General features: G+C 42.1%; 1 protein-coding gene and 1 long non-coding RNA gene across 9 annotated transcripts; both read left to right on the top strand.

Moving 5' to 3' along the window:
• The first annotated feature begins 36,967 nt into the window (after positions 1-36,967).
• Positions 36,968-48,338, top strand: LOC131403856 (uncharacterized). Of its 8 annotated transcripts, none has more exons than XR_009219603.1 (8): positions 36,968-37,222; positions 37,777-37,987; positions 38,131-38,226; positions 39,179-39,318; positions 40,584-40,687; positions 43,729-43,820; positions 47,866-47,987; positions 48,313-48,338. It is a non-coding gene; the product is annotated as an uncharacterized LOC131403856 (long non-coding RNA). The 8 variants fall into 8 exon arrangements; XR_009219602.1 differs by lacking the exons at positions 47,866-47,987; positions 48,313-48,338 and adding exons at positions 46,303-46,338; positions 46,795-46,819; XR_009219600.1 differs by lacking the exons at positions 47,866-47,987; positions 48,313-48,338 and adding exons at positions 46,303-46,338; positions 46,712-46,775.
• Positions 48,339-59,691: 11,353 nt separating this feature from the next.
• LOC131403876 (centrosomal protein kizuna-like) lies at positions 59,692-127,849 on the top strand. The gene is given in 11 exon segments (XM_058538112.1): positions 59,692-59,718; positions 60,408-61,011; positions 61,456-61,771; positions 92,385-92,498; positions 100,244-100,359; positions 100,362-100,390; positions 108,541-108,597; positions 109,224-109,389; positions 110,513-110,578; positions 125,211-125,315; positions 127,726-127,849. Coding segments are annotated over 11 exon segments (1,692 nt in total). The 3' UTR covers positions 127,818-127,849.
• Positions 127,850-144,179: the final 16,330 nt, after the last annotated feature.

Raw genomic sequence — 144,179 nt, 5'->3', positions numbered from 1 at the left:
TGCTGCCTTGGGGGAATGTGCATCTGAAAGAGGAGTCAGACCCCAGGATGGTCAGAATGGGTGGAAGATGCCCCTAGAGATGGTCATGCAGGAGGTGAGTTCTGGTGCTTGGAGGAAGTGAGACTGGGCGACGAGCAAATGCCACTTCCCTGCACCACAGTATGCGTTCCTGGGTCATCCTGTGCTGGGTGCCCTCAGGGGACACAGGCAACACCCAGGGACTCCCACAAGCCTCAGGTCGCATTCTCCGATTCCTGAGCTCCAGCTCTCACCACTGACCTGGCCTGGGACTGGGGGCTGCGGATGCTGAGCTGGGCTGTGGCAGGGCTGGGTGACAATCCCTGTCCTCCCCAGGAGCTCTTCAAGACAGTGAGGCCCCACGACTTCCTGGACTCCATCTGGTCCCAGTGTGACAACAGGGGCAATGAGCACCTGGCACCGACCATCCATGCCACCATGACCCACTTTAACAGAGTGGTCGAATGTATCATCACCACCTGCATTGGGGACCCGAGCATGACGGCCCAGGTCAGGGCCAGGGTGGTGGAGCTCTGGATCCAGGTGGCCAAGGTAAGATGTGGGAGGCCCTGGGTGCCCCTCTCTGGAGTCGGGGGAACTGCCCCTTCTCCTTTATCAGCTCTCATGTTTGAAGTCCGTCTGAGCCTTTGCACAATCCTTAGGCCCCTCCTGCCAGGCCTCGATGACCTGACTCCTGGTCCCAGTGGTGGGAAGCTCACCCCTTCCTGGGCTCCTTTCTTGGCTTGAGCTGAAATCCTCCTACATGGAAGTATTCCTCATCAGGTTCCAGCTGTGCCTTTCCCGGGTTCCCTGAGCTGCTGTCTCATCCAGGACAGGAGACGTCAATGAGGCGACAGAAGCCGGAGGAAGCAGGGCTCCAGCTCCCCCTCACAGCTCATTCTCTTCCCTTCCCCAGGAATGCGAAGGCCTGAGGAACCTTTCCTCTCTCCATGCGATCCTCTGGGCTCTGGAGGGCCCCTCCATTCAACGTTTAAAAGAGACGAGGAGACAGGTGTCCAGGTGGGTAGGCCTCTCTCCATGCGAGCACCACCTGGGTGGACCAGACACCCCCCACAGGGCTGGCATTGCCCTTCAGTCAGTTGGGACCTCCTGGGAGACAGCAAAGCCTGGGGTTAGGGTCGGACCTGGTTGGCAGGCTTGAAGTCTTTCTGACAACTTAGGCCAGTGGTTCTGCTTCAGGGATCAGTTTCCCTAAGTGACAGATCATGGCTTGAACCAAATTGAAGATTTTCAAGTGTTTGCAGCAACAGAACTCTCTGTCCACGTGAAATTAAGACTGTTTAAAACACATCTGCTGAGAAAATAAGAGAATGGAGGCCCCAGGTGACAACAGGAGAGCCCCCTCCCCAGTCCCAGACACCTCAGGGCTCAGACGACACAGTGAAAATGCTCATCCAGGCTGTCTGGATCTTCTGGGTTTTCAAACAAAAGGGATTTACCCTCAAACCACTCCACAGTGTTTCTTTCCTTTTTTCCCTCCTCAGGAAGAACTGGCAAATACTGAAAAACATCATCGAAACATGCCACCAGGAGAGCAGGAAGCTTCTCAAGGAGGTGAGTGGAGGCTGGAGAACTGGAAGGACGGGAGGTGAGGTGGGGAGGGACCAGGCAGGATGTGCTTTGGTAACTTTTTCACTTAAGGTTCCCCGAGAAATAACGGTCTGTCTTGTCCAGCTGGACAGGAAGCGGGGGGTGTGAGCTGCAGGGGCAGGTGGGGACTGTTTGGGGCAGGAAGCCTTGGTCACGGGATACAGTGGTGTCGCCTGGACTGTTCCAAGAGGTGAGGAGCTGGCAGAATGAGCAGGTGTCTGGCTTCCATGTGGACCCATCAGCTGGCCCTCATCATCCTCCAGGCTGGCGGGTGGATGGAGTGGGTGGGGGTTCCTTTCTTCCTAAAGCAGCCCAGTCTGTCCTCAGGAAGCCAGGCCCCTGCTGCTCCTTCTGTCTTCACTGCACCTCACAGGGGAGGACATTCTGCCTGTCCCAGGGATGGGCACTGTGAGGTCACACAGGCCTTGTGGACACAGGGGCTGCACAGCCTTGGGCCAAATGGTGGATCTGGGACAGAACTGTGTGCTCTCTGGGACTGTGCACTCTAGCCCGATAGTGGTCACTGCTGACAAACCAGTGAGTCTCCCCCGGTGCCTTGTCGACAAGGATACGCCCCAGATGGCAATGAGAATTATCGAGGAACCTACAGATTCTTAATGGACCTTCCTGACAGATACTTAATGGCCTCCATCGAGGCCCTGGCAGGAGGGGCCTAAGGATTGTGCAAAGGCTCAGACCACAGACTTCAAACATGAGACCTGAGAAAAGAGAAGGGACATTAGAAGTTTCCAAGTGAAAAAGGATGCAAATGTCACCATTACACAGTGCCGTGGTCAACTCCTACACTGTCACTCAGATGTGGCACACGGGGGTACCCTTCCTGAGTGAGTGAAGGAGGAGTTCTGTACAGGGACAATCCTGAGGGGATCCTAGGGAGCTGAGGACTTTGGCATGGCCTCAGGTCCAGCCTGGTATCAGAGAATCCCAGGGGGCTAGAAAACACAGCAGCCACTTGCCTGGGACCCCAAGACACCTTGTGCCTCTCCATCCATGGCTCAGGTTGACCGAGGGCCTCAACACACCCCGAGAGTCCAGAGGACAGGACATTGGTCCGAGGTGTGTCTGGAAGAGGAGTGAAGGCCGGGGGCCAGGGCCTCTGGCTGGGAGGGGGAGCGGTCTCCTCTGTGGGCTCCTGAGCAAGTCACTGCCCCTCTGTGGGCCTCGGTCTCCTCATTTGGGAAATGGAGGGAGATGATCTGTGGTGCAGGCCTCACAGGGGTGATGAGGTACAAGGGGGAGAGGAATGTGCAGGAGCTTTGTGCTCCTCCTCCTTGAGGGGGGAGGGGACAGCACTGGTGACAGTCAGATGATACTGAGTCCTCAGGGGACCCTGGGATGCATGGGGAGTCCTCCTCACACTTTCCTGATGAGGAGAGAGGCTTAGGGGCCTGCGCAGGCCTGAGGGCACAGAGAAGGGAGTGTTGGAGCTGGGAGCGATCTAGCATCAGGGCACCCTGGAATGGGAGCAGCCATAGACACCAGATGTCCAGGGTCCAAGATCAGGGGCCTGGGAGACATGGGGAAGGGAACATGGCCTCCCTGAGCCTGTCCTTGACCCTGCAGGAGGTGTCATCTGTGAGGGCCACCCTGCAGATGGACCCCCAGGGAGCCCAGGAGAGACAGCAGCAGGTGAGGTGGCCTGAGGGGGAGGGTCTAGGTGTCAGAGGAGGGGTCACTCACCTCACGGCTGGAGGCCTCCCTAAGAGAGGGGTCCCTCCTCCTCCAGCCCAGCTCCAGGAGCCCAAGAGCCTGAAAGGCCTGCCCTGGAAGTGACCAGGAGGAGGCCTGGAAGGGCTGGGCCCAGGATGGGTTAGGGAGGGGAGGGGCAGGGACCACATACCCTGGGATTTGCCAAAAGCCGCCCCTGGGAGGTGACTGGGGAAGTTGGGTGGTCCTGGAGGGGGCAACTGGGGGGAGGCCGCTGAGGGTCCTAGGCTGTTCTCTGTGGGAGTCTGTGGTGGGCAGGAGGCTGGGGTGAAGGGATTTGGGGGAGGGTCCATGGGGGCACCTGAGAGGTGAGACTCATCTCACCACTCCCACCCTGATTTCACAGGGTGTCGTCCCCTTCCTGGGCATGTTCCTCTATCACCTGAAGCTGCTGGACATTGGGATGGAGGATGATCTGGAAGTGAGTGAGCCCGGACGTGGGGCCAGAGAGCAGGATCCTGAGGTTTGGGAGGCGAGAGCCCTGCACTGGGACCTGAGCTCTCAGTACCTGGCAAACCTCCTCTCATGAGAGCCCCATGGCCACCCCTGGGAGTTGGGGAGTCAGGCCCATCTTAGCAATGCGTGAATAGATGCTCCGCATAAGCCCCCCACCAGTCTACCTGGGCTGGTGAAGCTCATAGCTGCCTGCCTGCAGAGCTGCAGGAGGCTGTGTCTGAGATGGATTCAGCCTCCCCCTCGGGCCCTGCCCCTGGGGGAGTGCCATCAGCCCCTGCAAGTGAGGAAGCACTTCTGTGTTCCAGCTGTCCCTTCCTCCCTGAGGCCTCAGTCTCCCCGTCTGTCATCAGAGAGGGTGTGCTACAGAAGGTCTCTGGCCTCAGCTCCCCTGTCCCTCCTGCCCTGGAGCCCAGAGCCTGGCCCAGTGTCAAGTTCTCTTTGTGGAAGGTCTGCCCTCTGCTGGGCCCTGACATTCCTGCAGCCTGAGAAGGGGTGGGATGGGGGTTGGTTCTGGGCTTAGGGGGCTGTTTCTGATGGACATTGGCTGTCTCCCTTCCAGGGAAATCGGGTCAACTTCCAGAAATGGTGTGACGTGAGCAGCTATGGGGAGGGTGGGCATGTGGAAATCAGAGACCTCGCCTGGCAAGACTTTCTCTGTCCTCATCCCTTGGGTCTTACATTTATTGGGAGAGTCAGATCCACAAAGCTGGGCATCCCATCACGTTGGCGGGTGCGGGAGGGGCTGGCATCAAGGACACCTTCCTGGATGAGGAACTAATTCAAGCCAACTGTGAGGACAGGCAAGTCCTGAATGGAGTGGGAAGGAAGAAGGGGTCCCGAGTGAGCACAGACCCCAGACCAGATCCTCACTCCGCACAAGTCCCTGGCAGCGATCCCCACCCAAGCCCTGTCTGCATCCTGTCCTTCCTCCCAGAAATTCAAACTCATCAGGAGGATCCAGCTGCTCCAGCAGGCTGCAAATGCCTATCACCTGGAGCCTGATGAGCGATTTGGGGCCTGGTTCCAGGCCATGGAGCCCATCAGTGTCCATGAGAGGTGAGGGGGACAGGAGTTGGGTGAGGGCAGGCCAGACTCTCTCTCTGATGGCCAGCTCTGGAGCCTGTGGCCTGGCTCGCTGATCAGCCTCAGAACTCGTAGCGTGGTGACCCATGGGGCACGGGGACTCAGCTGCTGGCAGGCTCTGGGAGGGGCACCTGAGGTGTGGCCCCTGGTAGCTCACAGGTCCACTCTGTCCTGTAGCTACTGGGTCTCCTGCCAGCTGGAGCCCGCACACCAGAAGGCGAGCAAAATGCGGCTCTTCAGGAGAAAGAGGAACCAGACATTCTCCAGTTCAGGGCCGAGTGAGTGTTGGGACCAGGAGTGACTGAATCCAGGGGCTCAGTACAGCTTCGGGCTAAGCATGGGACTGGATCACAGCTCCACTGCTAAGCAGGCCTGGGACAGGCCGCTCCCCTCTCCTCTCTGGGATTCAGTTGCATCCTCTGAAGTGGGTGATGCTAAATGATGCCTCCTGCATCAGGGAAAAACGGGGTGTTGTTGATGGACTGAGCACTCAGTACAGGGTTTGGATCAGAGTGCAGGGGAGCAGGGAGGTGTGCCATGAATCTCAGGGAGGTTCCCCAAAATAGTCTGTTTCTTCTCTTCAGCCACCATGCCCTTGGCGATGAGCCGTCACACTCTGGAGACCACAAGGGCAGCTCCTCCTGACCAGCAGGGACACTGGCGCTCTCGGGGTGCACTGGGCCAGGTCTTCCCACCCTGAGTGAACGAGGACATCCTAAGACTTTCCCTGGTGTCCCCTAAAGCCCCAGAGGGAGGGCACCACCCCCTCCAACTCCCTGACATCTCCACGCCAGCCACTGTTAACCCACTGGGGAGGAGTGATATTATTTCTTTAATAGTAAATGGTAGATTTGACTCTTACGTTATATCCTGTTTCTGTCACAGCCTGGGTGTTGTGGTGTGGTTCTTTCACTTCTTATGCTCATGTAAACGAGACACAGAATCTCACGTTCCTCCTAAATTAAGAACTTGTGTATGGTCACAGCTTATTGTATGTGGGAGAAGGGAGGAGGGCCAGCCTCCTCCCTGGCTACTGAATGAAACCCTCAAGTCCCCGTTCCTCAGAGGACGGGTGGATTTCAGTGTGGTTCACCTGGGCCAGGAGCAGAGACAGCCCCTCAGATCTCCCTGGATGTAGAGGTTGGAGGGACTTTCCCAGGCAGAGCAATAACCACTGAAATGTGGGTGTCTTTCAAATAGCACTTACCAGGACCATGTCCTTCCCCAGGACGGTGCTGTCTTTCTAGAGCTTTCCAGGAAGAAGGAATGTTTTTTGCTTCTCTTGTTGAGGTTTCTTTGATCAGACATTGGAACTTGCCGTTTTCTAATCAGTGTCTGGATTCGCATCAACACTAAATGAGGAAAAAATGTAAAAAGATAAAAGTTTGCATGTGGAACGGACAAGGACAGAGGAAGACCATGTGCAGATGGACTAAGGGCCGACAGGACATCCCCATCAGGCCGCCTCTAGGGCTCCCTGTTCACCCTTCGCCTAGACTGGAATCCTCCTGGGATCCTGGCCCATGCCCGTGGAAGTCCTTTTCCCGCTTGGTTCATGTCTAGAGGGAAAGATTCATGATGCAGTTTTTAAACCTACAACAGGACTTTGTTCTATGAACCTCACTGCTCCCTGTGAACTAGGATTTCCAGCATCCCTGCACTTCACTGTAGGATTCTTTTAGGGTAGAAATTCCCTAGAAGGCCCCCAGCCTCTCTGTCAGGCACATCTTGGCCATTCCTCCCCGGCTGGGCCTGAGGGATCAGGGGTAAGCTCTGGTTTGCCAGGACAATAGACCTTAATCCTGTCCACGGAATGACCCACACCAGCCCTTGCTGCCCTGGGTGACATCTGGGCCCATCAGGTTCTCAGGTCCATGGTCTCAGACAATCACTAGTTTACACACTCAGTCGTGTTGTTACTGACTTGTCCCAAAGGGGCAGCTTGGCCTGAGGGCATAGAGCACGTAGCCCCTGGGACGGCTGTGTTCTTTTCCCCAGTCTGTGCTGTGGTTATATGGATTTGTGTTACAGGGATGTGAAACTTTCCTGTTGGGAGTTTTGAAAGATGAGGCAGGAGAGGGGCAGGTATAGAAGTGGGTCCAGCAGGGGAATGCCACCAATCTTAGACACCACAGACACCACAGACACAACCTTACCAATTAAAATACTGAAATGCTCCCCACGTGGGTGGTGAACAGACACTGCTCAGAGCTCATGCCGAGAACCCACCCGACGACCTGCACCTAAAGGGTTAGCACCCGGCATTTTCAACATCACAACATCATGCCCTGGAAACACCCTGTAAGACAAGGGCCATTGTCTTGAATTCCTTGATACTTCTTCCCCCTCCTTTCTGAAGGCTGCAAGTGTCACCCAGGGAGGCCTTTTCAGTTCAGCCAGATGCAGAGTAGAAATCCTGGTTCCCACAGCCCAGGTCCTTCCTTTCAGGGCACTCCCATCCAGGAATGAAAGAATTCACACTTCGGTGTAGACACACAAACACACACACTCATATCCCACCCAAATCCCAAGATGCATGAACCAACAAGAGATTAAAAGTGACTTCAGAAACAGATCAACCAATTGCAAAAGAAGGGTTTCATTAAGATCCTGACTCAAATAAAATGTAAAACCAGGAAATAACCTTGACAAAACCGGGAGACTTTGGATACTGACTAGACAGTTGATTATCCGAATGACATTTTTATTTTTGTGTGTGATCATGTTATTTTGTTTGTGTTCCAAAATTCCCTCATCTGTACCAGAAATGGAAATATTTACAGCTGAAATGATGCGCTCTCAGCCATCTCAGCTGGTTAATTCTTGGGGTCTTGGTGTGAGGATAAACAAAGCCAGATGGTATACGAGTTGACAATCTTTGAAGCAAGTAACAGAGTCACAGAGATTGATTTTTCTCTACTCTGAGATTTAGAGATTTTTGAAAACCTTCAGAACACAATTTTGATAAAAATAGTATACTTGCTGTTCACATTACAATGTTACAAATTAAAACCTCACAAATATAAAGGAATGCTTCTCCTTCCTGACCTAAGGAAGCTCTCTCTCAGTCTGGCTTCTGTGAATGACCTGATGATGCCACCAATTATTCACTTACCACATGTTTGTGGAGTAATTCCTATGTGCTCTGTGCTGTGTGCAAGGCGAACCCATTTCCACGACTCTGGATCTCGTGTGGGAAGGAAGGCAATGAGTCTGCTGCCAAGGTTCTCTACGGGGAAAATAATGCCCCCAGGGGGTGTGCTCATTCTGGAGATTCCAAAATCAAAGCTACACAAGTTTGCCAGGTAACAGATAAGAGATACTTAATACATGATATAGAAATCACCTATGTCTGAATTACCATGTGACAGTGAAGAGAAAGATTGATGTATTTTATGTTGTAATTAGATGCAAATTCATAGTGCTGGCCCCTGGCCGAGTGGTTAGTTTGGCATGTTCTGCTTTGGTGGCCCAGGTTCAGTTACCTGGCACGGACCTACAGTACTCATTAGCAGCCATGCCGTGACGGTGACCCACACACAAAGTAGAGGAAGATTGGCAACAAATGTTAGCTCACGGTGAATCTTTCTCAGCAAAAAACAAAAAAAAACCAAAAAACCTAATTAGATGCAAAATCATAATAAACATTTATGGCATCGGGTTTAATATACATTAAAAGACAAATCTCATTCAAGTAGGTATCATCTCTTCATTGAGTGTCAGTTCTAGAAAAAACAAATCTAAGTTCAAAACACTAATTCCTCAGCTACAATGATCCTATCAATTTTAATATAAAAAGGAGAAAACTCATGGTAAATAAAAATTGAGGTTTAACATGAAACGTCAAATCACGATGGATGTTACAAAGAGATGCTGTGAGAGTCAAGCCTGTCTCATGGGGAATTTCTCAACGGCACCACTCTCCTTTTCTTCAGCACCGATGTTGCCTTCCTCACTGTGTTTTCAGGATGCCTTTCTTGGCTCCTTGCTCTCTCTGGCTCCCCGGCAATCTCGTCTGTCCTTGAGGCCACAGTCAGTCTCTCCCATGCTTTTCTTCACTTTCTGTGTCTGTCTCCTGATATCTCTAGAAGATGCCCGTTGCCTGCAGAGGGGCTGTGAGTGGCCCAGACCCATTCCTGGACTCATCTCTGCCCAATATGGACAGTGGCCCTGGTGGGCTCAGGGCTGGTGTGCAGATCCCTCGGCCCCAGCATGGTCCAGAGATTCACATGGAGCAGCCTGTGCGACTGTTTCAAAGGTATTTGCGACTCCAAAGAACTTAAGAGTTCTCCTTCACTGCTGCAGGCCTGGAGTCCCTGCAGTCTACTGTATCCACAGACTTGCTGGGGCTTCTCCAAGGTCTCCTCCCACTGACTGCATCTGACCTCACTGCCAGGATGGGAAGTTAGTCCAGTAACTGGCCTCTGGAATATGCAGCTACTTAGGATTCAGGGTGCGTAGAACTTTAGTTTTCTGATTGGGTTTAGTTTCTTGGTCTTACTGTTTCCACTATGAAGTCTGGGCATATTTTTTGAGCTTTCTCTTTCAGAACAAAATAAAATGTGAACTTTGAACAAAATGGAGGATGAAGACTACCATCCACGGAGAACGTTCTCAGCTCATGTGGATATTCCACCCTCCTTCTCTCCCTGAACACATGTGTCTCAAATCGCACTGTGCATCACAATCATTGGAGGGTTTTTAAAACTCAGAGTGCTGGACCTCAACCCAAGTAGGACTGGGGAAGAAACGGAGAATCGTCATTTCTAAGAGGTGATGTTGATGCTGCTGGTACAGGGACCACACGTGGAGAACAGGATTCAGTGACACCATCAAGCTGATGTGAGACAAGGACAGAAAGCTCAAGGTCATTATCCAGTGTCAAATCCAGACCAACTTCCCTCCGCCATCTTGCTTCAGGATGTTCCTCTCCTCCTCTCTCTGTCATGGTCAAATACACACATGCCAGTGCCCCACAGCCCACTGTTATTGGGACACAGAGTTCCAAGGACTCCACAGCTCCTTTACGGCCTCATCTGTAATGAAATTATTCACTATTCCATCCTTAGTCATTCACTTCCACACCCTGATCCTATCTTCACCCAAAATTCTCCTGCTCCCAAATCAGTAACTCAGAAACACCATATTCCCACCACAAATTTCCACATTTCCACTTTTGACACAAAGAACTCCCCTCTAAGTAACCATTCTTCGAGAAAGTATATTACTCCAGTAAGCATATCTTCACGACCCCCTTGCTTCTCTTCTCCTACTCCTCTCTATTAATCCTGCATTCCACAGTCCATCATTTCAATCATCCACTGACCATACTCGCAGACTCCTTATTGCCATTATATCTGCATTGCAAGCCGCCCACTTCAGATGATTCCAAATACCTGCCATGCCATGTTGACACTTGCACTGAAGAGAGAATGCACCAGGAGCCTGTGGATCCCAACAGAGAATCACAGCCACCAATGGACCTATATGCATTTCTCTAATGCTTCCTGAATGCTCTGTCAATTTCTTTCCATTTCTCAAGTTCCATAAATCTCTATTTTCTCCTGACCTACTCTATATTTCACACATAACTTGTTAACCATCAAACAAGAACTATTTCACTCTCTAGTCATCAGATCTACAAATATTCCTCATAAGGAATTGATTTATCACACGTTTTCTGTTGCTATATCCAAAGAAATTTCTTTCTTGCGGAAACCACTCTGATTTTTATCTCATTCTTCAATTTCAGTGACATTATGCCCTCCACATTTGTTGCACTTTCCATCACTTCCCTACTGCAATCATCCCTCAGGTTTCAAATATGCACAAATCTCTACCATCTACAAACCAATCCCTCATCCAGCATTCCTAACAGTCCTCACCCCCCATGCCCCTCCTCTTGTCCTCCTGCCAGGGATCCGCTGTGAAAAGTTCACATATATCCAAATGCCTCTGTTTGCACAGTGCACACTCAAGCCCATCCCCATTCTGTGGATTTTTCTCTTGCTAACCTCACAAGCCATGTCTCTTACCAATCCACTGGGGACTTTTCATGATTTGTCTGACATGCTCTGCAGTAGCATGTGACCTTGTGGACTTCAACGTCATTTTAAAAGCCTATTTGTCCTTGGGATCCACCACCCTACACTGTCCTGCTCTTGCCTGTCTGAACTTCCTGAGGCACTTTTTGGCTTCTCTTTATGACCACCCCACAATGACTGATCCTTCCCGGAAGTCAGCCCTGCTCAGACACCTGTTGCCCATCTGCACCCTCCTGGGGCAACACCATACATTTCCCTTGCTTCAAATACCACTAATGAGCCAAATATGTCCAAAGAATCAGCAGAAACCTAACTCTGACCCCCAGACCCATTTATCTACCTGCACACTCACGGCATCAGTGATGACTCAACTCACAATGACCAGGTCCCAAGTTGAGCAAATCACTTCCCCAAAATAATTTGCTTCTCTCTCAGTGTTCCCAAACTCACTTGTTTGTGCTAATAATGCGTCTAGCCCTGGGTGTCACTCTGGACACCCTGGCACCCCACACTCACATATCAATGAACTACCCATCCACCCTCCTGAATCTACCTACAGGTTATCCACTTTTGAATTATTTCTAATCATCTTTCAGATTTCATACAAAATATCATTTCCACACAGTGAACTCTCCTACTCTAGTAAGCCAATTTATAAAACTCCATTTTTCCTCTTTGTTGATTTTTTTTTCTATTTTAGTTATATGTGCATTATTATCTATTTCTTTCAAGATTTAGTTCTTTCTCACTAAACTGGATACTCCATGAAGACAAGACCAATATGGATTTTCCAAATTTTCCCACAATAGTGTTCACATATGGCTTTGCACACATAAAGGGCTCACATATATTATGTGTACAATATATATTTTATATTTATATACATATAAAATTGAAACATTAAAAATTCACTTCCTGAAATATTTTAAATCCATCCGCTTAACTACTCTTATGCAAAGACACCACCTTTAGAGTGGTACACTGCAGTAAATTAGCAAGAATAGTTTAAGATTCCAAATCCTTTCTCCTCGTAATAAAATCATGAGATTCTAGTCACAGTGATCTGTTTAAAATGCAAAAGTGATCAGTTCATCTTAACTTTTAAATCCCCCATTTCTGTCTTCAGCACATATTTCTCCTGTTGTCTTATCATAATTATTAATACTACCCTTTTCATTCCCTGATATGTTTCAGTTTGGAGGGAAAACTATTTGGTCATTCTATTTTTAGAGCACTTACTACATGCAAAGCTTTGATATGAAACCTGTGATCTACAAAATAACTAAACAGACCGACTGCCCCTGTTTGATTTAGTCTTAGTGGGAGGAAAGAGATAATAAATGGCAAAGGATGTATAACATGCCATGTAGAAATCACTGCTGTGATGAACAATAAGGCAGAGAGTGAAAGTTTGAGCTTGAGCACATTTTCAAATTACTTGTGTTTGTGTGTGTGTGTGTGTGAGCGCTCATGTGTGTTGCCGGGATGGGAAGAGTTGCTTCCTCCCGCGGGGTTGGAGGAGCCTCCTATGCCTTGGGAAATTTCCTCCATGTGCACTTAATATGCACTTTGTTATCCATGTGTATTAGTCAGGATTCTCTAGAGAAATAGAACCATAGAATATATATAAACATATAGAAGTGGAGATTTATTGTAGGAATTGGCTCACAAGGTTATGGAGTTGAGAAGTCCCACAATCTGCCATCTGCAAGCTGGAGAACAAGAAAAACCAGTGATATAATTCAGTCAAAGTCTGAAGGCCTGACAACCAGGACCTCTGATGTCCAAGTGCAGGAAAAGATGGATATCCCAGGTCAGGAAGAGACAGTGGACTCAGCCTTTCTTTGCTTTTTGTTCTATTGAGCCCTCAACAGATTAGATGATGCCCACCCACACTAGTGAGGGTGGGTTTGTTTATGTAGACCATGGAATCAAATGCTAATCTCTTCCAGAAACCTCCTCACAGACACACCCAGAAATAATGCTTCACAGTCCAGCTGGGCACCCCTGCAGCCAGTCAAGCTGACACCTAAAATTAACCATCACATCATGGCTTTATCCAACCAAGACCAACAGAGATATCACAATGTGACCTATGTCATTTCAATTTTCCAGAACACATGTTAAAGAAAGTAAATACAAACAGATGAAACTGGATTTTACAACATTTTTATTTAACCCAAGAAATCTAAATATTATCATTTCAAAAGGTAGTCCACATCAGTACAAAGAACAAGATACTCAGGTTTTATGCTCCCTCTGTCTTACTGTTGAATTTCAATGAATACTGGCTACTCATATAACTTAATATGATCCAATTTATAATTTTCTCCTACCTATTTTAGCTTTATTGTATCAAAAGGAAATCATTTTCTCCTTATTGTCAAACTGCTCTGCTATCTCTTTTTTAAAAAATTAAAGCTGTATATTGTGTTTATGTTAGAAATGAAATTAAAAAATTAAGTAATTAAGAAGGATTTGATTCCAGCAAAAGGCTGGTTTACTAAAACGGAAGACTGTTCAAGAGCAAATCTTCCAAGAAAACCACAGGGTCAATGACATTGGAAAATTCAGGGTAGAATTAGAATACACATGGGATGTGATTAAAAGGGGAGTAGTGAGAATGTGGAGAGGAATTGATATCAGAAGTGAAAATACACAAGCATGTTCCAAGTTGATGAAAGACATCAATCTACAGATTCAATTAATTCAACATTCCCTAAGCAGAGTGACTACACAGGAAATATTAATGAACTGAACTATGGTCTAAAAACCAAAGTTAACGTAAAGGATTTTAGGGACTATAGATGCCAAATAAGCAAGAAAAAGGCCAACTGGTGATTTCTAACCATAAATAAAATAAGATAGACATCAACAGAGCAGTATTTTTTAAATGCTAAAAGAAATCTCATGTCAAACCAGAATTCTACACCCAGCAGCAACAGTGCCCCAAATAAAGATGTCCTAGAAAAACTTAAAGTGAAACTTTTGATTGTCAGCAGCCTTGAATTAGACAAAATACTGGAGTGAGTTATCACACCCAAAGGAATATAATCTCAGGTAGAAAACCAGGAACGGAGGAAGGACTGAAGAGGAAAGGAAAGGATAATTTATAGATAAATATAAATGAATTTTATTTTGTGAAGTAATTCTAGAAATCTCTCATGAAGATTAAAATATATGTAGAATAAAATGCATGAAAACAGTAATACAAATGTCAGGAAGGTTAAAAATAGAATTGAAAGTGTTTAAGTTATTAGCATTTGAGGGAGGTGGTAAAAGTAATTATTCTCATTAGACTGTATTAAAGATTCAGGATTTAGCCATTAGTGCAATTACACAAAGATTTCTATATGATTTCAACTAATAAGTTTATAGACAAAATAACGGAATAATAAAAGAGTTAAGTCAACATCAGTGAAGTAAAGAGAGTAAAGGAACGTTAATTATTCAGGTCAAAGGGAAGGGAAAGAGTAAGACGGTTGAAATAATTACAAGTTTACTGGTAATTACCTTAGATGTAAATGCACAAAGTACTAATTTATTTTTAATGGCTGTGTGATCTATTCTAGAGACTTATTAATAAATATTTTGGACATTCTTTTATTGATAAATGTTTACACATTCTCTATTTTTTCCTATTAAAACATATGTTGTATGGACATTTTTGTACATATAAACTTCCATTCCTATTTTTACAGAAAATATCTATAGTGGAAGACAAAGGAAATATTAAAATGTTGATAGAAACTGCAAATACCACCTCCCCACACAACTGTATTAAATTTTTTCATCTACCAACAGTATCTGACAGTGTCAATAACCCCACATTTCTCTGTTTATGTATAAAGCTTTAGGAATCGCTCAAATCCCATCGATAAGAGACAGGAAGTCTCCTCTGGATTATCCACTGATTGGATTATCCACTCCCTCCATAAAAGGGGAATCAGAGGCAGAACTCACTGCATTTTCCAGCAATCCACGGGCTGTCTGCACATCAGGAGTGGGGTCAGCAGGACAACTCTGCAGCCATGGAGGAACCTGCATCGGCCTATTTTCCAAGCCAGCCTGTTCTGGTGAGTGTGGAATCCATAGGGACAGCAAGAGTGTCCATTTATACACTTGGTCCTTCTGTGAAACCTCTTTAAGTGAGCAGGCAGTAGCTGTTACTACAAGAAGATACCTTATTGAAAGTTGTTTCCCAGGTGTCAATGTTTGTTAAGTAATGTTCAAGGTATTGTACTTATTTGTATAGAGAGCTTTCTTGGGATAATAGGCCAGACCTTTGTTTTGTTTTGTTTTTACCCAACAACATCACTGGGAAGTGGAAGTAGTATTCGGCTCTGCACTGTTTACATTGTTCCCTTCTCTGGAAAAATTTTTACCCACAATGTGATTGGTCTTTTTTAAAAAATATTCAGTTCTGTGCTCAAATATCACCTCATCAGTTAGTCCTTCCCTAACCTCTTCATCATCAATAATTGTAGGTGGGCCGGGCCCGTGGTGTAGGGGTTAAGTTCACGCACTCTGCTGCTGGTGGCCTGGGTTTGGATCCCGGGCGCGCACCAAGGCCCCACTTGCCAGGCCATGCTGTGGCGGTGTCCCATATAAAGTTGAGGAAGATGGGCACAGATGATGGCACAGGGCTAGTCTTCCTCAGCAAAAAAAAAAAAAAAGAGAGAGAAGGATTGGCATGGATCTTAGCTCAGGGCTGATCTTCCTCACAAAAAAATAAATTAATAAAATAATTGTAGATAATTTCCTTCCCCTTTATCCCTCCTTACCGTTCTTCCTCCATCTCTCCCTCTGTCTCTCTATCTCTGTGTAGCCCTTACTGTTTATCACAGGATCTAATTATACCTAACACTATATTAGACATTCATTAGTCTCTTTATTAACTCATTCCTCTCACCAAGATTAAAATAAACAGAGGCAGTCATGTTTTTAAGTTAAATTCTGGATCATAGGTTTTAGTACATAACTTGGCTTATAATAGGTGCTCTATAAATGGGAGGATCAAATAATTTTCCCTCCAAACTGGGACATGTTGGAGAATGAAAGGGATCATATTAATAATTATGGCAGGACAATAGGAATGAAGTGAGATTTATGACTTCACTTTTAAAAAGGATCTGAAGACAGAAATGAGTGATTGTAAAGGAAAGGTGCACTGATTAGGTTTACATTTCAAATAGATTATTGTGACTAGAGTTTTATAATGGATTACAGAGAGAAAGGATTTGCAATCGTAGTGATAATTTATTGCAGTATATCACAAAAGAGATTATATGCTTGTATAATTGTAGTTGAGGGAATTTGTTTGAAAACTTTAGAAAGTATCTTTTGGAGTTTGAATAATTTCTTTCGATAAATATATTGAGCGTCTTCTAAGGGCAAAGCAATGTGTGAATACGGCAGTGTAACACATTACAGTCCACATTAGTCTTCAGTTCACGGAGTATCCAATTTAGTGAGAAAAACACTATGAGAGAAATAGATGATAATACACATACAATTAAAAAATTTAAAAATTAACACAGAGAAAATGTGACATTAATTTTGATGGCTGGATCAGGAAAGGTCACTCTGTGGAAATGTATTTTGTAGGAATCTGAAAGGTGCTCAGGAATTATTCAAAAGGGGAGAATATTTAGCTGGATTTAGGAGGGTGGATGGATGGTTCATTGATGTACGAGTGTTGGGTGGCAGGGTGTCCAGAATGACGCTCAGGTGTAGACAGGATACTAGCACCAACAAGTGAGATTAGGGGACCCTGAGATATGGGTGATTATTTGGAGAACTGGTTGGATCAACTTGGTACCTGCTCATTGCAAGCTGGTCATCAAGTTATCACTGATGTGGTGAGTGGGCAGATGGGTATTTGGGTCTCAGGGTTCAAGCCAGATCTGTCTGATTCTATGGGCATTTCGAGTTCATTAATGGTATGTGAAGCCAGGGAAATTGATGGGCTGGCCTAGAAGAGGGTGTGGATGTGTAACAAATGTGAGAGCAGGATTGACTTCTAAGAAGCATCAATTGTGTTAAGTCCGATGGTGGAGACCAGATTAACAGGGAGGAGTAGGAGGAGAGAGGAAGAGTCAGGGGAGGAAAAATGGTTACTTACAGTGGATAGAACTATGTGATGGGAATATGGCATGTGTGAGCTATTTACGTATGTACAGGAGAATATTTGATTGAAGATGGAACATGGGTGTGCAAGTGAAGTGAGCATCAAATTGTTGAGAGGAACGTGATTTCATTAGAGATGAGGCACTGAATTACTATGCTCTGGGCACACAAGCATCTAAAAATAGTCCTTTCTGTCCGTGACTCATATCAGTTTGGCGTCCCAGAATCTAGTTCTCAGTGTGAGGTGCCTGTGCCAGCAGCATCAGCATCATGCGGGAACACTTAGAAGTGCAAATTCTTGGCCATCCGCAGGCCTACTTGGGTTGAGGTCCAGCAATCTGTGTTTTAACAACCCTCCAGATGATTGTGATGCACAGGGCAGTTTGAGAGATATTTTTCCAGGATACAGGAGGGTGGAAGATCCAAATGAGGTGAGAAAATTCTCCATGACTGGAAGTCTGCATCCCACATTTTATTCAAATTTCACATTTCATTTTGTTTTCAAAGGGAAAGCACAAAAGAAATATGATTCCCCAGACTGCAGAGAAGAAAAGACAGGTCCATTTAGCCAAGACCAAGCGGAGACATCGGGAAAGGTCTGCACTTCCTATAAGACTCACCAGCTGCATTTTCAAGAGGCCAGTTACAAGGATAACTTCCCACCCTGGCAATGAGGTCAGGTACAGTCAACGGGAGGAGACCTTGCAGAAGCCCCAGCAAATCTGTGCATACAGGAGACTGCAGGGTCTCCAGGCCCGCAGCAGTGAAGGAGAACTTTTAAGTACTTTTGATATCACAAATACCTTAAATATAATTGCACCAGGTGGTCCAGGTCAATCCCTGGGCTGTGTTGGTGCTGGGTCTCTAGCCCCAGCCTCAAGCCCACTGCCACACAGTCTTCAGACTGGGCGGAGATGATCCCAGGAGTGGGTCTCGGTCTCCCCCACCCACTCTACAGACAGCCCGTAACTTATGGAGACATCCGCAGACAGAGTCAGAAAGTGAAAAAAGCAAGGGAGAGACTGGCTGAGGCCCTGAGGGCAGACAGGTTTGCCAGGGAGGCAGAGAGAGCAAGGAGCCAAGAAGGATGTTCTGAGACCTGATGGAAAATAGGAGAAGGTCATGTGGAAGAAGCCAAGAAGTGTGGCTCTGGGGAAGTGGTTCCCCATGAACAGCCCCCAGTTTCACTAGCCTCATTTAATGTCAACCCCACTTCTTGCTCTGGACTGTGATGCTTTGTCATTTTATAATTGTACTTCATTAAACTCTTTTGAGAGACATAAATGTGAAGAGTAGACTGTTGTGTGGGTGAGAGATCGTGTTTCATGTGACAGGAAAGAAGATCTTTACTTGTCCTGGTTTACTGCAATTTCTGCTTACCATGATTTTTATTCACTTCTATATTAAAGGTAATTTGGCCTAAGGGATCATTTAGTGTTTTTAGTTATATTTTTTTAGAATACTTGCACTCAGGAAAAGAGGATACCTATTGTAAAGAGCTTATTTTTTAACGTTAAATTAATTTGATTCCATAAAAGTCTTACTTTACTAAGCTTGATTTTATATCTCATTCTAACATAAGTTGTATCCTTTTTCTTTTCCAAATGCTAACCCAAATATAAGACATTTTTATATAATTTAAGTAGTCCTTAGACTACCTGTTACAGCTTTATCTGTTACCTAAAATTACCTCAGTGATTTTTTAAAATAGAGTTCACCTTAGATTCCTAACAAGGACAATGCTGTCTGGGAGCATTTAGCGCTGAGAGAATCTTGGCAGCAGGCTTGCTGCCTTCGCCTTGACACTAGGTCCTGAGTCAACGAAACTTGTCCACCTGCCCACAGAGTCGGGCACATCGTAATTATTCAACAAATATGTGATGAACAATATTTGGTGGAAAAAAGGGTCAAGTTACAGAAGTGAGATGGTAGGACTCTTACTGGGTCAGGAGGGGAAAGGACTGATGTGGTTTTGGAAGGATCTGGAATTTTCTGGACTTTCTTGAAGACCTTTGATAGAGCAGTCTTAGCAGTCATGGGCAAGGAAGCCTATTTCAGAGGGTCAAAGAGTGACTGAGAAACAGAAGGGCAGAGAGGGAGTGGAGGTGGACAGCTGTGCCTTGTGCCTCCTGACAATGGCCTCTGGATTTAACACAGTGATGGCTCCCTCCCAGAGCCCACAGCTTGGTGTGGGGCTGACTCCTCCCTAGGACTAGGGAGTTCTAATTCCTCAGTGTGAGCTACTCTGCATATTCCAAAACCCCCGATGTCCTAGGACAGGGGGTGTCAAATGGCCCTCTCTGACCCTACAGGATCCAGGCACAGGACCCTTTATGGGACAGGAAGAGGATCCGGGTATACACGGGATTCTTACCTGCCAGACCTGGAGTTATGGGGAGTGGAGCTGAGTGAGGTCACAGCGTAGGAGCCGCTGACAGGGTCTGAGTCCACCTGGGAGGAGAACAGAGTAAGAGTGGCTGAGGGGGATGGTCAGGACAAGACCTGCCCCCTCATTTGTATGCTGCATCTCTGTGCTTGGTCACAATCTACTCCTCAAGTCTCATTAACATGAGCTGATTTCTTCCCTCATTGCATCATTTCTTCCCTCGTACATTCTGTTAAATTGTTTTAGGTTAACGTCAGTTGGGTTTTTGCTCCAATACCTTTAAATTATTCCTGACGAATTCGTAGATGTAGACCATGATTTCAGTGAGTTACATTGAAAAATGAAGGTGTTCACATGTGATAATTGCAGACCTGAAATTTAAATGATGGCATCGGGCGTGGTCCATGATCTTCAGGACATCCATATGAGCCATGTGACAATCAGAATTTTTAAGACAAGGGACCATTAGGTTTTGATGGTTTGAGTGAGAACAAAGGGGAGCCCTACAATTGCTTCACAGTTTATCAGCAGCAGAGAACCCTCCCTCACCTCTCCCAGCTCCTGGGGGTTCCTGCTTCCCTGTCTGGTGGCAGCAGATCTCCAATCTCTGCCTACGTCTTTCACGTGATCTTCTTCCCTCCATGTCTCTGTGTCCTCTCTTCTTCTTATAAAGACACCAGTCGTTGAATTGAGGGCCCCCCCTAAATCCAGGATGAGTTCATCTGCAGATCTTTAATCACATCTGCAAAGACGCTGTTTCCAAATAAGGTCACTTTCTAAGGTTCTGGGTGAACTTGAATCTTTGGGAGACGTTATTCAACCGACTACATCACCTACCCTCAAGTTGAGGTTGGGAGCTGGCTCAGGCAGATCTGAACATTAACAATATTAAAGGAGTTGTTTTCACCAACAATATTGGAGTTGTTTTCCTCAAAAGTACTTGATTCAATGTAATAAACTTAAAAATCATAATTATTTGAAATCGTGATGGTGATTCTTAAATCATATGCAAGAGAAAGTTTACAAAATGAAAGAAGAATTTTTGAGAACCAACCAGCAAACAAAATAAACAAGATTGAGAAAAAGGACAAAGTGACATATCAAAACATTTCCCCAGTTCCGTTAAGAAAATCGGCAAATTAACGTACACACAGAACCAGTCTCTCCACTGAAGCAACCATTCAGTTGAACAAAACTTGACAGAATCAAGTGTTTCAGAAATCGGAAATATAATAAAAAACTTACAGCATCCAGAGGAGTGATTAATGAAGGAAAATGGGGCTGAATTTGGGTAAGAAAGCACTGTGGTGTTTTTGGTTAATGCCTACCCGCTGCCATTCTCTGGTACAGCGGAGGATGTGAAGATGGGAGCCAGAATCCTTGCACGGCTCCCTCATGCCAGGAGACAAATACTAACCTGCTTCTTAAAATAGGGTGATTCTGTGACTGGGTGGTAGTGATCTGTCTTTTGGGTCCCTGAGGGACCAGCACAGAAGTTGACAGGTATTTCTCCCCCTCAGGGTGGAGGGACTTTCCAAGTGTTGTCATTGTCTGATGAAAGACTTAAAGATCTATGCTACCGGTAGATGCCTGCGCCAATGGCTGGGGGAGGAGACAGACATAAAAATCTGGAAAGGAGGCATCTGAGGAGGAAGTTTTTTGGGGAACGAAAGCTTAGAAGGGCCACTGCATCTACCAGGGAAGCTGGAGTGCAATGTGCACGCCCAGGATTGGATGGGTGCTCAGACAAGACCTGAGAAGACCTGGGCTTGCACCTCTGGCAGATTTGTGGGCTCCACGCAGGTAGGGGGTGAAGTCTAAGGTAGAGCTACAGGGGACCAGCTGCAAACACTGGAGAAATTTTAATTTTTTCTTTTTTTAAAATGTGTTCTTTTGGATACTTGCATTTAAAGACATCTCTGTCAGTTCACTTGCTGATTGTTAAGATAACTGAAAAGAGATTTCAGTGACCACACACATCAAAAAACATAGTCTTTGTAAAAATAGTTTGAAGAGTCACTAAACAAAAGGATGACTGCAGCTCATAAAAAGCCACAACAGCAAAACCTGGAGAGCGAGGAGAATCTGCTTCTCACAACAACAACACTGTAATACGGAAAATGTCCAGTTACCACTACAAAATTACAAACGATATGAAGCTACAGGAAAGTATAGCTGGTTCATATGGAATAGAAGGAATTTGACAGAAGTTTTTCCTGAGGAAGCCCAGGCATCGGGCTCATGAGACAAGGACTTTAAAACAACTCTCTTATATATGCTCAAAGGGCTAAAGTAGGGATAAAGGACCAAGGAAAATGAAAAGAATGATGTCTCAATTCAGACAGAATACCAATAAAGAGATAGAAATTGTAAAAAGAGCCAAATAGAAATAATTGAGTATTACCCCTGCACTTCTCCCACCTCCAACCTTAAACAACCACGAATTTACTTGCCTGTATTTGACATTCCATGTAAATGGAATCATATAATAAGTAGTCTTCTTTGACTAGATGCTTTCACTTCGCAGAAGGTCTTCAAGGTGCATCCATGGTCTAGCACGTGTCCTTCATATCTTTATGGCTGAAGAACATGCAATGTACAGAAACACGGATCACATTGTGTTTATACATTCATCAGATGATGGATATTTGGGTTGCTCTGGTCCAGCTTTTGCTGGTCCCACTCTCACCTTCAGTGGCCCAACATCAATGTCTTGGCATTTGTGTTGGAAGTGGGGAGACGGTCAGGAGGGGCCCACAGTTCGCATTCCAGCCTCCGTCTAGGATGGGGGCCTCTTCCCAGACCCCCGGTCATCCGGCGTGGTCACTGCCCCCCAGCGGCTTCCCCAGGGGCTGGGTCCGCGGGCTCAGCGCGGGTCAGAGGCTGCACCCCCGGGGTCAGTCCCCGCGCGGACACCGGCGCCAGACTCCACGCGGCCATCACGTCCGGAGGACGCAGCCGCGGGGACACGCGCGTCCTCGTCGTGGGCGGAGGACACGCCGCTGTCCGGCCAGAGCGCCCCGCGCCGTGGGCAGCGGCGGGGCCGGAGGAGCGGGGAGGAGGGCAGCGGGGACCGGGTCCACGACCCTCCGTGGGGGCGCTCGGGGCGGCTCGTGCGCGTGGAAGGCTCCGGACTTTACATCCAGGGCCCCATGCAGCGCGGTCCCCTTCATCGTCGCCGGCCTCGCCTCCGCTTCCTTCTGAGGCGCCAACCGCCTGTTCTCGCTTCACCGCCCACGACCTGACAGCTCTTCCCAGCGGCCCCGGGGCTCGGCTCTCTCCGCCGCCTCTCGCCGCTTTTCGGCTGGGCTAGGCTCCTCTAACCAGGCGTCGGGCCCTTCCGCCTGGCCTCCGCTGTGTCTTCACATCTTCGGCTCTTTCCGTTTATCTTCGTCTCTCTCCGCCTGGTTTCGGCTCCCTCCGCCTGTCCCCGCCGCTCCTCGGCTCAGTGGTTCGGGTTCGTCTCTCTCCGTCTGGTTTCGGCTTTCTCCGATTTCACTGCCACAGTTCGGCTCTTTCCGTCTCTCCCCGCCAAGTCCCGGGCTTCGCTGGTTGTTCAAGTTCACCCCGTCTTCACTGTGCTGTCGGAGTGTCACTTTCTCTACATCCTAATAGATCAACATATTAAACAAACAGTAAGTGTTCCTAATCTGATAAATAAAAACAAGAATTTTGGTGTTTTACTTATCTTTCCTTTGGTGGGCGAAGTTGAGAATCATCTCTTATACTGAGAGCATTCTCTATTTTCTGTGAACTGTTCTTCGCCATTTGTCCATTTCTCCAACGGATTCTTGGTCTTTTTTGGTTGGTAAGAGTTCCTTAATATTAAAAAATTAGCTTTTTGTGATGAGTTGCCAACATCCTCCTCTTTTCCTTTTTTTGTTTTTGCCTCTAGTTGTTGCTGCCATGCAGATTTTTTGAAAGGAAATCAAACGTGTTAATTTCGGTTCTTGTTTTGTTATAGTTTTAAAAGACCATCTCTTCTCTGAGATTATATATAAAATACTTATCCTTTGGTTTTTTATAGGACTTTCACAGCTTTAATCTGTACCTTTAAATCTATGATAATCCCTATTCCACAGAACAACTGGGGGTTCCAACATGATTTTTTTGTTAACAATTCATTTTTTCTTTCCTGCCTTAGCACACCACCTGCACCCACTTTATTAGGAAAAATGTTCAGGCAGGGAGATAATTTGAAAGAGTTTTGCAGTGAACAGTCACGTTATGGACAGAATTCTGTCCCCTCAACAGTCATGTGTTGAAGCCCAAATCCCTAGTACCTCTTATTGTAACTTTATTTGGAGCTTGTGACTTAAAGAAAGTAACTGAGATAAAATAGGGCCATTAGGGTGGACCCTAATCCAATTTGACCAGTGTCCTTATAAAATGAGATTAGGACACACAGACCAAGAGACACCACGGGCACGCATGCACAAAGGGATGACAACGTGAAGAGGCAGCTAGACGATGGTCATCTGGAAGCCAAAGAGAGAGGACTTAGGGGAAACCAATCCTGCAGGCACCTTGATCTTGGACTTCCAGCCTCCAGAATTATGAGAAAGTAAATTTCTGCTGTTTAAGCCACCCTGTCTGTGGTACTTTACTACAGCAGCCCTAATGAAGACAGTCCACCACCTAGATTCCATCAGTTACAATTTACTATGTTTACTTTGCCACCTCCATCCATTTATCACCCAAGAATCCATCTCTGTTTAATGCATTTTGAAGTACGTTGCAAACAACAGTAGACTTCACTCCTAAACATGTTAGCATACATAGTCATTAAAGTTCAAAATTTGGCTGAGGCTGGAAGATCTTCCCAGGTGGCTCACTGAATGGTGAGCACTTGGTGCTGGCAAGTTGGTTCCTCTCCACGTGGACCTCTCCACAGGGCTACTGGAGCATCCTCATGGCATGGTGGATGGCTTCCCCTAGAGAGGGAGCAATCTAAGAGACCAAGGAGGCAGCTTCAGTGTGGTTTATGATGTAGCCTCAGATGTCAGACACTGTCATTTCTGCAGCACTGTATTGACCACTTGTGTTCATGACAATTCACGGCTAATCGAATGTAGGAGGGGGCTGCACAGGGCATAAACACAGGTGGAAGTTACCATTGGTGGCTATCTTGGCTGCTAGCCTACACACCCCCCTTTCCTCCAGGCCCCCTCTCCTCATAAGCCCAGAATTCCTTTTCTTCTGCTCCTGCTCACCCCTGAGAACCTGGTTTGATTGGAGCTGTTTGGGGCCTCTGGAATTCATGGCTGTGTTTGGGACAACATGGAAGGTCTCATCTTTCCCTTTACTCTTACTCCTCTCCCCTCTCTATCCTTCTCAGCCTCTCCCCCAGCTCCAGCCTTTCTTGGCTCCTAGTGACTCTTTTAGCAGTAGAAGTTATTCTGAAGGTCAGCAGGATGTGCAACAGATAAGAGGGGTTTGGTGGAGCAGGAAATGTTGGGGGAAAGTTTGTTTCCTGGGCTCCTGTCACCTTCTGTAGAAGGGGAGCTTGGGGGTTGTTGGTGGCTTGTCAGGAGAACTACTGTGTTTCTTATTCTGAGACTGGGTCCTCAACATTCCCCAGGGCAGGGGATTTTAGGTTGAATGGGGTTCTATCTATCCACTACAGTTGGGGACAGAGACATCTACACAGCAAGAGGAAGCTGACGAGTTGCCAGCTGGGGCTCAGAATGTTCCTTGTGTTTGGGATTAGGGAGGATTCCCCACAGGGGCAGTCATCTCCTGTTGGGAGGGACTTGAGGGACTTGCATTGTGGTCTCCTCTCATTTGTGTTGAGTACTGCTTGCTGATGCTTCTATAGACTCTTATCTTTTGATAATGGGAAGAGAGGGAGTTTTCTGAGGATCTGTTTGACACTTACACTGGAGAACCTGGTGTGTTGCCTAGTGAGACTCTGGTCATTGCTTTTCTGGGGGGAGACTGGGTTACTCCTTGCTGGGTATACTCATATCTAGTCTTAGTAGTCAAGAGGCGAGCTGGGCTTTGTGTTGGGTGAAAATGGTGTGGTATTGGTTGGGGCTCCTTTCTTCTTGGTGTAGAGGGGGTTGTAAGTTGGTTTTTGGGGTTTCCAACATCTCTAATCTTGCAGGAATATGAGGGAGCACTTGCTGAAGCTTCCATGATTTGATGGAGCCCTCGTTATTTTGGGGATAACTGGGAGGCATGAGACTGAGGTTCCTGTTGTATCTGGTGCTTGGAGACTGGAGGACCACTGCTTGTACGAGGATCCCACCTTTCAAGTGTTGGGGTGACAGGGAGGGGTCACTTCATGGAGGGCCATTGTCTCTAATTCAGGGAGAGGATTGGGTTAATTGCATGAGATTCCATGTATCTTTAGTCAGGGGGCTCTGGAGAGGTCTTTATAGAACTTTTTTCTAGTGTTGGGGGAGATCGGAAGTCTACTTTCCGGGTCTGCCCTTGTCTGTACTGTTGGCATAGACTGGGTGGGTCACTGGGCTGGGCCTTCCCATTGTCTAGTGTTGAGGAGCAGCTAAGGGTGTTACTTATGGGACTGCTGTCATTTCTAGAATTGGAAGTGACTAGGGGGTGCTTGCTGGAGTCCCATAATTTCTAGTTTTGGGGGAATGGAGGTCTTGATGCTCAGACCCCAGCATTTGTGTTTGTGGATGACAGTTGTTATCTGAGGTCTGGTTGCCTCTAATTTTGGAAGGAACTGGTGATGTCTCTCTAGGGCTTCTGTCACATCTGCTGTTGGATGCAGATTGTGAGCACCATTTGCTGGGGCTTCATAATCTGTAGTCTTGCGAGGTGGAGTGAAGATTTTCTTGGAGGTGCTTCCATCATCGCTATTTTTCGGGTATCAGTTCAACATGTTTTTAAAAGTATTATATTTTGAAAATGTTTAAACTTACATAAAAGTTGTAAAAGTATACAGGGTTATTTTATTCAGTCAATATTCATTATATTTACATACATTTCCTTCCTGCTGATGATCATTCCTAACATTATGTGTCTTTGTGTGGAATTCTTTTCCTTCAGCCTGAAAATTCTCTTTAGAGCTTCTTGAATTTCAGTTCTGCTGCTGTTTAATTGTTCTAGCTTGTTTTTTTTAAACCCCATTTGAAAAATATCTTTAATTTGTCTGCATTTTTGAAGAATATTTTACTTAAGTCAGAGAATTTTAAATTGGCAGCTTTTTTCCCCCCTCCCATTCAACCCTTTAGCTGTCAGATGTCATTCATGTCTTCTGCTTCCAAAGTTTCTTTTGAAAAGTTTCCAGACTTACTATTGCTCTTTTGAAAGAAACATGTCCTTTTTCTTTGGTTGCTGTAAAGATTTCTAGTTTGTCTTTCATTTTCTACAATTGTTCATGTTTCTTTCCTTTTATTCATAGTTATTTTGAAGTCCTTGTCTGCTAACTCAGGTATCTGGATTGTCTCTGGGTCTGCTTCTACTGATTTATATATTCATAATTGAGAGCATTTTCCTGCTGCTCTGCATGTCTATTAAGCTTTTATTGTGTGCTGGATCTTGTGAACAATACCTCGTAGAAGGTCTTAATCATGTTGCCTTCCTCTAATGATTAGGTTTCTAGTACGAATGGATCACCCTGAGCCTCTGAAGCCTAGGTTTTAGACCCTAAAAGGACATATATATTTCAGTTTTGCACTGACTCCCAAGATGTAGTCCTTACTCTTAGTGTGTGGCACTGACTCTCAGGCTGTGACATTTCTAGGGTCATAATTGAAAGCTAGGGCTTTTTTTTCTTTTATCAAGGTCATTCCACTCCAGATGAATCCAAAAGCCAACCTCCCACTCCTGACATGTGTGATCTCCGAAATTTCTGCACAATATTCCGTTTTCAGTGGCTTTTCTCTTCTAAGTCTCCTAGATTCGTTCCCTGCACGTGCGCAAGTTAGGTGTTATTCAAGGACCTGAAGGGGGATTTTTAGTCAGATTTTGGGGGTTTCCTTTTGTGAATCTTTATTTTACACTAGAATATCCTTCAGAGATATTTCAGGGTCAGGTTGTGTTTCCTCTACCATAGCCCTGGAATCCAGTAGTCCTCAAGAGAGCCCTGGTTCCTTCCTTTTTCTTTAGAATAGTATCTTAGTAACCAATTTCTGGGTGGTTGATAGGTATTCTCATTATTACTGGTGTATCGTTCTTCTAGGCCTTCTGAGCTGTCAGGCCTTGGAAAAATATGAATCTATACTGTCCTCTACATACACACATTAACTATCTATCTCTCTATCTATCTATGTATCTATGTATCTATCTATTATCTATCTATGTATCTATCTATCTATCTATCTACCCATCCATCCGTGAAAAGCATGAACTGATAATGGTAGCTCTTATTCCAATCCAACACCTCAGTTGGATTGGAATAAGAGCCAGCCTTCTCTCTTTCCTTGTTTATAACATCTTTCTTTGACTGTGATACACTGGCTCTCATCATCTACAATATATTTACTTAGTTGTTCATGTCTAGTGTATGCATAAATTAGTTTCAGAATTGCTAACTGATATCCTTCTGAGAAACATTTTTTATGAACTAGACTGCAGGATTTCTGGTCAGTTCTTTTGATCCAGGCTTACAGCATCTGGTAAAACATAAGTTTCCAAAGTAATTTTGGTTTCCTTTTCATAGCCTTCATTGTGGCTATGTTATTCATTTGCAATACATTTAGATTCATTTGTTATAGCTTGTTTTCCATTTTATGTTCCCTTCACTAGCTGGTGCATTAATTTTTTTAACCTACAGTAATATCCATTCTGGGATGTACTGTTCTATGGGTCTTGGCAAATGCATAGAGTTGTGTATCCGTCAACACAGTCATGATCTAACATGATACACACATGAACAGTCTTGATAGGACAGTTCCATCACTCCCAAATTCCTTTGTGCTGTCCCTTTGTAGTCATCCCCCTCTCTTACTCTTTGCCCCACAAACCATTGATTTCTTGTCCTTCCCTACAGTTTTGCCTTTCCCCAAATGGCGTACAATGGAATTTACAATAAATGGCTTTTCATCTCTGGCTTCTTTCACTTAGGAAAATGAATCTGATTTTAATGGAGGCATATGTTACACATAGCACAAAGCATAGATCTTAGGTGTAGAACTGAATGCATTTTGACAAATGCATACACCTATATAACCTATACTCCTTTCAAGATATAGAACATTCTCCTCAACCCATAAAGTTCCTCCATGTCCTTTCTCAGTCAATCCTTGCTCCTGCCTCACCCCTTCTCCACAATCGGAGGTTAGATGCAACCACTGTTCTGATTATTTTTCCTACCACAGATTATTTTTTGACTGTTCTTGGAATTCATACAAATAGAATCATACAATATTTACTCTTTTTTGTGTGTGGCTCATTTTGCTCAGTATAATCCTGCAATGGATTTTAATTAATTCACAATAAAAGATGAAATATATAATGTTTCCTATATACTGGGAGTCTCATAAATGTTTTACATATATTAGCTGATTGAATCCTTAATACAAGTCTGTGAAGTAGTCAATCTCATTGTTCTCATTATACAGATGAAGAAACTTTGGCATAAAAAGTTTGTTACTTGCTTGAGGTAACCATCTCTAAAGAAGAGAACTGAGATTAGGCAGAAGAAATTGAACTGTGATAAGTTAAAAATGGAGACCACAGTTGATCCCAATGGGAGCACTGGAGCTGAGGTGGCCCTTCTGGAGTCTCTCAAATTGAGGCAAAGGAATTGGGCCTTTGTATCCACCCCTCTCCCCCCATGAACCAGTGATTGGAAGCGGGCTGCTATTCGGAGTGGTCACAATCTTAGGTGTGGCACTTTCCTTTGGCCCAAGGAAATTCCCAGAGAGGTTGGCAGTATGAGCCCTTAGAATAATTTCTGCAGCTACAAGAGCGAGTGACTTAGTCCTGAAATAAGAATCTAGAAAATATACCACTGCCTCCATTATGGTCCACCACTTATGCCACTCAGATGCACTTGCTTCTTACAGTCAGTGCACTAGGATTCTGGTTGGTCTTCTTGACTGGGGAAACTTAGAACAGGAAGATCAGTGGGACAAATTACAGACAGCTCTTGACTGCACCTTTTATTCATGCTACAATTGATACTTACAATCCCACTTCTCCTACTGTCCCATTTAGATTCCCCTCACCCTTGACATGCACCTCTGGTGGTCTGGGTGGCTTACCTGGAGAGAGGATCCAGATCCTCATCCCTGAGTCATCTGAACACCTGATAACCACATCCTTCACAGGATAGAGCTCCTACACTTAATTATTGGGGAAAGAATATCAAAAGACATCCCAATGGATTACTTGAAGGCCAAATGTCTTCTTTGCCCTCACTGTATAACAGAAGCCCCTTGTCCTCTGGATGAATTACTTGTGCCAGAGGCCATAGTGACTTCTTTCATTCTGTTGGCGTCATAAGCAGTAGTAAAGTTCAATGGGACTCTGACTTTGTCTCCTGGTAGAAGTGTCCACCTCTGGGAACCAGGACCTGTTGGTTAATTATGGTTTGCAATTCTTCCCAAGAACCTCATAACCCGTCTTACATGAAGAACACCTGCAATGGCAACTATTTTAGACTACACATGGGAATATCAATGCTTGGATTGCACCTAGGACAGGACAGTAGCTGATGGGATTCCTGGGCAGGGGTATGCACTTCCCACCCAGGTGATTGACAAGAGTACATTCTCAGGCAAAAAAGGGCTGCACAGTTCAGAATATCTTCCATTTGCCCCAGTAGATCCACCTTCTCTATCTTGCTGTACCCAGGAAGGTTAGTGAAGATGAACTACGTCAGCGGGCTTTCTTGCTTTATGGCTTTTGGCTGGGTTTGGTCAATGGGGAGCCTAGATATGAAATCAGAAGGATGAAAGAGAGTGACATCTGTTCCTGGCTATTTCTTGCAGGAGAACCTGGGGCTGGATGCTACCCCTGACCTCCTTTCAGCTTCTGGAATGCATTACCTCATCTCTTGTTTCTAGAATTGATAATTTTTCACTATCCTTACGCCTTCAGGCTTAGGGGTGTTAGTAGAGCCCTACACTTACCATCTCACTGGGTACCAACCACCTTTTGTGGTCTTCTTACATCCTGTCTGCAACTCCGAGAAGCCCCTTTATGAAAACTCTACTTGAATCATCCTAGTCTCAGTGTGTCCTTTGTTTCCTGCTGAGATTCCAACTGATATGTCAACTCATTGATAGCAGAAGGAAAAGACCTAATAGTGAACCATAAAACCCAACAACATCAGGACCGACCAAGTCTCTGACCACATCACCTTCTACCACTCCCTCACTGTCCCCAACTTGATCTACTCCAGTCACACTGGCCTCTGTCTTCCAGACCTTTGCATGAATATATTGCTTTAGTCACACAAATTCGTATGACTCACTGTCCCAACTTGTTATGCTATCTGTTCAAGTGCTCCTTAACTAAGAGTTTATCCCTTCCTATTCTATGCAAATAAGCAAGATCTCAATCCCTCTTAACTATCTTAAAATGCTTTCTACATTTTCTACATGACACTTATAATAACATGTTTTCTTGATTTCTCTATAGTCTGTCTTTCCCCAATTAGAACCTAAGCGCTCCAATAGCAAAAGTGGAATTTCATTCATTGCTACAGACACCAGTGTCTCCAAAAGTGCTAGACATATAGAATGTACTCAAGGAATATGCTGGTGGTTAAGAGTGTCTACTGTCTGGGCTCAAATTCAGGCTCTACCATTTTCTAGCCAAAGAGCTCAGGCAAGTAACATGCCAGTTTTCTCACATCTGAAGTGGGAATGATAGTACTGGACACTTCTTAAGTTTATATTTAGTACTCTGTAAGTTAATATTCATAAGGCATTTAGAAGAGTGGTCTATCAGAAAAAATGTTTGATCATTTATTACATTCACTACATTAATGTAGTGAAATACTTCGCTATGAAAAAATAAAACCCCTTCATGAAAAGGAACAATTCACAAGAAAAGACCTAATCCTGTATGTACTTATTTACATTACACCCAAATATATAACGAAAAAATGACAGAATAACAAATAAGAATCTGTTTCTCTATAACCGTAGTAGAAGACTTCAGTACACCTCTATCACTAGATAAGTTTGAGAAAATAATCTGAATGTAATACTATATTCAAAAACAAAATTAGCTTGAGTTTATGAGAAAGTAGTGTCCTAAGGATAGAGCAGTCAGCCGGGTCAAATGATGCTGCGTGCTGAAGTAAAAAAAAGAGTAAAGAATGACCACTGGATTGGGCCTCGTAGAAGCTGCTGATGTTCTTGACGAGAACAGATTGAGTGACATACGTGGACAGACCTGATTGAAGTGGGTTGAAAAGAATGGGAATTGAGGAAGAGGAATATTTGAATACTAACAACACTTGCAAATGTTTGCCTTGAAGATTAGCAGAGAAATGGCAAAAGAGTTGTTGAGAGAGACTTTGGGTTTAGGAGAGACAGACTTTAAATGGAATGTACTGGAACATGTAGTAACTAAGTACTGGAGTCCCAGCACAGGACATAGGTCTAAGGAAGAGGTTAGGTGTAAATATATGTGAATTTAGACTTCATTTCATGGGAAACTGATATGAATTGGATAATGGATATCCATTTCCTGAACTGTGCATGAGACCAGTTCTTCAGACATTGGTCAGATAGACCTAAGGGTGAGGTTGGTGATATAGGCTGTAAATTACCATTGAGGCTTACCCAAGGCATGGTCAATGACCTCATCCTTGGGTATCACAGGAATCATGCTGGGCTGTTTTTGCCGATTGCAATACCAGCCCTTTCTGATGTTGTGTTTTGATGGTTGCAACACCACTCAGTCAATTGCAAGAAACAGAATGTTTGCCTGGGAAAGAAAAAATCCAATCTCAGAATGGGGTAGTTCCCAGAGCCTTGCTGACCCCCATCCCTGATGAAATCTCTGGCACCTTCAGTGGAAGATGTTGCCCAAACGTATTTTTCACCTTTGTCTTTCCCAGGGCACAGCGTGCCAGGTGCAGAGCCCCAGGGCAGGGAGGACCCCAGAGCTCCTTACTGAGAGCAGTGAGCAGTTAGGCCTGGACTGGGGGAGTGACAGAAAGAGGACACCGGAAGCAACTCTGACCCACAGTGACATTGAGGGAAGATCTGAGCCAGTATATATTGCTCTTGAAAATGCCCTAGTTCTGATTAATAACAAATCTTCTTTCCATGGTCTTGAATGGCAGAGCACTTTTAGACACGTGTACCATGCACAGGAGTAAAATTTCCCTGCAGAAGGCTACACTGCAGGTCTGTTTCCATCTCTGCTCCCTCAGTCACCACTGACTAGAGGCCTTGCCTCAAACTGTTAAGTCAGCTGAGATGTTCTTTCTGCTTCTTCTGCCCCTCCTTGGGAAATTTCCACATTCCATGTGCCTGATGAGTTATTCGAGCGGCTTTGATTACATAAGGCCCAGTGTCTACAAGGAAGGGAACTTGGTGGTCAGTGGGTTTTCCCCCTTCTATACATTGACCCAGGATTCAGAAATGCAATGGAAATTTCTTTGTGACTTGTCCAAGCAAAGATGTCACATTTTGCGTGTAAGTTCCTGTGTGTGTGTGAATCCCTCTGACAGTTATGAAAGTTGAATATAAAAGCTGTGTTGAGATTCTCCCGTAAACTATGAATCATCAGCTCCTTTCTTTTCCTTCAATAATTATTTGTGGCTTCCTTTCTTTTTCCCTTCTGGAATATTTTCCTTCCAAACAGAAGACAGAAATAAGCATCTTTTATTTTCCCCTGCCTTGGAATAATCTCCATTAGTGATTATTTTCTGAAAGCCTAAAGGATGCCAATTGTAGGGAAAAAACACCAAGATCCTACTGCAGTGATCCACAAGCCACCCTGCTCCTGACCCATATTGTGGGAGGGGAGGGAATCTTTGGGCAAACCATACCTTGGCTAGAAGTTAGTACTAAGAGAAAGTCTCATCATAATGTATAGATTATTCAAAAACGAACTACTTATTGAGATGATATTTATTTTTCTTCAAAATGCATTTACTCAGTATCCTTTATGGTCTAAAATAATTTGGTGTATTCTCTGAAAAAGATGTGTTTTTTTTCCAGTTTTATTGAGATATTATTGATGCTCATCACTGTATAAATTTAAGGTGTACTGCATAATGGTTTGACTTATATATTTGGTAAAATGATTACCACAATAAATTTAGTTAGCATCTATCATCTCATATAAATATAATAAAACAGAAAAAGCGAAAAAAGAAAAGAATATTTTTTTCCTCTTGATGAGAACTCAGGATTTAGTATCTTAACATTCGTATGTATCATACAGCGGTGTTAACTATAGTCGTGTTGTACATTTGATCCCTAGTACTGGATCAAAGATCAAGTGTTTAACATATATATACATATATATATATATAATGGAATTTTCTAGATCTTTTTATTAATTGCTAGCCTAATGATACTGTGGTCAGAGAATGCATTGTGTATAATTTCAATGTTCAAAGGCTTACTTGATGGCCCAGTGTCTGGTCAAATGTATGTATATTCTGTGGGGTTCATAATATACCAGCCTTATTTACATTTATATGTAAATATCTGTTAAGCTTAAGTCTTCCATAACTTTGCATATTTTTTTTGTCTTTAATTTGACCATTTCTAAGAGGATATGTTAAATCTCCAAATCTGGTTGTTCATATATGTACTTATGCACATGGGTCTATAAATAATAGCTTTTTTTCACTTTGGGGGGATATATATAATGACTGTTAGTACTCAATCTTCTCTTCCTTTCACCACATATGGTCACCACATATGTCACATATGACATATGGTCACCACCTTTGATATTTCACATGATTTTTGCTTTCAACTTGGATTTTATCAGATATTAACAAGGATACCCATGCTTTCTTTTGGTTCATATTTAAATGGAATATCATTTCTACCTATTTTAACCTCTTCTGTGTTTTGCTTCAAGTATTGGAAAGCATGTAGTTGGGTCCTGTGGTAGGTGGAATGTGCCCCCAAAGGTGACCAATTCCTAATCCTTCGAATCTGTGAATATGTTACCTCACATAGAAAGGAGACTTTGCAAGTGTGAAGAAGTCAAGGATCTTGAGATGAGGAGATAATCCTGAATTATCTGGATGTGTCCAATATAATCACAAGGGTCCTTACAAGTGAAAGAATAAGTCAAGAGTCAGAGTCAGAGAAGGAGTTATGACAATGGAAACAGAGATTGAAGTGATATGAGGATGTTACCTAGGAATGTGAGCAGCCTCTAGAAGCTAGAAAATGCAAGGAAATGGACTCTTCTCTAGAGCCTCCAGAAGGAATGCATTCCTGCTGACACCTGTATTTTAGCCAGTGAGACTCATTTTAGATTTCTCTCCTCCCAAAGTATAAGATAATAAATTTTGTGTTATTTTAGGCCTCTAAATCTGTGGTAGTTTCTCAGAGTAGCAATAGGAAATGAATACAAGTCTTATTTGTAATCCAATCTGAGTGTTTCTGTGTGACTCAGAATTACAGCATCCCCACATTTTGGTTTTTTTTTTTTTTTTTTTTTTTTGTGAGGAGATCAGCCCTGAGCTAACATCCGCCAATCCTCCTCTTTCTTTGCTGAGGAAGACGGCCCTGGGCTAACATCGGTGCCCATCTTCCTCCACTCCACATGGGACGCCGCCACAGCATGGCTTACCAAGCAGTGCGTCGGTGCGCGCCCGGGATCCGAACCAGCGAACCCCGGGCCGCCGCAGCGGAGCGCGCGCACTTAACCGCTTGCGCCACCGGGCCGGCCCCAACATTTTGGTTTTTAAAGCTGTATTCACCAATGAAAATAATATTTTAATGTTAGAGCACCAAAAGCCTATGTTCTGCTGTGCAATCTTCTGGAATTGCATGTTGTACCTTGTCAATTAAATTGTTTGAAAATTAACGTTAGACTGAACTTAGATGTGTAAGAGAGGAATCAACCCAAAGATAAGCTGTAAAGCCCACTGCTTATGATGGTTTTCTAATCTGTAAAGAAATAGATGAAAAGCTGCAAGTTTACACTGCTCCTCGGACTCTGAATTGTTTTTACTCTTTTAGAAAAACATAGAGTCATAAATTGCTTCTTCCTCTTTATTTTCTCCCTAAGACTATCTCCTTATTTATTATGGTACAATTTCCCTGCTTCTGGTAGTATGTGTTTCCTAAGTCTGTGAGGCAGGCAGTTTTAGAAAGGTATATTGCAGAAGTTTTGATGATACCATTCTGTACTCGACTTGCCCTTCCTTCAAGTTTTTCTTATGCACTTCCCTGTCCTACCTAGTTTCTTTAATGGATTATAAACTTTTGCTTCATCTCACTATACCTGCACATGCCCATGACCAACCTCATGTTGGTGCCACTGTATGAAATCGTGTTTGACTTGTAAACAAATATGCAAATGGGTTCTTTCCCCTTAAGCATCCTTTGTGCCTCTTCTTTCCACTAATTCATTTTAGGATATTGATCTATCTCTTTTGAGTCCAGAGTTGTAGGGCTTGATCTTCCAAGGCTTTGGGAACATCTTGTGCGTGTGCTCCAGGTTCCAAAGTCATGAAGAGACAGCCATTGCTCTGGAATGAACAAGTTGCTTAAGTCAAAATGCCACCCTTTACTCTTTTTTTTCCCCACATGAGTTATGCCTGAAGTGCATGACTTGATCTTTATTTTTAATACTATGGCTTGGTACAGGTTGAACTTCAAAAACTATCATTATGTCCTGGTCTTTGTTTTTGCCATCGAGGAGATCAACAGGAGCCCCCAGCTGCTCCCCACCCTGTCTCTGGGTTTCCATGTCTACAATTCCTTCCACAGTGATGTCAGCACCTTGGTGAGCACCCTGAGGTGGTTATCGGGATGGGGTCAGATGATCCCTAATTACACCTGCCAGGCACAGAACAAGAATGTGGCTGTCACTGCAGGAACCACACCAGCATTCTCTGCCCACATTGGGACACTGTTGGAGCTCTACAAAATACCACAGATATGAGCGTGGTGGAGGGATGGATCTGGAGGGACTGAAGTTTTCCTCCTTGGTGAAATTCTGTGGCCACTCATGTGGAAAAGAAGAAAGTGGTTTTGCATGTCTCCCTAAGGAAAAAACCTACCACAGATAGTTCTTGAAATGGTGGATTCATTATTTTGGTGTGTGAATCTGAGAGAGGGATGAAGTAGCCTGAGGCTAGCATCACTGTCTAAAGCAGACCACAGGAGCTTCTGGAAGTGTGGTTGCCCAAATTCTCTCAAAGGAGTGGAAACTAGATATTCTGAAATAATCATACCCTAGTTATTTATCAAATAGTTAATAAAACTTTATATGTAAACATGTACTTAAAACCACTTTACACTCTTCAAATGCTTTACAAATAGTCACAAATTTAATCCTAATATAAGACAATGAATAGGTAACGTTATTATGGGACTTTTTAGAGATATAGAAACTAAGATGGATAGAGGTTATTTAACCTTCTCAAGTGCGTTAAACTAGTCACATTAGAGTCAGGATTTGAACCCAGGCAGTCTGGCTTCAACGCCAAGCTTCCCCTCAATCACTTCTACCATCAGATAATATTGCTTCATACTCACAGTGTTAGCACCAAGAATGTAAGTTTAGCTAACTGATCATATGAATTTTGTTGAAATTCTGTTTATTTTTCTTCCAGAGAACTCAATATGGAACACTTTTTCTCTTTTGATTCAGACAACTTATGGAGATTTTGATCCTGTACTGAAAGGTAAGGACTAGTTTTCCTCTCTCTATCAGATAGCTCACAAGGACACATCTCTAGTCTTCAGAATGGTCTCATTGTTGACACATTTTGGCTGGACCTGGGTAGGAATCTTAGTATCAGTTGATAAAAAAGGTGAGCAGTTCCTCTGGGAACTTAGAAGAGAGATGACTATGAACGGTGCCTGCCTGTGACTAAGATACCTGTGAGCAAGAGGACGTACACTTCAAAAGATTGGACATGCATAGCCAGAAGCACAGACTCATCAGCCAACGTGTTTATCATTTATGGTGACACAAGTAGATTAATAAATGTGAGCATTGCAGGAAACCATTATTTAACCACTCAGAAGGTGTGGATCACTACACCACAGTGGGATGCTTCTTTTATTCCATGTCACCACTTTTTCGATACCTACCATGGGAGTCTTTCCTTTGCACACCAGAACTTTGACATATCTGGATTTAAACACTCTCTATGGACAGTTAGCCCCTCTAAATACCAAGAAGACTTTTTCTTTACCAAATGATGCCTTGAACATTTCAACTGCTCATTTGCAGGAACTGAATGTGGAAATTTTTGGAGTGTCCATTCAATGCCTCCCTGGAGTCTCTGCCAAAGGAAACATTAGACACGACTCTGTCTGGATCCAGCTACTACATCTATGATGCTGTGGATGTGGTGGCCTGAGCCCTCCATGAAATACTTTTTATAAAAGCAGAACAGGGGTCCATAATGGATGCAGGCCAGCTCATGTTTCTCCCTTAGCAGGTAAAATTCTCCCTTAAATAGGATTCTCATTATTGTTCTTTTAGGATCCGAGAGTTATTTTATTTGGGTATCGAATTGTGATTGTCACATTGTCACAGATCAGCAGTGACTTGTGCATAATGAATTACTGTTCTTTCTTACAGGTTGCAAGTAAACCTCTAATGATTGTAGGGTCTAATTAGCAACAGTGTCAACTCTTTTAACTAGAAATAATTGATTAAAAACTTTCACTGTGAGAGGTAAGTGTTCAAGAGAAAACAATGACAATTCATCCCAGGGAATTAAAAAATTCAGGGATTTCCAAAATCTAGTTCTGGCCCTATCCCTTGATATCTTAAATGCTTCTGGGGAAAGGACAATTTATTTGAACTTCCTGCATTTTTCTAGAAAGGCTACTGATAGCTAAATAAATATTTCCCCATTGAAATTTAAAATGACTTTTGGAAGCAAGGAGTTTGATCCCCTTTTTACAGATCAGAACCCCAATACTATGAAATATATTTTAATTCCCCAAGTCCTTATCAATTCTACTTAGATGAATTTGTACATGAACCTAGACTTATATAAATCCAAAACCTATGAATAATGTGTCATGAAACTCTTGCTTTCAGGTATGAGGAAGTGAATGTCATGTCAGATCTAAATACACACATTTGTTGTGAATATATATTTGTTCATGTATATATACAACCATATATATAGTTATGTATTATACAAATATCAGTTGTACATTTATATAGAAATTATATCAATTAATGCGTGAAGATTCTGTACTAGGAGCTTTCATCTCTTCTCTCTCATTTAATAAAATATTTTGTTCAAAGGTAGGAAGAAGCAGGCTGTCTTTCTTTGTCTCTTCTTGAGCTCAAGGAAACTCCCTAGCACCCCTAAAGCAAACCTCATTGCTCAAGGTGCAGCTCAGGTTTAGCCCCACAGCACTCCCTGGACGTGGAATCTTCAGGAATGGTTTAAACCTCACCATGTGCTCTCTGAGGGCAGACAAGAATGCCTGCTTCCTTAAGCGTGCAGAATAGTAAACACTCCCCAAATTGAACTTATTCAGAGGATGACTAATATAGAGGGGAAAAAATCTAATTGCTGGGCAACTCAGTATCCCCACCAGTTCGAATCTGGGTTTTCTGCCTTCAATTTCCATGCTCATTTCATTTCCCAATTATGTCTCCCTTTTAGCTCCACCCATTCCTAAGAAACACCCAATTTAAAAAAAGCACTGGAGCTCACGTGTCACTGGATGAGAAAAGAAACTCTGTGTCACAGCATATAATTCTGAACTATATGATTTTCCTAAAGGTCTTGGACTTCAGGTGAAAGTAAGGGAGTTTGTTCCCCAGGAACCACGTGGTCAAGGTTTCATCATACATGAGGAGCTGATAGACTGGGCCATGCGATTCAAAAAGGGTGCAGACAAGTCAATCTTGGATTAATCATCTACATCACAAGATAGAGAGCATATATGAAAATAATGGTGAAATCATTTAACTCATAACAAAATTCTCATTTGTTGATATAATTTTTCTTACTGTCCAAGAGATATTGAAAGGACACTTGTAATTAAAGAGATATTCCGGAATTTTGAAATGCTTTATACATTACAGCAGGACAGTGAGGCTACCAATTTAATAGGATGAGCTGATAAAAAATTGATTGAATTCCCATTTAAGCTGAAAAAGTGTCAATCTCACGTGCTTGCAAATTTATTGCTCTGCATGCATTGTACCCTGAAGATATAACAGATGCTGACGACCTAGACTTTTGATGATTTAAAGATACAATTCAAATTGTCTTTTGCCATACGCTTTTCTTCCAGAAAACAAATTTTATTCTCTTTAACGAAAATCAAAAGAATTGACATTGAGGGTTTTTTTTAATATTTCAATATTTTATTAATTTTCCTTATATTTCCATCTCTTCATCCCAACTTTATACATTCTTGTAGAAAAATTCACCATCAGAAAAAAAGATTCTTTTGGCTCCCAAGGAACTGCATTCTTCCTCTTCTTCAGATTTCCCTTTAGAACTCAGTCTTGTAAGCCATCCCTCAAGATGCTATATTATATCATTCAAGCCTGTCCCTGTGTCTTTGGTGTATAATCTACCTGACATTAAATACATTACTAAATAAATTCAATAATTACAATTTGTACTAATCAAACAATTCTCATATAAATGCATTGTATGAATTAAAATATTATTTTTTATTAAGGTAAAATCTGCTTATAGTTCAAAAAAGTAATCCTGGAATACCATATTCAGAATCACATTTGTTATTGCCAGATGCCCCATTCCATAAAACAAACAAGTGTCCTAGTCATTGAGATGGAAAATTTTTTAAATCAGTACGTATTTTCGTGTTGGGAACTCTTTTCTGCAGATTGACCTTGATTTTATTTTGCTTTCCCTGGGTGCATCAATCATGTCAAATCTTATAGGTGATCTCTAAGATAAGTTTTGAGATAATTTAAACAATATTATCAATTATTCAATATTATTAAATAAAAAAATATTATCCAATTATATAGTATCGTTCAGTATCATCAATAATTCTCTTCTTTCAAACTCCCCACTCTGGGTGTAGGACGTTCTGTCAGCCAGGATTCAGGAACATCCCTCAGGAAGAGAGAGCTACCTGCTGCTTTGTCTGTGTATTGTGCCCAGAGAGAGAAATATGTAATCAGACAGGTATGAACTGGCAAAATTACACAATCACTTTCTCTCACCTCTTCTTTGTCTCCAAATAAAATGTAAAGGATCTGAGAGTAACCAATAGCATCACATTTCTTCATTATTTTCTATTATTTCATTCACTCATTCAATACATTCATTTAGGAAATCAATACATCGTTTCCATGTTGGGAGTTACCTTGATCTGGCTTCCTTATACTCACATTGTTAGGTTCTGCTGAAGCAGCTCTTCTCAAGGGAATACAACCCTTAAACCACATGATGTGTTAGGCAAACACTTAGAGGTTCCGTAGCACCGTATACTCATCTTGATCACAGAATAACACACATGGAATTATGATGGAAGTAAGTGTGGGTGTCTTTAGCACATGCCTCCTATTCATATCTTTACACCCAAGGTGACGAGCACTATGCCTTACACATAGTAGGTGTGCAAAAACCAGAACTAAAGATTCAGTAAATGAATGGACATATTATATTATTATTACTCTAGTAGAAGACATAAACAATGAACTGAGCATGCAAACTTGATAAGATAAAGGCTCTGCTTTCCAAGAAATCATAGTGAGGTACATGTGAAAAAGAATAGCAGGGCGATTTGAAAAGTGCCAAAATAAAGGTAGTTAGAGGTTAGCAGAGTCAACAAGAGTAGATAGTGTTACTTGGATAAATCAGATAATTCTTCATGGAAAGCTTATGTTTGAGTTGAGCTTTTAAAAATATGGGGGGATTTTTCAGTTAAAGATGAAGAGGGCCTCTTGGCAATAGATGTTTGAGCAACAAAAGTTATGCAAGATTAATAAGTTCTGGAGACCTACCATCCAACATGGGCCGATAGTTCACAATACTGTACTGTAGACTTAAAAATTTACTAGGAGGGTAGATTTATGTTAAGTATTCCTACCTCAAAAGAAAAAAAGTATTTTAAAAAAGGAAGTTAAATAAAAAAATTAAAGAGGACAGGAGGAAACATTTGGGGGTGATGAATAGGTTAAGGACTTGAGTAGTGATGGTTTCACGGGTGTATATTATCTCTGAACACATTAAGTTGTATACATTAAATATGTACAGCTTTTTGTATGTCAGTCATACCTCAATAAAGTTTTTTTTAAATGTTTTCATGTGGCATATTCAGACATTCAGAATATGACTAATATGACTGGAATGAGATGATAAAAGACTGATCATGGATGATGATGGAATAGGTAAATAATGAAAAAAAATCCCATCATATTTAAAGTACAATATTCCAGTCTTACCAAACAAAACAGCAAACAATTCATATATACTTATTACCAAAGTTGTCTCTACATTGCTAAATGTTCTGTCCAGTAAGATAATTCATGAAATAACATATTACAGAAATAATAATGGGCTGGAGGAGAGAGCATGTTTACAAATTATGTTTGTTGTTAGAATGCATCTGGCTATAAATTAAAAAGAAAAAAATCTAAAAGTGTCTTTTAAAAAATATTTATTATATCCCATAAAAAAGACCAGAGTAATTTACTACGATGATTCTTTGTGCCAGAAAAAATAAAAGCACAATTGTTGCATTATAAAGATGGAGAAGGAAATAGGTTTCATTCCATTTGTTATTTACTTGATGAATGATGTCATAGATATCACTTTTTACAAAAAAATAGTGAAAGAATTAAAAAAAAGGCCATGATAGAATGACTCCAGGTTTAGGGAAAGGAATGAAGAAAAGCTATTCAACATCCAGCTACCTGTACAGTCTAGGGGTGCACGGAAAGCATCGCCTCCAGCCCCGCCCCTGGAGCTGATTTCCTCCCACTGTGAAGTCGGCCTGACTTATTCCAGCCCCACCCCCGCCTCTTCCCGCCCCTGGAACTGGTCTCCGCGGACAACCTCCTGGCCTGGTTCCGCCCGCAGCCTGGTCCCGGCTCATTGCCCCGCCCGCACCCTTGTCCCCCCCCCCCCCCCCCGGGCCTGGTGTCACTCACACCCTTGTGCCCGCCCACAGCCCGCCCCTAGAACTGGTTCCCGCCCCTAGATTTCGTCCCTGTCCCTGGTGCTGACCCAGCCCGCGTCCCAGCTTCGCACTCACTCTAGACACTGGAGACCTCCCCCGAGGCTGGGGTGCGCGGCCCCGCCCCGCCCGCCGCCTCAACCCGGAGCCCCCAAACGTCCGTCCTCCACGAACGCCCGCCCGAGACCGGAAGCGGAAGCGCGGGCGGCGCCGTGGATGGAGCGGGAGTTCTGCGCGGTGTGTCCAGTCTTCTCGGCGCGGACGGGATTCCCGTGGACCTTCGGCCGAAGGGGCGACGCGCGGTAAGCGGCGGGCGGTCCCGGCTCCGGTCGCGGTCCAGGGAGGGGCCTGGGCCGCGGGCAGCCCCGTCACGGCCCGGCGTCCCTACGTCCCCCCGGAGCCCCGTTTCCCCCGGGCTGTTCGTCAGGGCGCCCGAGGCTGCTGTTCCTCCCGGCTCCGGGCGCCGCCGGCCCCTCCTCAGAGTCCCCGTCACCGTCCTCCGTGTGATTTTGTCCCCAGGGGGCTTATCCGCGTCTGGAGGCGGTGTTTGGGTTGTTACTAATGGGGGCGCTCCTGGCATCTAGAGGGGGAGGCAGGGATGCTGCTCAGCGTCCTCCAGGGCCCAGGACGGCCCGACAGAGAATCATCCGGCCCCAGATGTCAATGGTGCGGAGGTTGGGAAACCTGCTCCAGGGCCTGAAAATCTCCCGAGCCCTGAATGAAGTGTGGGAATTGTTTACCAGTCAGCGAGCCACTTACAGGGGCCATAAATGACAAGCTTGTTTAAAGGGTCCGGAGTCACCAAGAAGTCTCTGTCCAGCCAAGTGAGTTGAGCGACTCAAGTGCACACAGCACGGAGCTGCTTCTCCCATCTTGGGGAGCAGGTGACTGGACAGGAATCGGGAAAATCCAGTCTCAGCCAACAGTTACAGTTAAATCAGTAAATACGAAAAAGAAAAGTAAGTGGGGTGGGCTTTCCTTCCATCACCTGTATTACTCCCTGTAAAAGGCCTCAAAAGCAGTCTTTGTTTTTTTTTTCCGTTAGAAAAGAAAAGTGTCTGTGGGGCTCAAGTTTGAGTTGAAACCAGGCTCAGGGTCCACCTGTCCTCGCTGATCCGTGGATTTCTGTGTGACCAGGTGAGTACCCTGTGGACCTCGTACCAACAGGTTCCAGCAGCCTCCGCTGTGCAGAAGACCTGCCAGTGGGCTTTCCTGGGCTCAGGTTGTCACCACATGGTCACTGAGAGTGAGGGTATCATGAGGAAAATTATTTATGTTTGATGGATTATATTCAAGGGAAAGATGGTAAGGTTTGTGAGGCTCTGTGTGTGTAAATAATTCAGAAAATACAGTTATTTGCAAAGAAGAACACATTAAACAAATATATGTAAATAAGTGTAAATATGTGTAACAGTAAAGAAATATAGACTTACCTGCATTCCGAATTCTCAAAAGTCAGGATTTCATATATAAATATAAATATATAAATGTTTTACGTGTATATGTAGTATTACAAGACATCTCATTAAATATTAGCAGGGATGCTCAGCAACATTCCTCAGGCCTATTCAATTTGACTTCTAAAGACCTGTAAATGCTCCACAAAGATTCAAAATCTTACAGACACCTGGAGAAAAATATGATTTGAACTTCTTTATGTTAGTAACAGAAATGTAAAGTTAAATTGACCAGCAGCCGGATTTATTTTCAGCATATTGTTGTTGTTTATGAGATTTCAAATCATTTGGAGGAATATTAAGCAACACCTTTTAGATAGAAGGGTAGGGCACTAGTCTCCAAAAAGATTGTCCTCTCCACCTCACATTCTAAAGGGAATTAACTTTGCTTCTTGAATCCTTTCTGAAATAACAGTCTGGTGATTCACGTTGAAGACAATCTTGTTAAGTAATTTTATATATAATTGTTGGCCTCTCCTAATTGTGTGTGTATGTCTGTGTGCTTTTTTCATTCTAGCATTCCTGGGACGTTCTTGAGGGAATGTGTGCTTGTCATGCAGTAGATATTCTTTGAGTGCACAATTTATGGTGACCCACCATCCTCATTTATTCAGAACAGAGGGGTTTTCCAGGACACAGGACATTTAGCGTTCAGACCAGGATGGTTCCTCATCTGATGAGCCAGGCCCTGGGCCAGATGCGTGGGGACCTGGAGAACCAAACAGATCTTGTCCCACCTCCATGGGATTTATATTCTGTTAGGGAATTTGGATTGTAGACAGTTCATGATGAGAGTGATTTGGGAGTTTGGCACAAGGGAACTAAACCGGAGGGGGCAGGGAAGCCCTCTTGAGAAGGACTGATATTTAGCTTGAGAGCTGGAGTTGGGACTGGATTTAGGTGGTTGGAGGGTTAGACTGGAGTGAGGGTGTGGGAGTGTGTTCAAGAGAGCGTTTCAGGCAGAGGGACCCGCAGGAGGACACCCCTGAAGCAGAGAGCCTGGTGTGTCCATGACCTGAAAGAGGGATGGCTGAGCCGAGTCAACACAGGGGGAGGGGTGTGAGCCAGACCAGCGAGGGGAACAGGCTGGACCAGGTCAGGCGTGACTTTGGACTCTGTTCTAAGACCAGTGGGAAGACACTGGAGAGGTGCGAGCAGATGGGTGATGTGATTGGCGTTTGGTCTAAGCACGTGGGTTAAAATGGACTTGAGGCTTAAGAATGAAGACTTAAGAGGCAGATAGGAGGTGTTGGGAAGAAGGTTACGAATAAGGTGATTGTTCCCTAGGCCTGGGTGATGGCTGTGGAGTAGGAAAGAAGTAGAAAGAGAAGACCTTGGAGTGTAGAACTGCGAGAAGGTAACGGTACTTTCTTGCCTGGATGTGTCAGATGGCACAGGGCACTGACTGTTCTCCTCGCTGCTGTCCGTGCAGACCTGCAGGCGCCCCCTCACCCAGGTCTGTGTGTTCACCCCACTTAGCCACTCACAGGCCTCCCTCCACATCTTAAAGGAAGTCAGGCCTTACTTGTGAGGGGGTTGTCTCAGACGGGAGACACCGAGGAGAGCCCCTCCAGGCATCAGGGCAGCCCCTTCAGCCTCTCCCTCAGGCTCCTCCCCCTCCACTCTCTCGCTTTCCACCCTCAGAAGGACCCCTGCTCAATATTCCACGTCCCCATGTTCTACCTCCCTTAGGCTTGAGAAGGTTGGGCAGCCAGTGGGGTAGACATTGTCTGTACCTTCCACTCTGACCCCCGCAGGTCCCGGGCTGAACAGAGAGCGACTCTACTGGGAGCTGAGCCATGAGAGCCAGGGCGTCCCCCACCTGGGCTCCTTCATCCTGGATGGGGACAGCCTCTACGTCAGTGTTGAGGGGCTTGGCTACAGCCGTGCTTTCTGTCCCTATCATAGTTCTGTGTTGCCTCCATTGCTCTAAAGTGAGCTGTGATCCATCTCTGTCTCCTTCTGGTCGGGGTGCAGTCTTCTGGGGTGATGACTGGGGCCAGCTACCTTCCATCTCGTTTCATCCCCCCTGAACACCCCTCCCCTCTTCCCCTCTGCTTTTCCCTAAGCTTTTCCCACAAAGCTCCCTACATCCTCCCTCTCCCTTAATCCTTTATGTTCACCCCAGCTCTTGCTCAGCTCCTCTCACCTTCTCTCCACAGCTGACACCTATGGAGCTGTGGCCCTGACTACTACCAGTGAGTATTCCTGGCCCTCATCTCCTGGGTTCCATCCCCATTTGGGGTTGGGGAGCAGTGGTTCTCCTGCACCCACTGTCCTTGGTGAGAGAAGGACCTGGAAGGGCCCTAACTCATCCCTTCTCTCTCTCCCGTGTTCTGGTGGAGAGTTCCAGCCCAGGGTGAGAAAGCCTTAGTGACAGACGTGTTCTCCACCACATTTAAACCAATTAAAGTGGTTTTCACTTTAATTCTCCTAAAGCCTCGCGCTTGGTCCTCCTTTTCCAGGTATCCCGTATGTCTGTCCAGTGTTCTGCCCGTCCATGTGTCTCTCCTCTGTGTTCAGTCTCTCTTGTTCACCTATCTCTCTCTCTTGGGCTCCTCTCATCCACAGGCTTGCTCATCCCTCTACTCACACAGTCACCCCTCCCCTCACTCTCATTTATGCTTCACCTGTGAATGGTGGTCCTGGCACAGCCACTGCTGGAGCCCGGGTGAGCCTGGGGGCTCCTCCCACTCTGTCCCTCCCTGAGACAGCCCTCGCCACAGCTCCCGAGCCAGCCACCACGTCCCTGCATACTTCATCATCACCTGTGCCACCAGAAGCCACCACAGGTGTCTGGAGGCCCCTTTTCCTTCCCAAGAGAAGCTCTCCAGACCCACTCCTCCACCAGCCAGTTGTGATCCAGGAGCTGGGCAGCCACAGTGTGAGATTCTGGTTTTGAGGAAATGGTGCTGATCACAAAGATTATACCAATGATTCAGTCTGAGGCCAGCCCTCAGAGAGCCCCTAGCCTTGTGAAATTAACACACCATTATAACACTGTGTGGGAGGTTTCGGGAAGAGGCACTGGCATAGTTTGCAGAGGAAGAGCTTGCTAGAGAAAGTTTCACCTGAACAGAGTCTTTAAGAATGAGCAGGAGAGACCCAGGCAGGTAGAGGATGAAGAGTTTTTCTGGCAGAGAGGATTCCATGAGCAAAGGCTTGCACCAGAAACAACATGCCATATGCGGAGAATTGAAACGAATTTGGGGTGCGTGAAGCATAATGTTTAACCCGCAGTAGATGGATAAAATGAGACTGAAAGGTCAGCAGGAGCCAGATTGAGTAGAGCCTTGAGTGCCAGGTCAAGAAGGTTGAACTAAACACTGAAGGCCATAGGGAGCCATGGGTGGTACTAGAGCAGTGGTGGCCCTAGTGAGGTATTCATTTCAGAAAGATTCTTCTAGTGGTGCATGTAGAACATCCTTTAGACAGAGCATCCAGTGAGCCTGCTGGGGTGTTGGTCCGGGTGAAGGAAGTTAAGTCCCCTGAGCTGGGACAGGGATGGAGAGGGAGTGTATGTGAGGACCAGTGTGCAAGGTGAATGGGTGTTACTGGGAGGGAGGAGGAGCTGAGCAGATGTGCTGGTTCTGACTTGGGTGACCACACGGGTGGGTGGTGGTGCCCCTGGGAGAGAAGACGACAGATGATAATGAGTGCAGGACTCTGGTCTGGTCTCAGGCCAGCTCTCAGTGATGGCCATCGCTCTCCCTCTCGTCTTGCAGCTTTGGGACACAACCTGAAGACCCTCACAGTCACCTTCCCCATCTCCACCCTCCAGTATTCATCAGACAGGAGCAATGGCTCAGCCACGTTCAACTCCACTGAGAGGGTCCTGCAGAGCCTGGTGAGACCCTGGTCCCAGCAGCTCCTGGTGGGTTAAATCCCACCCAGCCCCTCCCCCAACCCCTGTCCCTCCTGCTCCTCCTCCTCCTCCTTCCTCCCCAGCTGGATCCTTGTTCAAGGAGAGCAGCCGGGGCCCCTTCTACACGTTTCAGACCGGTCTCCCTCAGGTAAGACCCTCCCCTGAGCATTTGCCCCTAATGACCACTTTTGTGACCACCCCTCTCTCAGTCTCCCCACTGTCCTCCCATTTCCTCCTTCCTGTTCTGGCCCCCACTCCAGAGGTTTCAGGACCTCTCTCTAGATTCCCCACGTACCTCTCTCCCCAGGCCTGAGAAGGATGGGGGAGCCACCTGAGTGGACGCTGTCTGCACCCACCGCCGTGACCCCATGGCCCACCATGCCTCTCTGCTGGGAGCTGACAGTCTCCACGTGTCTGCTCTTCCTCTCGGTGGCTCCAGGCTCTGCACCCTGGAGTTTATGCATGCAGAGAGAACACCAGCTGCATTTCCCCAGCATCAGCTGGAACCTCAGCAACCCGGAGCCCACATCCTCGGAGTACACCGCCCTGCTGAGGGACACCCAGGACCAGGTGGGTTCTCCCCTGTCCCATCTCTCCTTGCCCTGAAGGCACCCTCATTCCTCCGTCTGACTTACATCTGTTACATGGTTGTTTCAGTCCTTCACTTTCCCTGCGTGTCTGGGTTCTCTCAGTTTCCAGAGGTGATGTCCTAGCTGCCTTCCCCATTTCTCACATGGGTAAACTGAAACTCAGAAAAGGGAGTATTGTGCCTAAGGTCACACAATGAGTTAGGGGCAGAGCCAGGATTTGAAGTCAGGTCTCCCTTGCCCCAAGGTCTGTGATCTTTCACCGGCTCCAGTGGCCCCCTGCGTCTCCAGGAGACCTCCATCTCTCCCATTCTCCCTCGCGTTTGTTCTAGGTCACCAAGCTCTACAGAGGCAGCCAGCTGTGAGACATATTCCACTCCTGCCTGGTCACCGACTTGATGTAGGTTGAGGATATTGGAAGCATTGGCTGAGCTGGTGGCTGATGGCTCTGAGCTCCCGTGACACATCCTTGATCTGGAAGTCACTGACATGGTGCCCATTCTCCCCCACATCCCTGTCAGCTAATCCTACCATCTCCTTCCATAGGTTTTCGGGGGTTGAGAAAAGCATTAACATTTGGGGCCACCAACCTCCAGCATCCTCCTCCTCCTCCTCTTTTGGAGACTTTCAACAAATATCATCAGTCTAACTGTGCTCTCCAATAGTGGAGCCACTAACCACATGGGGCAATTTAAATTTTTTATACACCTCTTGGGATACGATTCACATATTGTGTGTGTGTGTGGGGGGGGGCTGTATTTTTTAGGTTTTTCTATATACAATATTTTCACCTCTGCAAAACAAATAGTTTTACCATTTCCCTTCCAATCTGGGTTTCTTTTATTCCTTTTTCTTGCCTAATTGCCCTCATTAGAAACTCTAGTACCTGTGATTAACATATCAGATGAGGGAAGACATCATGGTCTTGTCCCTGGTCTTAGGGGGAAATTTTCAGTCTTTCCGCATTGCATATGGTGTTAGCTGTGGGTTTTTCATTGACGCTATTTATAGGTTGAGAAAGTTTTTTTCTATTCCTAATTTGTTGAGTGTTTTCTTTTTTAGACATGAAGGGTGTTGTATTTTGTGAAATTCTTTTCTATGTATATGGTCGAGATTACGTGGTATTGGCCGTTATTCTATTAATATGGTGTATTACATAATCAAGTTTTCAGATATTAAGCCACCGCTCCAACTAGAGGTGAGAGATTCAGACGTTCTCAAGTCTGTCCTGGGCATGCCACATCCCTGAGCCCTTGTGGCCTTCTAGATGCCCGCAAATACCCTGGAGATTTTCAAAGCCCCCTGTGGACATCTCATTCCCCCAATTTTTCTTCTAAGTTTTTGGCTCACCTCTTGCCTGCCTCTCCTGGTGTCACTCCCTCAGGCAACTACAATAGAAAACAATTAGCCCTGATTGTTTTTAGCAAGTGCCCTGGGGACAGACTTTCCTCCCTGGGCAAGCTCTGAGTCTAGTAACAACAAGCCCTGAACATGGGGCGTTTTCGGGGAGCTGCCAGGCAGGTCAGCTAGTTGCAGTTGGGTGGGGAGAGGTCTTTTCAGAGCTCCACACCCATTATGGCTGCTGTGCTGCGGGTTGTCTCAGCCACCATGGTTCTGAGACTGACGGTTTTCAAAGTTATGGAGGATATTGTGAGAGCAGGATGGGAATAGTGCAAGTTATAGTGCCACGAAGTTTGCTCCCTTTATCAAGATTCCACCATGTGTCTTCACTAAACCCTCCTCAGAGTCTTACAAGCCTTTGATTAATTTCTAGACTTCTGAAAAGTTGATTTCGACCATTTTTACCAGTGTTCTCATTGTTTTTATGCATTTGCAGAAGTCCTTACTCCAAAGTTTCAAAAATGTTCTCCCTGTGGTTATTTATTTATAAATTAATTACTTGAAATGAAATTACATGGGAAATTCAGCTCCTCACTCACACACACTAGCCACATTTTAAGTGCTCAATAACAACATGGGGCTAATAATGAGTGTATTTGGTAGTGCAGGCAAATGTTTACATTATTGCAGAAAGTTCTCTTGAACAGGACCCAGAAGCAGGGAATCTAGATTCAGGGTAGAATTCCAGACACCCTTGTTCATCCCTTGTGTCCTTCCAGGTCTGTCCCCCACAGTAACCACACTGGAGTGGACTCCCTGTGTACCTTGTCGCCTTGGCACAGAGACTGGACAGAGTTGCCATCTATGAGGAATTCCTGCAGCTGAGCCAGAATGGTACCCAGCTGCAGAACTTGACCCTGGACAGGAAGAGTGTCCTTGGGGATGGTAAGGCTCCCTGGTCATTGGGAAAGGAAGTGAGGCCTTTCTGGGGACTCTGGATGCCTGGGGCTGAGAGAGCATTGAACCTTCTCAGGCTGGCAGGAGGTGGCATAGTCCCCCAGTCTTTACCCACCGTTGAGAGAGAGAAAAGGACACCAGTGTAATATAGGAGGCCCTCACTTTCTCCTAGACAGCTCTGTGACCTCATAGTAGTCACCTCCCTTCTCTGGACTTTTGTTTCCTCATCTCTGCACTGAAAACCACTGGGCCAGATGGTCAGTGAGGGCCTCCAGCTGTGTGTGAAACAGACTTACAGGTTTGGGGGTCATGTGGTTACTGATCCACAGGCTATAGTTTGCCAAGTCCCGCTCTAGATGAGCACCAATGTGCTAGAACTTTCTGCAGTGGTGGAATGTTCTATATCTGTGCTGTCCAGTGCATAGCCACATATTGCTGTTGAGTGCTCGAAGGACGGTATTGGGACTGGTCTTTATTGTTACTGAGTTTTAATATTACTGAGGTACCAGAATTTTTATTTTATTTAACTAAAATTAATTTTAATTCAAAAAGAGACTTGTTGCTGCTCCATATCAGACAGCACACCTCTAAGAGGTTGTCTGGCTAGAGGTACAAGAAGGGGGACATGCACCCTCCCCCCAAGCCCACTGGGTGCTGTGTGTCCTACCCTCCTGGAGTTTATGTTGTAGCTGGCAATAACAAGAATAGAGAATTGAAAATTATCAATTAATTGATGTGAAAAAACTCATACTTGCAGGCGGAAATAAGAGAAGTCTTCCCGCAGGATATTACATTGTAGGTTAATCCTAGAAAATGAATATTAAGCAAATAGATAAAGGAGAAGGGGATGAATGTGTTTCTAGGCAGGGAAGAACACTTTTGAGTGGGAATTTACAAATTTAGAGAGATCCCATAGGCTTGCCAACTGTGATGACCCATTCTCCCCCCGGCCATCATAAGAAAGTCCAGCTCAAATTCAATCCTCTGTGCCCAGAGTTATGAATTTGGTTTAATTTACTAAACTTTTGTTCTGTGATAATGGTCTTGGATTTTGTAGGAATGTGTGGTCACGTTTTAGAGATGGAAACTAAAATGGGGTGAAACATGATGATGTCTACTTGACTTTAATATTTCATTGAAAACATGGGATGCATCAAGGTTGGCAAGTGTTAATAATTTATACATTGATAAAATATTGTTTTAATTGGATGGAATATACATGGTTAAATCTAGATGATGAATGTTTATGAGACTGTTCCCTTTATTTTTCTGTGTCTAAAAAGTTCTGTTAAAAAGAGTGAACCACACTCACATGCATTCTCCATTTGATTCACTTCCAGAATATTCTCCCAACAGAGATGACACCTTGACTGAGAAGCCTGGTAAACCTGCAGGAAGCCCCAGCCCACGGTAGGGGGCGAGTATCTTGATGCTGTGCCTCATTGAAGAGAACCATGCGCACAGGGTCTTGGATGATGAGGAAAGTTGGCCAACCCTTGTCAAGGACAGTTGAGGCACAGTGGGGTCAGCAGGAGCCCTGGGGCGATGACAGGAGGTGGCTCACCCCACCATTTGTCTCCCCAGACCTCCCCTTCTGGGCCCTCATCCTCATCTGCCTCCCGGGAATCCTGGTGCTCATCACAGGCCTGATCTGCTGTCTCCTGGTGAGCCATGACGTGCTGCTTGTCTTCTTACTATTGGGTTATAAGAGCTCTTTATATATTATAAATACACGTCCTTTTCTAGGGATATGTTTTGCAGATGTTTTCTCCCAGTCTGTGCGTGGCTCGCCTTCTCCTTCACAACATGAGTCATTGGGGAAATGAAAGTGACAGTCATCATGAGATTCCACCACACTTGAGGATGGCTAAAAGTAAAAAGACTGACTATAGCAAGTGTTGTTGAAGATTTCAAGTCACTGAAACTCTCATCGAGTGCTGGTGAAAAATAGCTTGGATGCGTCTTTAATAATTACATAAGTCTACCCAGCCATTCCTGCCCTAGGAATCTATCCAAGGGAAATAAACCCGTAGGTCTATACACAGACTTGTACACACATGTAGATAACAACCTATTTATAGTATACAAAAACAGAAAACAACCCAAATGTCCATCTACTGGTGAACGGATACACAAAGTGTGGTATTTCCCCACAGTGGAATACTATATAACCATAAAAACGGATGAATTATTATTTTTTTCTTTTTTAATTATTTTATTGAAATTATAAAGGGTTTTAACATTGTGTAATTTCAGGTGTTCATTATTATTTGTGAATTTCTGTATAGACTGCATGGTGCTCACCAACAGTAGTCTAACTTTTATCCATCACCATGCATATGTGCCCCTTTAACTCTTTCACTCAACCCCCAGCCACCATCCCCTCTGGTAACCACTAATCTGTTCTCTTTATCCCTGTGTATGTTTATCTTCTACATATGAGTGAAATAATGCATATTTGTCTTTGTCTGGCTTATTTCATTTAACATCTTACCCTCCATGTCCATCCAGGTTGTTGCAAACAGGACGATCTTGTCTTTTGTTTCTGGCTGAGTTGTATTCCATTGTATATAATACATACCACATCTTCTTTATCCATTCATCTGTAGCAGGGCACTTGGGTTGCTTCCATGTCTTGGCTATTGTGAATAATGCCTCAGTGAACACAGGGGTGCATAAATCTCTTTGAATTGTTGATTTCAATTTCTTTCGGTGAATACCCAGTAGTGGGATAGCTCAAAAGTATGGTATTTCTATTTTTAATTTTTTGAGAAATCTCCATACTGTTTTCCCTGGTGGCTGCACCAGTTTGCATTCCCACCAGCAGTGTGTGAGGGTGCCCTTTTCTCCTTATCCTCTCCAACGTTTGTTATTTTTTGTCTTGGGAATTATAGCCATTCTGATAGGTGTAAGGTGATCTCTCATTATAGTTTTGATTTGAATATCCCTAATAATTAGTGATGTTATACATCTTTTCATGTGTCTGTTGGCCTTCTCTATATCTTCTTTGGAAAAATGTCTGTTCATATCCTCTGCCCATTTTTAGATTGGATTGTCTGTTTGTTTCTTGTTGGGTTGTATGAGTTGTTTATATATTTTGGAAATCAATCCCTTGTCAGATATGTGATTTGCAAATATTTTCTCCCAGTTGGTGGGTTTTCTTTTCATTTTTTTTTTTTGTGAGGAAGATCAGCCCTGTGCTAACATCCGTGCTAATCCTCCTCTTTTTTTTCTGAGGAAGACCGGCTCTGAGCTAACATCTATTGCCAATCCTCCTCCTTTTTTTTTCCCCCAAAGTCCTAGTTGATGGTTGTATGTCATAATTGCAGATCCTTCTAGTTGCTGTATGTGGGACGCAGCCTCAGCATGGCCGGACAAGGGGTGTGTCTGCGCGCGTCCAGGATCCGAACCTGGGCCGCCAGTAGCGGAGCGCACGCAATTAACCACTAAGCCATAGGGCTGGCCCTGTCTTTTCATTTTGTTCATTGTTTCTTTTGCCTTGCAGAAGCCTTTTAGTCTCATGTAGTCCCATTTGTATATTTTTTATTTTCTTTCCCTTGCCTGAGTAGACATGGTATTGGGAAGGGTGCTGCTAAGACCGATGTCAAAGACTGTACTGCGTATATTTTCTTCTAGGAGTTTTATGGTTTCAAGTGTTAGATTCAAGTCTTTTATCCATTTCGAGTTAATTTTTGTGTATGGTGGAAGATAATGATCTACTTTCATTCTTTTGCATGTGGCTGTCCAGTTTTCCCAATAGCATTTATTGAAGAGACTTTCCTTTCTCCATTGTATGATCTTGGCTCCTTTGTCAGAGATTAACTGACCACAGATGTGTGGTTTTCTTTCTGGGCTTTCAGTTCTGTTCCATTGATCTATGAGTCTGCTTTTGTGCCAGTACTATGCCATTTTGATTACTATAGCTATGTAATATATTTTCAAGTTAGGATTGTGATGCCTCCAGCTTTGTTCTTTCTTCTCAGAATTGCTTTGGTTGTTCGAGGTCTTTTGTTATTCCATGTATATTTTAGGATTCTGTGTTCCATTTCTATGAAGAAGGTCATTGAGATTCTGATTGGGATTGCATTGAATCTGTAGATTACTTTAGGTAATATGGACATTTTAACTGTGTTTATTCTTCCAATCCATGTGCATGGAATATCTTCCAATTACTTCAGGTCATCATTGATTTCTTTCAATCATGTCTTATAGTTTTCATTGTATAGGTCTTTAACCTCTTTGGTTAAATTTGGTTAAATTTATCCCTAGACACTTTTTTCTTTTTGTTGCAATTGTAAATGGGATTGTATTCTTGAGTTCTCTATCTGTTAGTTCATTATTAAAGTATAGAATTGCAACTGATTTGGTAAGTTGATTTTGTATGCTGCAACTTTGCTGTAGTTGTTGATTATTTCTAATAGTTTTCTGATGGATTCTTTAGGGTTTTCTGTAATTACAATCATGTCATCTGCAAACAGCAAGAGTTTCATTTCTTCCTTTCCAATTTGGATTCCTTTTATTTCTTTTTCCGGCCTAATTGCTCTGGCCAAAACCTCCAGTACTATGTTGAATGGGAGTGGCGATAATGGGCACCTTTGTCTTCTTCCTGTTCTCAGAGGAATGGCTTTAAGTTTTTCACCATTAAGTATGATGTTGGCTGTGGGTTTGTGATATATGGCCTTTATTGTGTTGAGGTACTTTCCTTCTATACCCATTTTATTGAGAGTTATTATCATAAATGTATGTTGGATCTTGTCAAATCCTTTCTCTGCATCTGTGGAGAGGATCGTGTGACTTTTATTGCTCATTTTGTTAATGTGGTGTATCACATTGATTGATTTGCGGATGTTGAACCATCCCTGCATCCTTGCTATAATTTCCACTTGATCATGGTATATGATCCTTTTAATACATTGCTGTGTTCGATTTGCTGATATTTAGTTGAGTATTTTTGCATCTGTGTTCATCAGTGATATTGGCCTGTAATATTCCTTCTTTGTGCTATCCTTATCTGCTTTTGCTGTCAGGGTGATGTTGGCCTCATAGAATGAATTAGGAAGTGTTCCATCTTCTTCAACTGTTTGGAATAGTTTGAGAAGCATGGGTATTAAATCTTGTTTGAATATTTGGTACAATTCTCCAGAGAAGCCATCTGGTCCTGGACTTTTGTTTTTTGGGAGGTTTTTGATGAGCATTTTGATCTCTTTACTTGTGATTGGTCTGTTCATTTACTCTATTTCTTCTTGATTCAGTTTTGGGAGGTTGTAGGAATCTAAGAATTTATCTATTTCTTTTAGGTTATCCTGTTTGGTGGCATGTAAGTTGTTCAGTGTATTCTCTTACTGTCTTTGGATTTCTGTGGTATCTGTTGTAATTTCTCCTCTTTCATTTCTAATTTTATGTCTTTGAGCCTTTTCTCTTTTTTTCTTCGTGAGTCTGGCTAAGGGTCTGTCAATTTTGTTTCAATCTTCTCAAAGAACCAGCTCTTTGTTTCATTGATCCTTTCTACTGTTTTTTTAGTCTTTATTTCATTTATTTCTGCTCTAATTTTTATTATTTCCCTCATTCTGCTGACTTTGGACTTCATTTGTTCTTCATTTTCTGGTTCTATTAGGTGTAGTTTAAGGTTACTTATTTGGTATTTTTCTTGTTTGTTGAGGTGCGCTTGTATTGCTATGAATTTCCTTCTTAGAACTGCTTTTGCTGCATCCTGTAAGAGTTCTTTTGTTGTCTTTTCATTTTCATTTGTCTTCAGGTATTTTTTGATTTCTCCTTTGATTTGTTCATTGATCCAATGGTTCTTCAGTCACGTGTTCTTTAGTCTCCACATATTTGTGACTTCCCCATCTTTTTTCTTGTAGTTGATTTCTAGTGTCATAGCATTGTGGTCAGAAAAGAGGCTTGATATGATTTCAATCTTAAATTTATTCAGGCTTGCCTTGTTTCACAACATATGGTCTATCTTTGAGAATGTTCCATGTGCACTTAAGAAGAACATGTATTCTGCTGTTTTAGGAGGGTATGCCCTATATATATCAATTAAGTTCATCTGATCATATGTTTCATTTAATTCCACTATTTACTTGTTGCCTTTCTCTGCATGATCTATCCATGGATGTAAGTGGGTTGTTCAGGTCCCCTGTTATTATTGTGTTGCTGTTAATTTCTCCCTTTAGGTCTATTAATAGTTGCTTTATATTCTTTTGTGCTGCTGTGTTAGGTGCATATATCTTTATAAGTGTTATGTCCTCTGGGTGGAAAGTCCCCTTTATCATTATATACTGCCCCTCTTTGTCTCTCATAGTCTTTTTTATCTTGAAGTCTGCTTTGTCTGGTATAAGTATGGCAACACCTAGTTTCTTTTATTTGCCATTTGCCTGGAGTATTGTCTCCCATCCCTTCATTCTGAGCCTGTTTGTTTTTAGAGCTGAGATGTGTTTCCTGGAGGCAGCATATTGTTGGGTCTTGTTTTCTAATCCACCCCAGCACTCTGTGTCTGTTGATTGGAGAATGCAATCAATTTACATTTAGAGTGATTATTGATACATGAGGGCTTAATCCCACCTAATCTATATTTCCATTGTTTCTCTTCCTTTGTGTTTCTGACTACCATTTCATTTTGGGGGTTTTCTGTGGAAGTTTCTCTCTCTTTTTTTTTTTTAATTGATGTTTTAATGGTTTCTAAAATTGTGAAATATTGGGTTGTACATTTTTGTTTGTCGATCACCATATATATGACTCCCTTCACCCCTTGTGCCCACCCCCCACCCCCACTGCCCCTGGTAACCACAGTCCAGTTTTCTCTGTCCATGTGTTGGTTTATATTCCACATATGAGTGAGATCATACAGTGTTTGTCTTTCTCTTTCTGGCTTATTTCACTTAACATATTACGCTCCAGGCCCATCCATGTTGTTGCAAATGGGACGATTTTGTCTTTTTTTATGGCTGAGTAGTATTCCATTGTATATATATACCACATTTTCTTAATCCAATTGTCAGTCGAGGGACACTTAGGTTGCTTCCACTTCTTGGCTATGGTGAATAATGCTGCAATGAACATAGGGGTGCATAAGCCTCTTTGGATTGTTGATTTCAGGTGCGTTGGATAGATTCCCAGTAGTGGGATGGCTGGATCATAGGGCATCTCTATTTTTAATTCTTTGAGGAATCTCCATACCGTTTTCCATAGAGGTTGCACCAATTTGCATTCCCACCAGCTGTGTATGAGGGTTCCTGTTTCTCCACATCCTCTCCAACATTTGTTGTTTTTTGTCTTGGTGATTAGACAGAGTTTTTTGAAATGCCTAAAACCAGTAAGTTTCACAGTCTTTGCCAAGGGGCTTTGAGTGTGTCTTCGGGCACACCTTCAGCCCTCATCCAGGCAGTTTACAATTCCACCTTGACCTTTACTAAGTGCTTGCACAGAGCCTCCGGGCAAGCCTGAGGTGAGAGCTTAGGCCCTTTTCAGGACTTTTCCTGAGCATGCCCAAGGCCTGAGCGTGCAGGTGGCCATCTGGATTTCCAGGAGTGTGTTGGAGCTTTTCAAAGCCCCCTGTGGACATCTTGTTAACCAGCTTTTCCTTTTAAGGTTTTTAGTTAGCCTGTTGTTTGCCCAACTGTTATCTACTGCCCAACTTTTATATACAGCCTTGATGTTAAACAATTGTCTCTGATTTTTTTTTTTTTTTTTTTTTTTTTGTGAGGGAGATCAGCCCTGAGCTAACATCTGATGCCAATCCTCCTCTTTTTTCTGAGGAAGACTGGCGCTGAGCTAACATCCGTGCTCATCTTCCTCCACTTTATATGGGACGCCGCCACAGCATGGCTCGACAAGCAGTGCGTCGGTGCATGCTGGGGATCCGAACCGGCGAACCCCGGGCTGCCGCAGCAGAGTGCGTGCACTTAACTGCCTGCGCCACTGGGCCGGCCCCTGTCTCTGATTATTTTTGACAAATACCCCCAAGGAGAAGGCTTTTTGCACTGTGTGAGCTTCAAGTCAAGTCAAAAAAAGACAGTCTTGTGAGTGTAGCCTTCCAGGAAACCACCAGATAAGTCACGTAATGACAGTTCTCTGAGAATGGGGTGTTGAAGGAATTCCATCTCTTTTCCACTCTTTCCAGTAGCTGTTAGACTGCTGGGTTACAGGCTGTGGATTTTCAAAGTTACCGCAGACCTGAAGAGTGGGAAATGAGAATAGGACAAGATAAAGCACCATAAAGTGTACTGTTCCTACCAAGATTCAGTTGTTTTTCTTGAGTAAATGCTCCCCTGATTGCTGCAAGCCTGTGGTTAATCTCCAGAATTCTAAGTTATTTTCCAGTGTCGAAGATGTTTTCCAGTGTCACTGTTTGTTTTATGAAACATAGAATTTTGAGAGGTTCTTATTCTACCATTTTCTCTGACATCTCTGTTCATTTGTTTTTAACATCAAAGTTGTTTCTTTTATTTTTTGGAATAGAAGAGATGGTATATTTGAAGAGAAGCAACACCTGATTCTGTTTCAGCTGTGTTTATGGCATTTTCTGTCTGAACATTTGGGCCTCAGTTTTTCCATATGCAGAAAAGGGGTGCAAATATGTCTCCCCATCTATTCTGTAGGGCTCTGTGAACTAAATGCTACTGTATATGTGGAGATGCTTTGGTCTCTTTGGAAGAAAAGCACTTAAATTCCTCAAGGCTTCAGGGTTGTTACTTCCAGTTCTGCTTCCCACTGTGCGTCCTTGATCAAGCCACTGAACCAATTGCTTCTGTTTCTTTTTCCACCTCTCCCCTCCCCTCTCTCTTTTCAAGGAAGAGACAATGTTCATTCTCCTGATAGACGTGCCAGTAAATTTAAATTGCTTTAAATGTATTTAAAATTATTTGAAAATGTTCAGGAAAAACTGTTGTTGTTATTTGAGGTTGACTAGAAATTATGGCTGTTTGCACATATGCAGAATATTATAATGCAATCTTGAATGTTATTATTGGAGGGTTTTTTATATTACACATATTACCAGAAATAGAGTTTTGAAACCTCTGGTAGTCCTTTGTATGCATCTCTTTCTCTCCCTCTCCCTTTTTTTTTTTTTCCATCAGGTACCTTCCTAGCTCCATCAAATCTGAGCATCTCTGAGGAAAGTGGCTAGAACTCACAGCTTTTTTTTTTTTGCTTGTGCTAAAATATACATAACATAAAATTTACCATCTTAACCACATTTAAGTGTACAATTCAGTGGCGTTAAGTACATTCACATAGTTGTGCAATGTATGCATTTCTTTTTGAAAAATATAGATTCCATAGTTCCTTGACAATATTTGCTTTGTGAACCAACACTGTTTTTAAAATTAAAGAGTATGGACTATACCAGTTTTTTGCTCATTCATTTTGTAGGAAGCCATGAGTTTTATAAACATGGTAGCTGTTGATTTCAATGGTGATGCTTCCTTTTCCTCATTTCATTTCTGAAAACAACCTAAACAACCTAATTGTTCATACACAATACATTTAACTCACGTCTCTTTTGGTGCTGCAGGTTGCAATGCAGGCAGGGATTAACTTGGGGACAGCTGTGTCAAGAGGATTGTATCAACCAGCAACAATCTTTATGGGCCGCCAAATGTCAGCCATCTCAAGCACTGGAGATGTTAGTACAGAGCAGAAATCTCCCCAACCCACGAAGAACTTCAGAACAATTCTTGACCCACGTTCACAGCAACAGACAGCCCAGAGCAGTGATGTGACAGACAGCTATGTAGTCTGCACTAATAGTGGCACACAGTGCTTAAATAAGTCTGACAAAATAGATGGAAGGACATCTCTTCAGATTGGTGAGAAAACGCCAGTCACAGCCAGCCCATTGTCTGAGGAGGAACAGACTCATTGCTTGGAGATAGGAAGCAACTCACGTCACGGCAAGAGTAATTTATCTGAAAGCAAAAAGTCTGCTGAACTCCATTCCCTGTTACGGGGAAGATTACGTCCAGGGAGCAGAACCACTGATTTAAAGTGTGACAGTTCCAGCAGATCAGGGGCATCAGAGGGAGAAATACTGACACGGGAACATATTGAAGTCAAGGAAGACAGTGCCAGACTACCAGTCGCTCCGATATCAGTCTCAGAATACTGTGCATCTGAAAGTAAGTGTTCTCAAGAGAAGCATTCTGCTCAGGAAGGTTTCTCAGGTGGGGTGAGAGGCTGAGATTGTTTGCTGATTTTTGTTGGTATTTAGTTTTTCTGGGTGGTAGTGGTCTTATGTAAGAACAAAGTGTACTCTCTAATTTTATCTTTTGTCAAAAAACAAAGTACAGTGGTGACTTTGCCAACAAATTCCATTCTAATGAATTCTTAAATATGTATGTGGAAATATTCTTACAAGCGAATTCTCTGATTTTTAAACTCATTGTTATATTTTTAATATATTTAATAAAATATTTTTAATGAGTTTTTAAATACTGTAATTAATCATGTATTGTTTCTACATGTTTTAACTGATGAATAATCCCATTCCGTGAGGTGGAACGTCTTACCTCGCTTCTCCCTGCACTTAGTGATCAGTAGTCTCTTCATATCCCCTCTTCCAGATCATCCTCCTCACGGGGACCCCGAGGCACAGAAGCCCTTCAGGAAAATGCAGCAACAGCAGGAAGAGGAAAGTCTGAGCAGCAGCAGTGACCTCACAGTTGCCGTAAGTGAAGATGGTCTGATTTTAGAGAGTCCAGAACCACAGCCAGATCCGAGTGACAAGATGGAGGGAGAAGATGGAATAGAGGCCTTAAAATTAATCCACTCTGAGCAAGAAAGAGGTGCCCTATCCACCGAAAAACATAATTGTATTTTGCAAACTCTAAGCTCTCCTGATTCAAAAAAGGAATCCTCCACTAACTCACCAACAAGAGAGTAAGCCATTGAATTTTTTTTTACTATTCTGTTTTTAATTATAGACGTTTTTAGAGATCATTCCACTGGGAATGTATTGTCGAACACTCAGTCATGAATGTATAAGTTCCTTACTCATAAATAATCTCTTAGCAAAGGTCTAATTTGCTTTCTTTTCTTTTTTTATAAAATAGCTTTAAAAGTCTGAATATCATTGAAATCATGGTGATTTGCAGTTTATAATTATATCCAAACAATCCCTGGTTAATTCATAAGTCATTCCCCCCACCCCTACCCTCCAGCCTTTTAAGAAAACAAATCATTTTGAAGTTGTGGTAACACAGAAGGTGACAAACGGTTAAACTTACTAGGAATTCAGCTTTAGAGGCTAGGAACTTTGTATCTAATTAATTTGCTTAATCCTAATATCCCTTGCCATGGTGTCATTTTTGTCATACGATTAAATATGAGTTAATAAGTTCTTCTAAGTGTATATCTAAGCCAGCTTTCCTTTTCTGAATGTAAATATGAGGACACTGGAATCTTTAATGTTAAATAGGAACAACATCAGTGTTATACATTTTGAGCACTTATTATAATATCCAACTCATGAAAGCTCATGTATAATTTTTTATTATTGATTGGAGGTACTAGGTGGAATTGTGTAGAAAACATGGAAACTGTTGAAAACCAATTCTGCAATGAAAAATAACTCTAATAGCATCAAATCTCTTTTAGGAGTGGAAGGAACCTACGTAACAAACTAAGGTAGATCTCACCTTTTAAAAATGAGGAAATCAAGGCTAGGGGCATAGGAATGACACGGAGGCCGTTGGGGCAGACCTTCCATACAGCCTGCCTCCCCAACCCACATGCCACCACTAGAATTTTCTGTTACACTGTGATGCCATCACTCTTTCTTTCCAACAGTCCCAGCAACAGTGAAAAGCCAAGTGGGCATCCTTGTATATGAGGGGATATGTTCTCTTTTAGAGCAGCGTTGCACCTTTAATGTATTGCCTCTTACCATTCATTATCTACTTATGGTGAAAATTTTAATTTATAGTCTGATTGACTTTAAAGTGATGTTCAAGAAATATTTATTAATAGCACATCCAAGTACAAAGTACTTGTACTGTGGATGGAAGAACCAACATGGTTCCTGTCATTGGGAAATTTGATTTATTAGAGTGGCAAGCCAAATGGATTTTTTTGTGTGTGTGTGAGGAAGATCGGCCCTGAGGTAACATCTGCCAATCCTCCTCTTTTTGCTGAGGAAGACTAGCCCTGGGCTAACATCCATGGCCATCTTCCTCCACTTTATATGGGACGCCGCCACAGCATGGCTTGACAAGTGGTGCGTCAGTGCGCGCCCGGGATCCAAACCAGCGAACCCCGGGCCGCCGCAGCGGAGCGCATGCACTTAACCGCTTGTGCCCCCGGGCTGGCCCCCCATTGGATTTTTCTAGTAAGAATACTTCTCTTGTCAAAGAGGTACAGGTATTATATACTACATCATCAGAAACTTTATTACTAGAGATAGAATGTATCTGTTTTGGGTTTCGTATTTGTAGGCTTCTTTTTATAGCAATTCATTGGACAAGTAAGTAGTTTGGTGGATTAACTGGGGGACTAGCGTACTTACCCAGGACTCAGGCTTTTTCTGAGATGAAAAAAGTTGGGTATGTGTATAGAATTAAGAATGTTCTCTCTCTCCTTCTCCTATATGACTGACTTTTTCCTATGATCTTAAAGCCAAGTTCCTCAGAATTTTGGGATATAGTCTTCCAAAATTTGTTAGAAAATATGGGCATTTGGGGAATTTTTGAATAGTTTGTCCTAATGGAATGGTCCCAGGATGAAAGGTCAGTCAGCAATGGTTGTTTTCTGTCTGTTACCAAATTTGAGCCCATTGATTTTTCTGTGGTAAAAGTACTACCCAGGGGCCGGCCCTGTGGCTTAGCGGTTAAGTGCGCGCACTCCGCTGCTGGCGGCCCAGGTTCGGATCCCAGGCGCACACTGACGCACCGCTTCTCGGGCCATGCTGAGGCCGTGTCCCACATACAGCAACTAGAAGGATTTGCATCTATGACATACAGCTATCTACTGGGGCTTTGGGGGAAAAAATAAATAAATAAATAAACAAAACAAAAAAAAAAGTACTACCCAGGAATAGGTTGAAGGTGGTTTAAATGATCCTGGTTAAACTGCTGACATCCTCACCGCTTTTGAGGCGCTGCGTTCTCTTATTTCCTCTTTAGCATGAGCTCTTCTCCTTGCTCTGAGGGTTAATTATTCATCTGAGACTATAGTGTCATATTTACAGAGCTAATACTATGACCTCAAAGGTTCATTATCTCAGTTTACTTTAGGGTCTGTTGGGGGCCTGGAGAAAAGTCACTTGAATGAATTTTAGTTAACAAAGATCGAGAGATGGGACAAAGGAAGACACATAGAAGGATCTGAACAGGAAAGCGGAACCTCTGATTTGATGAGAATGATGATAGATACTATGTTTGAGCACATCTATGTGCCAGCTGAGTTGCTGACCTTGAACATAAAACTTGGTCTTAAGCTTCCTGGCAGTGAAGGGAAAATAGATGTGCAGTATGCAGCGTAGTTTCCATCTGAGGAGAAAAGTGAAATCAAGGGTGACTTTTGGTGGTGTTTTCTCTTGTTTTTTGTTTGTTTTATTTAAAAAAACTTTTTAACAGCTTTATTGAGATATAATTCACGTACCATACAATCCACCCATTTAAAGTGTATAATTCAAGAGTTTTTGGCATATTATATTATTAATATTTAAATGCTGTGTTAAAATGTATATAACATAAAATTTTCCATTTTTAAGTGTACAATTTAGTGACGTTAATTATGTTCATGATATTGTACAACCATCACCACTACCTATTTCCAAAACTTTTTTGTCCCCCTTATATATTTGTCCTTTTGGTCTATTTCAATTCACATAACATTTTCAAGATTCATCCATGTTGTAGCAGGTATCAGAACTTCATTCCTTTTTAGGCTAAATAATATTCCAGTGTATGGATATACCACATTTTGTTTATCCATTCATCTGTTGATGGACATATGGATTGCTTCTCTGTTTAAAAGCCAAGCATCTTTGAGAAGGTTCATGACCCACCCCCATGGATATTTCCAGATAATTGAAGACCAGCTTGTGCTTCCTGCACAGTTCCTTCATTGCAAGCTATAATTCACATTTCTCACAAGGAAGCATATTAGAATGAAGCTGAGTAAAAGCAATGTTGTTAAAAAGGAGGACCTTGAATCTCATTGTTAAAGAGTAGTTTGCTGCAAACATTGGTACAAAGCTTCATGACCTAAAACACCAGACATTTATTATTTTTCAGGTGCCAGGTGGTTGGCCCAGTGTCATTTGGGGCTACAAGAATTATTTGGCCAGGTGTCCCTTATCGTCCAGTAGAGTAGTCCAACCTCAGTCACCTGGTGGTGGTAGCAGGGTTCCCAGCACAGCAAGAGGGCAAGCCCCAGTGCACAAATGCTTTAAAGTGTCTGCTTGTGTCAGGTTTGCTCATGTCCCATTGGCTAAAGAAAGTCACAGGACCCAGCCTAGAGTCAAGAGGTGAAAAAATATAATCCACCTCTTGATGGGATGAGTGGCAAAGTCACATTGCAAATGATTGCACACAGGAATGGGAAGATTACGGTTGCTTTTTGCAATCCACCACAGTACTTGAGGACAAATTCAAATGAAGATAACCTCAGTGTGAGTCAAAAGGGTCAGGAAAGGTTTTATCCCGGGGTGTTGATGCAGCATCTTGAAGGCTGTAAAGGCTTGAATAAGAAGGAGGAGGGAAAGGAGTGAATGAGGTCTGGAGGAAGAGTGCAAGAAGGAATGCAGATACAGAGAACACAAAGGGCGTGGGAGGGCAGAGCAAAGCGTGTGACTAAGGGCTCATTGAGCAGGGCTTGTTGGAGTAAAGGTTTAAAATGTTGCCTGGGTCATGTTTGAGAAAGACCTTGAATATCAGGGTAAAGAATTTAAAGTTCCTTCTCTGTGTTTTCCAGAACTATTGAAGGTTATTTTAAGAGAAGAGTGGTATGGTGAGTAACTTGATTTAGGAGAATTAATCTGACATCATTAGTTTCATCAGGATTAATTGTATACACTGGTGGGCAGAATTCTGAGATGGCCCCTGAGGTTCCTGCCCCCTGATGTACACTCTGTATAATCCCCTCACTTTGCGTGTGGGCAGGACTGTGAGTTTGAAGGATTTCCTTTCTGTGATTAGGCTATGTTACGTGACAGAGGTAAAGAATTTTGCAAACATAATGAAAGTCCCCAAATCAGTTGACTTTGAGGTAATCAAAAAGGAATTGTTCGGGGTGGGCCAGACCTAAACAGATCAACCTTTAAAAGGGACTGGGCACTTACTGAAATCAGATTCAAAGCAGCTGAGATACTCTCCTGTTCACCTGAAGAAGCAAACTTGCCATCTTATGATGAAGGCCACGTGGCAGACGATGGTATGTGCCCTGTGGGAGCTGAGGGCCTCAGTCCTATAGCCACGAGGACCTGAATTCTGCCAACAACCAGTGAACTTGGAAGAGGACCCTGAGCTTTAAATGAGATTGCCTATGAGGAGATGATAAAGATTAAATGAGATCATAAGGGTGAAGCCGTTATCCAATAGGGCTGGTCTCTTAAAAGAAGAGGAAGAGACACCAGAGCTTTCTTTCTCTGCCATGTGAGGACACAGTGAGAGGTGGCCATCTGCAAGTCTCACTAGGAACCAAATCAGCTGACACCTTGATCTTGGACTTCCCTGCCTCTAGAATTGCAAAAAATAAATTTTTGTTGTCTAAATCACCCAATTTGTGATATTTTGTTATGGCAACCTGAGCAGACTAATAAACCTGGCTAGAGGTTTATCCATTTTGTTGGGTTTTTCCCCAAAGAACCAGCTTTTTGTCTTTTGATTTTCTTTATTGTTTGCCTATTTTCAATTTCATTGGTTTCTGCTCTAAATTTTATTACTTCTTTTCTTCTGCTCACTTTGAATTTAATTTGCTCTTCTCTTTTCTAGTTTCCTAAGGTGGGAGCTTTGATTATTGACTTTTAGAGCTTTCTTCTTTTCTAATGTGTGCATTCAGTGCTATAAATTTCCCTGGAAGCACTGCTTTCACTGCATCCCACAAATTTTGATAAGTTGTATTTTCATTTTCGTTCAGTTCAAAATATTTTTAAATTTCTTCTGAGACTTCCTCTTTTACCCATGTGTTTAGGAGTGTGTTGTTTAATCTCCAAATATTTTGAGATTTCCTAGCTATATTTCTGTTATTGATCTCAGTTTAATTCTGTTGTGGTCTGAGAACATACTTTCTATGACTTCTGTTCTTGTAACTTTGTTGAGGTGTGTTTTATGGCCCAGAATGTGGTTTGTCTTAGCAAACGTTCCATGTGACCATGTGTATTTTGCTGTTGTTGGATGAAGTATCTTATAAATGTCGATTAGATCCAATTTAATGGTGCTATTCAGTTTAGCTATATCCTTGCTGCTTTTTACCTGCTGGATATGTTAGTCACCGACAGAGGTGACTAAATATTCAACTATAATAGTGGCTTTATCTATTTCTCCTTGCAGTTCTATCACTTTTTGCCTGTGTATTTCAATGCTCTGTTGTTAGGTGCATACACTTTAAGGATTTTTGTGATATTCCTAGGTGTAGATTTTTTGGGTAATTATCCTACTTGGTGTTCTCTGAGCTTCCTGGATCTGTAGTTTGGTGGTATATGTTGTTAACTTCGGAAAATTCTTAGCCATTATTACTTCAAATATTCCTTCTGCTCCTTTCTCTCTTTCTCCTCCTTCTGGTATTCCCATTACTTGTATGTTACACCCTTTGTAATTATCCTACAATTCTTGGATGTTCTGTCCCATTTTTTTTTCATTCTTCCTTCTCTTCGCATTTCAGTTTGGGAAATTTGTACTGACATATCCTCAAGCTCACTGATTCTTTCCTCAGCTATGTCCAGTCTATTGGTGAGCCCCTCATAGATGGTCTGTTTTGAGTTTGATGTTTAGTTTTTTGGTTTTGAAATTATGTAGACCATTTAAAATTAATTATTTTTTATAAACCCCTGTATTAAAGAACCAAACTGTTCTCTCTTCTAGTTATAGTACCTTAGTTGAAAATCCCATTTTGTAATTCCATTTTGAGTCAACCAAAGTTTCCTGAATACCTAGTAGGCCCAAAGCTCTGTACTGTGAGGTATGGGGTTGTAGCAATCTGAAATATGGCTGCAAATTCTTCAACACTCCTCTTATTAAAAGATGGGATCTCTCTCCCCTTCCCTTGAATATGGATGGGCTTATGACTGCTTCAACCAAATAGAGCATGGTAGAATTGATCCTCTATGACTTCCAAAGTTGAGTTATAAAAGGCCGTGCAGTTGCCACTCTTTTTGCTGGAACATGTGTTCTTGGAACCCTGAACCACCATGTAAGAAGTCTGACTATTCTGAGACTGCCGTGGTAAAGAAATTATGTGTAGGTGCTCTAGACTGTGGTCCCAGCTGTGCCCATCCTTGCAGCTATCCCCTCCAAAGTACCAGACATGTAGGCGAAGCCTTCTTGGACCCTCTACCAAGTGCATCCACCAGCTGATATCACTGAATAACCTCTCTCAATAATACCTAAAACAGAAGAATCCACTCAGCCAAGCCCTGACTGATTTTCTGATCCACAAAGTCATTAGATAGAATAAAATGGTGGTGTTTTTTTTTTTTATTATTGTTTTTTGTGTGTGTGTGTGTGTGTGTGTAAGGAAGATCAGCCCTGAGCTAACATCCATGCCAATCCTCCTCTTTTTGCTGAGGAAGACTGGCCCTGAGCTAACATGCATGCCCATCTTCCTCTACTTTATATGGGATGCCGCCACAGCATGGCCTGACAAGTGGTGCGTGGTGCCCACCCGGGATCCAAACCCAGGCTGCCAGCAGCGGAGAGCGCACACTTAACCACTACACCACGGGGCCGGCCCCAAAATGGTTGTTGTTTTAAGCTACAAAGCTTTGGGGTAGTTTGTTACGAGTCTATAGATAGCTAGTATAGGACTTTGTTCATTTAACATTAAATATTTACTGAGTGCCTACTCTGTCCCAGGCACTACTCTTGCTCTTATGGTATTTATGATCATGCGTGTGGAGGGGAGGAAGAAAACACAAACCAATAAACAATCTGTGTGAAAATATTATGACAAAGAACGAGCAGGTTAAGTGCATAGAGAATGCATAGATGCAATTTAGTGTAGGATACTCAGGGAAAGTCTCTGTGGTGATTTGACATTTGAGAGGAGATCTAAAGTGAGTGAGAGTAAGCCACATTAAATTGTACCCATGCCTTCTCTGTCTATTTAACCTGCTTTATTCTTTGTTACCTTAATTTTCACCCTGGTATATTTGTTTGTTTATCAATTTATGTTTCATTTCTCTCCTTCAGTGTCTTGGAGATGAGTGGGATATATCTTGAGGACGAGAATACCATGCAGCAGGAACAGCAAGTACACAGGCCCTCTAGTGGCAGCATACGTGGTGTTTCTAGGAACAGCAAAGAAGCCAGTGCAGCTGGACCACAACAGGTGAGTGAGGAAGGTAGGAGATGGAGTGAGAGAAATATCAGTGGGCCACATCACAAAGGGTCTTGTAGGCTGTAGGAAGAACTTTGGATTGTGCTTCAAGGGAGGTGAAGAACCACTCTGGCTGCTTAATGGAAAATGAACTGTAGGGGACAGGGTGGGAGCAAGGAGACCTGTTTAGAGAATATTACAGTAATCTAGGGAGTAGGTGGTGGTGCCTTGGGCCAGGGTGGCAGCAGTGAGAAGTGTCAAATTCTGGATATACATATATTTTTTGTGTTTAAAAAAAAACACAGGGCCGGCCCCGTGGCTTAGCGGTTAAGTGCGCGCGCTCCGCTGCTGGCGGCCCAGGTTCAGATCCCGGGCGCGCACCGACGCACCGCTTCTCCGGCCATGCTGAGGCCGCGTCCCACGTACAGCAACTAGAAGGATGTGCAACTATGACATACAACTATCTACTGGGGCTTAGGGGGGGAAAAATAAATAAATAAAATAAAATAAAATAATACATAACATGAGATCTATCCTCTTAACATTTTTTAAGACTTTATTTTTTGGAACAGTTTTAGGTTCACAATAAAATTAAGAATTAGGTACAGAGATTTCCTATATACCGCCTGCCCCTACACATACATAGCCTCCCCCATCATCAATATCCTACACCAGAGTGGTACATTTGTTACAACTGATGAACCTGCATTGACACATCATAATCACCCAAAGTCCACAATTTATATTACAATTCACCCTTGGTATTGTACATTCTATGAGTTTGAACAATGTATAATGACATGTATCCATCATTATAGTATCATAAAGAGTATTTTCACTGCCCTAAAAATCCTGTGTGCTCTACCTATTCATACCCCCACCCCCACCCCCTGCTAACTACTGATCCTTTTACAGTTTATAGTTTTGGCTTTTCCAGAATGTCATATTCTTGAAATCGTATAGTATGTAGCCTTTTCAGATTGGGTTCTTTCACTTAGTAATATGCCTTTGAGGTTCCTCCATGTCTTTTTGCGGCTTGATAGATCATTTCTTTTTAGTGCTGAATAATATTATGTTGTCTTGATGTACTGCAGTTTATCCATTCACCTACTGGAGGACATCTTTGTGACTTCCACATTGTTGGCAATTATGAATAAAGCTGCTGTAGACATCCATGTGCAGGTTTTTGTGTGGATGTAAGTTTTCAGTTCATTTGGGTAAATACCGAAGAGTGCAATTGCTGGATTGTTTGGTAAGACTATGTTTAGTTTTATAAGAGGCTCCCAAACTGTCTCCCAAAGTGGCTGTACCATTTTGCATTCCCATCAGCAATGAATGAGAGTTCTTGTTTCTATAATCCTTGTTAGCATTTGTTATTGTCAGTTTTTTTGGATTTTAGCCATTCTAATAGGTATGTAATGATATCTTCTTGTTTTAATTTGCTGTTCCCTAATGACATATGATGTTGAGTATCTTTTCATATGCTTATTTACCATCTGTATATCTTCTTTGGTGAGGTGTCTGTTCAGATCTTTTCCCGTTTTTTAATTGGGTTATTCGTTTTCTTATTGTTGAGTTTTAAAGAGCTCTTTGTATATTTTGGATATAAGTCCTTTATCAGATGTGTCTTTTGCAAATATTTTCTCCCAGTCTGTGGCTTGTCTTCTCATTCTCTTGATGTTATCTTTTGCAGAGCATAAGTTTTTTAATTTTAACGAAGTCTAGCTTATTAGTTATTTTGTTCGTGGATCATGTCTTTAGTGTTGTGTCTAAAAAGTCATCACCAGGGCCGGGCCCGTGGCTTAGCGGTTAAGTGCGCGCACTCCGCTACTGGCGGCCCGGGTTCAGATCCCGGGCGTGCACTGACGCACTGCTTCTCTGGCCATGCTGAGGCTGTGTCCCACATACAGCAACTAGAAGGATGTGCAACTATAACATACAACTATCTACTGGGGCTTTGGGGAAAAAAAAAAAAAAAGGAGGAGGATTGGCAATAGACGTTAGCGCAGAGCCGGTCGTCCTCAGCAAAAAGAGGAGGATTAGCGTGGATGTTAGCTCAGGGTTGATCTTCCTCAGAAAAAAATAAAAAATAAATAAACAAATAAAAAGTTATCACCATACCCAAAGTCATCTAGACTTTCTCCTATGTTATCTTCTAGGAGTTTTATGGTTTTATATTTTACATTTAGGTCTGTGATCCATTTTGAGTTAATTTTTGTGAAGGGTATAAGATCTGTGTCTAGATTCATTTTTGTTCATGTGGATATCCCGTTCCAGCACCATTTATTGAAAAGTTAACATTTTTACATGTACAGTACAATATTGTTAACTGTAAGCACACTGTTGTATACCATATCCCTAGAACTTTTTCATCTTGAACGACTGAAACGTCATACTCATTGAACAGTAAATCCTCATTTCCCTCTTCCCCCAGCCCCTGGCAACCGCCATTCTACTTTCTACTTCTATGAATTTGACTACTTCAGATATCTCATATAAGTGGAACCAACCAATGTTTGTCCTTCTGTGACTGACTTATTTCGTGTAGCATGATGTCCTCAAGGTTCATCCATGTTGTAGCATCTGACAGGATTTCCTTCTTTTTATGGCTAAATAATATTCCATTGCATGTATATACTACATTTTCTTTATCCATTCATCTGTCGATGACATTTAGTTTGTTTCCCCCTCTTGGCTATAATGCTGCAGTGAATAATGCTGCAGTGAACATGGGAGTGCGGCTATGTCTCTGAGATCCTGATTTCAGTTCTTTTGGATAAATACCCAGAGTGAGATTGCTGGATCATATGGTAGTTCTATTTTTAATTTTTTGAGGAACTTCCATGCTGTTTTCCATAGCGGCTGCAACATTTTACACTCCCACTAATAGTGCACAGGGTTCCAGTTTTTCCACATCCTCAACAATACTTGTTCTTTTCTTTTCTTTCCTTTTTTTTTTAATAATGGCCATCCTAACAAGTATGAAGTGATATCTCATTGTGGTTTTGATTTGCATTTCCCCGATGATAAGTAATGTTAAGCATCTTTTCATATACCTGTTGGCCATTTATATATCGTCTTTTGAGAAATATCTATTCAAATCCTTTCTCCATTTTTTAATCAGGTTATTTGGTTTTTTGCAGTTGAGTTGTTAGAGTTCCTTTTGTATTTTGGATGTTAACCTCTTATCAGATATATGGTTTGCAGATATTTTTCCCATTCTGTAGGTTGCCTTTTCACTCTGTTGATTGTTTCCTTTGCTGTGTAGAAATTTTCTAGTTTGATGTAGGCCCACTTATCTATTTTTGCTTTTGTTGCCTGTGCTTTTGATGTCATATTTAAGAAATCATTGCTAAGACCAATGTCAGGCAGCTTTTCCCCTATGTTTTCTTCTAGGAGTTTTACAGTTTCAGGTCTTACGTTTAAGTTGATTTTTAAGTCTATTTTGAGTTGATTTTTGTGTATAGTGTAAGATAAGGGTCCAGTTTTATTCTTTTGCACGTGAATAACAGCACCATTTGTTGAAGAGACTATCTTTTCCCCATTGTGCCTCCTTGATGCCTTTGTCAAAGATCAGTTGACTATATATATGTGGATTTATTTCTGGGTTTCTATTCTGTTCCATTTGTCTGTGTGTCTGTGTTTATGCCAGTACCATACTGTTTTGATTATTGTAGCTTTGTAATATGTTTTGCAATCAGTAGATGTGACTCCTCCAGCTTTGTTCATTTTCTCCATGTTATTTTGGCTATTCAGAGTCCTTTGTGGTTCCATATGAATTTTAGGATTGGTTTTTCTATTTCTGTGAAAAATGCCATTGGGATTTTGATAGGGATTGCATTGAATGTGTAGCTCACTTTGGATAGTGTGAACATTTTAACAATATTAAATCTTCCAATCCATGAATATGAGATATCTTTCCATTTGTCTGTCTCTCCTTTAATTTCTTTCAGCTATGTTTTGTAGTTTTTAATGTACAAGTCTTTTGCCTCCTTGGTTAAATTTATTCCTAAGTATTTTATTCTTTTTGATACTATTGTAAATGGGATTGTTTTCTTTGGATTGTTATATAGAAATGCAACTGATTTTTGTATGTTGATTTTGTATCCTGCAACTTTACTGAATCATCAGAGTATAAATGCACTTTAAAGCCGTGGACCCTGAGAAGAACATTAGGCAATGAGTGTGAATAGGAAAGCAGCCCAAGGCCTGGCTCCACATTCAAGGTCAGGAAAATGAGAAGGAAACAGCAAAGGAGTTTGAGGCGAAGCTGCAGGGAAGAATCAAGAGAACCAAGAAGAAGTTGTGCTGCAGATGCCAAGTGGAGTATTTCAAGTGAGGTTTAGAAGGATTAAATAACCTTAGAGGTGCAGCTAGCGTTCGAACTGACCGCCGGATGCCAGAATTCATGCTCTTAATTTCTGTGCTCTACCATGCAAATCACAATCATAATGGTGATATACCCTTCAGTAGCACCCACTCTGTGCCAGGCACTGTTCTGAAGAGCTTTGTTTATAATAATCCATTTATTCCTATCATCATTACCCTTTTACAAAGGAGAAAACTGAGACACAGAGAAGTTATGTTCAAAGTCACAAAGTGGCTCAGTGTACTTTGAGCTCGGCCGTCTGGGTCCAGAGTCTGTATTCTTAACTGATACCCTGGGCTGGTTCCCAGTAACTCTCTACTGCCTAAAAAACTGGAATATCAGAGATAATATTTCATTAGGTTGAATAAGGAAGCTCCAGAAGCAAATGAGATTATTTAATTAGGAAAAGAAAAGAAAACTAAGCGGTGGCAATTTGAGCTTTTGCTCTGTCCGTATTGATTTTTGTGCCTTCCAGCCTCAAATAAGCTGAGGAAGTGCTGTGTGCCCTTCTTCAAGCTGAGCAAAGTACTCGCAGAGTTGCTTTGTTCCTTCCCCCCTGGAGTATGGCTGACAGCAAAACGTAATGCTGCCTTTTACACTAAATAAATGAAAGCCTTGGTTTCTCAGGGTCATAAAAATGTGATCACATGAAGTGAATCTCCTCTAGTGATTTTAATTTAGCCCCTCTTCAAAGTTAAATATGGGAAGGAGGTTCTTGCATCTGAAATTCTTGCATAAAACTGTGTTTCTTGTAGCATTTACCCGCAAGTCACTCTAAGCGGAGCTGGAAGCATGTTTATCGATTCAGTGTTCCTTCAGATGTGATGATGCCTTCAGGTGTCTGCTTCACTTGCTTTTTTTCTTCACCACTGTCTCTTGTTTTTCCTGGACCTGACCTCTGCCCCTCAACAAGTGGCCCCCTGAGCTTTTTCTTGCTGCCCCACAAATGATCGCTTTTGTTCCCAAAGTAAGGTTGTGCATTACACTTTTGAAAAGATAACCTGGTGCCAGCAGGTGGGGCTGTCAGTGTATCCCCTTCCTGTTCTGCCTGGCACTTCATTCCCCAGTCTTGCCTGTGCCTCTCCTGTTAGCTCACCTACTTTGATCTGAAAAATCTAAGACTTTCCTTATCTTTATTTTGGTTTAAATTTTTACAAGTCCAGAACCAGGCTTCCAAGAGGGCAGCAGTCCTCAGACCAGATGGTCAGCGAAGTAGGCATTAACTGTCACTCAGTGTCTGTACGGGAGATGTTAAAAGAAGTCTCCATTGACCGACCTGAACCTGGTTCCCCAGCCTTTCCCACCCTTCTCGCCATAGGCTTCTGGCCTCAGTCAGAAGAGGTGGGTGCCCTAGAGCAAAGGCAGGAGTCGGGGATACCGAGAACACTCGCAGAGGTTAAAACCAGAGGAACTTGTAACATTTCTTGCAAGACAGGTGCACTGATGAAAATTCTCTCAATTTTTGTCTGCTTTTTCCATTTCTTAAATGCTTATACGTATATTGATGTTTTCATTCATCTTGAGTCAATTTTGAAAATGTAGTGTTGGGGGAAGAGGGAGAATCTCCCTCTGCCCTTTCCCTTAAGGTTCTTCTGGCTGGCCAAATAATCAACAAGACAGGTTAGCAGGAGAAAATAATACCAAGTTTAATAACACGTATACATGGGAGAAAGCAGGGACACTGCGTTTATCAACACAATAGCAGAAATTCTCGTCTTAAATACCATGTTCAGCCAATGACAAAGGAGGATTTTGGGGGTGGGGGGAGTCAGTTACAGGAGATTACCACTAAAGCACAGTAAACAAGAGTAAGGTTTATTATGCAGCCCCAAGGCCTCACCTTCCACATTGATAAGTCTCTAGAAATGAGCTCATCCCCCCTCTTCCCAATACAGAGAGGGAGATACCTTTACAAATGGAGACTTTCCTTGTAAATGTAAATGATTGTCTGGCAACTCCTCGCAGGGTCATCCAGAGAATGTGGCCAGAGAGACAGAACTTCTGATAAGAGGGGCTTGTTGGTGCCTTTCCTATTGTAACATTTATCCTACATTATCTTTACAGCCATCATGATAGATCTGTTCCAGGAAGGAGTTACTATGTCACATTCTTTAGGCAGTTAGTGGGGGAGGTCAAATGTCCCTAGAGAAAACAGCCAAGGTAAAGAGATAGATTTCAGGGTGGCCAAATCTTGATCTCCCACAGTAGAGTGTACTAGAAAAATTTTCTAGTTTCTTAATACTTTTCTAAGTTTTCAAATTTGTGGGCAGCTTTTATATTTTACAATTTTTTTTCTTTTTTTTTTTCTGAGGAAGATCATCCCTGAGCTAACATCTGTTGCCAGTCTTCCTGTATCTTGGGTGTGGGTCACCACCACAGCATGGCTGCCGACAAGTGGTGTAGGTCCACGCCCGGGAACTGAACCTGGGCCGCCAAAGTAGAGCATGCCAAACTTAACCACTAGGGCACGGGGCTGGACCCTATATTTTAGAATTTTTACCGTGTCAATAATTATGTTTCTTTTTCATTCATAATTTTATGTCTGCCCAACTTTTTTCATCAATCAATCCTGCATGAGATTTGTCTATTTTATTAATTTCTCCAAATAATCAGATTTCATCCCATCTGTTGCTTTTTAAAAATCTCATTTGTTTCTGTTATTACGTTTATTATTCCCTTTTTACTTTGCTTGGTTTTACCATGTGGTTTTTTTCTAACTGAGTTGAATGCCTAATTTTCAATCTTTCCCATTTTAGAACATATACTTTTGAGGCTTTAAATTTCCATGTAAGTACTGCTTGACTTGCACCCCACTGGTTTTGACAAATAATGCTATCACTCCCATTCAGTTTTAAGTATTTTAATTTAATTATCTAAATGTTTATAATTATTATATCTTTTTCTTTGACATAGGTATTATGTAAAATGATTTTTGGTTGTTTCTAAACATATTAGGGGAAAAGAGGATTCTCTTTTCATTATAGATTTCCAATTTTATCACATTGTTGGCAGAGAATGTGTTCTGAACAACATCTGTCCTTTGGTCTTTGTTGATTGGCCATAGTAATGGCCAATTTTTATAAATGCCCATAATGCTTGAAAACATGTATATTCACTCTTCATTGGGTAGGGTTCTGTATGTTTCCATTAGCTCGAGCTTAATAATTACATGATTCTAATCACCTATATATTTACTAATTTTTGTTTCATCTATAAGTTTCTGACCTTTCAAAATCTATTGTTAATTAATATTTTTACTTTCTTTCCAGGCAGTATAAGTACCTTAGAGACTGTATCTCCATTTCTTCCCCATGGGTCTGCTTCTGTTTTCTTTTCTTTCTCTCGCTTTTTAATCGCTCTTGTCTTGTTTTTCTCAAATCTCTGGCAATTTTTGAATGGATATTGTGTAGGAGAATTCTGGGAGTGATTTGAGGACAAGGAAGTTTTCCTCCTCTAAAGAGGATTTGCATTTGCTTCTGGCAGGCACCTGGGGCAGAAGTGATCCTGGGTCCCTTTCATCCAGGTTGAAGAATTGAGACAGTGTGAAGCCAGGCCTTGGTCCCTTTGAGGGCCAGACTCCGTTTCACCGTTATCCACAGGAAGCAGCCCTTTGAAGTTCCAGTTCAAAGTGTGGGTGATTTATTAGGGTTCCCCTTCGTTGGTAGACCTGGACTTCAGTTTTTATTCTCCCACTCTGTGGGATTGCCTGAAGCTCCACTCAGCTTCTCAGACTCTCAGCTGCCTTTTCTGGAATTGGCACATGCCCTTCAAAGAAAAATTGCCCCAGATGTTAGGCTTATCTCTCTGAATTTCCTTTTTTTCTAGGTTTTGATCCTGTAATTCATCACTGCCTTATCTCTCTAAGCTATCAAAGAGATATTTTTTATACTTTTTTTTGTTCTTAGTGCAAGGATTGGCCCGCATTAGCCAGGATGCCTTTACAAGAAGCAGAAGTCCTTGTCATGTGCTCTTTTTAAAATAAATTTTATTATTGAAGTATAGCCTACATACTAGTGAACAAAGCATGAGTGTACTGTTCCATTAATTATCACAGAGTGAACACAGCTGGTAACCCCCACCCAGTCAAGAAATAGTATCAGCACCCTGAAGCCTACCTTGTGTCTCTTCCTCCCTTCTCCCTCATAGTCGCTTCCACTTGGCTGCTGCTTCCTGTCTGAAGGCCGGGGAAACCAGATATCGTTTGGCCACTTTCAGTTTTAGTTATGAAATGCATAGCTTTGACAAAGTCATTTCTAATTTAATTTGTCTTTTACCTTTTAAATCTATTGGTGGAACAGTTTTCTCCCCTTCCATTTCATCTTTCTTTCCTTGTGATGAGCCCTCCCAAGTCTTTTAACAATTTGTCCTTTTAGATTATACACAGTACTTTCTTATTTTATTATGTGTGGTTACTAGAAAGCCTTCCAAACTCATAACCGTCTGCTGACATGGAGAATATGCGATTTCAGAATATTATGTTTTGTACACATTTATGAAAAATTATCCAGAATATGAACCTGTTCCCTTTTATTTCTCCTGTCAGGCTAGCCCTGTCCCTAATTCCCTTTCTTTAACTAGAGATGATCACAAGAAACAAATCAGGAACTTAGTGATTTGTTTGGAATGTTCTCTTTCTCTTTCCCTGCTCTAGACCACAGGAAGACTGGCAGAGCCATGACCTTTTGTGATTATAGTCTTGGATCTCCTTTTGACCAGTATCATCTTTTGACTAATTAAATTTGACTTCAAAGTTCTAGTTTACTATCTTCATCAGATTGATTTTTTCAGCTAAAGCACCTGGTACAGTGGCTGGCACATGTTGGCATTTGATAGTTAATGGTAATCTGATAGTGTGGTTCTGGAAGTCAAGATGCAGGGACATACATGACATATAAAGGGAATGGCCAACCTCTTTTTTTTTTTAAGTCAGAAATGAACTTGGCTTCTGTCTCTCCTACTCTGACTCTTAGCAATTTGATAAATTTAATTTCTAGCATCAATGAATCAGAATCCTGACAAAATGGACAGTTTGTTTTATTTAGCCCTTTTCACTGAGAAGTGTTGGGTATGATGCACCGTAAGTAGAGCTTGTGCTTAGCATCAGTACATGAGGTCACCAGCGAGGCTCCAGAAGTCTGCGAGTTCAACCAGGAAATCATCATCCAATTGGGTGTGATCAGAAGTTTTCCTAAAACCTGAGATACCTTCCAAAAACAAGATAATCAGGGCGGAAAATTGATCATAAAGGAAAATCGTAGACCAGGGAGCTGTAAGAGGCTCTCTGAAGCAAGGATGTGTGAGCAGCTGGAAAAGGGTCAGCCTGCAGCTGGGGAAAGGGAAGGCGAGAGGCAGAATTGAGCAATTATGTACTGGGTAGTACTGTTCTGCGGAGGAGGGTGCTGAGTCCGGGGTGGACAACTTGGGAAATGTCCTCTGGAGTGGGACAGTGGTGTTTTACCACACTTCACTGTGGCCTGACTGAAATCTTTAATCTTTTGTTAGAGTTAGGCTTGAGGTTGTTATATAAACTTGATATGCTAATGTTTATAATAATGGTAATAATTTCGATCATCTTTGAGTGTTTACTGTGTACCCGATGCTGTGCCAGCTGCTTTACATACATTATCTCATCTGCTGCCTCAGCCCTATGCAGTGGAGGTGTCGTTACCTGCGCTTTACTGATAAAGAGACCTGGAATCTTTTCTGGGCCTATGTCTGGTGAGAGGAGTTCTCCTGCACTCAGGAGGGGCAGGTGGGCCAGGCTGGCTTTCCTAGTTTTATGGCTCCAGAGCTCCCTCTTCTGTTGTTCTCCCAGAATGTTTGTATGTGGCCTCTTACTTTCTTAGATCCCTTGGCTCTTTTCCCCTCCTCCACTTGAAATGGGAAGATTCTTCCTCTGCCGTTATTGTCCCAGTTAAGTTCAATTTAGAGTTCACTCCCAGCAGCTTCTCCTCAGTGCAGAGCTCTGCTGAAAGGGCACTTAGACTGGTAAGGTTCTGGAGTGGTAGGGCCCGGATTGCTCCTGCACCTACCGCAGTCCCTCTGTTCTAACCCTTGAAATGGACCTGCAGCCCCCTTCCAGATGGGCTGCCCTTCTCACCTCAGCCTGCCAGTGAGTACCGCTTGACGATGTGGAGGTTCTTGCATTCTCAGGAACGTCATTCATACTTTTGCTGTCCCTCCACTTCCTTCTGTACAATTGCAGATATAATGGGGGTTTAGTTGCTATCAGTAGTTTGTTCCACTCACTCATATTTTGTCACATAATTTTGTCATAGATATTATGCATGAATTTTTGGTTTGCTCTCCTAGTTGTTCTATCTTTTTTTTATATTTATATAAGGGAATTCAGGGAGATTTTTAAAAATAAAGGCTGTGCTGCCACTGTTTTCCTAGAATCCCTCTTATCATTTGATGTTTAAGTGAGTTACAACATTTTTGGGGAGATGTCTCAATGGAGTGTTAAGAGGCCCTATCCCAGCACTCCGGGAGCCAAATAAGAGATGTAGAGGGAGAGGAGGGAGGAGGCGATTGGGGAGAGGGAGAAAGGGAGGGCAGGGGGAAAGAGAGACTAGGGAGGCTGATGAGAGAATATAGCAGGCCTGCATCTCTGCTAGGGAGGGAACCAGCAGCCCAAATTCCACGAGGGCTGCAGAAAAATGAGACCTCTTTCAATACAAATTTGAGATCTAAAAGTAGTTTATTCTGAGTGGAACAAGTTTACCTATGGTTTCAAAAGTTGGAGAGGAGACTCTAGGGGTCAAGTCTTGGTTGTTTAAGATTCAAATAAGGTAGGAGAGACTGGAATATGGCCAGGTTTCCAAGAAAGTGGGGCTAACAGCAAACAAGCCTCAGGGAGAGGCCGTGTGTCAGTGTTGCAGTCAGCAGGCCCAGCTGAGCCTGAATTTAGTCCAGCCCAGGCTCCAGATGTGAGTGTAGAAGCCTCCAGATAATTCCAGTCACCTGTGTTCCACATCACCCCATGATATTCAGACTGAGGTCCCTGACATTGCAGAGCAGAGACAAGCCACCTGCCCTGTGCCCTGTCCAAATTCCTGACCCGCAGAAGCCATGAGCATAACAAAAAGTTGTCGATTGTTGTTTTACACCACTAAATTCAGGTTAGCTATTACAAGCAATAGAAAACCAGAATAGCCATGGTGATTGGTTTGGCTGATGAAAGGAGATTAGCCATTCCAGATTTTAAGAGAGGAATGGCTGGAGCACAGGCCTGAAGACAGACCAGCATGGCCCATGTCTAGGGAACTGTTGGTCACTCCAGCTGAAGGAGTGGCTCATGTGGCAGAGTATAGCGCCACTGCAGGCCAGGGGAACACATTCAGGGGCTACAGGGGTCTTTTTCTTATCCCTCCACACCCAGCACATGAACAGCCCCTCGATCCTGCTTTGTGCTGGCCCAGCCACACCAAGAGCAAAGATTCTGCTGTTACTGGTATTTATAAAAAGGAGACATGGTAGGGGAGCAGAGTGACAGGGGTAGGATCGTCATTTTAAGATACCTCCCTTAAATTCTTTTCAATGAAATGTAAATTTGAATTATGGAAAAGCCATCCATCAGAGTTCTTTTTTCAAACTTGGCTTTCTGGCCTTGTTGAACATTTACCTATTAATTATCTTGATATACCAGGCTACAAATAACGGGAACACTGTCTCGAACTGCTTTAAACAATAAACACATTTTTGTTTATTTCTGGAAGTCCGGGAGTAAAGCAGGCCCTGGGATTGGTTGATACTGCCCTTCACTTTTGTCATCAAAGACCCAGGTCCTTTCCGTTTCCCTGCTCTGTCATCCTCAGTGCTGACCTCATCCTTAGGCCAGGAACAAGATGGTGGCAGCGGTGTTCTTATGGACTGAGTTGTGTCCCTGCAGAATTCATATGTTGAAGCCTGAACCCCCAATGTGATGGTATTTGGAGATGGGCCCTTAGTGGGTAATTAAGGTTAGATGAGGTTATGAGGGTCAGGCCCCCGTGATGGGATTAGTGCCCTTATGAGAAGAGACCTGAGAGAGCTCTCCTCCTCTCTCTGCCCTGTGAGGACACAACAAGAAGGCAGCCGTCTGCAAGCTAGGAAGTGGGCCCTCACCAGGAACCAAGCCAGCCAGCGCCTTGATCTTAGACTTGATCAGTTCCTTATGGCTCATCTTCCCTTTTATTCTCTTAAACTTATATTTCTCACCTTTTGAAGAGCAGTTGTTGAGCTATTGGTGATAGGCTTCTAGAAAAACGAAACTTATTTTAAGGTGGGATTTGATAAGGAACATTTGAGCTTGATAACTGAGTGGGAAAGCTTCCATTCAGTGATGGCTTTTGTGAGGGAATCTGTGCAGATAGGCCAAGCAGATAAGAAAAACTCAAAAAGCAATAAGTGAGACCTTGATATGTTTTCTTGTGCTTTTGTACTGAATCTCACTATTTTGAGTCCCAGTTAGGAGACTTACAGTGTTACTTTAACCTACAAGAGAGATGTGAGGAGCACTTCTGAACACCTTGTGTTTAATGGCCTTCAACTAGTTGTCTAACTTTTTTCTATTTTCCTTTGTCAGTGTAAATTCATTTTAATTTTCTTGTCATTTTTGTGGACTGGAAGTGTGTTTGAATCTGCTGCTTAAAACAATGCTAGATTCGTTTTCTTTAGTGCAGTGATTCTCAGATATATTCCAGTAGAATTCTCCTGCTATTGAGTCAAGTGGTCTTTTCCAATTTTTAGGAAAATAAATCTTTGTAATTTTGAGAACTTCCTCAAAATTATTTTAATAAAACTTTGGTTACCTGCTATAGCTTGCCTACTGGAAGAGAAAATGAATGAGAGTACCAAATGAATAATAATGAAAAATGTGAAATCAGCTGATCCTGTTAGGTTTGATAGATTGGTTTTTCATCATGGGTATTTGTGTTAGTGGTTTGATTTTTATATTGTATACATATATTCATTGTCCGCTAGTAAAAATGTTCCTAATTTGTGTGATGAAATGACGTATATCAGTACTTCATGATATTTTACAGAAAGTTCTAAGAATTCCAGGTGTTCTGCCACCTTAAACATTGAAAAGCACTACTTTCTAGGATAATTGAATCCCTAAAAGAATTTCCAGTGCTGGGTCTGGGATTGATGGTGCTTGCTGATCAGATGTTATATATTACATGGATGTATGCTGGACATGGTTGTTTTGGAGCATTATTACATCTGTAATCATGGGCACAGCTGAAACTGGTTTCTGCTGTTTTGAAAGGTGTACTTACCTGGAATTGGGGATGTGCTTGTCTTACATCCCCTGAACTTCCACACTGACGAGAAGCCTTTTCACCTGGCTCCCAGGGTCTACCCAGGAGGGCATTATTTCCTAGCTTGCATCCCGCCTGCCTTTCCTCCCGGTTAATCCCCTTTATTCATTCATAATGATGGTTTGTTATCATTCACTTTCTTGTTTCTTTTGGCTTCCTTTTAGCAGCTTCTTAGGTGAATGAGCATTTGAATAATAAATTGATTCAGCTTCTTCATTTTAATACAGTATTGGCCCTCTGAAGGAGCCAGCAGAAAACCAGCACAATTTTGTCAGTAATTCTGTCTTTGATTTCTACCATACTCACATAGCAGGAGGCAATCATTAATAGCCAAGTGTTCAGTCTCCTTCCTGCTGGTGCCCTCCCAGGGTGCTGCCACTCCCATCTCATTGTCATCATGGAGGTGGGCCCCGAACACTGAGTCAGAACCCAGGGAGGGACCTGCCCTACAGGTCTGAGCTCTCCCTCAGTGGAGGGTGACTGCCCTAGACCCCATTCCCATTCATCAGAGTTAATTGGCTTCTAAGGAGACTCACTTATCCCAGAGAAGTGACATACTAACTTATTTCAGAGTCTGAACGTTGCCTGAGCCCTCAGTAAGCCCATCCACCATCCCATTATGCCTTCTGATTTGCCTTCTCCCTGGATCCCCTCACGTAGCATAATCTTTGCCAGCCCAGTCTGGTCCTCCTTGTCTCTTCTCTTACAGACGCACGTACACCCGCACCGGCACATACACACATGTGGAGACAGACGGAGAGACGTGTAACAGCAAAAGTCTGGTGTTTTGTTTTATGATCCTCTGTTAGTCCTTAAGCTCCAGCAAAGATGATTCTACCCTGAAAATATCAGATGCCCTTTTACAAAAAGCGCCCTCTAGAGTTTAATTATAGAACCAATTATAATAATGTCTAATAAAAAAATTTATTATGTTCATAGTATTCTTTAAATTTAGTCAAAATACAAGGCTTGATTGTATTACATTTCTGAAAGGTGTCGGGGGAAGAGGAGGAATCTCCCTCTGTCCTTTTCCTTAAGGTTCTTATGGCTGGCCAAATAACAAGACAGGTTAGCAGGAGAAAATAATACCAAGTTTAATAACATGTATACATGGGAGAAAGCAGGGACACTGCGTTTATCAACACAGTAGCAGAGATTCTCGTCTTAAATACCATGTCCAACCAAAGACAAGGAGGATGTTGGGGGCAGGGGTGTTAGTTACAGGAGATTATCACTAAAGCACTATAAACAAGAGTAAGGTTTATTATGCAGTTTTAAGGCCTCACCTTCTACATTGATAAGTCTCTAGAAATGAGGTCATCCCCTCTCTTCCCAATACAGAGAGGGAGATACCTTTACAAATGGAGACTTCCCTTGTAAATGATTGTCTGGTAACTCCTCGCAGGGCCATCTAGAGCATGTGGCCAGAGAGACAGAGCTTCCGATAAGATGGGTTTGTTGGTGCCTTTTCTATTGTAACCTCTATCCTACATTATCTTTATAGCAGTCATGATAATAACTCCTTCCTGAAACAGATCTTTTGTTTTAAATTCTTTAGGCAGTTTGGGAGGGGAAACTCAAATATTCTTCCTGAGTTCTCTGAGTCCTTATTGTCTTCAGCTCGAAATAATCCGCATACCAGAGTGGTGCTTCCTGGGGTAGCTTGCCCTGAGCACCATCAAAGGCATAAAGTTGTACGATAAGACATTTACCCTCCATGTTCTTTTTTGCAGCAGATATTTAAAGCTAGGTCACTTTAGGTGACTGGCTCCATAAATCCGTTGTGTGCACCTCAGATTGGAGGGTGCAGCCAGCACCCTAATGACAACACCCCACTGGTGACACATCTGTGCTGATTTAAAGGAAATCCAGGGAGCAAGAGTAAATGTTTCCAGTGTTCACCTTCCCAGCAAAGAGGATTTTTATCAACTCAGGTGTTGTTTGGGATCCACAGACCTATCAAAGAGCAAATTAAGAACACATCCATTTCAGGGCCGGCCCCGTGGCTTGGCGGTTAAGTGCTCACACTCCGTTGCTGGTGGCCTGGGTTCGGATCCCGGTTGCGCACCGACGCACCGCTTCTCTGGCCATGCTGAGGCCGTGTCCCACGTACAGCAACTAGAGGGATGTGCATCTATGACATGCAACTATCTACTGGGGCTTTGGGGTAAAAAATAAATAATAAAAAAAAAAAGAACACATCCATTTCATAAAGGAGCCATCCTTTATGCAGCCATCGCTAATGACTCGGCTGCTAAAATCTCATTATGGGTTCAGGCTGGTTATCTCTCTGTTTAAGGGTAGAGGGAAACACCCTATTATAAATTCTCTCAGGCCTCCCAGCACCTCAGTAAGCAACTTAAAAAAAAAAAAAAGGAAAGGTGATATGGGAGAAGGAGTAGTTCTGAAAATTAAAATGGAACAGAATGATGTTTTGAAGCCAAAGAGGGGGAAAAGGCAAGGGTTTTGCTTGTGAGGCCTCTGCTACAATAAAGAGGACCTTAACGCAGACGGACCATACCCTACAAAATGCAGCCCATAATTCAAGCTGTCAGCTTAATCACGCTGTTTCCAGGTATAGAGAAGGAGCCCTTGTTTCCAGGGCTAAACAGAGAGCCTTGTTTGCTGACCCCTAGTCTGCAGCCTGCCGCTGCAGACCGCCCCGCTCTGTTGGCCTTTGTGTTGCTGTCCCCTCCTTCCCTCATTTTTGGCATTGTGTTCCCTTCAAGTGGCCCCCTGGAAGGGACCACCCAGGGGGCTGCACAATGGGGACCAAGGGAGCCACCAAAACATAGGTTTTGTAAGACAGCCCGTTAAAAGAAAAATACTCTTTAACTATGTATGTGTTTGTCTTTTCTACAACTGTTTTGTGTGGCAAACAAAACCCCGTATACAGACTTCACTGTGGCCGCACATACAGCTGTTCCAGCCATCGGGTGTCAGGCTTGAGATAGTTCCTCCCAGTTTATTTTCCCAGGGCACTAATTCTCGATGTGGTTTATATTTACATGTTTGGATTTATGGTCAGGAAACTTGATATCAGAGTAAACAAATTGCACTGGCTTTATGAAACTATTTTATCAATAGTCTTCAGAATTGGTGGCATTGCTCTTGGGTGAAACTTGTCTGTAATGCTACTTAACAAAAGCTAGCAGCCGGAATTCAGTTCTCAATAGCCATTTACACCTCTGTAAAAGGATTAGCTCTCGCCAATTGTTACACTGTTTAAATCTTAATTTGCATCTTTATGGAGGTAGGGCTTCTACAGACCTCTCTGGTTCTCTGTTGTGTTTGTGTACCTGTGGGTGGGAGGTCACTGGAGGTTTTCTCTTATTGGTGAAGGTGCTAAATTGCTTCAGGATGACCAGTAAGCTACACAAATTGAATTAGCATATCAGGGTTTGACTGACAACAGCCGGCTTTGGCTCGTTAGTTATCGGCTTTGGCTCGTTAGTTATATTTTGTAGCAGTTGTGGTCTTTAAGTGTTGGGTGCATGAATGCATTCTGTTACTTCTGTTTAAACTTAACAATTCTCATGGGTCTTAGGAGGATTTTAAATGTTGTTGATTGTAATCAACAAATTTCCTTGGGAATTAAATGTGAAAAACAGAACCAGAACATGATCAAGTGATGGTTTTATTTATTTATTTTTTTAATAGAGATAAAATATGCAACTAAGACTTTATTTATTTATTTATTTATTTATTGGTGAGGAAGATTGTTCCTGAGCTAACATCTGTGCCAGTCTTCGTCTGTGTTGTATGTGGGATGCCACCACAGCATGGCTTGATGAGCGGTGTGTAGGTCCGTACCCGGGATCAGAACCTGAGAACCCTGGGCTGCCGAAGCAGAGCGCTCCAACTTAACTACTATGCCACTGGGCCAGCCCCAAAGTGATGGTTTTAAAAGTAATCTTTTCTATCCGGGCCATGTGTTCTTAGTTTAAAGATCAAAACCTTCTTATGTTTTGGAAGGAGTGTAGGGTCAAACCCATGAGAAGGAAGAAGTTGAGTGTGCAGGCCAGTGTTCTGCAGGCACTGGAATGGGAAGCAAAGGTCGGTCGTGTTGCCCTTTGCCCACCGTTCTGTATATGGGCTGTTCCTAAACCCCACACTCAGAACTACAGACCACCTCTGCAGATGATGCCTTTTGTCGTTGCTCATTTAGCAATACAATTTCCTTCCCCAAAACGTTGTTCTGGATGTGACCAACTATGGTGCTTTATTATTCTTCAGTCTCATTAAAAATACAGTAAATGTATTTTATAAAACTTTTTAAAAGTAACATTATATTATGTAAATTATGAAGTAAACTCATTACTAGTTATGGGCAGTGATTACCACACCATTTTGAGACTGTTGTTCCCTAGAGAAAATAAAACCTGAAAGTCATGCCTTTAGTGCCGCAACTGAAACATGTCCACTCTGATAGAACACCCACGGGAATGTGTGGAAGTTACCTGGTGGGGTTAAGGAAAAGTTTATTTTCTACAGCCCTCATACAGGGTCATTTTTGCCAAAAAGTAATTCTCAGTTTGCAGTACTGAAAGGAAAAGCATGGCACTTTTTCTCTCTTCCTTGCTTCCAAAAAAAATTGTACCTTCCTTTGAGTGTTCCCATTAGCCTGGAGTGGAGTTGTTTTCTTTTAAATTATCTCTTAAATTCTGTGTGACTGAAAGATGAAAATGAAGCTAGAAAGCAATTACTTTAAATTTGGCCAAAAAAATTTATTTATTATCTGCCTGCACTGTTGGGTAAAATAAAATATACCTCTTTAAAGTGCCTTTTGTGCTTCTAGAGATTACTTGTCATCCATCACGTTTGTCCACTTGCTGGAGGTCACAGAGACAAACTGATGGTAAGGCCCAGTGTGTTAGTGCCAGGCCCGTCTACATATTCCCCAGGAAGGACTGGGCATGGGCTGGTCAGACTGATGCCCCTCCAGCTGGAATTATTTTGATGGGAATGCAAATAGAAGACATGAAAGAAATTGAGGTCTTGAATTCTAGGATAGTGTTTTTTATAACACATAGTCTTTAATCTTTAGCTCCATAGTGTTTGAATTCTTTAATAGAGATTTTTTCAGCAAAGGACTGATGAATATTTTGTAAGCTAAAGTCAGGTATCACGTGGAGAAATAACTAGTAGAAACCCTCAGCACAGACCAACTTGTCTTTTAGCCAGAGAAGGTTCTGAGTTAATCGAGAGTAGACCATAAGCTCTGTGCAGACAGTACTTGTGGCCGTCTTATTGATCGCTCGTTGCCAAGCCATGGACGCCATGGAAGCCCTGGACTGGTCTAACAGCAACCATATAAAAACATACTGTAAAAATAGGTGTCATGGATTTCTCTAATCTAGGTTTAAATCTTGGCCTGTCATTCAACTCATGGTGTTAAGTATGTCTTCAGTATTGTGCTGAGTGCGACATGAAACTTCAAGTAAGATAAAAATTCAGAAGTCCAATTGTTGTTCTCAACAAGCTTTTGGTCTTGTTGAGAAGACTAGACAGACATGACATAACTAGAGAACAGTACAATGTAGGATGTGGTCTGTATTGTGCTAAAGGAATTCAGGGATAAGAAAGATCCCTATGAATGAGGTAGTCAGAGAAGCTCCTAGACAAGTATGAGAAGAGCTAGTCTAAGTAAGCCTGATATTTGGGTTGATCAGATTGGAAAAGAACAAAGGTTATCTGGCATCTGTCCTGACTGGAGAAGCTCCTGGACAAGTATGAGAAGAACTAGTCTAAGTAAGCCTGATATTTGGGTTGATCAGATTGGAAGAGAACAAAGGTTATCTGGCATCTGTCCTGACTGGACAATCAGGTATTATTTAGCACTGGCATACCATGGTGGGGTGGGGGGTGGGCATACAGGCAACAAAGGGTGCATTGTCTGTAGAGCATTTATAAACAGTAATAAAACCACTAAAACTGTTTTCTCTTATCACCATTCCTAAGAATGGTGGAGATAAAATACTCCTCCCTGGAGGGAGGCTGCTCCCACCGGAACACCCTGCCTATACCCCACTGTGGTACCCCAGCATTGGTGAGCGTCTGCTAACTTCCGCCATTGTACCAGCATTTCAGAGGAGGTGCAGAAACATCAAGCCCTGGTCCTTGCTCAGGGTCTACCACCTGGGGCGGGAGGTGAGACTAGAGGCAGTCTAAGCTGGAGACCCCAAGCCTGCAGACCAGCTCTGTTTGTCCAGCATAGTATTTAACCTCCTTTTGAATTAGCTGCCAGATTTTTAAATTTGGGAGATGTCACATAAAAATAAAACTAGCAATTGTGAATTTCCAGCTTCTCTTGAAAACTAGGAAGATCAACGTCACTGAGACACATTCCACTGCGGGAGCTGAGAGTGACTGGCCCTTTGAGTGAGGCACACACCCCAGTTTTTCGAGAGCCCACCCCACCAGCTGTAGGCGCTTGACTTCCCCCCAGCTGAGCCGTGAATGACTGTTCTCCCTCTCTGCCACCCCCACCACTGCTCTCACACTTACACACTCTTCCCCTGCTATCTAGAGCACAAGTTCAGTCTCCTGGCTGTGGTCTGGGTCTCGTGTCTGTCCCCTCACCAACTGCATCTGTGCACGGCTGCCAGGCTAACCCTCTCAAAAACACTGCTTTCAAGAAACCAGCCATAGCTCAGAAATCCGCCAGATTTATTACTATTTTCTCAGCCGAGTTTCATATTGAATTTTATTTCCCATTACTATCTTATCACCACAAACAGCAACCCCCACCTGGCCAGACTTGTGTCCTTGCTGGTCCCGACACCCCTCCTACCATGGCATTTCCTCACACCTTTGCCTGTGCCACCCCTTAGCTTAAAGGGTCATCTCCCCTTCTGTCTAAATCTTGCCCAGCTGAAGTTCCTCCTCCATAGTCAAGCCCTTGTGATGCCAAGGAGCTCTCTGTCTCTCTATTGCCTCACAACTCCTGATTGCCTTCCCAGTGATTATGTGCTCTCCTTTGCTGCTCTGAAATTGGCTTACCTCCGATGGGCCTGTCTTCCTTTTCTTAAGGGCAGGTGTTATTTTGTGAATTGAGTGGTGACGAGATAAAGCCTTCCAGGAAGAATTAGGAACCAGATTTTGCCAAAGGAAAAAGAAGTATTATAGGTACTATAAGTCATATAGGCCAGGAGTCTGGAAGGTTTTTTGTTTGTTTGTTTTTTAATTTATTTTTTAAATTATTTTATTGAGGTCACATTGGCATATAACATTGTATAAATTTCAGGTATACAATATCATATATCAGTTTCTGTATAGATTGCTTTGTGTTCACCACCAATAGTCTAGTTTTTATCTGTGACCATACATATGTGCCCCTTTACTCCTTTCACTCTCCGCCTACTCCCTTCCCCTCTGGTAACCAGTAATCTGTTCTCCGTATCCACGTGTTTATCTTCCACATATGAGTGAAATCATACGGTGTTTATCTTTCTCTGTCTGGCTTATTTTGCCTGGTATAATACCCTCAAGGTCCATCTATTTTGTCACAAATGGCATGATTTTGTCTTTTTTATGGCTGAGTAGTATTCCACTGTATCTATATACTATGTCTTCTTTATCCATTCATCCGTTGATGGGCACTTGGGTTGCTTCCATGTCCTGGCTGTTGTGAATATTGCTGTGATGAACATAGGGATGCATAAATCTCTTTGAATTGTTGCTTTCATGTTTTTGGATGAACACTCAGTAGTGGGATATATGGATCATATGGTATTTCTATTTTTAATTTTATAAGAAATCTCCATACTGTTTTCCATAGTGGCTGCACCAGTTTGCATTTGCACCAGTTATGTATGAGGGTTCCCTTTTCTCCACATCCTCTCCAATATTTGTTATTTCTTGTCTTGTTAATTATAGCCATTCTGATGGATGTAAGGTGAAATCGCATTGTAGTTTTGATTTGCATTTCCCTGATAATTAGTGATGTTGAACATCTTGTCATATGCCTGTTGGCCATTCATGAACAAAATGAAAAAACAACCCACCAACTAGGAGAAAATATTTGCAAATCATATATCCAACAGGGGGTTAATTTCCAAAATATATAAAGAACTCATACAACTCAACAACAAAAAACAAAACAACCCGATCAAAAAATGGGAGGTTTTTGGCAGCAGAGCTCAGAGGTGAAGGATCCAACACAGGATGTGGCCCAGAAGGACTAAGAATCTTAGGCTTAGAGTTTAGACAAGAGCTTGAGACACGGCAAGGAACTGGAGCGCCCATAGGGTGGCCTAGGGTCCAGAATAGGGCTTGAATGGGGGGTGGGGGGGGTGGGGGTGGGGGACGGACATGACACGACATTTATATTTCCTTCCCAGGATAAAAGCCTGCTTCAGAGTCAGGGTGCCTGAGCCTACACTTGTCACTCACCCTCTAATAGACAAACAGAGCACATCTCTTTCATCCTTTTGATATGGATCCAGTAACTTAACCCACTGTTGTACTAACTACAAGTTAGTAAGATGTTGCTAATTAACACATTGCTTTACAAGTTGCTTCATTTTCTTTTTGGAGTACATGTTGAATATTCCCAACTACGTATGTCATCAGCTTCTTTAAAGTAGAAATACTGTTTTGTCTTTGATATCTTCTCCTATAGCTTTTTAGAATCATGCTTTCCCCCAAATAGATATTTTTTTAAAGGAAGTTTCTAACCAGTCTCTTTGGAAGCTACTATGATACCGTGACAGACCTAACCTAAAACAGTGGCCAAATTGTTAGACTAGACCAGTCCCCCAGTAGACTGGAAATAGATAATGAAGGCTAAATCCCTCTTTCCCTCCCTTCCTCTTCTTACTAAAAATAAAGAAAATTGTATTGCAGTGGGATCTGAATGGAGAAATAATAGTCATTTTTCTGCGTTCAGAAATAGAGGACATAACCAGTATCCAGCCAGCAGTTTTCAATTTCTTAGCAGTGACGATTTAAGTAAATTTCACATGAGTTGTGGAGATCTAACTTTGTTATGATTGACAATAGAAAATTAGCCTTTTCTGCTGTTAAGATTATCTAGCATTCCTATCAGTCAGGTGGAATGTGGAATGAGATTGCATAGCTGTCGATTTGAAGGTCATTAAAGTCTTCAAAGGGTTAAAAGTTACTTCCACTGATGGATTTAAAACTGCCACATACACACAAACAAGGTTTTCAAAATGCCCCATTTTGCATCTTTGTCGAGAGATAGTCTAGTTGCTGCATTTTTGTGTCTAGATTATATTACAGATATGTCAATAAACCACGAAGAACCTCCGTAGATTCTAGAAGCTGGGCCATCTGTGCTTAAATAAACATCTCATGCAGCACCTGTTTTATTTTATAGGCTCTATAATCACAGTGACATTCTGAAAGAAGACCTTGAAGCCTGTGGAACAGCTGTCCTTCACCAGCCTCCGAGACTCTTACCTGGAGGTGGCAGCCATGAAAAGCAAGTCAGGTATTATTGGGATGAAATTGCTGCTGTGGAAGGATGGCCATTCTTGTTCCCAGATGCTTCCAAATGAAAACAAAACACTAGTCCACACGGTCACCACTGGGATAGACACTTGTAGTTGTCAGTTTAACTGTTTTATGGACTTGACCATTAACTTCTTTGTAAATGTATTTGTTTCTAATTGTTAATTGGATATATCCACTCAATCCCTACTCATAACAACGTTTTAAGGGCTTACTTGGGGGGAGGGAGCACAGGTAGCCTTCATCTGGTATATTAGCATACCTTCGTGAACAACCCAGGATATAATCTAGTCTAGCCACCACCCTAGAGGGATGTCATTGGCAAGTCCAAACCCCAGATGGATTCCTCAATTTCCAAGGTCATGCTGGTGATACAGGCCCCCAATCTAGAAGATACAGGCCCCCAATCTGCAAGTATGGTCTCTGGACCAACAGCATCAACAAGACCTGGGAACACGTTTTCCCCGCCCAGGCCTCACTGAATCAGGAATCTGGGGGTAAGACCCAGCCACCTGGGTTTTAATGAGCCCTTAAGGGAACTACCCTCCCTCAGGTTTGAGAGCCACCACTTCAAGGATATCCCTTAAAGGCCATAAAGCTAGGATGACAGAGAGAGGGGGTTAATTATTTGCAGGGTAGTTGGCACATGTGAACCATGATTCTTGTACATCCTTCCTGAGTCAATCAGAAATCTGTTCTCTACCCTCTACCCACCTTTTAGGTAGTGTGGGTTTCTTTTCATGGCCTCAGAAGCTTTGTGGCATCTGAGCGACTTATTGAGTTCATAGAATTACATATGTGTAATTTGTGTAATGGTTTGTCCAGTGTTGGCACCTGGTCGGTGCCTAATTCATGTTGCATAATTGTTGCCAGTGACCTAACTCTGATTTTTATTTTGGGGACTGACTATATTTCCTTTTATTAAAATATATCCCCACTATTTACTAGCAGAGAACAAATTATTTCTCGAGCATGGTCAGCAGATGAGTGTCTGTGAAAGCCCACCTGAAAGGACCTTGTTTCGCTGAGAGTGAGAGGGGCTTTGGGTCTGGTTATCTTATATCTAACATCATTTTCTCTACCTTCAGTGTGCCACATAGGCTGTTTTATGTTAATGATTTTCTTCAGAGTAGAATTCAGCATAAATCTCATGAAGGCGTGAGAAGTCAAGATGATGGTTTCTAAAAGGGCCTTGTCACAAGAAGACTTGGCCAATCATATGTTCCATTTAACAGAGCACAAGATGAGGTTCACAAGTCCTGAATGTGTATACATTACCTTCTGCATCTGTACTAGTGATCTCCAAACTGTGGAAAATGCTGGAAATGACCTTCCTGGTCAGTAACTTTTCAACCTGAAGCAGTAAAGGGCAATGCAAGAAAATCCTCTTTCCTGTTTTTTGTTTGTTTTTTTTTTTTTTTTGTGAGGAAGATCAGCCCTGAGCTAACATTCATACCAATCCTCCTCTTTTTGCTGAGGAAGACCAGCTCTGAGCTAACATCTATTGCCAATCCTCCTCCTTTTTTTCCCCAAAGCCCCAGTAGATAGTTGTATGTCATAGTTGCACATCCTTCTAGTTGCTGTATGTGGGACGCGGCCTCAGCATGGCCGTTCAAGCGGTACGTCAGTGGGCGCCGGGATCCGAACCTGGGCCGCCAGTAGCGGAGCGCATGCACTTAACCGCTAACCCATGGGGCCGGCTCCCCCTCTTTCCTGTTGTTTTATCATGCAAAATAAAAAACAGCAGTCTTAAATACTCCTTTACAAGGCTGTGGAAGAAGCTGTCTGGGGCGGAGTCTTTCTGCACTCTATAGGTCATTTGGTGATTATGTGTTGTGAGGCTCTGTAACCAGGCCCCTGTTTCTTTCTCACTGCTTTTTTGTATCTGTTGATATACTATTTTGCATAAACCACAGTTGTGGTATGTGGCATAGAAAGCATATATGCATTTATAATTCTCTGTGCAAACTGACTTGTTAGACTAAATGATTCATTGTGTGACTCTCTTAACCTACGCTGCCAAACTGTGATTGTGGGTGATGAGATAAAATATCTACATCTACTAGACTAGACATTTGTATAGTTTCTCAACATGCATAAGAGAGCATTGATTTCCATTATGAAAGGTTGCATTTTGCATGACTGTTGGTCTACAGTTATGTATAAATCAGCTTTCCCTAAGAAATGATCCTTCTTTATGACCAACACAAATTTTAAAATTAATATCTGGAGGCTGCAAGACTGCTTCTTTACCACAATCATTTTTTTAAGCCAGATAAAGAAGTCAGGAATGGTTACTAATGTCAGTGTTATGTTCTGTTACGATTAGGATTGCCCTTTTATACCCCATTGTATGTTGTGACTGGGGGTGCTGTTGAATGCACACTGCTTGTCACTGGTTCACTGTCTAGCCTTGGAAAAAGTGCCAAGTGTTTATATGACCTTTGAGAGATAAGCAGTCAGGTCTTTAAATACAGATTCTTTCTAACGAGTTTTATTTATTTATTTATTTTTGCTGAAGAAGATTAGCCCTGAGCTAACATCTGTTGCCAGTCTTCCTCTTTTTTTGCTTGAGGAAGTTTAGCCCTGAGCTAACATCTGTGCTAATCCGCCTCTATTTTGTATGTGGGTCACTGCCACAGCATGGCTGATGAGTGAGTGGTGTGGATTCACACCTGGGATCCGAACCCGTGAAGCAGGGCTGCCAAAGTGGAGCACGCCAAACTCAACCACTAGGTCACCAGGCCAGCCCCTCTAACAAGTTTTAATCATGGCGTCGGGCTCCTTGCTGCTCTTCTTGATCTAGCCACCCTCTGTGCCCCTCAGCACCCAGGAATTATTTTGGGCACTCCCCTAAGTGATATATTCCCATCTGCTTTGAGATCTCCCCTGGACCAAAGCAGTCAACTGGTCAACTTGATAAACTATTTCAGAAACACAGATTTGGAGAGAATGATCTACTTTTGTTCCTTAATTGTTAATGACACTGATGTCATTAGAATTTAAGCCAGGCAGAGTAGGAAGGCTCTAATGGGTTATGAACTCCTTAAAGCCTGTTGAAGAGAACTGTGTTTGGTGTGGCGGCAGCCCTGCTTGTGCCCCTGACCCAACCATGGCTGTCGAGGTCTATCTCTTTACTATAATCTCATCTGCAAGATGGGATACCTGCCCCACAGCGTACTCTAAAAGATAGTGAGAAGACTTCTGAATTCCTGCTCACAAAGTGAAGCATCTTAAAAGGAAAAAGAACAAAACCGTTCCTATCATCATTATTGATTTTTGTTATATCAGGGATTAAGTGTTCAAAGACCTTCATATGAAAAGTTTACTGTTATTAGGTGGAAGACCAAGTTGTTATTTTAGACAATCGTGAATTATTAAAATATAATTCATTTCATTTGGGGTAATTGATAAAAAATTTGTTCATTATTGCCTTCTGGAAAACATATTTTAACATAAAAATGATTACTTAAGTAATTTTATCGTATATGAAATCCATATTGAGAGTACTCATTATTTTATTTTTTTTCCAGGTGCAACTAATTAATTGTCTCTTGTTAGTGGCTACTTTCAGATACAGTTGCCCAATTGTGCTCTCAAACTCATGCTGAAAAATTGAGTCAGCTTTATATTATTTGGATTACAGTATGTAAAAACCTCTTTATTTTATTCTGCCTATTATGTTCAGAATAAAATTCAGGGTACTTACCATTTTGTCTGCATTTAAAACTTTGGTCAAGTTACCAATCTGTTGTAAATCAGTTGTAATTAGGAAATGTTGGTACATTTACTTAAATTGCAGTTTTCTGATTGGAAGCCATTCCAAGTGTATGAAGTTAATTATAGACTGTTTAAAGTCTATTCTTTTATTATCTTTTTAATTAAAGGAGTATATAATTTAGCTGACATTGAACTTTGTTTTTTCTCTGTGGCATTGATGTTATAAATTTTCCAATGTAAAGTAGACGAAAGAGAAAAAAAAAACTCCTTTAAATCCTTTGTACCTTGGGCCGGCCCAGTGGCACAAGCGGTTAAGTGCTCGCGCTCCTCTGTGGCAGCCCGGGGTTCACTGGCCCGGATCCCAGGTGCACACCGGCGCACCGCTTGTCAGGCCATGCTGTGGCGGCGTCCCATATAAAGTAGAGGAAGATGGGCACGGATGTTAGCCCAGGGCCAGTCTTCCTCAGCAAAAAAGAGGAGGATTGGCATTGGATGTTAGCTCAGGGCTGGTCTTCCTCACACACACAAAAAAAATCCTTTGTACCACTTTGCAAATTTTCTGATTTGGTGTGTTTATGTAGAAACATGGGCAAGACTCCATGCAAGGAGAGCCATGGCTGTTGTACTCCTCACCCAATTTGTCCTGAAATCAATCTGCACGAAAGCCTGGTTTTGTGCTATAAGTGTTGGCTTAACTGTTCAGAAGTCACAGACTCTAGATGCTGTACCTCCTTCCATAGCTCATTTGCTGTTTGACTCCATGCAAGTCAATTAATGGGTTTTGTCCTTTTGTGAGGTATGTATAATAATTATAGGAAACCTTAGCTAGTTCTTTCATACCAGAGCCCAAAGGATGGTTACAGTTGGGGGGACATTAGTAGCCTCTTGCCTTGGCTTTGCCTCTGCAGAAGTCACATGGATCAGTCACCAGCGAGACGGTCTCTCATAATTCAGTCCATCCCAACTACTTGAATTAACTTAATTCACCCTACTTCCATCCCAACTACTTGAATTAACTTAATTCACCCTACTTAAACTTGTTTCTAAGTTTAACTCAACCTAAGTAAACATCTTTTCAGACCAGAAGCACAATTGATTTACTCATTATGAGAAATGAAACGGCTGAATGGACTAGAATTTGCTGGTAGCCTGTGATTGCATTTTCCCGGTAGGGAAATCTCTTGTGAAACCAAATGTAGAAAAAAGTTGCTTCATTTACATAGAAACAGAACAAAGGAATTGGGTGCATTATGACATTGGTGAGGTCTAGACAGAACCAAGAAAGGCAAGTTGCTGAAGGGGCTTTCTACCAAACCAGCCAGAAACCTTAGAATCATTCTGGGAAGTTTTTAAATAAGTTCAAGGATTCCGATGACCCATCCCACTTTATTCAACTCTTGGGAAAAACTAGAGTTAGGTCAGGCAAAGATTATAACAATTAAGATTTATTAAAGAAGGTTCTGAATTGTACCTAGACTTACTTTTTTTCCAAATATTTTCTTATGAAAATTTCCAAACATACAGAAAAGTAAAAGGAACTGTGTAATGAGCATCCATATACCCACCACCCAGATTCTACCATTGACATTTGATTGCACTCCCATATGTCTGTCTCTTCATATTTCCATCCATCCATCAGTCACAATCTCTTATTTTTATGCATTTCCAAGTAAGTTGCAGACATTAGTACACTGTTTTTTAACTTTTTACTTTGAAATTTTTAAAACATTCACAAAAGCCACTATAATAACATAATGAAGTCCCATGTACCCCTCACCCAGATCCACCAGTTGTCAACATTTTGCTAGTCTTGTTTTATCTTTCCCTCATCCACACTTTTTTCTTTGAGTAGTTTAAAAGAGACAACATATTTTACTTATAAATACTCACAAATACTTATATCTCTAACATATAAGGATATAATACATTACCATTTAACAAGATACTTTACTTTATCTGATACCTATTTCTTGTGAGTTTGTCTTGATTATCTCAAAAAAGTCATTTTACATTTGCTTTGTTTGTATCAGGATCGAAATGCTGTCACCTGTAAACTGCTGGTTCAATCCAGATACATGATTATACTCCAGCCCAGTTATTTTGGCAAGACAACGTCATAGGTGGTGCTTGTACTTCTTTTTTTTTTTTTTTTGTGAGGAAGATCAGCCCTGAGCTAACATCCGATGCCAATCCTCCTTTTTTTTTTTTTTTTGCTGAGGAAGATTGGCATTGAGCTAACATCCATGCCCATCTTCCTCTACTTTATACGGGATGCTGCCACAGCATGGCTTGACAAGCGGTGCGTTGGTGCACGCCTGGGATCCGAACCTGCGAACCCCAGGCCACCGAAGCAGAGTGCACGCACTTAACTGCTGCGCCACCGGGCTGCCCCAGTGCTTGTACTTCTTATTACACCCCCCTCAGGCCGCATGTGATGTCTGGTTGTCATGTTGTTAGGAAGACTGCTCTGTGGGTTTGAACATTGATAGACTGATGCTTCAGTATAAAGTTTACTGTTATGCAGTTTCCACAAAATTATGATCATTTCCTAGATGCATTCATTAATTTGGACTTACAAAATGGTGACTTTTCTAATTTGTTAATTTCTTCTGCATTTATTAGTTGGAAGAACTTTTCCCAGCAACTACTTGTTAATTGTGAAATGCATTTTTTGACCACAAAGGCAGGATAAATGCTTGATTCTATCCCTTTACTTACCAATTTTCAGAATATCAAGTTGTTTCCCTAGCAGCCTCCAAAGGTTTGTTTATTTGTTTATATTTTCAATTTTGGTGAAACACACATGACATAAAATTTACCATCTTAACCATTTTTGAGTGTACAGCTCAGTAGTGTTAAGTACATTCACATTGTTCTGCAGCAGATCTCTAGAACTTTTTCATCTTACAAAACTGAAACTCTGTATCCATTAAATAGCTCTCCATTTCTCCCTCTCCCAGCACCTAGCAATCACCATTCTGCTTTCTGTTTCTATGAATTTGACTACTCTAGGTGTCTTATGTAAGTGGAATCATAAAGTATTTGTCTTTTTGTGACTAGCTTATTTTACTTAGCATAGTGTCCTTAAGATTCATCCATGTTGTAGAATGTGATGGGATTTCCTTCCTTTTTGAGGCTGAATCCAAAGATTTTTTATTATTTTTAAAACTTTTTATTATTTATTTTTTAAATGAACTTGTACATTTTTATATATTTGCTGTGTTTAAATCCATTGCACTCATTGTTCTTTTTGGTGCTCAAATTGTCCCATCTTTGGCCAGCAGGAACCCTTTCAAGATGGCCTCTGAGGCCTTTTGACATGACTCAGTAGTCTTTGATAGCTTCCATGCTTTCTGGTATGACAAGGTTTTCCAGGCTCATCTTGTACATTTCCTGCCCCAGAACTAGAACAGGGCATTTCCCTAAGGGAACCTGGTTCCTTTTAGTATCTAAATACCGTAGTCTAGGCAGCAATATAGGCTTCCTTTTAACTCTTTCCTAATAATATCTTAATTTTTAAAAAATTTCATAGTAAGTATATAACAGGAATCAACTGTTGTTGAGATGGAAATGTGATCTGTTTCTCTTAACTACACTTAAGAGGAGGCTGACTATCTGTGCAGTGATTTGAAACCATGGCCGCGCATTAGAATCGCTCTGTGAGCCTTAAAAAATCCCAATGGCTGGACCACACCTCAGGCCAATTTTACTAGACTCTGTAGGGGTGGCATTAGGCACCTGGATTTTGCAAACCTCCCCAGGTAGTTCCAGTATGCAGCCAAAGTTGAGAATGCTCATCTAGCAATGAAATCATAACCAAAATAAAATTAAAAAAGAAATACCAAGACTCTGGAAATTCCCTTAGTCCAGAATATATTAGGTTCTAGACTTTTCTGGATGAACTATCTTCTACCAACTTGATTAAGGGGCCTTTGAAAATATGGGAATCTCATAAGTAACCCAATACTACAAATTTCTAATGTGTCTCCTATTTCTGTGTTATAGATCTGAACAAGCGTCAGCCTCAGGCTTATTGAGGGCACAGTTGGGTCAGCACATGGCCACCTTGAAAGAACGTGATAATTCTATCACAGAAGAGGTAGCTAGGAAGTCTGAAGTTTTCCAGTCAAAAACGTGGACCAGAGGACAGGGGTTAGTAATTTTTATTTTTTTTAATAAGTTTCAAGATGTACAAATTATTCATTTAAGGAAATAGTCATGTTCTTAGCAATGGTTAACATAGTTGAAAAAAGATTAAATAATAGTGAGGTTTTATGGTTGGTTTTAACTTTCTGCTCTCAGGCCTTTTGCATAGTGTTTTATGTAGGAATCTCAACTCCTTACATAACGTTGATTCAGGTTTTGGAGCTAACCTAATTAAGCATATCTACCACAGCATTTTCCAAGGAACTTAGAAGCCTCTTGTGGCATCCTGGTTTTCTTTCTCCACTCCATCCAGACCCGGGAAACAGAGCCGTCTTCCGTGGCTGGTGTGTGGGCTGGGGGCGAGAAGGTCCGAGGGAGTGGAGCCTTGCTGTGCCGGGTCCAGCCTAGGCTAAGGAGTTGGTGTTTATTGAGTAGATTCTGAAAAGCCGGTAGAGCTTTGCGAGCGGGGCTGTCATGAGGTCTCTGCTGCGCCTTGGGGAGTTCTGTCTGCTTGGAGTGGGACTGAGACGGGGAGGAGCGGGCCCTGCTGTGGGCCAGACAAGACAGCGAGGGGCCTGACTCAGGAGCTGGCGCAGAGGGGAGTGTGAGCTGCTGAAGAGACCAGGGAACCCATGGAGCAGACTCCCAAGGAAGGCAGGAGGGGCCTGACTCAGGAGCTGGCGCAGAGGGGAGCGTGAGCTGCTGAAGAGACCAGGGAACCCATGGAGCAGACTCCCAAGGAAGGCAGGAGGGGCCTGACTCAGGAGCTGGCGCAGAGGGGAGCGTGAGCTGCTGAAGAGACCAGGGAACCCATGGAGCAGACTCCCAAGGAAGGCAGGAGGGGCCTGACTCAGGAGCTGGCGCAGAGGGGAGCGTGAGCTGCTGAAGAGACCAGGGAACCCATGGAGCAGACTCCCAAGGAAGGCAGGAGGGGCCTGACTCAGGAGCTGGCGCAGAGGGGAGCGTGAGCTGCTGAAGAGACCAGGGAACCCATGGAGCAGACTCCCAAGGAAGGCAGGAGGGGCCTGACTCAGGAGCTGGCGCAGAGGGGAGCGTGAGCTGCTGAAGAGACCAGGGAACCCATGGAGCAGACTCCCAAGGAAGGCAGGAGGGGCCTGACTCAGGAGCTGGCGCAGAGGGGAGCGTGAGCTGCTGAAGAGACCAGGGAACCCATGGAGCAGACTCCCAAGGAAGGCAGGAGGGGCCTGACTCAGGAGCTGGCGCAGAGGGGAGCGTGAGCTGCTGAAGAGACCAGGGAACCCATGGAGCAGACTCCCAAGGAAGGCAGGAGGGGCCTGACTCAGGAGCTGGCGCAGAGGGGAGCGTGAGCTGCTGAAGAGACCAGGGAACCCATGGAGCAGACTCCCAAGGAAGGCAGGAGGGGCTCCAGCCCAGGAGCCAGATTTAGAGCGTTCCCGTCGTGGTCCTCGTCATTCCCTGGAGAAGCCATATACTCAGAGAGATGGCCTTTCCTTTCCTGAATTTAATGTCTTGTGAACGTGTCTAGTTTCATGTATGTTTTCTCATCCTTATATGTAATATAGGGTTTTCTGGCTTTGATGCTTTTTATTTTTATCATGCACAAAGTTCCAGGATTCTGCATGTGCCCCTCCCGGAGGCGCGGCTTGCCATCTCTGCACTGAAGTCACACACCTGTGTGGCTGTGCGGTCCAGAGCCTCGGCCATCACCCCTCAAGCCTCTCAGAGCACCTTCAGTCCTTCTCAAGCCCCCCGTTCTTTGCCCCTTTGATTAAAAGAGAGTAGAAGTACTTTTTTTAAGCATTTCAAACATACAAACATAGAGTGATAAAATGAACCCAGGAATCCCATGCCTCCCAGCCCAGACTCACATGTGTTGTTACCATTGCACCCTATTTATCTCAGACCTGCTCCTCCTCTTCCTTCTCCTCATCTTCCTACCCGTCCTCCTTTTCCCCCTCCCTCTTGGCTTCTCTCTCTCCCCCTTTCACGCACCTTCCCTCCCTTCTTCTGCTCTTTCTCTCCTCTTCTTCTCCCCTCCTTTTCTCCTTCTCCTCGTCTCCCTCCTCTAACCTCCTTCCTCCCCAATTTCTTTCTCCTGAAATAAATTATTATGGAAATACAGCCCCTGTGCGCTTCTCCTCAAGCCCATGCCCCTTTTCAGAGGTAATCTTGTGCTATCCTTCCCACACATATTTTCATTTCACTGCACTTCCTGTGACTCAATAAATAACCTATAGTTTTGTTTTGTTTGAGGTATGATACCAGTTGTGTGACTGTTTTTTGAGAAAGAACCATGTTCTTGAGGAAAAACCTGTGTTTTTTAGATCCGTTCCACACCTATTGATAAATGTAGATCTTTTTTTTTTTTCTTTCTTTTTTTTTTTTAGGTCAGGAAGATTAGCCCTGAGCTAACATCTGTTGCCAATCCTCCTCTTTTTACTGAGGAAGATTGGCCCTGGGCTAACATCCATACCCATCTTCCTCTACTTTATATGTGGGATGCCTGCCACAGTATGGCTTGATGCACCTGCCATGCATATGTCCACGCCTGGGATCCCAACTTGTAAACCCTGGGCCGCTGAAGCGGAGCAGGGGAACTTAACCACTATGCCACTGGGCTGGCCCAATAAATGTAGATCCTAAGAAGGATTTGTTTTCCGGTTTTGTTGTCCATTTTATCTAGTACCATTTTGTAACAACATTGTACTCCATTCTTGTTCACTCAAGTAGGTCACATCTCAGCCGTGTCAAGGGTGAAGTAAGTAGTGGTCTACTGCCCTTTCCTATCTAGTCATCTTTTTTTTAAAAGGTGTCGTTTATATTAGAAAACGTATTCCCACTTCCAGACAACCAATCCACTCATAATTTTTCAAATAATAACTCCATTATTTTTTTTTTTAAAGGATCTCTCAGTGTTGCTTGGTTTTTTTTTTTTTTTTTAATTTTATTTATTTATTTTTTCCCCCAAAGCCCCAGTAGATAGTTGTGTCATAGTTGCACATCCTTCCAGTTGCTGTATGTGGGACGCGGCCTCAGCATGGCCAGAGAAGCGGTGCGTCGGTGCGCGCCCAGGATCCGAACCCGGGCCGCCAGCAGCGGAGCACGCGCACCCAACCGCCAAGCCACAGGGCCGGCCCAATATCTCCATTATTAATGAGAAGGGGCTGCCCAATTAATAACTTATGAATCAAGTGCTATTCTGCCTCCCCTCGTAGGTTTTTTGTTCCCTTTTAAATCATCCTGATCTCATCTTAGTGACAATCATAAAAATTACCAATAAATTAATCACAAAATCTGTCCTTAAAAATCGAAGTAAGCAGGCAGTTTCTGAAACGGTTAGGTTGTGACTGAAGAAATGCACAGCCGTAAAGAACAATGTTACCAAAATGACGTGGGCAGGGCAAGCCTTGCGAACTTTAGAACAAAATGCTTTTGTGAGTTCTAGGACTGTTTTGATTTACATGTCATGCTTTTACTATTAGCAAAATCAAGTATCTTTGGTTGTTTCCCTGTATTGAAACAATATACACCTTTAGTAAATAGCATGAGTTACATATTTCTCTGTAGATAAAAATCTTAAAAATAAGAGATTTTCAAAATTTAAGAAAGTTCTACTAAAAATTACTTGGCTAAGAGTCTAATGAAGCTCAGAAATATTTACTTTGATCTCTTGGGTAAATGGCTAATTAAACAGTCACATGTAAATGATGTTTACCTGTGGGTCCCCTTGCTGTCAGCTAGAGTCAATCCTGTCTCTTGAGTAAATATATCATTAAAGCCGCTGAAACTCGGATTATGTCCCCTTGAGACCAGATAAGATCCACAGCACCCGCATACCCTATTAGGCAATTACATAATTGAGCTGCAGGCTTTTAAATCAGAAAAATTTATAATTACTTGATGTGGGAAAAAAAATGAGTTGGGTGCTTCATTAAAACACAAAGTGCCTTAATACTCCTTCTCTCCTAACTGATCTCTGTTTCCACCCAGGAGAACTTCTCCAGGGAAAGCAGAGTGGCTTACTGGTGGCACTCATAGAGTGCCCCCACCACACATACCAGAAAGACACATGACTAGTCACAGAAATCCCTTCATCTCTCCCTAAGGATCGACTGTTCTCTTGATCTTCTCTCTTGAATACTCATTTGCTGGCTCATATGAATACTTTCCCCTTTCTTTTAATTGCTGCACAGATAAAATCCCCTTCGTATAACTTAGACATACCTTAGGTAATGATGCTTGCATTTCTCTTTAAACATTGAAAAATTACTTCTGGTGTGCAAGAGGAAGGTTCTTGAGGAAAAAGTCAGTTAAATCTGTGTATTAGGGGAGATTGTCATCTACTGTCTACATCCGTGGTTTTTAATTCTCTTGCTTTTCTGTATCTGCGTTAACAGCACTGATTTACATACAGAAGGAAATGTAATTTTATTAAATGCTTTCACATTCGCTTCTGTTTGTATTTGTACCATCCGTCGCAGAAATCAGATTCCTTTGGAGCTAGCATGTGTTTGTCTTAAAAAACTAGCAGGAAAAAAAAGAAAACCAAACTTGGAATATTAAGGTAAACAAAAAGGAGAAAATAAAATTGCCCGTTGACGTTGTGGTGTATGGTTTTTAATATTTAATATATTGGCAAACATGGGTTGTACTGTTTGTGTCCATAGCTTCTTTTTTTCCCACTTGTCACAAGTGAACTTCCTTTCATACCATCACATCTTCTTCTACATCATTCCCAACAGCTGTGCAGAGACCCCTGTGTGGCTATTCCACTGTCCCTTTAACCAGCCTCCTGTTCAACATTTAAGTTGTTTTTAATTTTTCCTGTAGTAAAAAAATTTCAAAGAACATCTGAGCAATTCAGTTTGTACAAATATCCATGCTATTTCCTTAGAATGAATTCCTAGATGTAGAGTTGTTAGGTCGAAGGGAATGTGTGTCTTTCAGCCTTTTGCTCTGCACTGCCAGATCTCACTCTGGAGGGGTCATCAAAGTCACAAGGAATGGAGGAAAATATATATATATATAATCTGAGCACTTTATGAAACTGGGTGCTATCAACTTTTTTTTTTTTAAGCACCAAATTGAGAAGTGCAAATGACATCCAATTTTTTTGTTCATTTGACCTTTATATTACCATTGAGGTCAAACTTTTCCCCTACCTATTTGTGAGCCCTTTGTGGTTCTTCTTTTATAATTTGCCAGTTCGTGTCCTTTGCTCATTTTTCTATTAGGTAATGTTTTTTCTTGTTGACTTGTAAGAATTGTTTTTATGTAAATTCGTACAACTTGTTGCAATATTTTGAGCAGTTTGATTTTTGCCTTTCATTTTTCTTAATGATATTTTGGACACAAAGTCTTTTCCATTATTATCTTCATCTGTCTATTTATGCATTTGAATATCACAGTTAAGTTTCTGGATATAAATTAAGAGGCAGCCTAGATGACTCTTGGGGTTCTAGACCTAGCAGGAACCGTAACTGACCTTTGAGAAAAATTGTGGTAGAATTGAGCTGGTAATTCTAAGTGTCCTGCTAAGTGTAAATCATAGGACGATTTGTCTTTCTAAGATCTGAAATATGACCATCAGTCATTCTACAAATAGTGTGTGCCTTGGCATTGAATTTCTAAGCCTTTTCTCCTGGTTCCTGGAAAGGCAGAAAAGTGAGGAACTAGTTTGTTCTATTGACTTAGGCTCCAGACTGCTGAGAACACTGAGACAGTCCCCAGTCTCCCTCCTGGGCTCCAAATGTATAAAATCAAAGAGAGCCTTTATTAGCTAACAGATAAGTTGACACCCAAGCATAGTCTATTCATAAGCACCATCAGGAAGCCCATGGTAAAACTGTTGTCTGGTGGCATTTTTCAGATAGAGAGCTCCAATTTGCAGAGCCCATTCAGTCCCAGCATGAGCTGTGTAAAGCAGCTTGTTCCCTCTTCTCTGGGCTTTTGTTTCTTTGTAGGTATGGGTTAGGGTTGTCAGTTTCAGACTGCAAGCTCCTTCAAATTGGAGGCTTCCTTAGAAATATGCCTGGCTAAAGCATCTGCAAACAGTACATCCTGAGAATGTATTACAGATGTTTTTCCTGACTCTGCAGAAGTTGTTTTTGACTAGAAACCTCTAACCATTCCTTGTCTGAGATTGACTTTTGTTTCTGTCCCTGCTTATCATTATTACCTGCTTATTAGGGATTTATATTGTGGGTTCCCTTATGAATGACCCGTTGGGCAGATCTGCTGCTCTCTTTGTTGGCTCTGTGGTCCAGTAAAGTGAAGCCAACCATTCTCATGTAATTTGACCATCCATCAAAATCCTTATAAAATAAAAGACTCATCTTTGAGAAATTATCTCTAGGATTATCTTAAAAGATGAGTCCTTTTATAAACATCTCTATCAAAAAAGTAAGAGAAATCCTAGAGATAAGAGTATTGAGTAGTGAAGATAAATGGGATAAAATATATGAAATAAGTGAAAACCTGCAGTATGCCCACTACTTTATTTACCTCACCCTGGTAAAAAAAAAAAAAAAGAGGGCAGAGTGTAGAACTAGTAGCAGTGGTGGTATTCTTATCAAGCATACAAGGACTTATTAGAAAGACATTTGCAGGATTATTATAGCATTTTATTGTGTTCTTTTGAAACCCAGTTGGAACCCAGCTAAAGCAAAAGAGGGTCTTAATATGAAAGGGGTGCACAAAACAGTGAGATAAATTGTGTGTCATCATTGAGGGCCCAGTTACAAGTAATCTGAGTCATTGACAATCCAAAACAGTTTCCATTATCTGCAAATTCTACAGTAAAAAGTGTAGAAAGTCCTTTAACAATTTTATTCTTAAAATATGTGTTAAAACAGTGGCTATTACGAAGTCATGCCAAGAAATTATTAGTTACAGCTATTGCATAAGGTAATACGACGAAGAAATACATATTTGAGGCTCTCTCAGAATGTTTGAATTATTTTAGGAAAAGAAAATTATAACTTTCACTTCAGAATTTGGGTCAGTTCTTTTTGTTCATATTCTAAAATGCTTTTCATAGATCCAGGATGATTGGGCACACAGAATAGGAGCTTATCTCCCTGTGGAAGCAGACAGACTAGAGCAGGAGAGGTGGAGATCTGGAAATGAGACAGGCCACAGTGGCTCAGCTTGCGTACTGACAACTGAGAGATGGCAGGTCAAGGAGGTGACACTATTCTTCACACCTGTCTTCCTGGACAGATTCTGGAAGCAGGTGCAGTACAGTGGTCCATGTAGGCAGCTGGGATTGAGGCATTACGGCAGCCAGTGATGGGAACCAGCCCTGGCCTGAGCTTCAAGGGCAGGACTCTACACCTGAACCCCAGTGTGCAGAAACAGGGATACAATGCAGGTCATCCCAACAGAGAATTATCACAACTCGAGTAAAAGTCAGGGACTACTTTATGTAAATAGAGGAAGAGCTACCTCTTCCTCTAGAACTGGTTACTAGAACTGGACCACAGACAGGTGCTGGCTACAAGGCTAACTTGACACCAAGTCCTTCGGCCGAGGAGACTAGAATTCCTTAAATCCCCTAAAATCAGCTGCTCCGGCCCCTAGGATAGGCCGTGGATCCAGGTGGCCAGCTGGTCCAGGGGAGGGCAGAGGGCAGGAGCCTTGCAGGGATATCAAGGCCGATGGCAGTGGCCTTGTATGTTCAAAGCCAAACTTACAAGGCAAGATCTTCCATATTCTGCCTCTGTGATTCTTCCTGTCAGGGCATCTTCATGAGAAGAGATGATTATCTTCCCCCTTGTTCACTAGAGAATTCTGTTGTTACCCCTTCGCTCTCAAACTAAAGATGACCTATGAGGCTTTGTCCAGTTTTGCTCTTCATATTAACTTGTAGAGTCTCGTGTCCATTCTACAGGTTGAGTTGGACATTTCCTTGTATTTACTACTGTTGCCAGAGACCAGGGAAAGGTCAGCACCACCACCGAGATTTCCTCTCCCAGCAGCCTGGGCAAATCACCACTTCCAAGTAGGAAATGAGAGAGAAACACACTCTAGCAGCGGGACAATGTCATCATTGGTTGTTTAACTCTTGTTACCAGTATAGTTTTATTTCTTGGGGGAAGAGTGTTGACCTAGAAATTAAGAGACATGGGTATTTACCTGTCCTGTTAATTTTGACTTTTTCTCTGCCTCTCAAGTTGGCTGTGATAAAATCTGTGCCCACCTCCCTGCCCAGGACACATGAGGCGATATGGGTAAGACAATTTGGTGCCCTTTGAAAACAGATAGGCAGTGTGGCTAGTAAGTTTCCTGAGCTCCCCAGCAGACTTAGCAGCAAAGTGCAGAGTGTGTTTATCCTTGATTGACAATTATGCTTTAAAATAAGGGCAATTCTCTTTTTGCTTAGTGTCTCCTTCTCAGCCACCAAGGTTTTCTACAGTCTTCTCATTTGAGGGAAGTTCAGGGGTCATTTCTGGAAGGATGGGGATACTGCAAGGTCACATTTTTCCACATCTCTTTCTCAATCCAAACCAACAGCATTCATGCAATGAGAGAGTCGATCTTGGATAAACCAGCCCAGGTTCACAAGAGTGGTCACATTTCACATACGTACTTCACAAGCAGAACACTTCAGCATGACATAAGATTCAGGCCACAAAAAAATGTATTATTACAAGTGTAAGTTGTTGTAAAGAATTAAATTATGCTGCAAAATAATCAGATGTTATTTTATCTTGAAGACATTTTAATTTCAATTAAATGTCAGGAAGCAAATTAAATCCAAAGTAAAGCTTAACCTAAAATTATGTCTGAAGGCTGGGTCTTTGAGACCAACGGGAATGTGGCTAGAGTTTATTTTTATTTCTTTTAAACACTGTAGGCAGCAGCGTTATTGAAAAAAGCCCCTACAGAAGAGTGTGACGATAGTTCGGCCGTTCACAGTAATGAATCATCTTGCAGCTTGCCATCTATTCTGAATGACAGTAGTGGAATAAAGGAAGCGAAACCCACTCTATGGCTCAACAGTGTTCTTACAAGGGAACAAGGTAACTGTTGTTAAAGGGTCTGTCCACAGCAAAAACGCATTCAGAGTCAACGCAAACACCCTTTCTCAAGGTGTACCTATAAAAAAGCAGACTCAAGAACACTTCTAATTTTAATATGTATAATATGTTATTTGTTTTATACCACCTTCCAATAAATATATGTTTTCATTCAGTCTAACAGGAATAGGAAACCTAATTGTAGATCTGCTGTCCTGCTGAATTTCCAATAAAATAAGTTTTTATAAATTGAAATCTTAACAGGACTAAGCACTTGGCAGTAGATAATTATTATCATCCCACAAAGATGAAGATGATTCTATGAAAATGAGTCCATCAAGTACTTCACATAGAGTACTGTGAAGTTTTTGATATCACTTAATAGAATTTACTCATAATTGGTAAACATTCTTTTTAATTATAATAGAACCTTTTATAAGTTTAAACAGATGATTAAGAATCAGAGTTTATGCCCCCCAAAACTTAATAACCAATTTTTAGTATCCAGAAATTGTGATTATTATTTTTTCTTAAAGATTTTATTTATTTATTTTTCCCCCCAAAGCCCCAGTAGATAGTTGTCTGTCATAGCTGCACATCCTTCTAGTTGCTGTATGTGGGACGCGGCCTCAGCATGGCCGGAGAAGCGGTACGTCGGTGCGCGCCCAGAATCCGAACCCGGGCCGCCAGCAGCGGAGCGCGCGCACTTAACCGCTAAGCCACGGGGCCGGCCCGAAAATTGTGATTATTTTAACGTTATTGTTAAGACATGCCAATAAACCGCTATAATGTATTCCCAAGAGAGCTATGAGTTGCTCAGGATATATTCAGAAGCTGATACACATGCACAGGATTTGAGGCTCGCTTGTTTTAAGCCCCAGTCAAATTTGATAGATGTCAGGCTAAATCATTTTGCATGAAAGCAACATAGAGATACCTTAGTTTTAGAATAGGTTTCTTTTTAGGAACAGTACTATTTCAGACAAGAAATAAACTAAGCAAAGAAAGGAGGTGGGGAAGCAGTGAAAATAAAAGGAATGGCAGTTAAGAAAAAAAAAAAAGCAAAGGCCTATTCCGTAAATATAACCTTGAAATACACTTTTATTATCTTGTGTTTGATTTTTAGACGTTTCAAGTGGCTGCGGAGACGAGAGCAAGGAAGAGAGCATGGCAGCAAAGATTCCAATCACAGGTAAAGTTATGGTTGCCTAAGAGTTTCAAACACAGGATTCAACCTTGTTTTATAATCAGAACATTCTAGGTTAGTGGTGTGTGGACTCTGCTAAGAGCAAGTATATTCAACTACTACGTGCTGGAGGGGACGATTAATTGTAAGAGCATGATGTGTGCGCTTACATTAGCAGAAACTGAGGTGGAAAATAAGCATGCCTATTGAATTCTTCATGATCATGTTACACAGTTACACGTGTGAGCACCCCATCACATAGCCTTTCAGCACCTGCGTCTGTGTGACAACGTCAGTCTCCGTGGGGAACACCAGTCATTGTGTGGCCAACTACAGCTGTTTCTGATTTTACTCTTTTCTTTCCTGTGATAATTGAATGTGTCTCATTAAAATAAGAGCAGGAAAAAAAAAAAATGCCAGACAAGAAGCTTGCTTGTGCCTCAGTTACAAAGCCCATGTGATAATTTAAAAATTTTAGCAGTAACGTTTCATCAAGACCTATTAAGATTTCTGCACATGTATTACGCTTGTTTAGCTGGAATCTGAATATCATTACATTTTTAGTTTTAGAATATCAACAGCAGCAATGAGTATTCTGAACAGAGTTCTATTTGTCATACGTCTAAATTTACTAGGATCTTATTTTGTAAAGTGGTACACTACTTCATTATAAATTCAAAGGTCTGACTTTAAATATTTATACAAGTAACCACACCACTGCACTGCGGTACTGAGGCATGCATCTGCATATGTGGTCGTTTTGTTGTTTATAAGCGGAAAAGAATAGTTTTCTTTTATGACAATACAATTCATAGCCTGATGATTAATTTTTTAAACTCATGTTTCTGTGATGAACTCTGGTTTTGAAAAAAGAGTTTATAATAGAGCAATTATTGTATATATTCTGCATCAGATAATATTTCATTCCGAAATACAGAGGTTTTCTTTTCTTTTAAACATTTTCCCAGTGATATGTTTATTGCATTTTTATTCTTCATTTTGAGAAAACTCTGGTAGCGTTCCCTCTTTATTTTTTTGTTAGAAGTGTAGATGATCCCAAATTGCAGATAATCAAGAAGTCATTTGGAGACTTTTCTCTTGCATTTATCTTTGAATGCAGAAGTATCTAATGACCTCTGAATTTATTTCAGTTAAAATTATAAAGACTTATTGGAGAGAAACCAGGAAGTGATCTCGTTGCCCATTCTTGCTTCTCTTTTCAGTATTCTTTCCAGTCATTCCCTGCTGTGAGCAGATGACTGTCCTCAAAATTAGTGCAAACGTTATTTTCTCATAGACTTTCTTTATAAGAGAAGAGATAGTTAAGTACTGGAGTTTCAAATCTTTCTTTTTTTCTTGTAGAAAGAGGTGTGATGTGCCTAGAAATAATAAGGGCTATTTACCATTAAGATTTTTAAAGAAATTTTAATTCCAACAACCTACCATCAGTCAATTAATAGTTGGCAGTTTTAAAAAAATGCTTTGTGGGGCCAGCCCGGTGGCGTAGTGGTTAAGTTTGCACGCTCTGCTTTGGCGGCCCGGGGTTCATGGGTTCAGATCCTGGGCGCGGACCTACACCCTGCTCATCAAGCCATGCTATGGAGGCATCCTACATACAAAATAGAGGAAGATTGAGAAAGATGTTAGCTCAGAGACAATCTTCCTCAAACAAAAAGAGGAAGATTGGCAACAGATGTTAGCTCAGGGCCAATCTTCCTCACCAAAAAAAAAAAAAAAGAAATAAAGAAAAAAATCCTTTGTGCCTGTTGCATGCCAAAGTTTTAGACATATAAAATAACTTGGGAGATATAAAAATAAACTTTCAAAGCCATTTACTTTGAGCATTTCCATTCTGTCCTCGCCACCATACTCTCTTTCTTCTTTGCTCCCCACCCGCTGGACTTCCCATGAAATTAATGTTTGAGGGCCTCATGTGCCTTGACTCTTTAATGCTGTTGTCATGTCTGTGATTGAAACTACTTTGCTCTCTAAGTTCTTTTTTCCCCAGTTTTTTAAATTGAGATATAATTAACATATAACATTGTAATAGTTTAATCTCTAAGTTCTTGACCATTATCTCTTTATTAAATTTTTGTGTCTTTGGCATAATTATTGGAGATTTGGCCTTGGTAGAGTAAAGCAGGTATATAGTTTGATTTAAGATAGAGTCTGGGGCCAGCCCAGTGGCGCAAGTGGTTAAGTACGCGCGCTCCACTGTGGCAGCCCAGGGTTCTCAGGCTCAGATACCGGGAGTGTACCGACGCACTGCTTGTCAAGCCATGCTGTGGCAGCATCCCATATAAAGTAGAGGAAGATGGGCATGGATGTTAGCTCAGGGCCAATCTTCCTCAGCAAAAAAAAGAGGAGGATTGGCATGGGATGTTAGCTCAGGGCTGAGCTTCCTCACAAAGAAAAAAAAAAAGATAGACTCTGCCTCCCCCTTTATAATAGTTTTATTGAGACTTTCCTGTTTTATGGGCTGCATTCCTTCTAGAATATTCCAAAGAAAAGGAATATTCCAGAGGCTGTTCTCAGGGTTGAGGGGATGTTGCAATTGAGCCTGGGCTTTGGCATCAGCCGTCAGTGTCAGCATTTTACTCCCTGCTCTATTTCTCCACCTCCCTGAGCCTCTGTACTGGGAAAGCAGACATACCACCTGGCAAGATGGTCTTAAAGTTTACATGAGATCGTGTGTGTGCAAGTGCCAGGCGTGTACTACACACTCAATACATGTAAGCTGCGATTTATAATAATAATATTCATGTGAATGTTAGTAGTAGTATTGATCTTCTGCACTGGCCCCACAGTCCCCAGTTTTTCAAACCAATGCCATCTAGTTAAAAGGAATCTCACAAAGCAAACTCAAAGAGGAAAAGAAGCAGGGGGCTGGGAGTACAGTGCCACAGAAAGCATAATCCTGAGACGAGTCTTGGAAAGGCATCTGAACACCACCTCCTGAATTGCGGTAGCCACTTGGGACCAAGACTCGCCCAAGCCCTGTGCTGCCATAATTCCTCCTAGACAGTGCTTCCCAGTGGTACCGCTAAATTAGTTTCTGCAAGAAATTTCCACTTAAGAACTCAATTGATGATTTGAATCCAGAAGGATATTTACCCCATCAAAAAGGAATCTTGAGGAGAGTTGCATGATATTTTTGGAACTTCTAATTAGTCCCGTGGAGAAACCCTTAGAGAAGAATCACAACAACGTGGTGCAGTGGCTCCTGGGGCTCTCACTGGTCAAGGCCCAGCATCTCTGCCTGTGAGTGCCTGTGTGCCATAACTCTTACAGGCTCACAGGTGAGGGCGTTGCAGGGCACACGGTTCCCAGGCGACAGTCCTCCCCTGCTGTGCCGCCTCACCGTGTGGATGGGCGGATGCAGCATTTCCCCAAGCGTGTTCTGTGCCGGCTCCACCCCGAAAATGCTTCAGGGAATACACATTCTCTGACCAAATCCCGCATAATCGCGCTCTCCCTCTGCAACATGCACAGTGCAGGGAGCACGTTGAAAACTTTTAGACTTTCAGTAAATGACCCATTTAAAGGTGGGAACTTAAAGTTTCAAATAATTATCTTCTATTTGAAAATGGAATCCTTCCTATGAACAGCCAACAGAATTAATATTCTGTGGAACATGTTTTGGGAAATATACACAGATATACACAGAATGTTTTTTAAAACCTTGAGTCTAATGAGGGCACCAGTATTCTTAATACCCTAAAATTATCGTCAACGTTTTCCCATGAGTCCTTTTTGTGGGAATCTCCCTTGTGGATGAGATTGCTTTATAATGAAGCTTTGGCTACTTTAGTGTAACTAAACCCAGTTGATGTTATGATTGAAAGTTACTTGTTAAAGCTGCTTCCTGAATTGACGAATTGACGACCAGCATGTTCCAGTAGTGAGTTTGGACAGTCCAGAAGTGCTCTTCTTTAGTGTGGGTCCTTCTGCGTGACTATTTGCTTTACAGCCGTCTCAGAGGAGATGTAGTAGAGAAAGACACCGAAGTGAACCCAGGCAGGCACCAGGAGTTTGGGCAGAATGGAGGGGAAGCTCTGAATGATGAGGGCCCTGGGGAAGTTTAACCTGAGAAGGGTACAAAAGCTATCTTTAAATATTTGCGAGGCCTCCACGTACAAGACAGAACGTTGATCAAGCGTAATTTTAGAGTCTCTCAGGGGGCTCTGTGTGTGAGTGGTGCAGGGAAGGAATTCACAGCTCAGTAATGGAAGAACTTTCTAGCTCTTCTTTGAGGCAAAACCAAGCTGAGTGTCTTCCAGGTATAAGATTCTGTGCTGGGTGCTTGAACCATGGCAGGAACCTACTCTCTAGAGGGACACTGTGGAAGGAATTCTTGTTTCTGGAACTGACGTTCCTTCTAATGCTAAGAGACTGTGATTCTCATTCCATATGAAAGAAGTCAAATGTGCCAATATTCTCATTTCTTTATTTCCCTTTCTTATTTGCTTATCACTTCCAAACATAGGTCTCCTTGGCAGAGGGGCTCATCCTTAAAGAGTTTGCTGTCACTCTGAAGGCATCTGCTTTGTTAATCATTTGCAGAGTGTTGGTTTCATAAGTTGAGCTCCTGCAATCTGTGCTAAGATTTACATAGAAACCCTCCCGTACACAGACCCACACACACAACCAGAATAAATATTCCCACAGCCTGTATGATCTGTTGTTGTTAACACAATCTACCCCTTTCATTAGTCTGGTTGTTCACAGTGAAGAATTAAGGTAGAAATCAAAGAATAATTTTGATATCTATGAATGTGTGGTTTTCTCCCTATAATAGATAGTATATCATTTGCATGTATATTACACCTTTACTTTGGCTAAGTCCTGGGAATAAGACTGGGTCCTTGCCCCTCCTAAGTCTTCATCATCTCTGATCCTCACAACAGTCCTGTGGGGTAAACATTAGGGACCCATTCTACAGTCAGTCCAACAGAAACTTAGGAAGGTTGAGTCCTGCTCAAGGCCATATAGCTAGTGTGTTGGATCTTGAATCGAACTCAAACTTCAAGATTTAATCCCTGAACTCCTTCTGTTCCACCAGCCTGCTGCTTTCGTTTTACAAGAGAGGCGACTGCATCAAGGTGTCTGGATTAATTAAACATCAGTGTATATCATCACAAAAGATGAGCTCCACAAGGATGCTTTGCGAGTGATGATGAGCGAAGCTATACCTTTCCTTTCTCTCGTGTTAGGCCTAGAGAGGTGGGCACTTGCAAGGATTTCCGAGTATGGATTTTGCCAGGAGGTGTGTGTGCCCTTTATACAGTGGGGCGAGCCTGAGTACACGTGCAGGACTAGAATACTCAGGTCAGTGCTTCCCTGGAACACTTAGACCAGGATTAAAGCCATGCTTATCTAGATTATGAGGGAAAATCTCATCTGAACTACTTATACCCCCAAGTGAAATTTCCCACGTTGGCAATTTTATTTGTATTCATACTGAATTTACCTCTGAGAGTGAAGTGAGTTTTAGTTTTAGCAAGTGACACAGGTTATGCTAAATGTCATAGAAACCCGTCACCTGACACGGTATCTGGCACACAACACAGTGGGCACTCAGTTTGTCAAACGAATGAATAAAAACGAGTTGGAATCCAAAGATTAAGGAGTTTCCTTAAATGCTTGTTGATTCAGGCCAGAACGCTGTCTCTTTCACTCAGTCACTCTACCAATACTTTCCCCACCCCACGTGCCCATCCTGGCAAAACTCATCTCCTTAAGCTCCGTGTGAAAAGGGCTCTCAGCTTTTATCTGAAGAGGATTAAGCCTCTAAGAATGTCCATTCAGCCTCTCATTCTTTTGACTCCTATTCTCTCGGTCAAGCTGTGTTGAAAGTGGTTGCCTGACAGTGCCGTTTCTCACTGATATTCTTTGGCAAGCTGAAATATTCAATGTCATACTAAGGTATGTCCATTTAGAAGCTGTGAGGGAGGTCAGCCACTTGGGGTTCTGGGCAGTGCTTCTCAAAACGTTATTGCTTGAGTTTTACATCAAATTGGAAAAGGCTGGGAACATACAATAGCCAGGTTGTCATTGGTGACTGGATTTACCCTGGGAGAGAAGACTGTGGTGACAACGTTGGACGCCAGAGTACAGTGGCGTAACACTCCACTAAGGAGACTTTACTAAGAATGTGTCTCACCTGTCCTGTCCCAGAAATGCACGAGGATCAGGAAAGACGTGTTACCTGCCAAGCCTGGGAGCCCCAACTCGTGCAAAACCAGGGGAACCATCTCATGCTGCTGGATTGTCCATTGCAGTCCCTGTGGCCCTGTCTCTGTGGTAGATGTCAGGCTGCTGGGGCTTCCCCTTTGCTGCTACAGCAAAGCGTCTTCACTCATGACATTACAGGGCGGTGGTGTTTGTTTAACATGGTCAGTAAAGAATGAAAGGCACCTTTCTGAAGAGTGTTTTCGATTGGTTGCTCCTGCATTCAAGGAAATTAATTCATAAATGCCTAGAGAAATTCTCCTTGGTCGTTGACAGTAGAATCCTGGGTGGATACCTATGCCCCAGCCACACCCTTGACCAGTTACATCAGAACCTCTAGGGGTGGGGCTCAGGCATCAGTCTTTTATAACACCCCCAGGTGACTCCCCAGGTTTGAGAACCATGGAGCAGGGGGTCTCAAAGCTGAAAGAGCCTTTGTAGGTCATGTTGTGAAACACCTTCATTTTATGCAAGAGACTCAAGTGGGGAGAGAAGAGGTTGGGCTTCAGATACTTTAATAAAATCGAGGATCACGAAGTGTATTATTTTCCTAGGGCTATTGTAACAAAGTACCACAAACTTAAAACAACAGAAATGTATTCTCTCCCAGTTCTGGATGCCAGAAGTCTAAACCAAAGGCCAGCAGTGCCGTGCTCCTGAAGGCTCTAGGGGAGAAGGCTTCCTTGCCTGTTGCAGCTTCTGGTGGCTCTCAGTTTGTGACAGCTTGACTTCAGTCTCTGCCTCCATCAGCACATCACCTTCTTTTCTGTCTCTGTGTCCACTCTTCCTGTCAGGATGCCTGTCATTGGATTTAGGGCCCACCACAAATCTAGGATGATTTCATCTTGAGATCCTTAACTAATTACATCTGCAAAGAACCTATTTCCAAATAAGGTCACATTCTGAGGTTCTGGGTGGACATGAATTTTAGGGGAGACATCATTCAACCCACTGTAGGGGGTGAAGAGAGATTTCTTCATATTTTACATTTCTAACATCTAGTTCATCTTATACATTGATTATTCCTGACCCTACTATAATGCTAATGATAATATTATTGTCTTTATTTCTGATTCTTCTCATTATATAAATCATTGAATGCAAATTGCTAAAAATATTGTTTTTAAAAATATTTAATTATGCCAATAAAATATAGCTTCCTGATCAAGATTACTCAATCTTTGAAAAGTTCAAGATTGCATGACTTGGAGAGTTAAAAATTCCCCTCCCATGGCTGAACAATGTTAAGTGGCAGGCACTATGGTTATAAATTTACATATGAAGTAATACCAGCGGAACTGTTCAGTTCAGTTTTGGAACATTCGTTAAAGTTCAGTTACAAGCCTGACATTTATTTTCAAGTGTAATTGTTGAATTACTCCGTAGAAATTAAGAATGTGATGTAAATTTTTTTTTTTAACTGAGGAAGATTCACCCTGAGCTAACATCTGTTGCCAATCTTCCTCTTGTTTTGCTTGAGGAAGGCTAGCCCTAGGCTAACATCTGTGCCAGTCTTCCTCTATTTTGTATGTGGGTCGCCGCCACAGCATGGCTGACAAGTTGTATAGGTTGGTACCCAGGATCCGAGCCTGCGAACCCAGGCTGCCGAAGCGGAGCATGCCGAACTTAACCACTATGCCATAGGGCTGGCCCCTAAATATTTATTTTCTGAAGCAGCTTCAGGCAACTCATGTGAAGTAGGAGTTTCTCTTCTCTGTACATCAGCAGTCTCTGAGAGCACAGAGAAACCTTGGCAATAGATTTACAGGCCCACAACACTGGGGGAGTGGAGTTTATTGCAGAAAGTCTGGACATGAAAAGTGATTCTCGTCATGGATCCAACCTATGTATTTCAGGTTCACATTGACTTATGGCCTTTGAAAAAAATCCTAAATATAGATGAGTTTTCTGTATTTTCAGAATTGTGAAGGCACCCATATCCTAATATTTTCTTGTTTTCATTTGAGCAGATTACTAGACAAATGACTTCTGGATTTTCAGTGATAATATTTATCTTTAGAATTAATTTTAGAAATATATGTCACAATTTTTATTTTATTTTACAAAAATGACTATGTTTGCTGCATCAGCAACACATCTAGTAACAGTGTGGAAAAAAATTTGCATGGGTGTAGAAATATGTGAAAAGTAACAGCACTGGGAAACTCAGTGGACAGAAAATACTTTTCAAATTTAATTTTTAAATTTCTACATACTTCCTATAGGAATAGTAATTCCCCTTCCTTACTCAAAGATGCCCAGTTCTTTGTTGGTTCAAGGTTGTTTTTCTATTTGTAGTGATGGTATTGTTTGCATCTCCCTTTGTTACTCCTTTTCCGGGCCCAACTTTTCTTTCTTTCATTAGGGATTTCTGCGCAAGCCAGAGGCAGATTCTCTGCCTGGAGACACCCCTAGAGGCTGGTGAACCCTGCCTCTCTCTGGTTCTTGTAATGAGTTGTTAAAAGCACTTTTTCATCAAATATTTTCTTTTTCTTTTTCTTTCTAGATTTAGAAATATTTTAGCAGGTGTACATTTGCATATAAAAGAGAATAAAAGATAAGAAGTTGAGGCTTTTTCTTTCTTCCCTCCTCAACATCATCTCTCTCCTATCTCCCTTTATTCAGCATGTTTTCGCTTTCCTTCTCTGGCTGTTTCCATTTTCTAGACACGAAATGCATATCCAAAAAAAAAAAAAAAACAATCTCAGTGATTCTTCACCACTTTGTAGGAAGATAGATGATTGGGTTTGGCTGGCTTATGTAACAAAGTAGGGAAAAACATATTTATCTCTTTGTGTCATCAGTCTGGAATTAATAGCCAAGGATGGATTTTAACCCCCGGACTCCTTTATTTTATGTTTTAAATTGCAATATTTTCTACTTTTTAAATTAAATCTTGACACAGATTTGAGTGTATAATAGATGCTTGACTGAGAGATCCAGAACTGAAAGCTTGAGCATGCAGATATATTTGTTTCTGTGTGTACCAGAACATTCTAATTGACAATAATTGTATTCTTTAGAAATATTTGTTTTATCTAATTATACGCACTTCTCAATAATTTTCTGAGAGTTTGACATGACTAATGAGCGGAAACGTTTCTCTGGAGTTCTCAGTCACAGGCTGGAAAGTAAAGCCTTAAGGGGCTACCTAGTCCTCGAATTTGCAGACTTAGGGTTTACTTGCAGTTGAGAAGACTCAAGTCTTTTCTCCTTGGAACTGGAGGAACTCGGCCCCCACTTGTCTATAGCAGGCTGATTTGAACTCTAGACTTGTTACTTTTGCTCTTTTGTTCGTTCATTCATTTCGTAACTATAAATCTGCAGGGCAATACAGTGCAGCTTTGAACTGCTTGATTCTTCACTATCCTTCTTCCTTCTAGGAGAGCCTGGGCCTGAGTTACCAGAAACTTCATGCCCGTAGCTTTGCCTACTTGACTTATGAAGTTGGCGTCCTGGCCAAGACCTCTAGGCTTTTCCAGGAGGAGGTCTGAATTGTTCGAGTGCCCCTAGCAAGACGTAGACTCTTGCCTCCAAAGAGTCTGAAGCCTGGTCTATTTGATACAAGCAGCTACTTAAAAACCTCCACACAGCTCTTGCAGCCTGCCTTGATAGTGTGTTCCCGGGTCTCTCAGCTCTGTCAACTACGGAAGCTTTTGCTAACATCTAGCTTATATCCCTTGGCTGAAGTTTTTCTCCGAGTGTTCTTGTGCCACTTTTAGGGAACACAGAAAAAATTGCTCACCACCATCTAGTTTCGAGGTTTCCAATGTGTTCTGTTTGGCCTGTGCAGTGTTGCATTTTTTTTTTTTAAGAAAGGCAGGAGTCTGGCAAGACTAGGCCCACTTTCCCACCTGGCAGCAGTTGGCTGTAGCCGGAGAACAGCTGTCCCCCCTGGCCAGGCATGTGCTCTCCAGCTGGCCAGACTCACTTCTCTGTGCTACCTGCTTGGCCCCAGAGCATCTGCATTTATAATCCTGCCCTGTCCAATCTATGCAATTTCTGTTCTTAAACCCTCTTCCCTTGTTTCTACGCAGGCTATGTAGCCTTTATCCTCTCATTGTTATTTTTTAACCAAACCTTAATTTTGTTTTTCCTTTTTGGGTTGTTTCCCAGTCCTTCAAATGTTTTGTGCAGCTCTTCTGACTAAAACAGGGGTGACTGAGGGTGTGATACATGCCATGGGAGAATGACCACAGCTCTGAGCATCTGCTGCCCGACACAGACCTCCTGTTAGACAGCAGCACCTGCCGCCTGCTCCAACCCCTCTGGCTGGTTTGGTGTCTTGGTCCTGCCTCAGTTAGTGTTTCTTCCTCCAAGTGAATACACTTAATCCTTTCACCTTTTAAACTTCACTTTGCCCTTAAACCACACGAGGAAGCATGCATCGGGGATGGGAGCAGGCCATGTGCCCAGCAGTCCTCAGCTTGATTTTGCCAACCCTCTATTACTTAGGTCAGGGCGGCTATGTCCCAGATAAAAATTGTCCGGGTGAGCTTCACTGACTTTCCGCTTAGAGAAGGGCTACAGAAGGTTTAAAGATCAAATACCAGTAAGGAGCTATGGCTGGGAAGCGGGGTGGGCTCTGGGAGAACGAGACTGGAGAGACAAGCTACATCCCTCCAAAACTGTGTACGGTTGAAAGCAGACTCAGGGCAGCCTTGAAGGGAAAGGCCAGTTACAGAGTCCAAGTCCTTCAAGAAGCAAGGGAAGGGTAGATCCTACAATTCCTCACCCACAAGAAAAGAAACTTTGTAACTATGTATGGTGACTGATGTTAACTAACTGTGGTGATCATTTCACAATATGTACAAATATTGGATCATTATGTTGCATACCTGAAACTAATATAATGCTGTATGTTGATTATACTTCAATTAAAAAAAAAGAATAAGAGGAAGGAAGAGAAGGAAACCAGAATGGAAAGTGTGTGGAACATGGAAATGGCCTTTCTTTTCCAGAGTGGTAAAATAAAATGGTCCCTTGCTGCTAATGTGAATTCACTTCACATTCCTCCTTTGCTAGACTCAGACCAGTGATAATATCCGTACTGTCCTATATTTGGACAGAATACTTAATCCTCCCAAATGTGAAATTAACTCACAACTACTAGCTTTATATTTTTCACGAAAATCTTCTCCTAAAAATAAAAGGCACGTGTTTTCTGAGGAGCAGGAGAGGCAGCTCACTGGAGTCAGATGATTTACCTCACAACAATAGATGAGAGGAAAGCCTAACTCCAGCTTCCAGCTGCCAGGAGCCTTTGTTTACCAAGAAGCTACTCTTTTTTTCTTTTCCTATTCTTTTTTTTTTTTAACTTTTATCTTTGCTCTCTTTTCCTTGACCAAGTCAGTATAATTGAGTGCAGAAATAGCATATGGTCATTATGATCTGGACTTGTATCCTAAAAGCTGAAAAACTTTTTGGTTGATCTTTATAGAATAAAAACAAAACAGAACATTTTTACCTCTTTTACAGTGATTCCTTACCTTTTTAGAATTCTTTGATTTTATTGATACTTCTCCTCTCCCAAAAGTACCTTACCACAAATCTGAAGTAATATAGGTAGTAGGACTGACAGGAGAGTGTTATGATGCTGTCCTAGGACAGTGGGACTAATCTACAGCAAGAAACACTTTCTGTCCTAGGCCAGTACCCAACACATATACACAAGTTATGCAAAACAGTACTTTCCCCTTCTGCATGCATGACATCTGGTGTTTTCTTTATTAAATTTGTCAAAATACTAGTTCAGGTTTGCCCAACTAATATCACAATCCAGCAATGTTAAAAAGTGTTGCCTTAGGATTTATTATTTTCAGAGTTGAGTCCCTGATCTGTACATATTTTAACTATATAGCATTTAATATTTCAAAATATGATGCTCATTTTAAGTACTTATTTTTATCTTGATTGATTCTCAGTAGGGCAAGATAAGTTACATTTGTATTCGTCAGTGTGATGGTAGTTTTAATCCAGTAATAAGGGGCTCATGGTTAAGTTCTTAAATTGAACCAGCAAAAGCAGGAAAGCAGTGATTGCCAGCCTCCGGTGCTGACAGCAGGAGTCCTTTTGTTTGTGGCCATGTTGGAGATGTGGACGTGGATGCTGTTTTGTTATGTCTGTGCTAAAACTCTATTTCTCCAGCCTCTCTTTCATCCAGGCATCCTTGAGCCTTGAGGTAATGGGAAAGTTGTGTCTCTCAGGTTCTTTACGTGATCATTATTTATTGTTTTTCCCAACAGTCTTCCCCACTTTAACTTACAGCAGACACTGTTAACAGTCCTGCAGGGTAAGGGTGTCCTGTGGGTGCCCAGGCTGCTGCTGACCCCTCTGGGGCACCTGGCTTTGCTCCCTGCAGATGCTCTTCTCTGTCCCTACGATGAGCCTGGTTAGATTTTCTCAGCGGTGGGTCCCCCAGCTCATCCTGCTGCCGCCTCCCCTTCCTGACCTTCCTGCCCCTCACTCAGCCCAGAGACCCCACACTCGAATGTGCAAGCCTGAGGGCCAGGGCAGCGCGTGCTGCAGAGGACCAGCTGCCCAACCAAGGCAGTCAGTTATGTGTCTTCTGATTCATTCCTGTAGCCGCTTCTGCAAGGCCTGGACTGGAGAGAAACCATTTTACTGTGAGTTGAACCTATCCACAGACCCACTCAAAATAATGACTAGAATTTGGCCACCTCAAATACATTCATACAACTTGACTTCGAGTCTTGAAACCTGGGTTCAACTAAATTGTTTTTCGTTTGTTTGTTTTCAGAGTTTCTAAAAAGGGACAGTTCAAAAAACTAATTTGCATGCATTTGAAAAGTGTTAACATCGTAGGAGGAATTCAAGAAACTTGTTTCTAGGTAGTAGAAAATTGAGTATTTCTGTGTATTTTTTTCACACCTAAAGCAGTTAATAACAATTTAGCAATATCATATATCCAATCAGTGTTCAGTCAGGAGCCAAGCAGATATCTTTTCAGTTGATGTTTTTTGATGAGTAGCCAAACTGTGCCATTGCACTGCATTTGGCTCATATGTCTCTTAAGTAGCGTCACCATATAATTTATTGTCTAAATTAGGAAACTTTTGATTAACAAAAGACAACTCTATTAATTATTATGCTGGGACAACAGGCAGAAACCTGAATTGTCATGGACAAATTCTACTTTTTATTTTAATTGTGGTAAAAAATACATAACTTTAAATTTACCATCTTAACTGTTCTTAAGTGTGCAGCTCAGTAGTGTTAAGTATATTCACATTGTTGTGCAACAGATCTCTAGAACTTTTTCATCTTGCAATACTGAAACACTATACCCACTAAACACTAATACTCCCTCCCCCTTCTTCCCAGCCCTTAATAACCACCTTTCCACTTTCTGTTTCTATGATTTTGACCACTTTTGTTACTTCATATGAGTGGAATCATACAGTACTTGGCCTCTTGTGACTGGCTTATTTCGCTTAGTATAAGGTCCTCAGGGTTCATCTACACTGTAGTATGTGACAGGATTTCCTTCTTTTTAAAGGCTGCATAATATTCCATTGTATGTACATGCCACATTTTCTTTATCCATTCAACTATTGATGGACATTTGGGTTGCTTCCACCTCTTGGCCATTGTGGAAAATGCTGTGATGAACAAGGGTGTGCCAATAACTCTTTGAGATCCTGTTTTTAGTTCTTTTGGATATATACCCAGAGTGGATTGCTGGATCATATAGTAATTCTATTTTTAATTTGTTGAGGAAGCTCCATACTGTTTTCCCTAATAGCTACACCCACCAGCAGTGCACAAGAGTTCCGATTTGTCCACATCCTCCACAACGCTGATTTTCTGTTCTTTTGATAGTGGCCATCCTGATGGGTGTGAGGTGATATCTCATTGTGGTTTTGATTTACGTTTCCCTGGTGATTAGTGATTTTGAGCATCTTTTCATGTGCTTATTGACCATTTGTATATGGAGAAATGTCTATTCAAGCACTTTGCCCATTTTTAATCGGGTTATTTGATTTTTGTTATTGTTGTCGAGTGGTAGAAGTTCCTTATATATTCTGGATATTAACCCGTTTTCAAATATATGATTTCAGTTATTTTCTCCCATTGTGTAGGTTGCCTTTTCACTCTGTTGATTGTTTCCTTTGACATGCAAAAGTTAAGTTTGAGATAGTCCTGTGTGTCTATTTTTAATTTTGTTGACTGTGCTTTTGGTGTCATATCCAAGAAATCGTTGCCAAAACCAATGTCCTGAAGCTTTTCTCCTATGTTTTCTTCTGGGAATTTAATAGTTTTCAGTCTTATGTTTAAGTCTTTAACCCTTTTTGAGTTGATTTTGTGTATGGTATAAGGTAAGGGTCCAACTTCATTCTTTTGCATGTGGATATCCAGTTATCTGTGCCTTTTTTTAAATCTGTAGAAACAAAAGCCTACCAGTTGCTGAAGTGGTCTACCCTTCAGGATAATACAAATCAAACTGAAGACAGGTTCCAAAAGGCAGATGCTTCTGCATCACAACTGTCAGGTAAGTGAGCAGATTCAGCACTCACAGCCAGTGTCTAGGTGACCCAAGGCAGCAGCTAGTGCTGTGCTCAGGGAAGGGTGGTCATTCTTTGAAAGTTTCTGGAGTTTGCTTTGTAATAAGCTATCACTGGATCAGAATCAGCCAGTACTTTTTCAGTCCTTAACAAACAAGAATTTGGAAGAGTCTTCTCTCCTGGATATGTGCCAGCCCTGGCATGGCGATGGTCCTTACAGGCCCTTGGATTATACCTGGCATGTCATGATAGTAACTTGTCACTAAGTACCACAGGAGACACCCCAAATTCTTTCTTTTCCCACATCTTCCAGTTTCTTAATCATCAATGGGGAACATCATCCTGGGCTATTTTCCCTCACCAGAATGTTGGAAAACTTTGGGCTTTTTAAATGAAAAGACTGTAAATCCCAGTAAAGCTAAATTTTAAGCTTAAGTGTAGTTCCTTCAATCTAGGATTTTTGTTTTAATTGTAATTTTCTTTGTTTTCCTATACTTTATTGCATTTTTATTATTTTCATTGGTTTTTATTTTATTACACCTTTTTTTAGTATGTCACTTCAGCTCCCTTTGTGAAAATAAATGGATTCATACAGAAGGAAGTACACCTTAGTCACTTCCTTATCCTTACATAAACCACCATTCCATAATTTCACCCATCAGAATGAACAGTGATCTCTTAACATCACATAATTCCCAGGCCATATCCAGATTTCCCAATTGTCTCAAAGATGTCTATATCAGACAGGCATTTTTTCGAGGGACATATGGTGCATTAGACTTAGCTGTCTGTCTTCAGAGAGCTATTTCCTAGATAATATTAGTGTTAGAATTGGTTGCTGCAAAATTCTGTTATTTTGGTTGTTTTGAGGATTCAGTGAGCCACTGCAGGCGAAATGCCCAGCACAGGGCCTGTTAGAGAGCAGCCCTCAGCGACTGCTGGCCGCGGTGGTGCTGGGTGTTATGTGAACTCCGCGAATGTGAGACATTGTAGTTGGCTGAGGTATGAAGCAGGGCCTCTGTCCCGATGGAGGGCTTCATCACTTTGGAAAGATGTAGCACTCGTGAGCCCTTAACCCTTTGCTTTTCACCACTTTCTTCACATTTGAGTCACAGAATTAGAATCCAGAGAGATTTAGAAAGTATTTATCCAACCCCCTCATTTCACAAAAGGAGGCGACAAGAGAGTAGCACCTCCCTCAGAGCCTTACAGCCAGTTAGCAGACACACGTGGTTGGAAGGTGACTCCACACATCTATGTTTGGTAAGTTTATTTTATATGGATAGTTAATTGGACAAGTTCAAAGGATGAGTAAATTTGACATAAGTTGTAGTCCCTTGGATGTATATCAAAAATGTTGGGGGCCGGCCTCATGGCTTAGTGGTTAAGTGCGTGTGCTCCGCTACTGGCGGCCCGGTTCGCATCCCGGGCACACACCGACGCACCGCTTCTGCAGCCATGCTGAGGCCGCATCCCACATACAGTAACTAGAAGGATGCGCAACTATGACATACAACTATCTACTGGGGCTTTGGGGGAAAAAAAGAAGGAGGATTGGCAATAGATGTTAGCTCAGAGCCGGTTTTCCTCAGCAAAAAGAGGAGGATTAGCATGGATGTTAGCTCAGGGCTCATCTTCCTCACACACACAAAAAAATGTTGGTACTATTAATATACTAATGATTAATGTATTTGTTTATTAATTTATTCCTAAGTGATACTTTATAGGTTGTATAATCAAGCACCCCTAGATTCAGTTCCCTCACTCCACACTCAAATTTACACTATGTGCTTTGCAAGATTCCACATTTTCCTGCGTTGGGATCATAGAAGTCCTTCTGGTGGTGTCAGCCATCTCTGAGGTCAGATACGGCCTCTGGCGTTTAGTTTACGTGTGGTCACACAATACTTTTCACTCTCACTCTCACTCTCTCGCTCTCACTCTGATCCTGGGGACTTCTCTGAGCTCCAAAGAGAAGCAGGAGGCAGGCTGGCAGGGTGGAGGGAAACGGAAGCCATGTACCCCGTGGTTAGCGTACCCCGCTACTGCTGTTACAGGTAGTGGTGAGGATGGGCACCCTGAACTCAGGAGCCACCCCAAATCTGACTATTGAAGAAGCAGTGCATGTTTCAGTTACTTTCTGCATCAGATGTGTTAGGTCTCTGCCTCTGGACCTGTCACTAAGGAAAGCCACTGCCACCTTGCGCCTTCCTTTCCATGTCTGAAAAGGCCTTATGCTGGTAAGCACATGGAAACCCTCTTCGGGCTGAGCACGGACACATTCTTAAGAGAATGGCTTGGCTGCAGAGGTTACATGCAGGCAAGCAGGTTACAGGATAGAAACTCAGCAAATGCCTTTTGCAGAGACACCCATGCACTCTCTATCCGTGATCTCAGGTGACTGCCAGTTAAGAATCAGACTTGAAGCAGAAACATCCAAGGCTGAAGTCACCCAGGGGGCAGAGGTCAAGGATTGCCCTGCACGCTGATAGCATCATGGGAACAGTCTGGTTCCCCTGGCTCCAGGAAAGAGGTGGATTGTGCATCTTCCCCATCAACTTTTTCAGGCTGGTTAAAGAGTGGCCTTGATGGTTTTCAATGGAGATTCAGTCTCTCCTGGGAGATGGAAAAACAGAGGATTTGGCAGAGGGCTTAAGGGTGGGTGGGGTGGGTAACTGTCATCCAGCGGTGTCAGTTATTTCTGAGACCTGGTTCCCAGCACCCATTATTTTGATGATCCCTTGCTGCCCATGTGTTATAACAAGGTGAATTATCCAGTGCATGGTGCTGTAGTAGAGACCCATGTGCTCACATGTGCATCGTGGTCATTTGGAATAGAGCTCTTCGAATGATTTTATTTTTTATTTTTTGTGGCTTCTAAGTATCACCGGAAAACGCTCCACTTCCTTTCAGAGTTCTATCAACATGTTCCTTGCCTCAGAAGCTCCCTGCCTTCTGTGGCTTGAGCAGCATCTTCCCCTGTTGACATTTGTTTCACCAAAGTTATTGTGAGCCCTCTTCTTCACTCGTTGCTGCGTGGTGGCTGACACTCCCTCTCCATGTTTGTGCTTCTCACAGGTTTGAATATTGGCAGCGGTACATTCAGGACAAAGACAACTAACAAAATCGCTTCGGAAGCTAGTTTTTCATCTAGTGAAGGAAGTCGTTTGTCAAGGTAAAGTCGTGAAAGCCTGTCTAAATAGCGGCAACACGATGAGAAATGTCGCTACGCAATGAATTAAACTCCGGCCGCGTGTTCTTTTGTTTTGTGACTTGATGGAAGGTTATGGTTTGGGGTTTTGTTTATCTAAAATAACAGTTGAAACTTTAGTCTACCTTTGAAAATATTTGCACCAGAGTCAAGTATTGTTTTGCAGCTGTTGTTTCCTTGGTTTAAGACTCAATTGACACCTCAGTGAACCACGAATTAGCGTCTACAGCTGCTCACAGTAGGGCTGCTTAGAGACCACACAATGGAGGGTGTCGGAAAAGGGCAGAGAGAAAAATGTCAGGCCTTAAAGGAAATAAAGTGGCCTGTTTCTTCTTTCTGAGATGGCTGATACATATACTAGCAATTTCTGGTTATTTGTTTTTGTATTCCTATTTCTTACCAAGTACTTGAGCTAAATTATTCTTTCCTTTCCTGATACTTTCTTCCTTATTTTCCATAAAGGACAAAATATATTTTTTCAGTTTTGTTAAACAGTAGCACTTCTTGTAAGTTTTTCAAGCAATGATAAGTGAGTTGTGTGCGAGATTTGTCATCAACATAAAATACTGATCAGGCAAGGGCACTGAGTCACTGGGGAAGAATTTATAGATGGGAATGGAAGCAGTCACCTGCTGAAATACCTCCCTTGTTGCTTTGGGCTAAATATCATTTAAAACAGCCCAAGTCTCCTTTAGTAATAGCATTTCTCATTAAAAAGATGTCCTTTAGATGACTGCATTCCATTTGAATTAGTTGCTTGCCCCTGATGAAATTTTAAAGCAGGAACTTTACATTTCTCATGTTCCTTAATTTTGATGATGAAGTTTAACTTATTTATTCATTTATTTAGTTGCTTCTGCTTTTGGTGTCAGATCTAAGAGTCCATTGCCAAATACAAGGTCATGAAGATTTATGCCTGTGTGTTCTTCTAAGTGTTTTATAGTTTTAGCTCTTCAATTTAAGTGTATGATCCATTTTGAGTAAACTTTTGCTTATGGGATAAGGTTAGGGTCTAACTTCATTCTTTTGCATATAGCTATTCAATTGTCACAGCACCATGGGCACTCTTGTGAAAAATCAGTTGACCATAGGTGTATAGGTTTATTTCTGGTCTTTCAGTTCTGTTCCATTGATCTGTATGTTTGTCCTTGTACCAGTACCACACTGTCTTGACAACTGTTGCTTTGTAGTAACTTTTGCAATTGGGAAGTATGAGTCTTACACTATTTATTCTTCTTTTTCAGAATTGTTTTGTTAGCTGTAGCTTGTTGCCTTAGAATTCCGTATGAATTTAGAATCAACTTCAGAGTATAAGTTTTGCATTTCTTTGGTTAATTTATTCCTGGTTTTGGATACTATTGTGAATGGAATTGTTTTCTTAATTTTACTTTTGGGTTTTTCAATGCAAATGTATAGAAATTCAATTGGGTTTTGTATATTGATCTTGTATCCTGCAACCTTGCTGAACTCATTTATTACTTCTAATAGTTTTTTGGTAGACTCCTTAGGATTTTCTATATACAGGATCACTTCATGCAAATAGAGATAGTTTTACCTCCTCCTTTCCGATATAGATGCCTTTTATTTCTTTTTCTTGCCTAAATGCCCTGGTTAGAACCTCCGCTACAATTTAGAATAGAAATGGCAAGAGTGGAAATCTTTGTCTTGTTCCTAATCTTAAAGGGAAACCATCCAGTATGTCACCATTAAGTATGATGTTAACTGGAGATTTTTTGTAGATGCCCTTTATATTGAGGAACTTCCCTTCTGTTCCTAGTTTATTGAGTTTTTTTTAAATCGTGAAAGCGTGTTGAATTTTGTCAAATGCTTTTTCCTACATCTGCTGAGTTGGTCTTGTGATTTTTTGTTTTTCATTCTATTTGTATGATGTATTACATTAATTGTTTTTGGACGTTAAACCAACTTTGCATCCCTAGGATAAATCCCACTTGGTCATGGTGTATAATTCTCTTTATATATTGCTAGATTCAGTTAGCTAGTATTTTGTTGAGGACTTTTACATCCATGTTGGTAAGAGATATTAGTCTGTAGTTTTGTTTTCTTTTTTTTTTTGGTGAGGAAGATTAGCCCTGAGCTAACATCCGTTGCCAATCTTCCTCTTCTTGCAGAGGACGATTGGCCCTGGGGTAACATCCGTGCCCATCTTCCTCTATTTATTTTTTTTTAATATGGGACACCGCCATAGCATGGCTTGACAAGCGGTCCATCAGTCCATACCCGGGATCCAAACCTGTGAACCCTGGGCCGCCACAGTGGAGCGTGCAAACTTAATCTCTACGCCACCAGGCTGGCCCCTGTAGTTTTGCTTTCTTGTGACATCTTTGTCTGACTTTGGTATCGGGGTAATATTAGCCCCATAAAATGTAGTGGAAAGTGTTTCTTCCTCTTCTTTTTTTTTTTTTTTTGTAAGAATTGGTGTTAATTCTTCCTTGAGTGTTTGGTAGATTTCAGCGGTGAAACCATTTAGGCCTGGGCTTTTCTTTGTGCATAGTTTGTGGATTACTGATTCAATCTCTTCACTTATTATAGGTTTATTCAGATTATCTTGAGTCATTTTTGTAGTTTGTGTTTTTCTAGTAATTTGTGTATTTCATCTAAGTTATCTAATTTGTGTACTATTATTCATAGTATTTGTTTATAATCCTTTTTGTTTCTGTAAGGTTGGTAATCTTGTCCTGTCTTTTTTTTTTTTTTCCTTCAGTTTTGTCTTTTTTTTAATTGATGTTTTAATAGTTTTTAACATTGTGAAATTTTGGGTTGTACATGTTTGTTTGTCCATCACCATATATATGTCTCCCTTCAACCCTTGTGCCCACCCCCCACCCCCATTGCCCCTGGTAACCACAATACAGTTTTCTCTGTCCATGTGTTGGTTTATATTCCACATATGAATGAGATCATACAGTGTTTGTCTTTCTCTTTCTGGCTTCCTTCATTTAACATAATACCCTCCAGGCCCATCCATGTTGTTGCAAATGGGACGATTTTGTCTTTTTTTATGGCTGAGTAGTATTCCATTGTATATATACACCACATTTTCTTGATCCAGTCATCAGTCGAGGGACACTTAGGTTGCTTCCACTTCTTGCTATGGTGAATAATGCTGCAATGAACATAGGGGTGCATAAGGCCCTTGGGATTTTTGATTTCAGATTCGTTGGATAGATTCCCAGTAGTGGGATAGCTGGATCATAGGGCATCTCTATTTTTAATTCTTTGAGGAATCTCCATACCGTTCTCCATAGAGGCTGCACCAGTTTGCATTCCCACCAGCTGTGTACGAGGGTTCCTGTTTCTCCACATCCTCTCCAGTGTTTGTTGTTTCTTGGCTTGGTGATTATAGCCATTCTAACGGGCGTGAGGTGATATCTTAGTGTTGTTTTCTCTCTTTTGTTTTTGATTCAAGTAATTTGAATCTTCTCTCTTTTTCTTGGTCAGACTGGACAGAGGTTTGTCAATTGTGTTGATCTCTTCAAAGAACCAGCGTTTTCTGATTTCCCTTTAGATTTCTTCTTCGACTCATTGGTTATTCATGAATGTGTTGTTTAATTCCCACATATTTATGAATTTGCCAGATTTATTCCTACTATTGATTTCTAATTTTATTTTATTATGGTTGGAGAACATACTTTGTATTATTTTTCTGCTTTTAAATTTATTGGGGTTTGTTCTATAGCCCAACATTTGATCTGTTCTGGAGAATGTTCCCTATGTACTTGAGAATGTATATTCTGTTGTTGGATGGAGTGCTCTGTAGAAGTCTGTTAGATCTGGTTGGTTTGTAGTGTTGTTCAAGTCGTCTATTTCCTTGTTGATCTTCTGTCTAATTGTTCTATACATTATTGAAAGTGGGGTATTGAAGTCTCCAACTATTGTTGAATTGTCTGTTTTCATTTCTATTAAAAGTTTCATGTATTTCAATGCTCCATTAATAGATGCATATATGTTTTTAATTGTTATGTCTTGAACTATTGACCATTTCATCATTATAAAATGTCACTGTCTCTAGTATTCTTGTTTTAAAGTCTATTTTGTCTGATGTTAGTCCAGCCAATCCAGCTTTCTTGTGGTTGCTGTTTGCATGATATTTGTCCCCATCTATTTACTTTCAGTGTTTTTGTCTCTGTGACTCTCGTGTGTCTCCTGTAGACAACATATAGTTGGATCATGTTTTTTTTAAATCCAATCTAACAATCTTTCCCTTTTGATTGTTCAATCTATTCACATTTAATGTTACTGATATAGTTGGATTTACATCGGCCATTTTAGTTTTTGTTTTCTATATGTATTTTCTAATGTAGCATTTTAATTTCATTAGTGATCTTTTTTTTAGTTTCTTTTTGGAATTTTTTTACGTAATTGCTCTAGGGTTTACTATACACGTCTCATCAGCTTTAGATTTGTACTAGCTGAATTTGGGTAATATGTAGAACCTTTACTGCTATGCAGCTTGATTCCCATTTTCCCTTTTTTTTTTGGTATTGTTGTTATATGTATTATATCTGTTAATGTTACAAACTCAACATTGCATTGTTATAATTATCATTTTACCATCTGCAGTCATTTCCTTAGCTCATTGCAACTTTGCTTCCATCCACCTCCTTTTGGGCTGTTACTAGGAAATATATTACACTTATATTAAATTGTGCGTTTTAAGCCATGATACGTTGTGTGATATTATTTTATACAATTGGTTTTTAAATCAGTTAAGAATAGAAAGGATAAAAAATATGTATAATTACCTTTACTGGGGTCACTTGTTTTCAGCCTGAAGAACTTTCTTTAGTATTTCTTGTAAATCAGGTCTACTAGCAATGAATTCTCTCAATTTTTGTTTATCTGGCAAAGTCTTTATTTTTTCTTCATTTTTGAACAGTACCTTTCCTGAATATAGAATTCTTAGTTAACAGTTTTTTCCTTCAGCACTTTATATGTGCTATCCCACTGCCTTCTGGCCTCCATTGTTTTGTCCCAAACTAGCGTGGGACAAAAGGAGAATTTACTGGCTCATAGAATTAAAGAATAGGTTTACCAACCAAACTGCAGGAAGAGGGATTTAGCTGTACTCAAAAACCACTGGAACCAGGGACTTAAATCTGCTTCTCTCATTGCGGACTGGCAGCAAGTCCCATTCTCTTTCAGCTTTCAGCTATCTGGGAGGGACTGCCTTACCACCTTCCTGTGGTTCTCAGTTCAAAAATGCTGGGCAAGGACTCTCAATGGCCCAATTTGCCCAGCTGTTCAATCACCTACCTTGTGTGTGGTCTTACAAGAACACAACACCTCCTAGGGGAACCAAATACTTGACGAGGAGGGCCTGTTTCCAGAAGAAATGAGGGACTTCACAATAGACATAATACTCCGGAATAGTTCTGGCTGTCCTTAAGTGAAACATGGGCTAACCATTTCTCTTAATTTCCACACCAGCAGTTTAAACAGTTTAAAGAAGTTTAAAGTGGCATCAGACCACAGAGGAAGGGGCAGTAAATATTTGCACACCAGGTAGCAAGGAGAAATACTTTCATAAAGGCCTCTTGAGGTGAGCCTTTAGGACTGAGCGTGATTTGTCAAGCCAAGAGGGGATTCCATGGAGAAACACTTCCAGGCTTGAACAAATGGACATAAATCTCTCTTCTTCCAGATCTCTTTGTATATGCTTAAAAAAAGGATTTGAAGCCATCAGAAAATAAAGGATAAAAGCATCCTGTTAGTGTAAGGACAGAGCATTAAATGATCTTTACTTGGACTGAAACACAGCAGTATGAATAAGCAAGTAACTTAACCCCTTTACAGCTTGGCTTTCTCATCTGTTCCATGAAGATGATAATATGTAACACTCTCAGAAGGTTCACGTGACAATTAAATGAGATAATCACTTAGCCAAAGCTTTAGTACGTGGTAAGTGCTCAAATAAATGCTGGAGAGTGATATCAGCAATTATTTTATAGTCATAAATGTAGCTGGAAGGTTCAATTAGATGCTAAATGCCGGCTAGATCCCATTTTATAACTAAAGGGAGTTACGCAAACCAGCCATCATTCGTGTAAAATACCTAAAAATATTCCTTTTCATAGTCCAAGTACGTACTGTGGCACAAAACCGGGAGAAACCAGGACATAGAAATAATGAGTGTGTTTAGATGCTTTGATTCTACTCTGAATTGAGATGGGTGAGAAAAAGGAGGTGATCAAACCGGCAAGGAAGACCTACCTCCCCGGGCGCCTGCGGAGCACGGGGATCCCGCCCCAGTGGAACCCGAGGGCTGGGGAAGCAAGACGCCGGTGCAGCCCGGGATTCCCCGCGACTCACATGAGGTCGACCTCGGGCTTCAGGGCTGGCACCACTGAAAGCTAACGCCGCAAGCGAGGCCAGCCGCAGCCCCCACCACCCGGTCAGCCGTAGAACCCCGAATCCGACAACCAGCCCGGCCGCGAGCCTCCTTCCCGGCTTCCCCTGCGGCGGCGGCGCCATGACATCACTTCCCGTCGACGGCGCGCACGTGGGAGGAAGTCCCGGTGCCGCGGCTGCCGCTCCCGCCTGTCTGTCTGGTTACGTTCGTCGAGGGCCGCGCCGCTGCTATGGGAGGCCCGGCTTTCTCTCGCTGGCTCAGCCGCAAGTCCCCGTCCATCATTGTCGACTGCGTGGAAGAGAAGGTGAGGAGGTGCGTGGCGGCAAGCTCGGAGCCCCAGCGCGTCTGGGCCGCGGCCCTCGGGACCCGCCGCCTGTCCCCGGGGTGCCGCGCCGGGGCCCGCGCTGCTCTGTGGGCCCCGCGGGCGGCCGCGGCCCGACACGCGGTTGGTCGCCGACACTCGTTTTCGGGGCCCTGGGAGAGCAGCCTCGGCGGGGCGAGGGCCAAGCAGGGTCTGTGCTCGCTGGAGGGCTGCTCCTCCCTGCCCGCTTTTTCCGGCCCGGAAGGCCCCGCCCACGGCTTTGTTTCCTCTCGGCGCAGCGCGTTTCGGGTTTCAGAACAGGCTCGAAGGTGTTGGGCTGCACACGCCTGGCCCGCTGAGTTAGCTGGGGAGCGAGGCGCACGTGTTGATCCCAGCCTCTCACAACCTTGTAAAGTAACCCCCCCGCGGCGAGCTTTCTGTTGTTTACTGCCCGTGCTCGAAAGGTTTTCTCCTGGTGTGAAAGGACTGTTGTTGCTGTTTTAGATCCTACGGTGAAAGCAGCATCTTAGAAACGTCTAGGACAAGACAGAAGTCTCATAAGTGCCCCCTTCTCTAGGTGCCCCGACTGCTGGACAGAAGGCTTGTTGAAATTTTCAGAATTCCTGGATGCACTTAAATACTTGGTTGGTTGTTTGTTAATGTATGTGTCGACTTCTGGCCATTATTGAGTTTTCTCTTTATCGTTCCGTGATCCCGTCCGAGTTCGATTTTGTGCTTGGAATTTCTGGATTGGGAAGGTTCAGCGGCGCTTCATGCCCCTCGCCCCTTCGTTTTTGAAGGAAGTGCCCATCAGTCACAGTGAACTGCATTCTTTTGCTGAGGTTGGTGAGATCTTGATTTTTACTTAGCTCCTATCCAGGAGGAACCGAAAGCCTGGTTTTGACGGCAGTTTCAGTATTCCTTGTGTTTTTCCCAAAGAGAAAGTGTTAAACTGAATGCTGGTTTCCTTTGTTTTTAAAACTTCCATCAAACTTGACTTGCATCTCATCCCATTTCTACTCTGTAGAGATAACCATTTTTAACTGTTTTGGTTCTGTCTCTAGATATCATGATTATGCCTGATTTATTGGTTTTGGATCTATCTATTGAATTCTAGCTATGATAGAAGAGGATTGCGTCACTTATGCGGCATCCCCTGCCCCATTCCTAATAGTAAATCACTGTCTTTATTTCTTCTCTTGATAAGCTTTATAACTTTGAGTAATGTGTCTTTTTTATTACGTCTTCTATTTAAAGTATCCCTTGACTTCTCACTTTCTAAGGTTAGGTATTAGCTTTTCTACCTCTGCTGCTCTTACTCTTCACCCCAAGCTTGCCAGCTGTCCTTTTGCCTTGTTGGCATCCCAAATTAAATTGTCAGGGCTTTGGCTATATATGGGATTGTTTTAAAAGCTGAAAAATCAAATAGTATTGTAAATTCTTGTCACTTTCCAGATTCAAGTTATGCTGTGATACTGTTTCTTTTCTTGTGCTACTTTTGTCTTTTTCTTGGTGTTCTCTTTCTGTTTTCCTCTTTATACGGTTCCACATCCAAACTCGCTGTTTTATTAGGTATTCTATCAAGTCCTCTTTCTTCTTGGAGACTCCTTCTTGAGGTCTTTATTTCTGTTGCTGTCACACCTGGTTCTTTAGGCTTGTTGGAAAGCTGCTTCCTGAGATTTTTAAAAATTCCTTTCTTCAGTTGAGGGTACTATTTTCTGATCATCTTTCTTGGCCTAAATCCTTCCTTGGTTTTTATTCTCAATTGAATTCTTAAGAAATGCCGTGCAGGGTGTGAGTTTTCTGAATCTGTTCTACCCTTGTACACATGAGTGGTCATTAGCTAGGCATCAAGTTCGAGTTTGCAAGTTAGTTTCCCTCAAATCTTTGAAAGTGCTGTTCTTTTGACTTATGTCATCCAGTATTTTTGATGAGTTTTTTTTTTTTTTGGTGAGGAAGACCGGCCCTGAGCTAACATCTGCCAATCCTCCCCTTTTTGCTAAGGAAGACTGGCCCTGGGCTAACATCGTTGCCCATCTTCCTCCACTTTATATGGGACACTGCCACAGCATGGCTTGCCAAGCGGTGCGTCGGTGCCCGCCCGGGGTCCAAACCGGCGAACCCCGGGCCGCCGCAGCGGAGTGCTAGCACTTAACTGGTTGCACCACCGGGCCGGCCCTGTGATGAGAAGTTGAATGTTAATGTGATTTATTTATTTAACTGATACTTATGTAGTATTTAACACATACCAGGCACTGTTCTAGGCACTTTATAGATTAATTTATTAAATTCTCATAACAACCACATGACTACTACTCCTTACTATTATTACTATTACAGATGAGAAAACTGAAGCACAGAGGGGTTAAGTAACGTACTCAGGGTCACTTGGCTAATACATGGCAGAGCCATTGTCAAAATCAGGAAGGCCATGCGCTTAATTTCTATGTTCTGCTTTCGTTCTTTTGTAGTTGATCTATTTTTCTTTCTGAATGTTTTCAAGATCTTTATCCTCGGTAGTGTAAGTGTTCATGATTGTGTACTTAGGTATAGATTCTTTTAAAATTTCAGTTTATTTTGATCGGTGCTTGGCTGACTCTGAGGCTGAGGACTTGTGTTATTCAGTTCTAGGGAATGCTCCTTGATTGTTTCTTGACCTCCTTTTTCACTGCCCTCTCTGAACTCTGGATCCTGGTCCTCCTAGGCTGATTTATTTTTCTTTCGTCTCTCTGTTCTCCCCCTCCTCTCGCAGCTTTATTGAGGTATTATTGACCTACAACAAACTGCACATATTTAAAGTGTACAGTTTAATACATTTTGAGATATGTGTACATCCATGAAACCGTCACCATAATCAAGATAATGAGCGTCACCTCTAAAACATTCCTTCTGGCCCTTTGTTATTCCTCCCTACAACTGTGTGCTGCCTGTCGTTAGTCAACCACTGATTTCTGACTCTGTAGATAAGTTTTCATTTTCTACAATTTTATATACATGAAATTATATAATATGTACTCTTTGTTTTACCTGGCTCAGTTACTTTCATTCAGAATAATTATTTTGAAATTCGCCCATGTTCTTACATATATCAATAGTTCATTTCTTGTTATTTTTGAGTAGTAGTCTGTGTTGTGCATGTATCACATTTTGTTTGTTCCTTCACCTGATTGAGGAACATTTGGATTGTTTCCAGTTTTGGGCTATTAAACAAAACACTTCTGTGAACATTGGTGTACAAGTCTTTGTGTGGACATGTGCTTTCATTTCTTTAGAGAAAATACTCAGGAGTGAAATGGTTGAATTGTGTGGTAGGTGTGTGATTAGTTAAAAACTTGCCAAGCTGTTTTCCAAAGTGGTTGTACGATTTTACATTGCCGCCAGCATGTGTGCAGGCTGTAGTTGCTCCACTCCCTCTCCAGCACTTAGTCTGGTTAGTCTTTTTGAGTTTTAGCCGTTCTAGTCTAGTGTTATCTCGTTGTCGTTTTAATTTTCATTTGCCTGATGACAGATGATGTTGACCATCTTTTCAGGTGCTCATTTGCGTGCTGTATATCTTCTCGAGCAAGGTGTCTATTCAAATCTTTTGCTCATTTTTAAGTTGGGTAGTTTGTCTTATTGAATTGTAGAGTTTCTTACGTGTTGATATATCTTTTGCAGGTATTTTCTCCTACTCTGGCTTACCTTTTTACTTCTTACCAGTGCACAGAACAGAAGTTTTTAATTTTAATGAAGTCTGTTTTATATATATTTTTTTATATTTCCGCTCTTTGTATTGTATTTAACGATCTTTGCCAAAGCCAAGGTCACTACGATTCTCTCTTGTGTTTTCTTAGAGATGTTTTATAGTTTTAATTCATCCCATGGTTTCTGTTTTAAGTTTTTTAATATGATGAATTACATTGATTTTGAAATGTTAAACTCGCCTTGCATTCCTTGGGTAAATCCCACTTGGTCATGGTATATTATTTTTATATACTGTTGGATTCAATTTGCTAAAGATTTCTTCATTTATATTTTTACATTTATGTTCAAAAAGGATATTTGTCTGTAGTGTTCTTGAAATGTCTTTGTCTAGTTTTAGTTTTTGAGTAACCTTGGCCTCAGATTGAGCTGCGCGGTATATACCCTCCCCAGTTTTCTGGAAGGGTGTGTCTAGAATTGGTGTTATTTCTTGCTTAAATATTTGGTAGAATTCACCAGTGAAGCTTTCTGGGCCTGAAGTTTTGGGGGAAGGTTTTTGTCTACAAATTCAATTTCTTTAGTAGATATAGAGCTATTCAGATTATCTATTTCTTTTTGAATGAGCTGTTGTAATTTTTAACTTTCACAGGTTTTGTCCATTTCATCTGAGTAGTCAAATGTGTTGACAAAAGTTGTTCATAGTATTCCTTATTATCCTTTTACTATTGATAGAAAATGTGGTGATGTCACCTCTCTTATTTCTGATACTAATTTTGTCTTTTCTCTTTTGTTCCATTAATAGTCTGGTTAGACTGATCTCAGAGAACTAGCTTTTGGTTTCATTGATTTTTCTCTGTTGTTTCTCTGTTTTCTTTTTCATCAACTTCTGCTCTTATTTGTTTCTTATGCTCACTTTGTGTTTAGCTTGCGTTTCTTGTCCTTATTTCTTAAGGTGGGAACTTAGGTCATTGCTTTGGTACATTGCATTTTCTCTAATAAAGGTGTTGAGTGCCATAAACAGCCTTCTAGATACTGTTTCAACTCTATGCCACAAATAATGACATGTTGTGTTTTCATTTTCATTCAGTAACAAATATTTCCTGATATCCTCTTTGACTTCTTCTTTGGCCCATTGCTTATTTAGAAGAGTATTATTTAATTTTCAAATATTTGGGAGATTTTCCAGACTTTTTTTCTGTTATTGATTTCTAATTTAGTTCCCCTGTCAGAGAACATGCTTTGCATAATTTGAATCTTTTAAAAGCTTATCTGATTTGTTGTATGTCCCAGGATATGGTCTTGGTAAATGTTTCATTTTGACTTTAAAAAGATATATGTGCTGCTGTTATTGGGTGGAGTGTTCTATAAATGTTATCACGTTTGTTGATAGGATATGAAAGACTTGAACAACATTTACTGATTTTCTGTCTCCTTGTTCTGTCAATTATTGGTAGGGGTGTGGAAATCTCCTATTATAATTTTTTGGATTTGTTTGTTTCTTCTTTTAGTTCCATTGTTTTTTGCTCCTTGCATTTTGAAGCTCTTTTATTAGGTACATAAATGCTTAGGATTGTTATGTCTTCTTGATGAATGTACTCCTTTATCGTTATAAAGTGGCCCTCTTTATCCCTGGTAATATTCTTTGCTCTGAAGTCTACTTTGTTCAATATTAATGTAGCCAGATCTTTTGACTAGTGCTAGCATGGTCTATTTCCATCCTTTTACTTTTAGCCTGTTTGTGTCTTTATATTTAAAGTGTTTGTTTTTGTAGACAACATACACTTGGGTCTTGCTTTTTTATAGTTTGATGATCTCTGCCCTTTTTTTTTTTATTGTGGCAAAATATATGTAACATAAAAATTGCCATTTTAACCATTATAAGGTTTAGAATTCAGTGACATTAAGTACATTTACAATATTGTGAAACCATTGTGACTCTTCATTTCTGTAACTTTTTCATCATCCTAAACAGAAACTCTATACCCATTACACAATAATTCCCCGTTCTCCCTTCTCCCCTACCTTCTGTCTTATGAATTTGCCTATTCTAGGTACCTAAGATGAGTGGAGTCATATAGTATTTGGCATTTTGTGTCTGGCTTATTTCACTTAGCATGTTTTCTAGTTTCATCCATGTTTAGCATATATCAGAGTTTCATTCCTCTTTAAGGTTGAATAATATCCCATTGTATGTGTTTATCACATTTTGTTTGGACACTTGGGTTATTTTTACCTTTTGACTGTTGTGAATAATGCTGCTATGATCATTGGTGGACAAGTATCTGTATGCCACATCAGTGCTTTGGGTGTATACCTGTGAGTGATTCCTGCTTTCATTTCTTTGGGTATATACCTATGAGTGGAATTGCAACATCATATGGTAATTCCGTGTTTATCTTTTTGAGGAACTGCCACACTGTTTTCACAATCTCTGCCTTGTAATTGGGGCATTTAGAACATTTACGTTGAATGTGATTATTGATATGGTTAGATTTAAATCTATCATCTTACTGTTTGTTTTCTGTCTCATCTGTTTTTTGTTTCCCTTCTCCATTTTTTCTTCTTTTGGTGTAAGTATTTTTTATGATCTCGTTTTATCTCTTTTTTTAGCCTTTTAACTATTAATTCATTCAACCATCAATTTCTTCACTTTGTGTCCTTGGCTCATACAGTCCTCCATTCGTTAGCTTTCTGATCTTGGGAAAATGACTTAAACTCTCCTAAACTCGAAAGAACTGGAGCTTCTTGCATTACACCACACTGCTCCCTACCATCTCTATCCTCTGGTCATTTCTGTATGAGAGCTGAAGTAAGGCAGAGTGTCACCTTGTTTGACCTCAACTGGAACGTGTGTGTTGATAGACTGAAATTTTTCACTGCTCTGCTCATGTTTGCGAATGACCATGAGAATGCTGCAAATACTGATTTGGGATTCCAAAAAACTTTTAGTGAGTAGGTGAATTCACAAATATGGAACTTGTAAATAATGAAGATCAGCTATATATGTACCACATAGGGTGGTTGTGTGGATTAAATCAATTAATACAAGTTAAGTTCTTCAAACAAAGCCTTACACAGACTCATTTGATGTTTCAGAAATTTATTTGGTAAGTGAGTTTTTAGTAGTTTGTATGTCCAGGTATAAGTGAGGATATTTTTATGTCTAATTTTTGGTGACATTGCATAGTGTAGAATTGTGCTCTTTTCATGTGGTGAAATCCAGGTTTCCTACCCTGCTTTTTTCCTGTCACTCGTCTACTTCATTTAGTCCTTTTTTTTTTTTTTTGCAAACATGCAGGCATGGCTTTAAGGGCAGGAAGGATTAATGATGAACAAAAGCGATGTTGCTCTCTGACCCTACATTCTGCTTTCTTCACTATGATGTTTTTTTTTGGAGCTGGCTACTACATTTTTTAGGCAGCTTTATTGAGATATGATTCACATACCATACAATTCACCCATTTAAAGTTTATAATTCAGTGGTTTTTTAAAATATATTCACAGATGTGTGTAACCATCACCACAGTAAATTTTAGAATATTTTCATCACCTCAAAAAGAAGCCTGAACCCTTCAGCTACCATCCCTTTATCCCCTGACCCTGTTTACCCCATCCCTAAGCAACCACTAAGCTACTTTTTTGTCTCTATAGATTTCCCTATTCTGACTTTCCTAGGAATAGAATCATATAGTATATGGGTTTTTTTTTGGCTGGTTTCTTTCACTTAGCATTATATTTTCAAGGTACATTTATGTTGTAGCATATGTCAGTATCTCATTCTTTTTTATGACCAAATAATGTTTCATTGTGTGGATATACCACATTTTGTTTATCTGTTTGTGTGTCTTTGGACATTTGGGTTGTTTCCACCTTTTGACTATTATGAGTGATGCTGTTACATTCATGTACAAGTTTCTGTGTGGACATGTTTCCATTTGTTGGATATATACCTAGGAGTAGAATTGCTGGGTTACATGGTAGCTCTATGTTTAATTATTTGAGAAACTGCCAGACTATTTTCCAAAGTGGCTGCAACATTTTACATTCCTGTGGCAGTGTTTGAGGGTTCCAGTTTCTCCACATTCTCACTAACACTTGTTATCTAACTTTTTTAATTTTAGCCATTCTAGTGGGTATGAAGTGGTATCTTATTGTGGTTTTGATTTGCGTTTCCCTTATGACTAATGATACTGAGCATCTTTTCATGTGCTTATTGGCCATTTGTATATCTTCTTTGGAGAAATATCTGTTCAGATTCTTTGCCTATTTTATATTGGGTTGTCTTTTTATTACTGAATTGTAAGAAGTTTTTTGGGGGGAGGAGGTGGGGAAGATCAGCCCTGAGCTAACTTCTGTTGCCAATCCTTCTCTTCTTGCTGAGGAAGATTGGCCCTGGGCTCACATCCGTGCCCGTCTTCCTCTACTTTATATGGACGCAGCCACAGCATGACTTGATAGGCAGTACGTTGGTCTGTGCCTGGGATCAGAACCCATGAACCCTGGGCCGCCAAAGTGGAGCGCGCGAACTTAACTGCTACACCACCGGGCTGGCCCCAAGAGCTTTTTAATATATGTTCCGAATACAAGTTCCTCATTACATATATGATTTGCAGATATTTTTTCCCATTCTAGATTGTCTTTCCACTTTCTTGATAGTGTCTTTTGAAGCATAAAAGTTCTTAATTTTGATGATGACGTTTAACTTATTTATTCATTTATTTAGTTGTTTCTGCTTTTGGTGTCAGATCTAAGAGTCCATTGCCCAATACAAGGTCATGAAGATTTATGCCTGTGTGTTCTTCTAAGTGTTTTATAGTTTTAGCTCTTCAATTGAAGTGTATGATCCATTTTGAGTAAACTTTTGCTTATGGGATAAGGTTAGGGTCTAACTTCATTCTTTTGCATATAGCTATTCAATTGTCACAGCACCATTGGCACCCTTGTGAAAAATCAGTTGACCACAGGTGTATAGGTTTATTTCTGGTCTTTCAGTTCTGTTCCATTGATCTGTATGTTTGTCCTTGTACCAGTACCACACTGTCTTGACAACTGTTGCTTTGTAGTAACTTTTGCAATTGGGAAGTATGAGTCTTACACTATTTATTCTTCTTTTTCAGAATTGTTTTGTTAGTTGTAGCTTGTTGCCTTAGAATTCCGTATGAATTTAGAATCAACTTCAGAGTATGAGTTTTGCATTTCTTTGGTTAATTTATTCCTGGTTTTGGATACTATTGTGAATGGAATTGTTTTCTTAATTTTACTTTTGGGCTTTTCAATGCAAATGTATA

Source organism: Diceros bicornis, unplaced genomic scaffold (genome assembly GCF_020826845.1).
Source record: "Diceros bicornis minor isolate mBicDic1 unplaced genomic scaffold, mDicBic1.mat.cur scaffold_93_ctg1, whole genome shotgun sequence".
Classification (NCBI taxonomy): domain Eukaryota; kingdom Metazoa; phylum Chordata; class Mammalia; order Perissodactyla; family Rhinocerotidae; genus Diceros; species Diceros bicornis.
The sequence above is the reverse complement of the archived record's forward strand: the minus strand, read 5'-3'. Positions and strand labels throughout refer to the sequence as shown.